The sequence below is a fragment of the Paramormyrops kingsleyae genome, chromosome 10 (genome assembly GCF_048594095.1).
Source record: "Paramormyrops kingsleyae isolate MSU_618 chromosome 10, PKINGS_0.4, whole genome shotgun sequence".
Taxonomy (NCBI): Eukaryota; Metazoa; Chordata; class Actinopteri; order Osteoglossiformes; family Mormyridae; genus Paramormyrops; species Paramormyrops kingsleyae.
In genome coordinates, this window is record NC_132806.1 from 33,844,681 (window position 1) to 33,977,410 (window position 132,730).

At 46.5% G+C, this 132,730-nt stretch overlaps 2 protein-coding genes and 3 long non-coding RNA genes across 9 annotated transcripts; 1 reads left to right on the top strand and 4 right to left on the bottom strand.

The window, feature by feature from the left end:
- Window positions 1-16,472: 16,472 nt before the first annotated feature.
- Window positions 16,473-32,656, bottom strand: LOC111859595 (neuronal vesicle trafficking-associated protein 2-like). The gene is made up of 5 exons (XM_023842416.2): window positions 32,419-32,656; window positions 31,807-31,960; window positions 28,883-29,002; window positions 18,590-18,700; window positions 16,473-17,961 (listed from the first exon to the last, which is right to left on the bottom strand). Exons 2-5 carry the CDS (start codon window positions 31,933-31,935, stop codon window positions 17,785-17,787), a joined length of 537 nt encoding a protein of 178 aa, XP_023698184.1. The 5' UTR covers window positions 31,936-31,960; window positions 32,419-32,656; the 3' UTR covers window positions 16,473-17,784.
- On the bottom strand, window positions 20,145-26,322 carry LOC140593344 (uncharacterized). Its single transcript, XR_011993655.1, has 2 exons — window positions 24,292-26,322; window positions 20,145-24,211 (listed from the first exon to the last, which is right to left on the bottom strand). It is a non-coding gene; the product is annotated as an uncharacterized lncRNA (long non-coding RNA).
- Window positions 26,934-121,237, top strand: LOC111859596 (uncharacterized). 2 transcript variants are annotated; one of them, XR_002841856.2, is made up of 6 exons: window positions 26,934-27,329; window positions 27,466-27,505; window positions 118,763-118,871; window positions 119,664-119,855; window positions 120,167-120,284; window positions 120,923-121,237. It is a non-coding gene; the product is annotated as an uncharacterized lncRNA (long non-coding RNA). The 2 variants fall into 2 exon arrangements; XR_011993654.1 differs by having other exon boundaries at window positions 119,664-120,284.
- On the bottom strand, window positions 33,225-35,774 carry LOC140593343 (uncharacterized). The gene is made up of 3 exons (XR_011993653.1): window positions 35,420-35,774; window positions 34,514-34,578; window positions 33,225-34,326 (listed from the first exon to the last, which is right to left on the bottom strand). It is a non-coding gene; the product is annotated as an uncharacterized lncRNA (long non-coding RNA).
- LOC111859593 (cytoplasmic polyadenylation element-binding protein 4-like) lies at window positions 38,411-59,423 on the bottom strand. 4 transcript variants are annotated; one of them, XM_023842410.2, is made up of 11 exons: window positions 58,690-59,423; window positions 57,176-58,324; window positions 49,999-50,092; window positions 47,560-47,610; window positions 47,360-47,383; window positions 46,619-46,789; window positions 46,165-46,254; window positions 45,702-45,820; window positions 45,385-45,499; window positions 42,707-42,888; window positions 38,411-42,003 (listed from the first exon to the last, which is right to left on the bottom strand). In XM_023842410.2, the coding sequence occupies exons 2-11, from the start codon at window positions 58,271-58,273 to the stop codon at window positions 41,776-41,778; spliced, it is 2,172 nt and encodes a 723-aa protein (XP_023698178.1). In that variant the 5' UTR covers window positions 58,274-58,324; window positions 58,690-59,423; the 3' UTR covers window positions 38,411-41,775. The 4 variants fall into 4 exon arrangements, with proteins under 4 accessions (XP_023698178.1, XP_023698180.1, XP_023698181.1 ...); XM_023842412.2 differs by having other exon boundaries at window positions 49,999-50,089; window positions 58,690-59,418; XM_023842413.2 differs by lacking the exon at window positions 47,360-47,383 and having other exon boundaries at window positions 58,690-59,419.
- Window positions 121,238-132,730: the final 11,493 nt, after the last annotated feature.

The following is a 132,730-nucleotide window of genomic DNA, read 5'->3' on the forward strand; positions in this document are numbered from 1 at the left end:
TTTGCAGGTCTAGTCTCCAGTGGTGACAGGCTTGGCCTTTTCCCAGCATGTGCAGTAAAGTGAACTCATGAAGGAGCCGTATTTTTACAGGGAAGCATGACTCATGACTCACATGGGAACAACAATTGGCACTAAGATGACTCTGTACTAGTCCTGAATTTTTCCTCTTGTGTTGCGTAGAGATGGCCCCAATATCGTCAGATAAATATACAGATCTTGCATTAAGTCTCTTAAATATCTTCCGCCTTACCTCACTCTCTTTGGGAATATCTGAAGAATAATGGAAAAAGGAATGATGTCCCAGGAGCTCCTGCTTCCTCACGCCGCTCACATCGCAGCAGACTGTGAGAGGGTTTCTGTCTCCGCCCCGTCACCCAAAGCCTCGTTTCTGTGTTGGTGTCCCTCCGCCTTAGACCATGCTGCTACTCGCATGTCAGTCAGACTTCCTGTTTCCTCTGCTAGCTATTCCACTTGCAGGAACAGGTCTCCACTTTAAAGATTTATTACACTTTCTGGCTGTTGGTTTGTGATCAAACTTATTCAACAGTACAAAGTTTCAAGGCCAGTTCAGTAAGTGAGTTTTGTTTTCCCAGGAGGGCTTGCCCACTGTTTCGAATTTCTGCTTTTCCTTCGACGGTAAATAATAAAAGGTATTACTTTGGGATCCAGTCTTGTTCAACAAGGCTGTAATCCGGTTATGTGATGGATGTGTTTTTACATATAATTTGTGACTCGTCTGCGTGAACAATAGTACTGTCAGTTCAATGTCATCATTTAAAAAATATATATTTTATAGCCAGGTGTAAATATCAAACATGTCCATACAATAACAGGTCCCCCGGGGCTCCTCTTCTCTCCTCTCCTCTTCTCTCCTCTTCTCTTCTCTTCTCTTCTCTTCTCTTCTCTCCTCTTCTTTTCTCTTCTCGTCTCTCCTCTTCTCTTCTCTTCTCTTCTCTCCTCTTCTTTTCTCTTCTCGTCTCTCCTCTCCTCTTCTCTTCCCTCCTCTTCTCTCCTCTCCTCTTCTCTTCTCTCCTCTCCTCTTCTCTCCTCTTCTCTTCTCTTCTCTTCTCTCCTCTTCTTTTCTCTTCTCGTCTCTCCTCTTCTCTTCTCTTCTCTCCTCTTCTTTTCTCTTCTCGTCTCTCCTCTCCTCTTCTCTTCCCTCCTCTTCTCTCCTCTCCTCTTCTCTTCTCTCCTCTTCTCTTCCCTCCTCTCCTCCCCTCTTCTCTTTTCTCCTCTTCTCTTCTTTGTCCTGACTCAAGGTTCTTGCCAGTAAAATATTGAGGAATATTGCTGGTGAATAATTGAACAATAAGTCAACTTATATCACATTAGATAAGAAGATAAAGGTTGCTGACTTCCAGCTGAAATTTCTGCGTACCCACATATCATCTGAAAGTTTTCTTGAGTTGGACAAATTTCGCGCAAGTTATGTATGTTCACTAACGATTTACCAAATCACCTACAGCAATCAGCAAGATCCTTCTGCTCTTGGTTTATGGAAAATGATATTTCAGAGGAGCAGGCTGCTAGTTCACCAAATGTTTTCATTAGAAGTTGAGTTTTATAATACGGACTTTTGGAGCTACATGCAGTCCCCTGGTTAAGAACGTCCAACTTATAGAGAACACCTACCTACGAACGGACTGTCATACAGCCTATTATATTAAACATTTGAGTTAAACTCGATGGTTTGTAATGACAGAGGCACGTGCACTGCTTTGTGACACTCATGAAAACACTGTGCGGCCTCAGTGGTCCATCGGCTCAAGGTGCGATTCAGTACTATGTGGTTACTGTCATTATTACTGTATTATTATTGTTCCAGCTTACCTCCAAATATGACTTAAGGACTGACTTAGGGGAGAGACCTCGCCCCTAACTCGGGGACTGCCTGGACTCCTGCTTCCTGTTGCAGTTATGGTCACCGGTTAGATACGTCATTAATCCATCTTGTTCTTTTGCACAGAGGGTTAACGCAGCGCAGGATGAATACAACACATACCTGGCTCTAATAGCCAGATCCAAGAAAGGCTTCACATGAGACAGTAGGTCACCCCAAGTGACATTACTAACCGGAATGATGCATCAAAAGCTCAGAGCACCAAGAAAACGTTGGGACAGAGGCGTTCGCTCAATTTGCTGTGTTAACCTGTCATTTACCCCACTGTCTCATTCAAACGTGCATCACCGTACTGGATTCTGTGATAAAGCTCAATCATATTTGTTGAGGATTTGTACATTTGATCTCGGTCAGTATATGTGACTCGTGTTTACCGAGCAGCGCACATGTGAGTGAATCCCAGGCGCGGTCAGAGAGCTCGTGCAAACACATATCAGCTAACCCAGCGAATGCAGATCACATCCTTCCTAACTAAATGAAATCTGTAAGCGACGTTTCCTCCGTTCCCTCCAAGCCGCAGCTCAGCTGCCTGCCATTGCTGCTGCGTTATTTTTTATTTATTTATTTACTTTCTGCCCGACTGGACGCGAATCACAGCAGCATGCATGGATCGCTGCCAGGACACTACAATGCAGACAGGTGAACAAACAGCCTTCAGACAGCGTGAGCGCGCTGCAGAGTGAGGTGGAACTGGTGAAGGAGCAGCTTCCTGTGTGCAGCGTGAGCAGGACACTGGAGGATCTAGGCAGCGTCACGTTCTGCGCCAGACGGAACCTTCGCCTGCTGCTAACTGCATCGCTATGTTCTGCGCACCTTTCAGGTGTCTGCGGTGGCAGGTAAACGTCTGCTTCTCCTACGGCTCTTTCAACTCAGCCAGGCCAGACTCTCGCCTGTTACATCGAGGCTCCATCTGTCTACCAAGATCAGACTCTGCCCCCCCCAGGGGCCCCCATTTGGCACCTGCGACTTTTCCCTCTCCGTGATTAATAGACTCCAGCACCGGCTGCTCCCTTCAGCTCGCAGCCTCCTCTACCTGCGACTGCGCAGCCGTTTGCTGTCCCACTGTGCCACTTGGACACGTTTCCCGATGTTTTTTCAGAGCACTGGCTCCACTCGGTTAATATTTCATTGCTCTGTGTAAGAACAGCCTACATTCTGTGAGCTTTTTCAAACCCTTTTTTGTTAAATATAGTTGCAGATTTTAGCAATCCATGCTAATTTTGAACACACTACAGTATGGAGAGTTCACAGAGAATTGAGCAATTAATAAAAACATCCAGTCAATGCCAAACACACCTTGTTAAGACCTTGTCAGAGGAGAGAATGGCCGGGCTTGTTAAGGCACAGTGCCGAGGTGGAGAGTCAGAGGAGAGAATGGCCAGGCTTGTTAAGGCACAGTGCCGAGGTGGAGAGTCAGAGGAGAGAATGGCCAGGCTTGTTAAGGCACAGTGCCGAGGTGGAGAGTCAGAGGAGAGAATGGCCAGGCTTGTTAAGGCTCAGTGCCGGGGTGGAGAGTCAGAGGAGAGAATGGCCAGGCTTGTTAAGGCTCAGTGCCGGGGTGGAGAGTCAGAGGAGAGAATGGCCAAGCTTGTTAAGGCTCAGTGCCGGGGTGGAGAGTCAGAGGAGAGAATGGCCAGGCTTGTTAAGGCGCAGTGCCGGGGTGGAGAGTCAGAGGAGAGAATGGCCAGGCTTGTTAAGGCGCAGTGCCGGGGTGGAGAGTCAGAGGAGAGAATGGCCAGGCTTGTTAAGGCGCAGTGCCGGGGTGGAGAGTCAGAGGAGAGAATGGCCAGGCTTGTTAAGGCGCAGTGCCGGGGTGGAGAGTCAGAGGAGAGAATGGCCAGGCTTGTTAAGGCGCAGTGCCGGGGTGGAGAGTCAGAGGAGAGAATGGCCAGGCTTGTTAAGGCGCAGTGCCGGGGTGGAGAGTCAGAGGAGAGAATGGCCAGGCTTGTTAAGGCGCAGTGCCGGGGTGGAGAGTCAGAGGAGAGAATGGCCAGGCTTGTTAAGGCGCAGTGCCGGGGTGGAGAGTCAGAGGAGAGAATGGCCGGGCTTGTTAAGGCGCAGTGCCGAGGTGGAGAGTCAAAGGAGAGAATGGCCAGGCTTGTTAAGGCGCAGTGCCGGGGTGGAGAGTCAGAGGAGAGAATGGCCAGGCTTGTTAAGGCTCAGTGCCGGGGTGGAGAGTCAGAGGAGAGAATGGCCAGGCTTGTTAAGGCGCAGTGCCGGGGTGGAGAGTCAGAGGAGAGAATGGCCAGGCTTGTTAAGGCGCAGTGCCGGGGTGGAGAGTCAGAGGAGAGAATGGCCAGGCTTGTTAAGGCACAGTGCTGAGGTGGAGCACACAGGCTTCTCTGAATACGCAGATTTTCTACCCTTGAAGTTGATCTGGAGACAGTTGGGGACCCGACCCAGCAGGACTGACCCCCCCTGACCCTTGAATGTGTGAACGTCTGAGGTTTTATCTGGGAACATAATCAGTATAATTAGTGCCACGATTGGGCCAAAAAAAAAAAAAAAAGTCCAACAATATAATTCCTAATGAATAACCCATCTGAAGTTCTGTGTCCTTGTGAAATGTTAATGATCAGCAATTAATGATAAAAATTTCAAACTCTCCTGGGGTTGGGTCTCTGGCTCTTTCCCTAAAGGGGCCACCTGCATTTTATGGAAGTCTAACTCGCATTTCCGAGACGATCCCATTCCCTGTAGCTCCCGGCACCATGCTGCGATCGGGCACTGACAGAATTCCGTCTCACAGGAATCGGATGGCACACAGTAGTCTGTGAGCGCCATTAGCATTTAGATGAGAGCGCAGTGTTAGGCCTGAGCTGCTGATCATATCAAGTCACTACATTGTGAACATCTCAGACCACAAAGGACAAACGAGTTGATAATCACTTCCAGAGGAAACAAACCCTTTCAGGTTTGGATTATATAACCGCAGTTAAATGAGTGTCACCCTCTCACAGGATGCATGCACGCACACGCACGCACACACACACGCACGCACACTGCTCGGCTGGTCTGCCTTCAGCTAAATGTTGTGTGTGTATCTAGAAAACATCATTTCTGGTGGCAAATGACTCCACCTTGGACCCTTCAACCGTATAATTACAAAAAGGTCTTTATAGTGTTAGGCAATAAATTTTAATGAGCAAGTATGAGAGCAGATATACATTATTAATTAGATTTTCTGTTGCTAGGAGGTTATTACAATCAGCGAAATTAATGACATCAATCATTTATGCCAGAATACAAACAATATGTTACTAAGCCCAGGTTGATAGTGGATATTGCAGTCAGACTTTACCATTGTATCAATTTAATGATTGTTTTGCACGGGATAATCACTGTAGAGGACATGAGTAACATACTTACTATTTCAGAAATCCTTATCTGCAGGTGTGGTACCTTCTGATTGGAAGCATGCTAATATAACACCCACATTCAAAAAAGGGGATAGAAGTAATCCTGCAAACTATAGGCTAATTAACTTGCATAACTGGAAAATTAATGGAAGCTATAATCCAAAAGAAAATGGTGGATTACCTGGATGCCAATAACATTCTGAGGGATAGCCAACATGGATTTAGGAGAGGTAGATCCTGATTAACTAATCTACTTCAGTTTTTTGAGGAAGCTACAAGAGAAATTGATCACAAAAAGGCTTAAGATATGATCTACTTAGATTTCCTTCCAGAAGGCCTTTGATGTTGTCCCCCACAAATGGCTCCTGCTTAAGCTCAAAGCTGCAGGGATTTTAGGAACTGTGGCAGCTTGGATTGAAAACTGGTTAACAGACAGGAAGCAGTGAGTAGTTATTAGAGGTACAATGTCACAGTGGGCCTGCGTTCATAGTGGGGTACCGCAGGGTTCAATTTTAGGACCACTACTGTTCCTAATTTACATTAACGATATTGACACTAATACATACAGTAAACTGATTAAATTTGCAGACGACACCAAGGTGGGTGGTGTAGCAGATACTGAACTAGCAGCACAGAGGCTACAGTGGGATCTTGATTTAATTAGTGACTGGGCTGATACTTGGCAGATGAAATTTAACATATATAAATGTAAGGTAATCCATGCAGGGAGCAGAAATGTAAAGTACAGATATTTTATGGGTTCCTCTGAAATAAAGGTAGCTGATTATGAGAAAGACCTCGGTATGTATGTTGGTTATTCCATGTCCCACCATCACCAGTGTGGAGAAGCAATTAAAAAGGCCAATATGATGTTGGGTTACATCTCTAGGTATGTGGAGTTTAAGTCAAGAGAGGTGATGATAAGATTATATAATTCCTTGGTAAGACCCCACCTAGAATATTGTGTGCAGGTTTGGTCACCATATCTTAAAAAGGACATTGCGGCCTTAGAAAAGGTGCACGTTGGGCCACAAGAATGATTCCTGGTCTTAGAGGAATGTCATACAAGGAAAGGTTAGTTGAGCTAAATCTGTTCGGCCTCAAGCAAAGGAGACTGAGGGGGGACATGATCCAGGTCTATAAGATTCTAACAGGTTTGGATGCTGTTCAACCGAATAGTTACTTCAGCATTAGTTCAAATACAAGAACTTGTGGCCATAGGTGGAAATTAGCGGGAGAACATTTCAAACTGGATTTAAGGAAGCATTTCTTAACACAGCGTGTAGTCAGAGTATGGAATAGTCTTCCTGATAACGTAGTGCAAGCTGAATTCTTGGGTTCCTTTAAATCAGAGCTAGATAAGATTTTAACAACTCTGAGCTATTAGTTAAGTTCTCCCCAAGCGAGCTCGATGGGCCGAATGGCCTCCTCTCGTTTGTATAGTTCTTATGTTCTTATTGTGTGCAGGTTTGGTCACCATACCTTAAGAAGGACATTGCTGACTTGGAAAGGGTTCAGCGTAGGGCTACGAGAATGATTCCTGGTCTTAGAGGAATGTCTTATGAGGAGAGGTTAGCTGAGCTTAATCTGTTCAGCCTCGAGCAAAGGAGACGAAGGGGGGACATGATCCAGGTATATAAGATTCTAACAGGTCTGGATGCCGTCCAACCAAATAGTTGATTCAATATTAGTCTTCCTCTTAGTGTAGTGCTAAAACCTTCGGTTCCTTTAAGTCAGAGCTAGATAAGATCTTAACAACTTTAAGCTATTAGTTGAGCTCTCCCCAAGCGAGCTTGATGGGCCAAATTGCCCCCTCTCATTTGTAAACTTCTTATGTTCTTAATGATTGGGTTTAAAGCAAGATTTCACCTGTTTTGCCTGTACCTTTAGGATTACTGTAGTCTGCAAGCGACTGTTTGAATGGTGAGGGTTAACTAAGCTCTGCTCTTGAAGCATGAGTTCAGGCTGAGCAGCTTTGATGTGGCTTTGCTTTTATTGTGTATTGGCAGTATTTATGATGTTGGCCCTGAAGTGCAAAACACATCACATAAAAAAAAACGCAAAAAAAATTAAGTAAAACATGAAAACCTAAAAAAACACAAAACGAAAATTGTTTTTCGATGTTTTGTGATTTTTAATGTTTTTGCATTTTTTGTGTATGCGTGTGTGTGTGTGTGTGTATGTATGTGTGTGTGTTTGTATCCTCTAAATATTTTTTGTTTGGGACATCAGAACCAGCCAGCTTTTTCAAATCCAATGTGCTTTCAGCCACAGGGGGCTTAACATTACTAACTGTCAGTCAAACTATTATCTTGCTTGTTAAGCAACGTGAATGCCCACAACAAGGTCAGCAAGAGTAATGGGATGATGCAGGAGCAAAGTTAATCAGTAGAACAGATACATAATGCACAGATAAGGAAATTTCTGACTGACACCGATACCAATTGTTTGGGGGGGGGGGGGGGGTTCTTTATAAGTAAGTACAAAGGGACACTTCACCCAAATAAATAAATAAATAAATACATTACACTCCAAAAAATATATATATATATTTTTTTGGTAAGAAAACACTAACTGACATACAACAACAGTCCTATAGCAATGGGGATGCATAAAATGATGCTTCATGATCCATTTGCTATATTTTTGTGCCCCACTAGGTGGCGCTGGTTTGCTTTGAGGCCTGTATTATTTGGGACTTTATTGTACAGAGAGTCCATCTAGTGGGTTAAAAAAATACAGCAAATGGTTCACGAAGCCTCATTTTGTCCATCACTACAGAGCACTGTTTTTTATCATATACAGTATATCCTGCAATTTTGCTATCAAATGCGTTATTGATGGACTAGTCTTCTTTATTGGAATGAATATTTTTTTCAGACACTCTTCATACTCTTCACCATCCCGTCTTAAGGTGAGCAATCAAATTTGTTGTGCTGAAATGTTTATTAATAAAACCTCCTCTTGAAATTTTAACAGAACAGTGTTTGCATAATGCATGGTAATGTATTTCAGAGAGAGAAATTGCTGTCTAGCATTACTGTTTTTTGTCTGCAGCGGATGCTAATACAATATTGCAGCTTTTCTTAAATGCAAGATGACAAACCAGAAGGAAAGAGAATCCTTTTCCAAAAATGGATTAAATGTTATATTCGAAGGGCCTTTGTATTGCACTAATTGTTAGTCAAAATTAAACACCATCACAATATATCTTTCCTTTTTCATTCTTTGTCAAAGGGAAGGTTAATAACAATGTGTGAGCTCCGGGGGTGGGGGGTGGGGATGGGTGGGGGTGGGGAGATAGAAGCACAATCACAGATACTCTCTACTCTGAGCACTTTTTGAACAAGCTGCCGTTTCACTGTATTTCAGCAGTTTCTAGGAGATGAGCTCATGTCAAAGTTATTTTTTTACTTGAGTAGGATTTTATATATATAGTGCACAGTGAGAGGAGCTCTCCGGCGTGTAGTCAGAGTGCAGCGGCCTATTGATTTTCCCCAGTCCCTCTGTCCTTGTCTGAAAATGGCATGAAAAATCTCTTTTCGTGACTCTTGTGAAAATAATACATCATAAATAACTTACTTGTATAAGTCCTTATTACCCCAGAAACTACATGAACGCCTGAGTGTGTAAAGGGTTCAGTTTCCTGTGCAATAGGCTCTGCATGGATGGAGGTGCGGTGGAGAGGATGGTGAGAATATTACCTGCAGACAGCAGCTTGTCTGCAATGAGGAGAAGCTGATAGTAGCAGGTTTTTATATTCGATCGCTGTGTAGTCCTGTGTAGCTACACAATCCAGCTGCACTTGGGTCACAGAGACAATAACATGATTACATCTACTGCTCGTTTGGCCATTGATCTCCTTTCCAATGACCAGGACTACAAGCGAAATGATTACTAAGTGAAAATCATGGCAGCCCAGGCATGGGCATGACTCTGCTCACAGCTTTACCACTCATGAAGTGGACATTTTTAAAAACATTTTGTGCATTTTACTTCAGAAAACCTTCTCACTCCAGTGTGGGACATCCGAAATTTGGTCATAAATGCGTGCATTGGTCAGAATTGTTTTTTTTTTTTTTTTAATACTAATGTATTTGTGAATTGGTCACTAGACGAGGCAGCCACTGTAAGAGGAGTGGTTGTAATTTCTAGGAGCTGAAGTCATGGACCCTTGTTAGTCTTTTTGTAGATGGTTATTTGTAGACAGAAGGTGAGTGGGGCTCTAAGTGCCTCTCGGGGCTCAGAGTTCCTGCCATCAGAGTGTCACCTCACCACTGGGCCCTTCAGCAAGAGGTTTAAACTCAACCCACTGCCCAGTCCCCGGGCGTCACTGTCAAACGCCACTTTGGGCTGTATGGAAACCCAGGATTCCTATAAACCTAAATCCAGTTAATCCAGCAGCGGTGGGCAGCTAATGAAGACGGAGCCAGTGATAGTCAACCGGCTACTTGCATACATGCCATCCTGTAAAGCAGCTTTGCTGGCATGCATGTCGTCATTTTCTCGTGTGGGATTGTCGCCTTTGGGATGCCACAGTCTCATTTAGTTCATTACCGAAGACATCGTTTGTAGCAATGAGTTCAGCCTCGTAACCATCCAGCTGTGGCTAAATGTGGTGAATTTTACAAATCGCTATGGCCTTGAAATTCATGGTCAGTAATGGTGTAAGTAACAGTGTAAGTAATGGTGTAAGTAACAGTGTAAGTAATGGTGTAAGTAACAGTGTAAGTAATGGTGTAAGTAATGGTATAAGTAACAGTGTAAGTAATGGTGTAAGTAACAGTGTAAGTAATGGTGTAAGTAACAGTGTAAGTAACGGTGTAAGTAATGGTGTAAGTAACCGTGTAAGTAACAGTGTAAGTAACGGTCTGCGTTGATCGATGCTGCAGGTGAGTCCTTAGCTCAGTAGTGGTTCGCATCACCCTGTTGCGGACCATCTGTTGAGGCAGACTTGTGACTTTGAGACAGTATGCTTACTGAAAATTAAAAACATTTTTCGAACCTTATCACTGTTTTGAATGCAACACCTTAGTGTAGGGGTGGGAGAAAAAATCGATTGCTAGATGCATCGCGATGCAGACGTGGACGATTCTGAATCGATTCACAAATGTCAAGAATCGACTCTCTAAATGTTAATTGATAACGTAACGTTGGTGAAACGCTAAATGGCAAACTCGGGAAGTGCAGCGCCCGTGATGTAACAGAGATACAGGAGGCTGAGCGAGAAATCTGACTGGCACCCTCTGTAGTAAAAGCTACCATGTGGAAGCACTATGAAGCTAAAGGGAAAAAGGACCTACATGCAAATTTTATCAAACTAAACTAAAATATTTTGGAAACACGACAAACATGAGAAACTATATTACACATTTCCAGCTGGAGGAGGAAGAAAAACACCCAGTTGTAGCTGCTCGATGGTCCTCTGGTTGGCAGCTAGTGGTGTAAAAGCTTCCACCCAACTTGGAAAGGGAGAAGCGAATTACGAACTCCGCCGCAGCTTCTATTGCAATTTGCACCCGTATTTAGTCGTTGAGATGCAGGGCTTTTGCGCTGTGTTGCGCACTTTGGAGACGAGATACAACGTCCCATTTTGAAGATATTTTACTGACACAGCGATCCCCGCACTCTACAACGAGACTAAAACCGTAGTCACGGAATCACTGAAGAAAGCGGGTAGGACAGCTGTAATGTGACACGTGGATATCCATTGCCACAGAATCTTATGTCACCGTAACCGCACATTTTATCACTGATGAGTGGCTGCAGTCCCTTATACTGAAGTCCACAAGCATTATTTTTGTATAAGGTCTGCTGGTACAGAATTCTGTGTTTTCGTACGAAAGCTGCTTATGATTTTGGTACAACAAAATGTTTTGGGTTTTTCTGGTCCGAATGATTATATTGCTCATTGCACATAAGAAGAAGATGTTGGTTAGAAGTCTTATTTTTTATATTAGTGATTCAGAATATACTGAAGTCCACAAGCATTATTTTTGTATGAAAGCGTTTGTTTACTACAAGTAGCCCATATGCTGCTACAGACACACGTACCCTGCCGGCCAAAGAAACCTTCCAGCTGACTCGCTACATCCCTCCCCTTTGTTTTATCAATAAAAGATATTGGAAGTAAATTCATTATGGCTCATTACAAATATTTTCCTTTGAAAATTGCAAGTAGTCACACAGTGAGGAAAAAAGAAATCCTGGATTGAAGAAAAAGATGCATCAAGATGCATCGATAAGCATTTTATCATCGCATGGCAACCCTATGAATCATAATCGAATCGAATGGGGAGATTCCCACCCCTACCTTAGTGACCAGGTTTGGGCTGAAGCCTTAATATCAGCTCATACAGAAATCTGGTCTGCAAATCACCTTTCTTCTAAACATCAGAATCATCCTGAGGGATTATGAGTGGATAAAGATTGCGTTGCAGAGCATTGTGGGTAATGCTTCAGACACGTGATCCGGCTGTAGATCCTTTCCAAGTTCGTCCCCTGGACCTTCTCCCCAGCTCAGCTCCCTCGTCAGCTCGCTGCTCCCGGCCCACCTGCACAAAGCCACCTGAGACAGACTCCGAATGGCAGCCAGTTACAGCAAGATGACAGCAGGAGGCAGGAGACGCAGATCCTGCTTTATGAGCATCGCCGTTTGCGACCTTCAGCTCGCGCCTTGGCTGGTTTTATGGGGACGCGACGTGAGAGACTGTGTGACCGTTTAATCCAGAAGTATCTGCCTGTGCTGAGTGAATTACATGAGTGTTAGGGACACTGAGGGCGTGACGCGTCACAGAGAGGCAGAGTCACTCGCCGGCAAATGCTCGCCATTCTCTGCTTCATCACCTTTGGCTTTAATTGGACATGTGCACAGACGAGAGACATGGAAACATGATTTAAAATTAGACTGGGGTGACTTAACTGGCTTGTGAGAAAGGTCTCACCATTTCACTGTTTGTGCCTCAGGACTGTCATAGTGGCCCTTTACAGCCAATCACAGAAGCCCGAGGACCCCCTTCCTCCAACATGTGTGACTCTCTCCTCTGTGTTCCTGTCATCAATTCCTGAACAGGTTACACTCATAAATTAGCTCAATACTGTCTCCATACCAGCACCTCCCAGCAACCACAAATAAGTGATGTTCTCTTTACTATCGCAGTGTAACAGGTATGGAAATGAAGCCGGCATCAGGGGAGATTCCGAAATGTCCAATTCTTCTGGAACGGGATGCAAAGGGGTGCAGCGTCTCCATCAGCCGAAACTCAGCATATCCTCCTCTGCCCCTGTCATCCTTCACACTGCGGCTGAATGTGTGCTGTGAGTAACAGGCTGACGTCTCTGCTCATTTTATAGCTGCCAAACTATTGACCATTTAGTTGTGCTTGGTGTCAGCTGACATCAGCATCGCTTGCATATGACTTTGTAAACGTGTGATTCTCTCGCCAGTGTGTTTTCTCATTTGGTGCTGCAGACTGCAGAGACTCTTCCATTCATGCATCTTCCAGATGCTGATCCTGGATCAGGCTGGGGTCTGGAGCCTGTCCCAGGGGGCATTAGGGCACAAGGCTGGGACACCAAATATATTGTATAATTATATTTCAGGTAACAATCCTAAATTTCCTTTGGGATCAATGAAATATGTTTATCTGTCTGTCTATCTAACTATCTGTCTGTCTGTCTGTTGGTCGTCCATCTGTCCGTCTGTCTCCATTTTACATTAAACCTTAAACTGGGCTCCTAGTGTTGCGTTTTCACCTTCTCTTCTGTCTTCACTGTTGGGTTGAATTATTAATGCAGTTGATTTGATGAAACTGGACAGGCGAGGTCTCCGTCTGTCAGAGCAGGCCTGCATGTGAGCAGCCTGCTGTTGCAGACGTGCTGGCAGGCCGGCTGCGTCCACAATGTCATGCACACGGCCGTTCCCTTTCGCCTGGATTAGCCAGCATGTTCTTCTGAGGCTGAAACATGCGAATGCAGAAGCGGAAACACTCTAGCTGACTTTTCATTTGTGATTAAACAGGATTAGAGCCTGAACACTGAAGATTAATTGCAGTGTTGCCCCTGGGTTTTTAAAAAATCCTACAGATATAGTCTTGGACTGTGACGAGGGATAAACATTACCTGTGGGTGGACCTTCATATTGGCTTAGAAAATGGTCAGATATGAGTATTAATGAGCCTGTAATTTAAGCGGCCTGATATCATTCATGTGGGAAAATCATTGTTGAGTGGAAAGCAGGAAAATTAAACAAAACAAAACAAAAAAACAATAATCAGCTTAATTGAGTAGAGTTATATTCTGAAAGTCCGTGGGATGTGTTGTAATGGAAATCTAACAGGTGTTTACTGTCATTTGCAGCAGTGCTGTTCCCCTAGCTGGTCGCAGCACATGGGCTCACTTTCAAATTACTGTTTACTTTTCAGTTTATTATTAAACCAGATTAAAGTCTTAATTTTTATAGTCTTAACCATCCATCTATCCATCCATTTTCCTACGGTTCATCCAGTACAGCACTGCAGGAACTAGCTTGGCTGTAGTTCACAATTTGTGATAAAAACCATGAAATTATCCTGTAGGACCAAGATACCCCAGAGGCAAACAATGGTCTGTTACAAATGCATATTCTATGTCAGGTTTTTCTGTTGTATATTTATTTATTTGTTTGTTTTAACAGGTAGCTGTCTATCAGGTGATATTCTCAGTGAGATTGGCTGCCGTGTGGCAGCATGATGCCTGACGCGTCCTGTTGATGAGCGCCGTGTCGCTCAGATTTCACTATGAAATAGGCCAAGGAAACCAGCCAAGACAGAGGGACTAGGAGGAGGTCTGTAGCTAAAATAGCTGCTGTGCTTGGAGAAGCGATAAGCGTTCATTACCCCCGGGAATCACGCCTGCGCCTCTCTAAATATATATGCACAAGCAAGCACCTTTGAACCAAATTCATTCTTAAAGCTCAGGAATGCTTTTAAAAATCCTATTAAAAATAGCTTCTCCTGATTTAACTGGATTGTACAAATGCCTGACCCAACACAGAGAAAAACACACAGAGCTATATAATTCTTTCACCAGTCCCATGGTCGTGTTATTCATCTCAATCAGATCAAGTATCCCAGGCAGATCCTTGTATGCAGAGGCCAGAAACGTTTTCTAAATAATTCAGCCTTTTTTTCATTCTGTAAATATTGCATACACTGAATTGAATTTGTGTCCCCTGGCATGCGAGCAAAGATTAGCAGCAGGGCGGCCAGGTGCTGTAATTGGTGCAGAGAAAGTAGGCCATGCCTGAATTCCTGAGAGCCTCCGTACATCTCCTGGGGTGGGGACCCGCAAGTACGCCGCTCAAATAAACAGTGGCCTTAAACGAGGCGTCGGCGGGTCCAAGCGTCTGGCGGCCAGAGAGGTTCCTTAAATCTATCTGGTCTCCATAACAGCTGCAGCATGGTTTTCGGTGCTTAATCAATGCACTGGTCATTAATGCATTTAATAAATGTGCATTTCAGGAGCCGTGTGTCAGAGGGAAGCGAGGACAGCGTCTCGAGCGGAGAGTCTTTAAGCTCCTGTGTCAGGCTGTCTGGATGCCTCTGCATTGGGGGTTACAGCAGTGAAGGTTGACACACCAGATCCATCCTGAGACCCGTCGTGTGAGATCAGATGTGTGCCCTTCATATCTTATGCACTTAATGTTTGTTAATAGGGACTGCTGACTGGTCAAAGTGGTCTATAACATATTGCAAACCCAGTAAATCTGTAAATCTGCCCGATTAACATACTGTAAATATAATAATGCTCTATGATGGTGTGATGGAGGTCTGTCCTGTTCTCTCTACAGATTGTTTTTCTGGTGGTTGTTGGATAGTAACAGTAATTGACAATTGACAGTAACTGTTATCAGTAGGAGTAACTATTGATTCTTGCAGTTTTTATTATCAAACTACAAGAATAACCTTTGTTTTGCCTCTCGTTGATCTCCATCTCACAACCCTACATACCTCTGGGCTGGCAGCTCTGAATGGATGAATCTTTGGCTGCGGTAAAGGCTTTTCCCACCTGCATTTAGTGACAAAGGCACGTTTTGGTCCCTCGAAGGAGGCCGGGTGAGAGGCCTGGCAGGGCAGCGTGATGCCCCTATATTTGCTGATGTCACCAGCATGGAGGGACGCCTTCTCTTACTTCCCTGGTGTGTGGAACACGACTCGCCGACTAATCTGCACCTCGTCTTTCCAGAGTCTGCCAGGCTGATCCCATCTCAGAATGACCCCTGATCACACGCTAAATTAGTGCCAAGACCCAGATATTTCTGGGCTTTGTCCAGCGGGCCTGCTGCAGGTGTGGAGACACTACTCCATCCTAAGCGCTGCGTTCACCAGTCCCGGCTGGAAACTCAGCAAATGATGAATTTCTTAAGATTAAGATTAAAGTCCAAACTAAGTAAAGAGCAATACTGCCACGGTAATTATGGGTAATTTCAATTTATTCAACTAAAGGGATTATGGAAAGTTTCATAGAAAGAAGAAAACAGGCTGATTTACATGCGGTGCATAGCTTAACATTCAATACAAAGCATGTACAACATGGGAAGTGCAGCATGGAAAGACACCATAATATAAAACGGGGATTCAAACCCAACCCCCTTTGGATTAATAGTCTACAGCCTTAGACCAGAACTCCACCAGCTTGTTCGACATGAAACATTTGCTCATCTTTATCACCAACAAAGACTTTTAAACTATAATGTTTTGTTCAAATTAAAATGGATATGAATTAAAATATGAAAAACGCATTGAAATTACGTTTCTTTGCCAATATATTGTATAACGTTTTATCCTTCCAACTATCAATCATCCATTGTCCGATGGCTTGTCTTGGTCAGGTTTGTGGGCCATATTATTATGTAATACACATAACTTTGTTCTCATCCCTAGCTGTTGTTTACATAACGCACATGGTGAGATGGAGATCACAGGGTGGCCAAACAATAGCTATTCCTGGTGTTTGATAATAAGTGAGCCCCCCCACCCCCAGCCTTGCAGACAGCACAGGCACAGTCATACTCTACAGGCAAGTTAGAGACAGCTAATCATATAAACTGCCTGCTTTTCACTGTGACCTGAAACCACAGTGAAACCTAATAACACAGGGTACCCCCCCCCCAAAAAAAAAGAACCCAGTATGTTCAGGAAATGATTGGAAAATTACAACTCAAGTGAGCAGAGTGATGTTGGACACAGCATGTTCTGTTTATTTGTCCGAGAAATAAACGAAATACAATGAAAGTACACCACACTTTGATATTCATCTAAACTACAAACTCTTTTTTGCCTCTTTGTAACAGACGTTGATGGCAAGAAGCAAAGTTCCGATTTATTTTGGATTGAAACAAAATGCAATTGCAACAGGTTTATTTCTTTTTTATTAAAAAGTCAGACTAAGTAAGAGCTTTGCCTTTGAAGGCCGCTGAAAGTAGAAGTAGAAACATCCCATTTTTCTGAGTGGGAGTTCAAAGACACTCGCGATTCTGAGAACTGGCTCCAAGGGAACAAGCATCACAATCTGTCAGCAACTCAAAGGACATATAGAGGACTGTCATCGCTGTTTGATTTTACACGATAAACTATTAGGAACATCCATTCTTGTGAAATATTTTATGTATAAACTGTGTTGTATAATAGTTACTATGAACTGTATAAAACACATAATATTGTGTCCTTGCACAACATTCCATTTTATCTCCAAAATGTTGAATTGTACAGGCAGGGGCGCCGTAAGGGGGAGGAAAGCTAGGACGATTCCAAGGGCCCCTGAGTGACAGGGGCCCTAAAAAATTAGGAAAATAACTGGATTGGTTTGGACTGGGGGGCCTAATATGATATGCTTTCATGGGGCCCAAAATCTCTAGCGGCGCCCCTGTGTACAGGAATTAAAACTGAATTATGTGGCCATACATGAAATGATGACTTGCTATTAATTGCATAAATAAATGTACTTCAAGGAAAATCCTTTTCCAGAATTTTTATCAGTTTGGGCCAAAAGAGAAGTACTTACTGAGTTATTGGCAGAAGTTGTAATCATAATTGTTCAAAATGAATGTATTATAATAACGTACATTATAACCACCTTCACAGCTAATTTACGGAAATGTAACAGGGTCTCAGTGTGGGTTCTTATCTTTCAAATAAACAGGCATTCACAGCAATTAAAGACTACGCACAACTGCATAATGAAAAGAGCGTGCCAGGAGTGCATGCCATTAATCGGTAGGAAACACCACATCTCAGATATGGCAGACAGACGATTGAAAGAAATGAATAAGATGTTTGGGGTCATAACATCATGCCTATTTACAAAGACATTGTTGCTCAGTACGGAATAGAAAACATCAATGACGAGAGAGAGAGATATGGGGGGGGGGGATGGACAAGGTGTGAGGAACACAGACTGGCCCACAGTTTCCTGTCAGGATTTATGGGCTGAGACACCTCATATATCTTTTCGTTCTCCTTTAAAAAGATGGCCTCCGGGGGGCGCTCAGTGGTCCTCGGGTCCGTGCTGGGCGGGGCCTGCCGGTTGCCATGGTGACACCGAACGGGATGTGCTCTGCTTGGCCATGCTGTAGTGGCTGATGACCGTGTAAAATCGTGCCCTGGAGCTGCTGTCCTGGCTGGCATAGTAGGCTTCCAGCGATGCGGGGATGCAGCGCTTGTGCTGTGGGGACACGACGGCGCCCCCCCCCAGGGACTGTCACCACACCAAAGCTTTCACCACTCACGTTCTCCCCATAAAATGTGACTGGCCCATCTCCATAAATTATAAACCACCTAGAAACCCAACAAAGAGCCCCTATCTCTTCCTTTCTTGTTCACACATTCTGCAACTCATCCAATAAAAGGCTTAATTATAACATATAACTAATGAACTGAGTTTGAATTCTTTCCACTAAAGTCCAAATAGCAGAATACCCCTGACAGAAAGAATATACAAAATATGATTGCTGAAAAACAGGAACAATTTAGAGAACTAGCTAGGGGAGATGAGGGATTAATTAAACTCGGGACACTATAATATGAAGCAGATTGGTGTTTGAAAAACATGGACCGGTGTCAGATCTTTCAGTGGAATTGATTCAGACAAAAAGTGATTATGCTCCCTTGAGTGTTGCTATCATATCCCGACTCTTAAATTAAATCCAAGTCCTTTTCCTCAATATTTGTCATACAATACTCAGAGGAACACCTAACAATTGTGACCTTTTTCCCATATGACAACTCTCCCTATGGTATAGTAACGATGCGGTGGAAGCATTTCGACGGTGGCTGGCGATTCAGGCACTCACCTTGTAGATAAAGCCATCTGGACAGCTGTGGTCATAGGTGAAGGCCTTATATACCACCAGGAAGACGATGCAGGCCAGGAAGGCCAGCGCCAGGAAGATGAGGACCGTGACCTGCGATCAAGGGACAGGACGGGTGGCCTGAAGTCAGCATCAAACACGCTGCAGCCTTGATGAGTCTCTCCAACTGCCGACAAAGAGCACTTCAAAGTGGAGCATGCCACGGACAGGTAAACAGCCACCCCTTATCTTGGGACGCCCAGCACTGGCAAATGCTCTTAAATCACAAGATAAGGGTGCTTTAAGATGACAAGCACCTTGCATATCAACGGCTGAGGACTGTGCCATTTTGTTTGAGCCATTTGCAACAGCATCAGAAAAACACTTTCATTTGACAGTCGCATTTGTCAGGCTTCCTGTGAAGAGGAGGCTCTTAGACTGCCCCATCGCAGACGGCAACGCTCCATGTCAGATGCACAGCGCACGCAGCGCCACTGCACCGTCTTCACCTCTGCTGGGGCTATCTGCTGGGGCTATTTGCTGGGGCTATCTGCTGGGGCTATTTGCTGGGGCTATCTGCTGGGGCTATTTGCTGGGGCTATCTATCTGCTGGGGCTATCTGCTGGGGCTATTTGCTGGGGCTATCTATCTGCTGGGGAACAGGAGCTGTCGTCACTCAGCGTGCGTGAGAAAGCTCTTCAGCACCACATGTAGCAGCATCTCGACACACTCGCTGTGTGGAAACATGCTGGAGACAGACTACAGGTCAGGGCTCTGTGTGGGCCAGTCAAGTTCTTACAGACCAAACTCACACAGCCATGTCTTTATAGACCTTGCTTTGTGCACTGAAGCAGAGTCATGCTCGAATAGAAAATGGCCGCCTTCCCCAAACTGTTCCTACAAAGTTGGAAGGATGACTTGTAATAAATGAGTTCCCTTTACTGAAACTAAGGGCCCCAACCCAACCCCTGAAAAACACCCCCATACCATTATCCCTCCTCCACCAAACTTTACAACTGGCACAGTGCAGTCAGGCAGGGAACGTTCTCCTGGCATCTGCCAAATTCAGACTCGTCCATCAGACTGCCAGACAGAGAAGCGTGATTCTTCACTCCTCAGAACATGTTTCCACCGCTCCAGAGTCCAGTGGCAGTCTGCTTCATACCACTGCATCCAGCACTGGGCACTGCGCTTGGTGATGTTAGGCTTGCATGCAGTTGCTCAGCCCTGAAAGCCCATTCCATGAAGCTCCCAGCACACAGATTTTTTGCTGAGGTTAATGTCTGAGGAAGTCTGGAACTCTGCAGTTATTGAGTCATCAGAACGTTGGCGACTTTTACGCACTATCCATTCAGCACTCAGTGACCCCACTCTGTTACTCTACTTGGTCTGCCACTTCACAGCTGAGTTTCTGTTATTTGCAAACGCTTCCACTTTGCAATAATACCTCTTGCAGTTGACCATGAAATATCTAACAGGGAAGATATTTCACGAGCTGACATATTGCAATGGTGGCATCCTATGACAGTACCACATTTGAATTCACTGAGCTCTTCAGAACGAGATTCAAGAGGTTTATTTGCCACGTACACAGTTGTACAAATACAACATGTAGTGAAACGTAAACCTGGTCACTTCGAGCAGCTGTGCATGATAACAAAATATAGAAAAAATAAGAAAAATTATTAAAAAAATATATGAAATGTTCAGCTGTACATAATCTATACATAAGTGACAGGTAAGAGGTATTTTGCTGTGCAATATAAGTTCAATGTGCAAGAGGCCTGATAAATGTACCGACAATTTGGACAATATGAACTGAACTGAATGTAAACAGTGAAGACCTAAGGGCACTGAGCCTTGTCCTGGTTTAGGAGCCTTTGACCTGGGGGAAAAAGCTCCTCCTTGACCTTTCAGTTCTGGTGATAAGGCTGTGGAAGCATTTGCCTGAGTTCAGCATGCAGAACAGAGAGTTATTGGGGTGGGATGGATCCTTGGAGATTTTTGTTGCTCTGGTCCTACAGCAGCTGGTGTAGATGTCTTGTAGGGAGGGCAAGGCAGATCTGGTGCAGCGCTCAGCTGCTCTAACCATCCTCTGCAGGGCTTTCCGGTCCTGGGCAGAGCAGTTCCCAAACCACGATGTGATGCTCATGGTCAGGATGCTCTCTATGGCAGCAGAGTAGAAGGTCTCAAGAACAGCAGGCTGCCTCAGATGGTAGAGCTGCTGCCTCGCCTTGCTGACCAGAGCACATGTGTGTGGACCAGGTGAGGTCCTCCTGTAGGTGTAGGAGGTATCTGAAGGTGCTCACCCTCTCCACTGTAGCACCGTTGATGTGGACAGGTGTGTAAGAGCCCTGCTGCCTCCTGAAGGCCACAATCAGCTCCTTTGTTTTGCTGACGTTCAGCTGGAGACTGTTATTCTGGCAGCACCTTCCCAGGTTCCATCCCTCTTCCACAAATGCTTGTACACCTGACTGCATGGCGAGGCGCGTGATTTTATACACCTGTGGCAATGGGTCTGAATGAAACACCTGAATTTAACAATTAAGATGTGTGTCCCAGTACTTTTGTCCATATAGTGTATGTTACCAGCACATCAAGCACATACAGGTCAAGAGCTTCAGTTAATGTTCACATCAAATACCAGAATGGGGAACAAACGTGATTTAAGTGACTTTGAATGTGGCGTGACTGTTGGTGCCAGACGGGCTTGTGTGAGTATTTCAGAAACTGCTGATCTGCTGGGATTTTCATGCACAACCATCTCTGAGGTTTACAGAGAATGGGCTGAAAAAGAAACGACATCCAGTGAGCAAAAGTTCTCTGGGTGACAGTGCCTTGGCAGAGGTCAGAGAAGACTGGCCAGACTGGTTCAAGCTGATAGAAAGGCAACAGTAACTCAAATAACCAGTCACTACAACCAAGGCATGCAGAAGAGCATCTCTGTATGCACGACATGTTGAACCTTGAAGCAGATGGGCTACAGCAGCAGAAGACCTCAGCGGTGCCACTCCTGACAGCTAAGAACAGGAGACTGAGGCTACATTGGCCACAGGCCAATGATATATTACATTGTGGGGACCAATTTCATAAAAATCTGTGACTGCAATCAAAAAACTAAAAATGTCAAAAGTCTCATATTTTGTTTGGTAACATATGGTTAAGTGCCTTGCAATGGGATGGCCCCCCATCCTGTTGGGATTAGAGTTTTCCCCATAGAAATGGATGGCTAGTTCCCACAGAGATATAATTACAAACCTCTGTGTGTGTGTGTGTGTGTGTGTGTGAGTGGGTTTACCTATCCTTATGGGGACATAATGTCCCCATAACGTGTTAAATATCCGTTTTTTTTCCCTTATGGGGACCGGTTTCCTGGTCCCCATAAGGGAAAACTCTATTTTATAAAAATCGGTGACTGCTATGAAAAAACTAAAAATGCAAAAACTCTTGTATTTTGTTAGGTTACTTATGGTTATGGTTAGGGCAGGGTAGGGGTTAAGGTTGTCATAGTTAGCGTTAGCATTTTTCCCATTGAAATGAATGAGCGGTCCCCATAAGGATATGTTTACCCTACGTGTGTGTGTGTGTGTGTGTGTGTGTGTGTGAATGACAGCAAAGGGAAGCTCACATGACTGAGATGGGAGAATCAGCAGGGCCTGTATTTGGCTTGGGGAGACGGTTTTAGCAAAGGACAGCCACGCTGGCATCAGCACACAGGAAAACGCCCAAGGAAAGAGAACAGGCGGTAAAGGCTTTAGGAATTAGGATCTGTGCCCATTTCTGAGGATGGAGAGAAAACAAAACTGAGTCTTTCACACTGACTGGGACAGTCTGCTTGTTTCCAAGAAGCACATAGTAAAAACACTATAGGCAGACTAAAGACCAGCGGTGTCCATGCTGCTGTACGGCGTCTGCCTTCGTTTATAATCATGCATGAGGAGCAGGACTGAGGACAGGCTGCCTCACACCTGCAGGGATTGGGTGCAAATTCCTCCTCTGGCCTTTTTGTGTGGAGTCTGCATGTTCACTTCCGGGTTCCAGCCATGGTGCAAATTCCAGCCATGCAGAGGGTGTATGTCTATCCCATCCAGGGTGTACCCCAGCCTCCTGCCCGGTGATGGACCAGCATCCCATCCAGGGTGTACCTCCTTCAGGTGTAGGTGAAAAGTAATGAACTGCTTTTAACTGGCTGCAGTATTGTTGATCACACTTTCAAAGGCTTTGAGGACTCAGGAAGCCTGAAATCTGCTGAAAGGAAGAATTTCTGAAGTGCTTCCAGTCTGAGAGTAAGCTCATTAATTATCTGCCCATCAGCTCATATTAATAGCTAATTATTGCACTGCATTAATTAGATTCAACTTTGCTTGAAATGGAAAAGAAATAGTGGAGTGATTAAATGTCAATTTAGATTCCACACTCCGCTTGAGGGCCTAGGCCTTCCTGGCACAATCAGCTCGGGATCCCCCACAATGCAATGCGCAATGAGGTCAGCCAGTCATCCCGGAAATCTGAGGTCCTTCAACCTGCTCAGGATGAAAGTACTGTGTGTCACCTCTAAGTTTCATTACTGGCAAAATGGAACAGCGCCCCCTAGATATTAAATTATGTCCTTTTTAAAATCAGGCTTTACAACAGAAAACACGGACAGACTTTTAACAGTCCCGTCTACATGATGCTCTGATATCAGAGGACTAAGAAACAGCATTTGTCATGAAAAGAGCCAGACGCGTTTCCAAGCCATGCAGAATGGCTGCTTCCTCACAACAGCGCGCCCCGTGGCTGCCAGCTGCACTCACTGATACCACACTCACTAATTAACTCGTGACAGACAACGCTGGGAATTAGAGGCGGATGAAAAATCAAATATTCTCCATGCCTGCTGACGTCTAGTAGGCATAAGGTGGGAGTAATGAGACGAAAACAGTGTAATCATGCTTTAATAGAGCAAACTCAGATGCAAACATAAGGAAACACACATGTATTTAATCTAGCTTGTTTTGTTTGTCTCTCAGCTCAGATACCCCATGAATGCCACACAAGCATTTCTAATGGCTTCACGTTAAGCTGCACATTGCGTCCAGATTAAAGCCCTCGTTCTACAGTATATTCTGCTGAGTGAGGTGAGGCCTTGTAAGTTGTGTATTATTTAGGAGTGAATCCCCTGGTCAGGTCACTGAGTTAACAGCCTAATGCAACCAACCGAAACGCAAGCAGGGGCTGACCGACTGCGAAGTAATAAGGTAGGAGTCACTTTCAGCTGCAGGCCATCTTGGATAGAAGCATTTTGAACCTCAGTCCCTATTCATAGCTGCCAGTCAGGTGACCATCTTGGAGACTTGGGGGGGGGCAAAAACCCTCCCAGCATGGCAGACAACACTGGACACTGGACCTGCAGCACAGGTCGCTTCATTTGCTATCTGTTCCAAGCAACAAATATTCATCATTTATCAGCAGAAAAAATACAGATATAAGAACAAACTGCAGGTTCTGGGTCCTTGCGATCCCTATGCAGCAGCCGCCGCGGTACATCAGCGGTAAAAGCCGCCGTCCCGGACCGCTCCTCTTTGGTGAGGACTCCCTGCCTCTTGGGGACGATCTCTCCCCTTACTGCTGCCAGGATGAAAGCTTACGAGAGTACAGATAACTTTATGTCCATTTACACCCCACAGATTACATTTAATGCATTAATGAATATATATATATACCTTTTTTGCTTGCCTCTCCATATCTCTGCATTGGAAAATCTGATTGATAGCTGATGTACTTTTGTCTACCGTCCCCGGTACCGGCGGCGAAGCTCACCAGCGCTTATTAGCAGGATAACGTTACATTGTTCTTTATTCTGCGGAATGCAAAAGATCGATCTGATGGCCAGATTTCATAATGGACTGTAAACATCACCAGTCATATAAATAAAATACAAATATAAGGACGTGTCCCATTTTGATTGCCCCCCCCCCCCCCACCAATAACTAAGAAAACAACTTGTTCATCCTCCATTGTTTTGGGGTCATTTCGTATGATATTGTGTGTGAAGCTTAATAGGGTGAGCAGGGTTGTGTCCAAATTCAGGGGCTGCATCCTTCTAAAGCAGCATTTGAAGACCAAATGGGTCACAGCGACATGACAAGGTCGTCCCACTTCAAAGGCTCCTCCAAATACAGCCTAGAAATGCATTATTTTGCTGAGATCCCAAAGATTCATTGCGTGAACCTTCGAAGGATGTGGTCTACAGAGGCTACACAGACCACATCCTTCAAAGGATGCAGCCCCTGAATTCAGATACATCCCAGGAGATCCATGTCAGGGGGGGGACACTTTGACCTGGCACATGATTTGAAAGCTACTATTTCAATGAAAAGGACCTGCATTTCACTTAAGCCTTGAGTTTTTGCTGTGTGCTGATTGGTCAGTCTCCGATAATCATGCATGTGTCACTAATTTTATTGTGAAACAGCTGGATTCTTTCAATCAAGGAAACAAACCAGTCGAAGCACAAGAAGAACTGAACTATTTAGCGAAGCACAATAGCCTTTGATGTTTAAAGCAGTTTGTAAAACCTGAAGTAGCTCAAAGTGTCCTCCCTGACGTGGATTATCTGCTCACCCTAAGTTTAACGTACTAGTTTTTTGTGTCCCTCATGCTTATTTAACATGAAGGCCCTAGTTCCTGTTGCGTGGTGGAAAAGCGATACATGTAAGCGGCCAGGAGCTACAAAAGTTCCTAGTCGAGACAGATCAGGAACTCAGAACCAGGAATCAGGTTCCTGAATTTTGGTGTGAAAGCCCCCTTCGATGACTGCCATTTTTTCATTCCCTCCCCAGTGATGAGGGCACGTTTAATAAATATCATGAATCCACAATGTCCTCTCCTGGTTTTCTTTCTCAGATGGGATTTTTTAGAAGCACAACCAGGCTTGTCTCCTCGTCGGTTACTGAGCTGAACAACAACTACACAGCATTTTGGCTAAACAAACGTAATGGTCGGCAGTGGAGCCTTGTTACGGCCTCCAGCTCGGTGCTGCTGTAAGGGTGTGATGTCACGGGGAAACTATAAATCTGTTCCTCTGTAATTACTACCTTCCCTCAACAAAAGCAGAACAAGCTCTCTTGCTTTTCATCACCTTAGGTGTGTGGTGCATTGGCCAAATCACACACATTCCCACACTCTCTTATGATATTAACACTCAGAGCACCACAGAGTGGTTCTGATGCACAAAAACACAGCATACTCCGGATAACAGGCCACTGATACGTTATTTATCCCCGTGGGGATATTGTCTTCTTTTCTGAGGCACACGTACAGATGAGACTGAGCTTGGGGGTCACAGTGCAGGGTCAGCCAGCGTTCAGTGCCCTGGAGCTGGGGGCCTCGCTCAGGGGCCCAGCGGCGACAGCAATCTGCTAGCCCTGAAACTGGACCCGATGACCTTCTGAACACAGCCCTAACCAACAGAGCTACACACCGCTTATGTAAGAGCAGAAAGCCGAAAATAAACAGAAATGTCCTTCTTACTTAAATCTCATTTTCACACACACAGCTCTGGGGTAAGTGCGACGTGTCAGGGAGGGGGCGGCTAGGTGGGGGCAGCCTTCACGCTGTCGATCTGCTCTGCCCCGATAACTGTACCGCTCAGTGCTGAGACAGAGGCAGGCAAGCAGGAAATGGATGATGTATAAAATATGCATGTTGAAAACAAAGCAGGGGATTATTAAAAATTCAAACATCTCACCCACTTGCACGATCCAACCACCCCCCCACCCCCCGATCCTGCGCCCCTGCACCCCCGCCTTTCACTTTTCTTTTCAGAGCTCAGTTGCGCTTCCCTACTTCCTCATCCTGAAGGTGATGCTTGGAGAAGGTTGGCAGAACAGCCCGCATGACTGCCCATGTGGACACCAGCGAATCCCGCTGCGTCCACAGCACTCCTGCTCTGGGAGCTCTGCTCCAAACCCACCTCTCCAGGTGCCCACATCCATTTCAAACACATGGTTCATGGAAGCCCAGGTCTACTAAAGGATCCAATAGATCTGCAATATGTCAGATCTTCATAGCTGGTTCATATGCTAGCTGGCACAAAATTCCTTCATCCAACTTCATAGGGCACATCTCTTAAATGGGGCATAGTGAAGCTGAGTGGGCCAGGATCCAGCCCTGGTGTTTAATTTAGGCTTGTGTAAAGCCTAACATAATTATAGGATGACTGCTTTTAACAGGCACGTCCCGAACGCGTAACATGGCCGCCCTCCAGATAGAAATGCCAGAAAGCTGCATTGGCAAGCTGTGTGTCAGGTGGCTTTCCGACGCCCCCCGTCCTCCAAAACTGTGGCTTCCTGTGTACAGGAGACCATAATCTGTTACCGTGGTCGGAAACATGTACCCGGAGACCACCACGCAGTTTAGTGAGATCTATTCAGGGAAGACAACATTCCTCAGTTTGAATATTTGCAGACATGTTGACTCTGGACTCCACCCAAGACTGGAATAAGAGAAGTTTGCAGCTAAAATGAACTAGAGTGGTCACCAGCTATGAAAAATGGTGGGGAAAGCGAGGGGTCAGTTTACTGTGACGGTTCGTGGGGCTTTACACTCACTCAGGCGCACGGGGAGGATCATTTCTCCAGGGTCTCCGTGACCAAAGAGAAATGCAGTTTAAATACTGGGGAGAACTGGCCAGAGCCTCGCCGTAATTGACCTGGTAAATACTTCCTCGGCTGTAGGCTCCTGCTCTTGGATTTCCGAGGTAAAAGCAGGGGTTGGTGGTGAAAGGCGTCGGCGTGCTCAGCCTCGAGTCTGACATCTCACTCCGGCATATCTGGAATGGGCTCTTCCTGTGTCTGAGCTACTAATCCAGTTTTTTTCACTCCTTTGTTCAACAGCTCCTTCCAGATCATTCCTCAGAGAAACCTCCCGGAAAAGGTATTTACATTCCAAATTCCTACTGATATCTCATTAATGTTTGAAAAATTCTAGTTTCCTTTGCAGGTATTGTGTTTACATTAATAATCCAGAAGGTTTTCACATTTACTTTTGAGATGAAGATATGAAATGCTGAAAAAAAATCCATTTTAGGCATGACTTTGGTTCACTGCTCAGCAGGTAAGAAATCCCACAACCCAGCCCCAGCGCACAGGCAGAGTGCTGCTTGACATATTTATAGACACTGACATTGCACATACTTCCTGCAACCGAAAGCCAGTTCTGCTGCCATGGTAACTTCATCTGAAAACTATTCCCTCCATCCCTGAAGGAGTGTGTTAAAGGGCAGATTCTGTGGAAGCACCAGTATTTTTTTCCAAGTCCTTCTAGGAAAGCCACAAACAGAAAGAAATTACTGAGAAATGACTGAGAAATGACTGCCAAATTGGACTAGAACAGAAAATCATAAGCCAGTCAAAAATTTGGGGACTGATATGCATTTCAGCATGGTTTGGTTTCATGCCGAGATTTTGGTTTTCTTGTGTTGCTAGAAAAGGTCCATTTGCGTGTGATAGTATGGAAAGATATCACTGGTAATATCATGTGTGTGATAGTACAGAGAGATATAACTAGTAATATTATGTGTGTGATAGTACAGAGAGATATCACTGGTAATATGGTGTGTGTGATAGTACAGAGAGATATCACTGGTAATATTATGTGTCTGATGTACAGAGAGATATCACTGGTAATATGGTGTGTGTCTGATGTACAGAGAGATATCACTGGTAATATCATGTGTGTGATAGTACAGAGAGATATCACTGGTAATATTATGTGTGTGATAGTACAGAGAGATATCACTGGTAATATCATGTGTGTGATAGTACAGAGAGATATCACTGGTAATATCATGTGTGTGATAGTACAGAGAGATATCACTGGTAATATTATGTGTGTGATAGTACAGAGAGACTTCACTGGTAATATTGTGTGTGTGATAGTAGAGAGATATCACTGGTAATATTACGTGTGTGATAGTACAGAGAGATATCACTGGTAATATTATGTGTCTGATGTACAGAGAGATATCATATATCATATCTCTTGCTCCAGGGGGACTATCCCTGAATTTAGAAAAATGGAAGCCGCTCTGGAATAGGTGGCTGCTAAATGCTGTAAATTTAAATGTAAATATGAGGATATGTGGGTGTTCATGAAGATTCTGACTCATTATTGAACTGTGAAACCAAGTTATGTGTTTATGACATAAGACAGTTGGTTCTGCTGATTACCACTGGAGGAGTGTGCATGCAGTAAATATTACGGGGCACTGCGGAACTGACCCATGGTAACAGGTTGCGAGTAAGATTTCACCTTGAGTCTTTCTGACACGCCTTCGTTGAAGCTGATGGTGAACTCTTCCACCTTCGGAGCCTTCATCTTGCCCTTGTTCTTCTGCTCAGTCTGATATTCAGTTCGGGTCTTCACCACTACCTGCCAATCAGGAGAGGTCCATGTGTGGACACCAGTGTTTAACAATACTGCACCTTATTCTAATCAGCTGACTGCAATCATCCAGGGCACTATTCAATGATCACATATCTATTTTTTTTCCAAATGACTATATATGCCATGATATTTGCTTTACCTACGTTTGGAAAAAGTACTGTAATAAAGACCATCCATTAACTTGTCAGCAACAACCTAATGATGCCTCAGAGATATTTATAAAGGTCTGAAGTGTCTCTTCAAATACTAGTTCATTTAAAATTCACTTGATGTATTGATATGAAGCTGACAGGCTTGTGTTAAGTGTGAAAGCATAGTACCTAAGTTATTTAAATTTTTATCAAAGCTTGTCCACTTTACAGTGCTATATCCAATTTAAAAACAAATTTTGAAAAATGTCTGTGTTATAGCTCTGCAATGCTGCAAATGGCAAGGACTCCACATTAACTTTTTGATCATTATTATACACTCACCAATATATCAATCTCTTAACATCATTAGGAATCCCGATACACTCTTCAAAGTGAGAGCACCATCACTCCAGTGTAACGATCAGAGGCGATGATGAATCAGAGTCCGTGTTTATTAAATGGTTACTGTCTCTGTAGCCTGTGGCCTCTGATCCAGCAGCACACCTGTAAATCACTGTGCCGCAGTAACATCCCGCGGCCTGTTGGATGCGCTCTGTAACATCGCAACCCAAGCCGCAAGTGGCCGCGATCATCTGCCTATGATCCTTCTAATCCATGCAAATTAAATGTACTTGCTGCTTCTTCACCTCCTGCTCCACCTTGAAAATGACAGATTTTTATTCTGTTTTATGCCAGTATGAACCCAACAGCATCAGCACAGCAGCTGCAGGCTTGACCTGAACCAACAGCATTCTCTCCACTTCTGTCCTTCCTTTAGCCATCTCACCAAGGCCTGCATCATCCTCCAACTGACAGCTGTAGTTAAAGCATTTGACACCTAGATTTCTGCCTATGTTGATAGTCTGCAGGACACATTACTCTGCAGTTATTTCTGAATATAAATAAATGCAAACGTATGTTTTGTTATGGTAGGAGTGTCAGATGGAAAAGTTATTCGTTATAAAGAATGGCATTTCTGGTAAATGCTTGCAGATGGACCCAGGTTACGAGGACATTAAAGGACAGAGAAAGGCAGCAGACACACGCTGTTGACAGGGGGCTTACGGGGAGTTCTGTTAGGTCACAAACACACGGCACAAGGTCTACAGTGTTTTGGACTAGATGTAACACAGCGAGATCCCCAAAGACTGATGTATATATTCCATCATTAAGCTGTCAGCTGCTCGTGGCCTGTTTTAATTTTCTTTATTAAGTGTTGCCCTTCGGTTTGCAGCTACAAGTCTGTGTTAATAAATGTGACTATAGTGCAAAAATGGCTTAGGTGGAAAAAAGGCCCTCATATTGTGTTGTCAAGGTAACTGAACATTCAAGGATGAAATGTGACTGTTGATCCAATGTGACTTTGAATGAGATTGCCCTTTATAGTGTAATTCATACAATGAACATGACCCATTAGCACCAGAGGTATCCGGAGAAGTGAAAAAAAAAGCAATGCTCTGATTTCATGAGATAATTAATCATCTTTTACGGCGCCTGTTATGTTCCAGTGCACATCTCATCAAACGCAGGGGGAGGGAGCACTGGCTCAGAGTCACTGGAAACCCTCGACTGAAGGGGGCACCGGCTAAATGTAACAGAAGGGTTAACGTGAAATCTCCCATGATCCTCTGAGTCACTGTGGTAATGGCGTGCGTGCCACCATTCATAGGACAGTGAGCCCCACAGCCCGCCGTGATGAAGGGGGCCGATGGAGGCTTCAGTCTGAAGAGCACAAACACATCCTAACCCTGACTGCAGTCCTTGGGAGTCGGGGACGTGTCTGTCCCTCCAAAACACAAACGCGTCTCTTCATCATGCTAACCATACATGAATTCTTTCCTTTAAGCTGCAAAGCTTAATTTCAGTATAATATACCAGAATTAACAATACAGAGAAAGTATCCAAAGTATAAAGACAAAGCTTTATGCAGTCAGTCTGTCTCAAGCAGCAGCAGAGCCCAGCTGGCTTCTATGAAACTACAGCTGCTGTATATAATTCACTGCTTTCAGTGATGGTTAAGTGTTGCATCCTGATGAGTCTACTGCTTGTATCACAGTAAACAGAGCAGGGCATGCTTTAATATATACCTCTTGCTCTTTCTTCTAATTTTTCTCACATGACATTTAGATCTCTTGAATTTTTGAGTTGTGAAAATCAGCAAATCTACGGTTATTTTTGTAACAAATGAATAAAGTTAGACTGTGATACGCCTCCAGCCTCTTTAGAGGGGTGCGGATGTTATAGCGGGAGCCTGACGGCTCGTTCCAGCTGCTACGCGTTTGCTAATAAATGTGACTCCCAAAAAATAACGTGAATGTATCACGTGATGCACACATTGTTCTTTGCGAATATATTTGCCTAAAATACCTGATATAAGCATTAGAAAACGGAGAGATAATACCGTCTTCTAGCCTATTTATCAATGCCACACTTTCAGTACAATTTCAGTAGAGTGAAAAACAAATGCGAAAATAATTCAATTACTCGGAGTCTAAACATATCATTTAAAAGTGAGTGTTTTATAGTGTCTTTTCGTGGGGAATTTTACTTGAATTATCTCTTTCATGTCAGAGAAACAGATCCCGTGTGCAGATATAATTCACGGCAATGATCACTAGCAACTATTTCAAAGTTGTAGAAAAGGACAAATTTTCTTACTTCGTCGGGAGCCGCGTACTGGAGATGGTTGACGTCTAGAGGTGTGATGAGAGGCACGTTTTTAAAACCATCCTCCGCACCAGTTGGCTTGCTGTCTTTGTCCTGCAAATTACTTCCCAGCTTTACCATCCTTAAAGCAAATTGTCCTCGAGTCCTAAAATGGAAGTATTCTATTGCATCAATACGATCTATTGAGAAATTTTAGAAATTGCCAGACAAGTGCATCAAAACACAAGTGAAAATGAAATAACTTGTTTCCCGTCACTCAAATCCCACCTGGCGTGGGTGTTTGCTTCTAGTCTTTTTACAGACCATGTAGCTCCCAACTTTCAATGTAGTAGGCTGTTCTTCAACGAGGCCTTGGCCGAAATCATACCATTTCACGAACATAACAACAACGACAATAACAATAACAACAACAACAACAACAATAATAATAATAATAATAATAATAATAATTAAGTTACGCAAAGTTAAAAAATAAATGTACCTGACATGCCAGAAAATAAATGCACACGACTACTTTACGCTGCACGTTTCCCGGTCAAAACACAGGAACACATTGCACATTTCTGTGGATGGAAAATGCGAACAGATTGAGATCGTACTCACCGAGATGAAGCCGATATGCGTGCTGCTTTGCTGTAAATTCGTGTATTGTGTGCAATAGGAGCAGCGGAGCCGGAGCGGACAGGCTAGCTGCGGCAGGGCAGAGGAGCAGATCGGACAGCGACCGTGGTGCTGATGAGGGAGGGAGGAAGAGAGGGAGGGATGGAGAGAGTGAGGGAGGCTGGAGCCTGGCAGCAGGGTGCTGCAGGAACAGACAGCGCCACTCAAGCCGCCACCTCGTAGTCTTGCGCCACTAGGGGCGATTTACAGAAAATCTTTTTTGTTTCATCTCTTAGTTGCGGCTGATTGCAATCTTCAAAAAAAGATTTATTACAAGATACGCGGAGGTCGTATTTATGCATAGGATTGAAACAGCTTTTCAGGACATGACTGTTCAATTAAGTACATTTCATAAGTTCATAGGAATACTAATACGATATATGTTAAAATGCACCTGCAATATAAATAAAAATTCAGTAAAATAATGATAGTCTCAGGAAATGTTGCAGTGACAGTTGCAGGTTAGGATATACACCCTAGCGAACTTCTTCGGTGTTTTTCGCAAGTCCATGTGGAGTTTCATTCATTACTTATATTACAGGTGCGACGTGCGCTTATCTTAATACTGGATCTATGGCCAGTGCACAGTTTGTCTCAGGGTCGCCATCTGCCGACGGAAAGTATCGCTGCTTGCACATGGACCATGCAGAGCCTTATACGTCACCAGTTCACAACAGTGTGTCGATGATTTGTCCACAAAATTGTGCCATGGGTTTTAAATGCATTTTTCAAAGACGCTGCAAGCAAAATTCATTTTATATAATTTATTTCTTTTTAACTTTATACCTACTGCCAGCATAAAACCGAGACTTACAACATGAAAATTTTCAACATGAAATGGAAAATGAAATCAAATACATTTTGCGAAACTAACCATCTTCTAGTCTAAATAAGTGCAAGTATTTTACATACCAATTCGTAAAAAAATGCAAAACATCAGGATACACATGTATCACCCAGGACAGAAAGCATGGCTATAAAATGTAGGGTTATCTGTTTAATCCCTTATTTTACAATGAGGAAAAAGTAATGATTCCAAGAGGCCGACCTGTTCTGAGGACTGTCACTGCAACTCAGCATTCAGCAATCAATTAAATGCATAGTTTGGACTAAAATGACATCTTTTACATATTATGAGACTTTGCTACGTAACAGTGAAGACCGAGGCACCATGTGGCCCTCTCACAGCACATCTGACCACTCTTCGGGGCCGATAAAAGATCACCGCTCTCCTCAAAGGTTACACATTAGATCACCACATCTGTAATGGTAGCAAGGTTTTAATGGGTTCTTAGTCTTTTGAAATGATCAAACTTACAAATTTATTCAAAATTTTAAAAAATTAAGGATACAACTAATAGGACCTGGATCTTTGAGGCTATACCCTTTATCTGTCCCAAGGATAACCATGGAGGGGCCTGCTACATTCCACTGAAGAACAGGCATTTCTGTGCCTACAGTAAACAAGTGTATTCTCAAATAGGGGGGGCATAGAACCATAAAAACCCCAAGTGTTGGTGGAACAGCAGCACCAACTCTATACACTCCCTCCAACAAATCACTGAAAAATGGATTTGCTTTGCAAGTCCCGAACAATAAATCAACAACCATTAAACATCCCAAACTGGCAACACCTTTTCTCTCTGGCCTGCGTGGCGAGCAGATTTAGGTGGCTGTGATGCGTGTCATTTACTGTAGCGGACCCATCTTCACAGGCCGGGGCAGGAGGACAGCCTGCCCCCCATTACTCTCGGCGCAGTCCACATGGAACTGAGAAAGCCTCTTCCTAATCCTCCTGTTTTCCAGAAACATCTTAGACATGGTCCTCAGAACATCTTGCTCTACAGAAGACTGGCAGCAAAGACACAAAACCAGAGAAATTCTTTATACGTACTAAAATAACTATATCAAAAAAGAATAAAATAAGTGCAAGTGAATCTTTTGGGATTCAGCTGTTCTGGCCATAATCACAAGAATAATATAGTTATTTTATTTTTTTCAAATATTGTGTACATAATTAAGATTTCTTTGGGCATACCATCTTGGAAGGCTTGCCAGAGGATGGAAAATCAAAAACATCCCCATCCAACTTGCTGTGGCTCCCTAGAAGCAAATCACAAAAAAAGAAATATTACTGATTATACTGATATATAACTGACCCTGACGAATAGTTGGAAGGCTGGGTTTGGTCACAGGACAGCTTATTTAAGTTCAGAGAGGTTCGTTCACTATTCCCCAAGGAAATTCTCCAAAGACGTTGAATGACCAAAGCCTGTTTGATGCAAATTGGTGAAAATGTCGTTTTCTGTCAGTAGGCTACGTTTAAATGCACACTAAGAAAATCAAACTATTGTGTTGGTCCACGTAAAACAAGACTTTTAACAAGGTTGCCAACTCCCACGCATCTGGCGTGACACTCACGCTTTCAGACTCTCACACTCACGCAAGGAACCTTACGGGAAATTTATATTATTCAATTATAAAACTAAAATTAGCTGCATCAAAAGCGCTGGGGTAGTTTGCAAAGCTTACATACTATTTACAAGCTAATACAACTGTAACATACATTTAAATGTGTGCAAACTTGTCTCGAATTGAAACTCTCACGCCAGTCAGCTGGCCAAAATTGGTGGCACTGCTTTTAAAGTACATGTAAACATGTTAGTCCGACTGAAATTGTACTAAATCAAATTTCTCAAAGTCGGACTAAGATGCCTAGATAATGTGATTGGGAGTCGATTTACTCCGGGATGTATACGTTCAATCGGACTCAAACTAGGCGCTCTGTGGGAGCCGTGACCGTTACGTGCGTCGGCGCTGTTACGGTGTTACTTTGGGCCGTGACCGTTACGTGTGTCGGCGCTGTTACTGTGCTACTTTGGGCCGTGACCGTTACGTGTGTCGGCGCTGTTACTGTGTTACTTTGCCGCCATGACCGTCTTACGTGTACCGGCGGTATCACTTCGCCACCGTCTCGCCGGCTGCTTGAAGACTCTCGCCTGGCTTCGGACGGCAGTTCCTTCTCCTGAGTCATTTCTCGGCGTAACGCACTTCTCCTTTCCCCACGTATTATTTTTCGGTCTTAGACGCCCAAATTGAGGGACGCCCACGGCCTTTGCCTCTTCCCCGGACATGCTGTCCTTTTGCTAGTTTTAACAGCGTTTAGCACGTAAAGCTCGCGGCACGACGCCGGTTACCACGGGAACCCAAGGCTCGCGCGAAGGTTTAGCTGAACCGTCACACGGCGCCTGTCAGCCCGAGAGGAAACATGGGTGCCGGCTTAACCAGCTAGTATCCGCCGGGGGGCGCCGGCGGAGAGGGCTGCCTAGCGAGCCAAACGGAATATGACCAACACTACATGTCCCAGGTAGCCGCTGGTCACAAAACTGCCCTAGTTATTAGACGGTCATTTTTTCATACTTTCAGGTTCCCCTTTTAGATGATTGGGAGTCGCCATATTGTATGGTGGGCGAAAGACCTCACTAGAAGGTCGGCAACATCACACTGGGCACCATCCATACTGCGATGCTTCGCCTCCGTCTCCTGTGATATCAGTATTTACATCTCACATTCATTAGGGTGTGGCTGAGAATTGATTTTATCACGTGATTAATTTACCTTCTGTGTGCGAAAGCCCTTTCATTATCTGTCTGAGTTTCAAGTACATGTCAGTCTCTTAAGCATGACCAGCGTGCCCTCTGAAATGTTCCTACAGTTCTGGGGCGACCAGCATGTTCTTCAACACTGCGGCCACCAGGGGGAGCAAATCCAGCTCTGGTAATTCCATGCATTTTCAAAGAAAGCGAGCTCTATGATCGGACTCAAACTGGACTCATTGTCACGGGAGGCCGCTGGTAAATCTTAAGCTCAGCATTATCATACTGCACACCCTCTACACAACGCTGTACCCCATAGCCACCGGCCTATTCCACCACAGAAGCCGTAACAGGAATCTTTACAGCCTGCTGTCATCAGACTGTATAGCGCCTGCTCTTCCTCTTCCACCTCCTCTTCCCACTGTCTGCCCTTTCCCCAGGGAGCAATAATGACATTTAACACAGTGACAGCAGTGCATTCACATTTACACATTATATGCACCGTCCATATTTATTTTCCATGTTTTGTCAGTTATTAGGTATTATATTCGCCAATGTAATTGTATGTACCATTTTCTCTTGACCCTGTGCTGCATTTATCATAAGATGAACTTCGCTATAATTAATGATTCTAGGGAATTACTACAGGTTATCTAGTTCGAAATAACGCGTAAAAAACAGCAGCGGTGTCGCTTTCACAATGTTGCCACAAGAGGGAGCCTGTGTCACAGTTTTATATTTTCATGCAGACCGTGGTCAAGTGAATGGCAGTGAAGTGGAAGCGTTCAGAAATAACCACAATATCAGTTGTGCCAGGATGTTATCGGTTTCAGCTATCCTGTTATGTATCTGTGCGATATATTTAGCCTTTTCATTCAAAGTAAAAGTAGATGAGAATTATTTTGATGTTGTAAGTAGATTATAATGCTTCTATCCTACACTTGCGCAGGAAAATGCACCATCACAGGTGTCACCTGTCAAACCTGTAATTGCCACCAGTACTGCATCTTTCCCCAACCTGTCTCCCAGCTCTTGAAGGGGGGGGGGGTCTTTCTCAGCAGAACCTGTTTTCCACAGCTAAAATGGATGTTGTCACCTGAGCTTTTCATCAGGGACCATTACCGTTTCCTGTAGCAGAACAGTCATGTAATCATGGTCCAGTCTTTCAAAAGAATAGATTGTACTCATTTAAACATAAGGCAGTCAGATTATTCAGCCCAAAAACATTTTTAATGCAGATTTTGCAAGAGTGATTTAGTATATTTTGATACATCCAAGGGCAAACCCAATGGCCATTAATTTTCCAGTATGGTGTAAATTATAAAGGTAAATGTATATTTTTCTCATGCCAATTTCCCATTATGGTGACACTAACCAGGTAGCGGGGTAGACAGACATCTAGGATTAGACACAAGAAATATATTTTGGATGCAGGGAAGCTAAAGGTGGACAGTGAAGGACTTTGAGCTGGAAGAGACAAGGAGAAAATGATCACATGACTAGTCACATGATGGTACAAGGTCAAGCTGCTAGGCCTCAGTGCTGGTCTCCAAATCAAAGGGAGACACAAAAGCGCCACCGGGGCCCTCGAGGCATGTGGGAGGGACAGCGGCAGACCTGTGTGGGAACGCAATGTGAGAACAGGGCACAGCAGTGCGGGGCACAGAGCCGCGGTGCGGGAACGGGGCACAGAACCGCGGTGCGGGAACGGGGCACAGAACCGCGGTGCGGGAACGGGGCACAGAGCCGCGGTGCGGGAACGGGGCACAGAGCCGCGGTGCGGGAACGGGGCACAGTGGTGCGGGGCACAGAGCCGCGGTGCGGGAACGGGGCACAGAGCCGCGGGGCACAGAACCGTGGTGCGGGAACGGGGTACAGAGCCGCGGGGCACAGAACCATGGTGCGGGAACGGGGCACAGAGCAGCGGTGCGGGAACGGGGCACAGAGCCGCGGGGCACAGAACCGCGGTGCGGGAACGGGGCACAGAGCCGCGGGGCACAGAACCGCGGTGCGGGAACGGGGCACAGAGCAGCGGTGCGGGAACGGGGCACAGAGCCGCGGTGCGGGGACGGGGCACAGAGCCGCGGTGCGGGGACGGGGCACAGAGCCGCGGTGCGGGGACGGGGCACAGAGCCGCGGGGCACAGAGCCGCGGTGCGGGAACGGGGCACAGTGCCGCGGTGCGGGAACGGGGCACAGAGCCGCGGGGCACAGAACCGCGGTGCGGGAACGGGGCACAGAGCAGCGGTGCGGGAACGGGGCACAGAGCAGCGGTGCGGGAACGGGGCACAGAAACGCGGTGTGAATGCAGCATGGACCGGACAGGAAGTCCCCAAGGAATGGCTTCTCACAGTTATGGTTTATTCATTCAACATTTCACATTACAAATATTTAAAAATTAAGCATACTGTTATAAATAGTTGGCTGCAAACAATTAAATAATATTAGATTTCTTTTGGGTCACTAGAACTTCTACAGACCAACTAGAAATATGGACATTTGTATTACATAACTTAATTAGAAAGAAAAATACAAAAATAGGAACTCATGTGAAATGACATATTAAAAATTAAGGTGATATCTTAAGTAAAAAATTCTATTAATAAATACAACAACCTTCCCATACACAGTTAAAAACTATTGAATTTTGCCATTAGGTAACATCATTAAACAGACATTTTTTCTTCTGAAAGTGTGAACCATACATCGTGGAGCACAATATAGCAATTAGTAAAAACTAGACACTATAACATATTAAAAGCCTCACCTCAAAAATATAACAAAAATCTGATCAAATTATAAAAATTAATCATTCCATACATTCCAATTAAAAATATACCAGTAAACTGCTAAATACATTATTGACTTAATTACAATGCTATCAATCACAGTAGCTTGAAATAAAGTAAGCAAATGAGCACAAAACTTTCAATGTTTTAAAAATAACTTCAAATTTTTTATATTAGTACAAATAGTTTGATTTCTTTTTTTTTTTTTTTTTTTACAAACACCAGCATGAAAAGGATTACAATAACAGTAGAAAATGACCGTGAAAAACATTAACATCTTCTTTAAATGTCTGCAATTAAAAATGGCATTAAGGAATTACATTGCAAAGATTTTTTTTGTATCTGAAAATCTCAAAAAAAGTATTGCACATATAACAACTTGAAGTTAACTTGCAACATTTACCACATTCAAGTCTTAAAGTGCCCTTCAGTGTCTCAGCACAAAGGGGGCGTGTGATCAAGTCTTTCCAACCTGTTTTTCTTTTCATCTGTGCATCTTGCAGAGGCGTGTATAAGGAGAAGGCAGAGAGTAACACACGGGGTGGGGAAGTCATGTGGGAGCGGACGATAAATCAATAGGATCCAACCACATCTGGAGCACAATCACAACAAGTAATTTCAAAAGCTATTTCCTGTATTGGTTTCATTTCATCTTACGCCATGCATGCTAAGGATTACAACAGGACCTAGTTGGCAGCCCGAGGATATACATCTTAAATGTTAAAATATTTAAACACCTAACATCCATTCTCGTGATACAAGACCTAACTTCACCCAGATTAGTATTATTCATATTGGTAATGTCGTCATTATATTTAAGCTACCCAAACTCAGAGAGATGTTTCCTTTTATCCCCATCTAGCAGAGCAGGGTGTTGAGTGCGCATTTAGAAATATTAATAACAGCCTGACAACTTATTCTCGCCATGCTGTAAGTTTCAATATATTTTCTTTTTCAGTTTGAAGACAGAAACAGCTACTTTATAAGACCTTTAGCATTACACTTTCAATCTGTCTTCCAGAGCGCTGAAGTTACTGCAACACGATGCTTAGAGTTTGAGAGAGAGATTCCTCAGCACTGAAATGTATAAAAAGCAGAATTTAAAATTATATATTTATATATATATATTTATAGATTTATATATATATATATTAAAAGCATTTTGTTTAAATGAAGTTTCCCATATATGCAGATCTCTCGGTAACAAAAGTATAAAAGCTACTTTTCACAACGTGGAAAAATTGAGGTATTGCAAAAAGGAGTTTCCCATTTGTGAGAAAAATGTGCCTCAAATGACTGCTGGGGAAAACGAAGTTTAGAAAAGTAGTGCATAATAAACTCGTCCATGTGCATGACAAAATAACTCTGCTTAAAAAAACACGGTACCAAAAGCTCAGCAGGCCTTGTAGTAGAAAAAGAGTCTCATCTCGTTAACAGCATAGTCTGCAAAATAGGTGTTCCACTGCCAAAGTGTTTGCCTGTCATACCCACGAACGTCAGTCATGGTAGGAGCTGTGCAGCAGAGACACCATCAAGCCAATACGAGGAGAAGTTAATCACGAGTATCTAAAGTGATATTTCAGCACTAAATCCCTGACGAGTAACGCGGAAGCACACCCACAAACTACCGAAATTACCGACATCAGCTCAGTGTGTTTCATGCTCATTCCCCTCCCCAAGGCCTGCGTGATGGCGTGACGGTAAGTTCTCCAAAATATCGGCATGTCTAGAAGCCCCTGTCCCCATTTTCACCTTTGGAAATGAAAGGGAGCAACTGCACCTGTGTGTGTAAGCAAGGCCACCTCACTGACTGCCCCAGATCACTCAGAAGCCAGTCTTTGGTTTGCCCATCTCATGTTCGTAAGACACCAAGAGCTGAAACGATGAAACAGGATTTGAGGGAAGCAACGCTGCAAAGCCATCTTTGGCAGGAGTTTCTGACGTTTACCATGTGTGCCAGGCAGGCCGGGGATCTGTCCATGCCACCCACCACGCCACGCGCTCCAGGACGCATACAGGGGTGCAGAGACAGAGTCGGGGTTTTACAGTCAAATCCCCCACAGAATACAGAAATACAACTCCTTTAGTGTTATGGGGTTTCAATAGACATTTTGGTCAACCTGGAAGACCTTCAGGTCAAAGCAGTACTGGAGCTCATACAGAGCATCCTAGTGGTCAGCACATGCCATACGCAGGACACTGAATTCACCCAGGCAGCATCTAAACACCTGGCATTTCTGTCTCCCATTGGGTCAGCATGTTTGGGGGATTATGGCTGTACGTGCACATGGGAGAGATGTAGGGCAGCTTCTTATCTATCTCTTACTCATTAGATTAGCAGCAAAGCTTGAGGTATTAGGTTCTGCATGTCAAAAAACGGGGCATCTAATGCTAACAGCTGTAATGGAATCGCGTTACTATGGTTTCGATTAGGATGACATGCCATCCATCGACTGTGGAAAAGGGCCACCTGTCTGAGCCTATGGGACATTATTATTTTTTATTTTTTTCTTTTTCATTGAACGTTGTCAAGCTTTGGTCCATGACATGGACAGTGCGTCCTACGACGGAAGGACACGGCGCCCCCGAGGCACACGCCTGAAGACTCTGCATACAGCGTGCACACAAATCCTGGAAATGGGGTTGGGGAACAATTGCAGTCATCTGAGAAGACTAGACGAATTGATTATCTACCTGATGCGTTCAAGAGTGCACTGACATGTGAATCGAAACGGAATGAAACTAAGGTATGGGATTACTCCTAAATGTATTCTGCCTCCCTAAAGAATTCCAGTTTTAAAATAAGCAAGTACTTCGAGATTAAATTAAATACCACGCAATTAAAAAGTAAAAGGAACCTGCAACAGAAAGTGCGTTTCTATGACGTCTGGCGAGTGTGTCGATGGCGCCCCCTGCTTAGTTCCAGCGGAAGGAGATGTGCCGCGGCCGGTCGCCGCCCTCCTTCACCAGCGGCTTGTGGAACTCCCGGCCGGCGCGCGAGTGGATGGCCGCCCAGCAATATTCACAGTAATACTGGAGGCAGGTGACGTTGGCGCAGAAGAAGGGCGCGAACTTGCCCCCGCAGCGCGTGCCCTGGCACTCGTCACACAGCTGGTCGTCCAAGACGTACGGCTTCACCTCCACCTGGGAAGAGAGAATGGGCGAGTCGGGTTTGGGCCGGGTCAGGGTAGGGGGCTGGAAGAGCGCCCGTGTTCTCATTTCAAGGAAGAGAGAAACTTTCAAACACATGAGCCTGAAAATTTAGTCCCTCAACTGTCTAGAAGTCTTAATTACGTAAAGCATGTGGGTTACTGGGAAACAAACTGTAAAAGATCATGAGAGACCAAGAGGCTCAACAGCAGGTCCCTCTGAAAATGCTTAATTAGAAATTTTGAAATGCTTTGGAAAAGTGACTTATCTGCGTAACAGGAAAAAGAAAAAAAACAGCGCTAGATTAAATAGCATTAGATTAAAATGCAAAACCGAACATATTCAAAATGCAGAAGAGGCTGGAAGTCCCCCTATAGCAGCAGGCCGCGGGTCTCGCCCTGAGGAGCACTGACTCCCCCGCTGGAGAGATACAGTAACACGGCATGTTCCAGAAGCCTCCTACGGAAGATACTGGCCGTCAAAATAAAAGCGAGCCCAGCATTTCCATCAGGGGGCCGAACATTAGCATTAGCTCAGTTAGTCGGCCACATGCTTGTGCTGCTCGGGAAGGAGGAGCAAACACGTCTAAAATAACCGCTTTATATATAGGCGGAGAGGATGAAAATAAAAACAAAAGTGAAAATACAGGGCAGGGCAGCTTAAGCAGCGGCAGTTAGCCGGCGGGCGGCTGCCTCACCCGTTTATCGATCTCGCCGTGCTGCAGCTGCACGAAGCGTGCGCTGATAGCAGCGATGTAGCTCTGCTGATTGGAGAAGGCCACCCGGCCGGCTCCCTTTGGGTACTTCAGCTCTGGGTCGGTGTCGATGCCGGCATAGCACACGCCTCCATACAGCCTGTCCATGATCATAGCCAGCTCCACTGGAGAGGGGGGGTGCACATGCACAGAGACACACACACACGCAGAGAGATAGACATGCAGACACACACAGACACACACACACACATGCAGAGAGATAGACATGCAGACACACACAGACACACACACACACACATGCAGAGAGATAGACATGCAGACACACAGACACACACACACACGCAGAGAGATAGACATGCAGACACACAGAGACACACACACGCAGAGAGATAGACATGCAGACACACAGAGACACACACACACGCAGACAGATAGACATGCAGACACACAGAGACACACACACACGCAGAGAGATAGACATGCAGACACACAGAGACACACACACACGCAGAGAGATAGACATGCAGACACACAGAGACACACACACACGCAGAGAGATAGACATGCAGACACACAGAGACACACACACACGCAGAGAGATAGACATGCAGACACACAGAGACACACACACACGCAGAGAGATAGACATGCAGACACACAGAGACACACACACACGCAGAGAGATAGACATGCAGACACACAGAGACACACACACACGCAGAGAGATAGACATGCAGACACACACACACACACGCACGCAGAGAGATAGACATGCAGACACACACACACACACACGCACGCAGAGAGATAGACATGCAGACACACACACACACGCACGCAGAGAGATAGACATGCAGACACACACACACACACACGCAGAGAGATAGACATGCAGACACACACACACACACACGCAGAGAGATAGACATGCAGACACACACACACACGCAGAGAGATAGACATGCAGACACACAGAGACACACACACACATGCAGAGAGATAGACATGCAGACACACAGAGACACACACACACATGCAGAGAGATAGACATGCAGACACACAGAGACACACACACACACACAGAGAGATAGACATGCAGACACACAGAGACACACACACACACGCAGAGAGATAGACATGCAGACACACAGAGACACACACACACACGCAGAGATAGACATGCAGACACACAGAGACACACACACACACGCAGAGAGATAGACATGCAGACACACAGAGACACACACACACGCAGAGAGACAGACATGCAGACACACAGAGACACACACACACGCAGAGATAGACATGCAGACACACAGAGACACACACACACACGCAGAGAGATAGACATGCAGACACACAGAGACACACACACACGCAGAGAGATAGACATGCAGACACACAGAGACACACACACACACGCAGAGAGATAGACATGCAGACACACACAGGCAGACACAGAGGGACAGACATGCAGAGATGTACACAAAGACACAGATGTCATTTAGTCAAGATGGCTCCACAGTGTCCTTTTTTAACCTGTTTTACGTCCACCCAGCTTCTAACTACTGATCTGAGTCAGACATCAACACCAAGATCAAATAATCTCCAAACTGAAACAGGGTAGAGCACTAATGAAAACACTCTGTTAGGATGCAAACACACACGCTACATGAATGTGGCCAGACAAATTTTTTTTTTTATCAGGCCCCGTTTTCACAAGATTACCCAGCGTTACACAAGGCCTGCATCACGAGTAGGCCTGTCACGATAATGATGCTATCGGCTTATCGCACAATACAAGGACGTAACCTCATTTTGTCGTATTATTCTGACCTCGATACTGGCAAATTGTGTTTACATAAGAATGAATGCCCCCAACATTTCAGCTAGTCATGCTGCTTCCGCCCTCCCGTCTGCTCTGTGTGATGTAAACCAAGCTGAGGGCTGATTCGTGCTTCACGTGACAGCGTGCGCGCTGTGGCACACGCAACGCAGGCCTGGGGGGGGCACTGCACAGCAAAGCTGCTCTTAATAACCATGTTCATGAAGCGTAGTGTGGACGTTATACGAATAAGATTTTCACTAAAACTAACCGTGCACTATGTAGTTACAGTTAAACGGTAAATTTTATTTTTTAGAGAAAATTTATCGTTTAACCGACCAATCATTAAACTAGTCTATAGATTAATCCATAGAATTATAGTCGTTAGTGGCCCTAGATAACATTGATGAAAGAATATACATGGGTACATAGCACTGCAGTACAACAGTATTTTATCTTGGTTTGTAACTATCTGGGAGTCTTTATAATCCTGTAGTGAAGAATCATACAAACGCCAGTATCTCTGGACTTTCTCAGTCAACCATTCTTCAAATTTGACGTCCTGTCACTTTTCCCCTGGCCAATGAACCATGGAGGTTCAGTGGCATAAATCAGTCTTAAACTGACAATAATATGGTTTAATCACAATTATTTTTAGGACAATACATTGTCCAACAGAAACTTATCGTGACAGGCCAAATCACAAGAGGTTCAGACAGCATCACTGGGGGGGGACTGCTGTCGCTGTGGAACCTCAGGCTAATCGGTACAGGATGTATGTAGAATGACAGGAGCCCCCCCCCCCCATCTCGCTCGCCATTATGCAACCGCTTACCTGCACGAAGAGGACGTGGTACCCCCCCAACAAAAATGGTCTTCCTGGGGTCAAGAGGCTGTGAGCCATCCATGACAAAGTCGCTGTCGTTGAGATTCCAGGGACGAATCTGGACCTGGGGGCGTGAGCAGAACGTTTCGGAGAATGTCAAACTCCTGCACTTCCGTCTAATGGCTACAAGGATGCGAGCAGCAGGAACCATCAGCAGGTGGAGCCAGCGAGCTCCAGAGGCAGCTGAGATAGAAGGTATAGACATCCAACCCTATTAAGTGGACAGTTATGCAGCTCAGATGGGTTTAATATGGAAGGACCAGTACCGGTTTGTCTTTGATGGTGGGACTGGACACACACAGGTAGAGCTTTCCGTCCTCTTCAATGCAGGCGTCAATCAAGGCCTGGACTGAGCTTTCATCTTGGAAGAGGAGGAATGCGTAACCTGGGAAACCAGAGAAGCAGCATCCGGCCCCCGTCATCCCCACGTCGGTAAAGAAAAGCCATCATGCAAAAGTACAATTGCAACCAGGAGATGGGAACCAGACGGCTGCACAGGACTGCGGTCCTTAAAGGCTGCACAGGACTGCGGTCCTTAAAGGCTGCACAGGACTGCGGTCCTTAAAGGCTGCACAGGACTGCGGTCCTTTAAGGCTGCACAGGACTGCGGTCCTTTAAGGCTGCACAGGACTGCGGTCCTTTAAGGCTGCACAGGACTGCGGTCCTTTAAGGCTGCACAGGACTGCGGTCCTTTAAGGCTGCACAGGACTGCGGTCCTTTAAGGCTCACCTTTTGGGGGGAAGTAGGACTTGCTCTCTGCTTTGTGAGGCCAGTCGACTAACAGGTGACCAAAACGACGGAAACTTGCAGTTATCTCATCTGGAAGGAGACGTCATGCAGACATTTACACGGGGTACAGAAAGGGCTGTTTGTCAAGCCTCCCTCTACTAAATTATTCATTATAATTCCTTTTACCTAGAAGTGATTCTTGTGAAATATCGATGCAGACAGTGTTAACCTTGGAGTGAGACAATAAGGTCAACAAGTGGGACGGATGTTTCCTTTGCTCACTTTCACGGCACGTCCTGCCGCCTGACACTCGCTGACTCTCAGTGACTCTCAGACGTTTAAAATGAGCCTACAATAAGCTTCAGCTTCATGAAGCTGGGAGGGGTCAATCAGGCAGTCAGATCCAGTCAGGGTTACACTCACGCATGCCAACACTCGTCTAATCACAGTATACCTTCGTCGATGTCTGGAGGAAGGCCCCCCACGAAGACCTTGCGGGAGTAGCGCTCGATCCGCTCCCCGTTCTGATGAGGGAAGCAGTGAGGAGAGCCAAGGCCGCTCAAGGCTGGCTCGGTGCGCTCGTCGTCTGCAAAGTTGTCCTCCATCGGGAAGAGAGAGGAGTGACCTGGGGGGAAGGGAAGGGCCCACCCACTGTCAGGCAGCTCCACCAGGCCGGGCTTCCGCTCCGGTCACACGCCAAGACAAAGAGCTTCCTCCTGGGAGTTCTGAGAAGCTTTTCATCAGAAAGCCTCCTGTGATGGTGGCAGCTGCCCTATTTTCTGGCTGCGTTTGAACTGCTAAGAGGGGGTATCCCGCTGACTACAGAGGGGACGGTCGCAGCCCCCTCATCTCAGGGCGACAACCTAGAGACAGACCCCAATCTTGCAAGACGCCAGGCAATGGTGGGGTGTGGCAAAAGCCAACAAAGTCAGTCCCTTCATGGGACTTCCTGGTCACAGTGCTGCCCTCTGGCTGTAGCCTGCTATTATGAAGCGGCAAACACACTGCGATAATAACAGAGGTAGGTGCAGACTGCCCACAAATGTGTCAGACCCATGCGTGTTCCGAGACCCCCCTCCCTCACCCCCACACACAGACACAGCAGAGCCTCGACTGACACAGAGCAAACGGTCACGACCACAGCAAATGTGAAACCATCATAGTATCTGACACCCAACAACACTGCGTCCTTTACCTCGTCGTCTGCCATAATTCCTCGCTGCATGTAAGATAAAACAGACGATACGTGAGCAGACGCACAACATAAAAGACTTAACTTGGCTAACAAAATGCCTTGTTAAAATGCCTCTAACACTAGATGTTGCTTGACTAGTTTGTAAGACTCTGGGTCTTCCTGTTCACTAGTTAGGACATAGCAAGAGAGAGGCTACTTACCATTTATGGGTAAAGGGCTATCCCCCCCGGGGTGAGAGAACCCCAAGCGGCCTACAGCGCAGAAAAGACAAACTAACATGGAATAGCTGGAGATTATAGCATTCACTGTGAACCAAACACCAAGCATCACCTATTTTATTTTAATGATTTTCCCTGCAGTACATAGATGCTCTTCAAATGCCCATTCTGAAGGGCACTGGAAAAACAAACATCTCCCATTTAACATGTGCCTTTCTGAGCCTGTCTGCTAAGCCCGTGGTAATAACAGGAAGTGATCCTGCAGTGAACACAGGAGTCCTATGAAGAAAACACTGGGCAGCAGAAGCCCCACCTCTTCATCCTGCCCAACTGGAGCACTGGCATGATGACTGGCAGCCAAAGGTAGCCAATCATCACAGAGCTACTTCAATAGGAGCACAGGGCCTCCAATCAATACTGTTGTATTTTTAACTAGACTGAACGAGAAAGTGGCAGTAAAAGCAAAATGTTTCAAAATGATAATATGTTTACTGGTGCATTCTGGGATCAGATGTCATTAAAAACTAATTTAAATATGTTTACTGGTGCATTCTGGGATCAGATGTCATTAAAAACTTTCACAGAATTATTGAGAACATTTTTTATATACTTCAGATTATATAACAAAGATAAAATTGGTACTCATTGAAACTGCATGCCTAGATTTAAACTTTTATGAACATAATATACTTTCCATATTATATTATAACTAATAGTATTATAATGCCATAATTCTTCCTGGGTTTAAAAAAAAAAAAAGAGGAACAGTTGGCAGTATATCAGCGAGAGGAAAATGTCAGGAGCAGCGAGAGCGTGTGACGAGAGGCAGGCAGGACAGACTGAAGAGCGAAAGCGCCAGGATGATTTATATCTGCGCAACGGCCCCGAAACGCACCTGAGCACAAGCACGCTCGTCACGAAGACAGGCTGGGAGCCTGAGACTGGGAACACGGGAACGAAGGACAGGAAAATCAGAGTGACAGGTACCGCGAGAGTCGGGCAGCACGCAAGAGGAAAGGAGTGTTATTGAAATTGACTAAAAAGGAAAATCTGCACAGTGACAAGCTTTCAAGCGAGAGGGAAGGAGGAGTGGGAGATATGAAGTCAGATCTGAAAGAGTTAAGGGTGATATAGCGAGGAAGACATCCCTCTGGGAGCAAAGCTGAACACACAGGGGAACATGGAGATTAACGTTCAGAAGAAACGAATGTTAACATCGGGATCATATTTGCTAAGGGGGAGGAGGAGGGGCACACAGACAGTCTGCAGGCACCAGACACTTACTGGCATGGAGGGAGGTGCGAGGCAGCGATACAGGCTGGACATGTACATGCCGCCCAGCTCGGATAGCCTGCTCTAAGCGGCGCTCCCCAAAGAGCCAGAGAGCCCACTGTCACCATGACGATGATGTAGGTGGGGCAAAGCTGAAATGACCTATAATTCATTTCATTTTGGTAGTAAATGATTGGAGATGAGATTTATGAGCCACTGAACCATTTCTGTGTCGTCCCTCCCATTACACCGGCGAGAGATCCAGTCCAAATTCAGCATTCAGCTGTATCATCCAGACAGGCTCCAAGCCTTCCATGATGGGGAGGGGGTCCCGTACCATGCTGATAGAGGAGGGGGCAGGTGGGCACGTTATTTTAAACCCGCAGTAGCCGTGACTGCACATTCCACCAGCAGCCTTCGTTAATTTCGCCTTCTTCGTTTAACAGAAAGCATGGTGCTGCTCGTCATGTGAGAAGCCTCCTATTTTCAGGGCTGGTGGGTCGGGGTGTTCCCGAGGACACGGCCGAGGGGGAGGAGCTCATGGATAAGCACATTGTTCTTTGCTACACATATTTTCACATAAATTCTTCAACTCACACTTTCCTCGGGCAAGATTTTCTAATTCCTACTTGAGGTTTGTGTCTGTGGTTGGCTCCACCTAAGATCTTAGATAAAAATGCAGCGACACGCACCAAGATGCAGCAACGTACTTGCAGCACAGTGTGTGAGGACAGATCCCATCCTCAACATGAAAAACCCAGGAAGATTCTCAGTGGAACAGCTAAAAGTGTTCTGCAGTTAAAACTTCAATTGTTTTAATCTTATATCAAGCACATAGAAATTCCTCCCATTCCTATTAACAAGGGTTCAAACACAAAGCTAAGCAGGGCAAAGTAAAAAAGCTGGGTTCTACTCTTGAAAATTTTTATATTTTAATAATCAAGTTCTAAGTGTTTCTCTGAAGAGTTTCTACATAGCCAGTGGAATGTCAGTGAAAAAATTACTCCGACTTGTTCTAGAATACTGCAGACATAAAGAAAGAGGGTGTTTTATATTACCAGCGTACTCAGGAGCTGATCTGTTTTACACGCGCTCCCTATAACCCAGTCCAAGGCGCGAGCACATTCGAAGATGCGATTAAGACGTTACCTTTAAGGGAGTCCTGCTCAGCCCTCATGATGTCAATCAGGGAGTTCTCCAGAGAGTGCATGCTGAAGCCATCGAACGGCCTGCTACGTTCCTGCTGGGAGGAAGGAGAGTGTTTTAAGTCAGTGCGCATCCGTGCTGAGCAAAGACAAAACCACCTAGGCTCATCAAAGTGAACGATAATGAGCTCTCGTACCACTAAGGGCGAACGGCAACAGCATCACACTTGCAAGCTTTCTGGTGTGAACAAGTGCTTATAATCAAATCAAACACTACACCAGTGTAATATGGGTTTATAACCTTTTCACACATACATCAGCCTGGCCTGATAGCCAAACACGAGAGCACAGAAACCTTGTGACTGCACAGTACTGCTAGAGTGATAATCAACATATTTATTACGTAGTAAAACATGAGCTACCATATACATCCTGCAATGTACTGCCACCCAAGGAGGACTGAATGACACAACTAGGTAAAATGGAGGAGGATAAAACGATGCAATTGGCTCATTGCGTGTGAGTAGACCTTAATCATCTCACCAAGCCTTTCATGTCATTCTAAGGAGGTTTACATGCACTGTACGTAGAACAGAGATTCAGTAGGAGAAGGTACCAGTTTCTCAAAAACGCCACAATTTTAAATTCTGCAATTTAAATACGCACAGAAGCAAGTTTTTGTTGTTAGACTGGATTGCTGGCAAATGCTGCCTTGTCCCAACTTATCATCCCCTTATCTATCCCCATTTTTTAAAAACTGACAACAACACGGTGCCATACGAATCCAGTGCTTGATGATCATGATTAGAATGTTCAGCGGCAAGGAGACACCAATCTGGAGCTCCCTTCACACTCACAATATTCATTTTACTCAAATTTTCAGAATCTGCATCGTTTTTAAAGCACATTATCTTAAAAAGCAACAACACAGCAGGCTATCTCTGGTTGCTAAACAGCCAAATATTACTGTTACACCCTGAGAAATATGGATGCCACAGATCTACTGCTGCATCCAAACTATATGCTGTACATTCTTACCCAACAGCAGTGCCTTTAAATCAATCTAGCCAAGGTGAAAAAATTCCCTCTGCAAGTGGATTCATTCACAGGGCCCAGTTATGTGAAATTTAGCATCAGAGAATGAAGGGCATGATAACGTCTAAGGGGTACAGGGGCGTCTGTAAAGGGGACGGCTCGCATCTCTCAGTCCTATACACATCCCCGCACTTTCACTCAAACCTCACCAACAGTCAGACAGTCACTCCCAGTCTAAATATATAAACATCAAGCAGCTCGCCTGACTCATGGATCTTCTGGGAACCATCAGCAAAATTGGCAGAGGCGATGATCAGGTGACCACACTAACACCCACGACTACACACTGCTGTAATGTGCACAGTGCATGCAGCATTGTACAAGAACAGAAGCCCCTACAAAACTCAAACTACCAAGTGTGCCCAAAGCCATACTGGCAGCCAATTACCCATGATCCAACCTGCTCACCAGAATTCACAGCTGGAAATACAAATAGGAACAGTTTTGTCAGGGAAACAAACAAAACCTCCGAAATCAGCAAACGGAAATCAAATGGTGAATTTTAATTCTAAAATTGACTCATACAAATCAAATGATAAAGAGTGATTTAAGCAAACAAGCACAAAAAAAGCCATTAATTTTGTTTGTATTCTGAAATGTAAAAGGCTCAACATTTTTGACAGATAACAAAAGAGTAGGGTTGAGGTTAGACCACTGGTTATGGGAGGCAGGGAGACTGATGCAGCAGTGGCGTAAGCCTCCGAGTGAAATCTATCATGAAGAGACCTTCTCAGTCTTCTGTTCCCTTTTGAAGACACACAGCTGAGTGCTGGATAGGTAAAGTGCTTTGGGCTTTTCCATTAGCAATATCCAAACACCTTCCCTGCTTCTCAATTTGCTACTCCTGGAGAAAGCAGCGTGCCATTTAGTACAATTTAATGCTAATGCTTATTAAATAACGACCCTTTTATACTGAAACATGAAAAATGGCTTTGTGTGTATGCTAATTTGAATGAAAAGTCAAGGTTTGGTACAAAAAAAGTCCTATGGTCTATATGCCGAACATGCATAAAATGCAACTATAGACCCCAGACACAAAGAGTTCCATTTTTCAGCAATACATCTGTTATTAGTGCAATGACAACCCATCACACCCACAAGCTAAGTTCCAAGATTTTACAAGCTGGTAACAGTAAATTCCTGGGTTTAGTTTCAACACAAAAGAATTCAAGCAAGTACAAAGATCCATTGGAGGTTTTACCCATCCGACATGTACCATCCAAAGTTCTGCTAATCCTGCACAGGTACATGGGGATGAGGAACCAGGCCACCTGGGGCACAGGGAAGGGGTACACCCTGGGCCGCATGCACCCACACCAGCGCACCCACCCACACCCACACATACACTACAGGGAATTCAGAGATGCCGATTAGCATAATTGCAGGAGGAATCCTACACAACACTGCAAACCTGCAAACTTAGGCACACACACAGCTTTTATGCTCCTCATTGCCAGTTTGCATTAACTCTAATATATGTTACCTGGGAAAACGTATCTTACCCTAATTCAGTGTTTCCCAAACTGGGGGGCCGCAGAGGTATTTCAGAGGGGCGCACCAATGGGATAGCCTCAGGGGCATGTGCCACAATAAAATAATCTCTTCACAGAATGGACGATTAAACAAATAAAGCAGTAACTAACAATAAAAAATAAACCACTAACTTACGTGTACAATTAGAACATTTTTGCAATTTATTGAAACTTTATTTTACCAGGTAAATTAACTGAAAACCAGTTCTCACTGCTTTACGTGATATTCAGGAGAAATAGCAGATAACGCATCGGAACTGCCTGAGATACAAACATCATACAACGTTACGTTCTTCAGCCAATAAGGGCAAAGTTGTCTCGTCACAGAGGCGGTTCCAGTTTGTTCAGTCGGCTGAGAGGTGCTGTACAATCTGTCTTAAGCCGTATTGCTCTCGCGAGGTTTTTGTACCATGTGACATGGTGACGCGTGACGACGTTTTGCAGCGCCGGACAAAAAAATCTAACCATGGTGCATTGCGTCAGGACCAGAATGCATTGCTTTAAGCCAGCGCTTTAAGAGGCTACACAGTCAAACGCACCCATAGTTACACTCTGGAAGTGGCATCAAGGTGAGTGTTATTAGTCCAATAAATCCTGAAAAATGAGGTTTAAAATTTTCTAAAAAAAAGTGCAGGGAGACTATCAGTTAATGGGTATGATTTAGTGTTGTTTTGTGTTATAGTATAGGCTGAAAGCTGCAGTTATCATCAAAAACAAAATGCGGTAATCGTAAGACAAACTTTAATTTGTGTACGCTAATGAATATTAACAGGAATGTTAAATCTGCATTTGCATAATTTCAAACTAATGCTGGACTTTTATTGTTAATTGATTGCTCTTTTTCCTCTCACAGTGGTGAAATTGCACCATTTGTATTTTGTAATTGCATTTGTTCCCATCCTTAAAAGGGGGGCCCTGCGGAGAAAGTTTGGGAACCACTGTCCTAATTAATGTGTAAAAGACCACTTAAAAAGGTGAAACCCCAAAAGAGAACTCAAATATGCACTCAAATCTCAAAACCAGCATGATACAAATAGTAAAATAAAAGCAAATTAGTGTTCACAGGGTCTTCCCTTTCCACTCGGTATACACTGACTGCATAATCACCGGGCCCACTGTTACATCCCTAAATCTGACTTCCCGCCAGCTGGCAAGTCTCTCTCACACCATCTCCCACGACAGAGAGACATACAAACAAAAATAAAGTAATGGATTCTAGACTGGTGAAGTCAGCACCATTTGGACGCGAGGCAACCACAGAGAGTACCTGGAGAACTTCGGTATTGCCATTGCTCAACAGGGGAGCCATGTTCATGCTATCTAAGGACAAGGAATACCAAAACAGGCCCTTTGGCATAACAGACAAGGTACAGTAAAGGATTTGCTGTCAGGGGCAGCTCTGGGAACAAACCAGAAAGTCAACAGGCCTTCTCCAGCTCAGCAAAATGTTCCTCTGAGAAACAACTCAGTTAAGTATGGCTTTACTGTGGATTTGCGATTATATCTGTGACAAAGTTCTCCTTCCTGGGTCACAGTCAGTACAAGCTTTTCACACTTAGCTGTGGGGCTCACCAAACACATTACTGTTAATCACCTCTATATAGATATTTGACTAGCATGAGGTTACAGCCTGAAAACAGAGAAAAGCTTCTCTTTGGGCCACTGACCCCAGTAAGTACCATGCATCCTCAGACAGATACCAGACTTAATTGGGACAGGACTCTGTGTCACATGTTTGACAGTAGCCTGACCTTGTCAGTGAGGAAAGGCCGGATAATGCAGCTTAGCCAATGCCGCAATCCCTTTCTCACACGAGGACGGGGAGCATTCACCCTGCCTGAGAAACATAAGCCTCTACAAATCAAGATAATTTCTCCCAGGGATCCCTTTCCAGCAGAGAGACAGTGAAAGTGACATGTGCATTTGCTGTGCGTGAGTCACATTCCGATAAAAAAAAAAAAAAAGTGGTTGAACAACCTCCACCCATGACTGCAAGGACTCACCGAAGGCGATTTTGATCCAAGGCAATATTCGCTTGTCTCAGAAATCTACCATTTTCAAGCAACCAGTTTCATGCCAAACATAAAAAATAAAAATGTACAGGTCAGGCAGCTTTTTTAAACAAAATACACAGGCTGACAGTCTGTGGTTGCTGGCAGCCTGGTACAAAGAAGCCATATTTTCACTTTCATTAAAATAAACAGTCAACACTTGGCAAGGCTTCTCTTGCATTTTCAGTTCCACCAGCATAACCGTGACTATTGTCCTTATTTTTCAGTCCATGCCACTGGTTAATTATATTAGATTTTACATACAGCAGCTTGCACAGAGTCTAGACGGTGGTCTGCGTTATGGTTAATAGGAAGTGCCTGCTTGACGGAGGCAAGTGACTTAACATAAGAATTTGCAAAGTCCCCACCCACATTTTGATAGACCAATCCAATCCGATCCGATCCATTCAATATCTGTATCTGCAGATTCCTATTCTCGATCTAATCTTTTAATAAATATTTTAACATGCATACACATTCAGCAGGCACCGGTGCATTCTCTGAGTAAGCCTCGCAATACCGCAGTATTCTTCCTCATGATGTTTCTGCAATGCCTAATTAAATTCATTGTATTAAACAACACTTTGCTGGTACCTCCTCTCAAAAGGACAGCTCCACAAACATTGCAGGTGACTGATGGGCTACTTTGAGTTTCCGATTTGAAGAATTTCCATACAGCTGATATAGCGATAGTTTCCAGCAAAGTGCCTAATCTATGCAACAGATAAATTGTCCAGACATGGGAAACGAAATTCATCAATTTAAAAAAATGCCTGGATCGGCCCCAATTCCGATCTTTGATATTAGCTCATGACATCACTGATATGAATTATTCTAAATAACTCAAATCAACATAAGCAATAAAATACAGCAGAGAGCATGTGGGAAAGGCACCAAACAGGGTTTAAGGGCTGGGTCACTGGAGGGTCTTTAGGCTTAAACGGCACAACAGGCAGGGGGCGCCATTCGAATGACGGGTGTTGCATGTTAGCAAACAGCATGAACCCTGGCAAAACTATCTTTCCACATTCAGAGTCCCCATTAAGCAGCTTGTAAACAGCAGGGGGCATCTTTAACGCTGCAAGTCCCAGTGCAGCCCAGGGAGAAGAGAGACACTCTCAGACAATCCATAGCCTGTTCCTAGTTTTCATCCCAGAAAAGGAACCAATGCATGTGCATCTCTGCGGCAACCAAAAGTGAGCAGCAGTACCTATTGCTGGTAAATCAAGTTTTATCAAAATTAGGAACAGAAAACTCTAGAACCAGGACATCTGAGCAAATATCGGCATGGCTCTGAAGTGTAAATATTAACATAGCAGAGCTGGGAAAACAGACAACACAAAGCAGAGTTCTATCCACCTGAAAGGTATTTATTCTTCAGGGGGACTGGACGAGAAATGAAACCTGGACTCAACGGACACCAAGAGTGTTTCCTGAATGGCACAGCGCAGTGACCAATTGTGGCTCCGTCATAACACAGAAGCTGCAAGTCACCTTGGAAAAATCTGTCAGATAAATCATCATACCAATATCTGATTGAGAAAGGGGTCCGGGCACAATAAGCTACGTTTCCATGAAGTTACTGCAGGGGGCACGTCAGTCCTCAACCTCAAAAGGCCCAGGTTCGACTACACCTTTACATAAATCCTTTTCTCTATATCCATTCCATGAACTTAAGGCAGATGCCAAATCCATTTTTCATTCCTTGTCTAAGAAGCCACGATACCAATTATACAAACACAAGACAATCCCATTATCAGGCCCAGCTTAAAAAAAAAAGATCTGCAGGAGAGCCCAGTTGTGTTTTTTTTTAAATCAGGGCTAAGCCAGGCAGTTATGGGCAACAGTGCAGAGGATCTAAGAGGAGAATGAGATGTGGACAGGGCTTGTCATGGCCAAGGGGCCAGCTCTTATGAGGGCATCAATAACCCCCCTACCCTTCACCATTCCAACCTTGCAGCGACCCCAGATCGATAACCTGTACATATTACCACACGCTTCCAAGCAGCCATATTTCACTGCTGGGGCACACGGGGAAAAGCGATCCCCCTCCACCCAAGCTACAGGAAATGACGGATTACATTACGGCTGAGATCCACGGCTGCATCGCACCCACAACAGTTCCAGTTTCATTTTCAGCACACCATCAACGCAAAACACAAAGCATGCATGATTCTTACTTCTGCTATCGGCAGAGCTGCCACAGACAATGCAGTTAATCTGCTGCCCCTGACACACTCGTCCTTGTCATTTTATATCGGCTAGATAGCGCTTAGAACACTGCGGTGGCTCATGGGACGTTACTCATGCAGGCCTCTGACAAGTAGAGCATGCCGATACGACCCAACACTGCATCACCTCTCCCCAGTGAGACCAAAGGGGGGAACCAATAGTAAAATAAGACCAGGCTAAGCAGTTACCAGGTCAGTAGACGTATAATTTTTTAATAATCCACAGGCGAGTTCGTCTGTCCCCTTATTTTACCAATAGGGTCAACCCTCACCTGAAAGGGGAAGATGCTCTCATTCCGGCCGAGGCTGTCCTCCATCCAAGGCTTGGGGTTGAAGCCGGGGCTGGAGCGGGAATACTTCTGCGACGGCACATGATTGTTGGCGAACGACTTCTTCAGCGGCGAGATACTGTTGAGGGGTGTGACTCCCACCCCGAGGCCCCTGCGGTATTCTCGCCCCTGGGAGCCCCCCCAGCCGCCATAGCCACCCCCAGGGCTCCAGGAGGTGGAGGAGGGTGATGGCGAGGGGCTCTGGTAGCCACCCCACGGAGAAGGGGGCTTGTTCATATTGTTGGATAAATGAGACAACTGGTTGAAGGCAGCATTTCTGTGGGGGAACGGAGGAGGGTGGGGGCTGGCGGTGGATCTCCGATGCTGTTGGTGCTGGAAGTGAGGGTGCGGTGGATGGTGCTGAGACATGGGTCCAATCTGCGGCGAAAAGCTGCCCCCAAAGCCTGGGCTGACATGGTGAGGGAAGTTCTGGAAGAGCAGCGGGCCGCTGTTGGCCGAGGCGGCGGGGTTGAAGAAGTTGACATCTTCGTTCATCATTGGGGAGGGGTTGGGCGGGATAGCAGCCGACCAGCTGTTAAAACCGGTCAGGGAGGAAGAGGAGGACATGCTGGACGGGGCAGCGGTCCCCAGGCCTGGTGCCTCCTGATAATCAAACCCCGCGAGCACTGGGGAGTCCACGCAGAGCTTCTCCTTGCCACTGGCACTCTCAGCCGAGCCATTCTCCCCCTTGCTCTCCTCCGATCGGGAGTTCTCGAGCTCAGAGACGAGGCTTGTTTCCTGGTGGCCCGGGGACAGCTGCTGTTTTTCCTGTGGTTCTTGTATTTCCTGTTGCTGAGCTTTAGATTTCTCTGAAGCCAGAATCTCATCCTGTATGTTGCCGTGGGCCACCGCCGGGGGGAAAAGCCAGGCCGAGGCAGTGCCACTGCCATTGGCAGGCGTGCTGTTATTTATATAGGATGCAGGACCTGGGGATGCATTCTGATGATGTGGGGGCTGCAGATGTGGGTGAATTCTTACTGGAAAACCTGACTTGTTACTGGTGTTGTTCTGTACTAAGACTCCAAAACCGTAATCCCCCATTTATGTTCTCCAGTATATTCTCCCCCTAAAACTATTGCTTTTCTTTTTTTCCTAGAAGGGGAGAAGAAAGTGATAAAGTCATAATGTCATATAACCAAAGCTTATGTCTGAAAATGTGTATAATGCAATCAGCCAGCGACTCACCTGGTGAGTTACTTAAGATTAGCCTACTGATGTCAGTGAAACCAAGTTAAATGTAACGCAGTGCTGCCTGAACAGCCTGACAATCCCACTGACATTTAAGGGCAGCAGCTCCCACGATCCCATTACAACATTTCCAGTAAAACAGTGCCGCATTAATTACACTCGAAACGCCGTGCTAGTACATTACGTGTTATCTCTGCGTCACACAGTCCACAGATATTCACTTTGGTAAATACTGATATATAAAAAAAGCAGGAGAGCAATAATGTTACCTTCCGACTTCTCTTCCCTTTTTACCCAACACCTTATCCAGACTCTACCATTTCAACAGGGAAATGCTGATGGCGTCTTCTGCTTGCTCGGGCTTCGGGCCAGTTAGCTGTTTTTCGTCGTTATCTTTATGGGGGCTTCGCTAGCTAAATATACGCATCTCGACCAGCTTCTCGCCGGGTTTTCTCGTGACTTTTCACCCTAAGCCAGTTACCCTCTTTCCAGAGCGACGTCTCCGACGAGATTCGTTTCGGACTGAGCGGATGAAGCTCTCTACGCGGCCAGCGGCGGTGTGTTTCCTTATGGCTTGAGTCTTAAACCAAAAAAATAAAATGTACGGTTATTCGTCGTTCGGCCGTGTCGTCCCTGCCCGGTGACAGAGCCGTGTCGTATTTTTAAACTGTTTCACAAAGCTAGCTGGTTAGCTAACTGGCAACGTTAGCCAGCCAGTTCCTCGGATTTAAACCAAAAATAAACCAACAATAAGTTCGTCAGATATGTTTCTCGCTTGATTTCATGTCCGTACAGCGCCTGACCTGCTTTGCTTTCAGGAATAACTGATTTATTAATTTATTTTCCCATCTAAGGCGCGTCTTTACTACAGTCCTCACCCCTCAGAGCCCACCGAGGCTAAATGACAGCCAGACCAGTCGCGAGGCACTTCCGGCTGAGACCACACCTCCAAGTCATAACCCCGCCCAGAAGTGCTCGTGATCTTCTAATCCCACCTACGGCCGGCAGGCGCAGGACTAATTTGATTGGTTTTTAAAGCGCACGACCACGCCCATTGACGCCTCGTTAATCCTATAGCACAATCGTATCTCCGCCCGATAAGGTCAGATAATAGGCAGCAGGGCCTCTTCCTGTCAGCCTCCCCTCCCGTTGAGGTCTGTACGGTATGAGCAGTTCGTAGGGACCGTGATAAGCATTCTGGACACAGCGGCGATCGCCTGCTCCCTCTTAGGTAATAGAGGGAAGCTCCACCTAAAAAAGGCTATTGACCACATCTCAGAAATATTCCATAAAAGCTGTTGACAAGAGCCGCCAGAAATTCACAGAAAAACCCTTTTTAGGTATACCGCAGACAAGGCATAAATATTTATGGAAGTTATTTGATAAATATTTTATTAAATATAATATTAATGCACAAAACGGTTAATTATAAAATAATTAGTATTTTTAAGTAGTGAGGTTTAAAGAAACGATATTAATAATATATAACACTGAGCATAAGATTGTGAGCCAACCAAATGGTCATAAAATGTAGTCTGCCAGGAACTCTTTCTATTAAAAATAATTTCATATTCTGAACACAGTGAGGAGAGTGGAAGAGTTTTTTAACAGAACTGTGTACAAAGTAGTGATTGTCACAAGGACTTAGAGTTACAGTTTGGTTAGAATCCATAACAGAGCAGTGTATTTCACCATTCACACAGTGTTGTGCCGTAAGTGTAGAAAAATCTACTTAATACAATGGGATGTAACATGTAAAGTCGTGGGAACAGACAGAGCATAATATTAATCCACAGTGTGTAAGATCATCACACACCCATAAACACAGAGGCATAAATCCACCATGGAGGCTGCACTGCAGAATTTACAGATGCAAATGTCCATCGGAAGTGTTGTCATCCCTGAGCAGTTGTAAACTTAAGCTCTGATGTGTTTTAGAGGCAGTTAATGGGCCATTTCGGCATTTTCCAGAGGCGTGGAATGATTGTGTGTGTGCAACTATTTTTGTCTCTCCCTTTTTTAGTGAAGAGAGATCAATCTCATTACTACAAGGACCACAAATTGACAGGTCAGAGAACACCGAGTGTCTGGTACTGAGCAGCTGCGGTCATAGTCAGAAATGTCATTAATATAAGCTGCCGCTGTTTCCAAGATGTCATTCAGCTGTACAGCGTGATTATTTTCGCTATGGTTGGACCATTACAATCACATTCTCTACACAGAGCATGGCTGAGAGTTGTTATCTTACAGCTTGGTCTGAAAATGAAGCTGTACTCAAATACACTTTTATTGAGTATGTTTGGGTCCAGTGGGTCGAGGCAGTGGTTTTAAATTGAATTATGGGTCCTTTTTGTGTTGCATGATAAGGTTTCCTTGCAGTGCGTCTGTTTTCTTCCGTAGATTGCACTGAGTTCATCTGAAGGTGGTATTTGCCATCAGCTGTGGGTCTGGCAGAACAACTCTGCTTTTGTTCAGAGTTTGTAACAATATAAAACAAGAAGACGAGCTTGCAATTAAAGATCCTTTTAAAAAGCATTGCTTAATTTGATCTATATAGCACATATAGTACATTATACCTTCTTCTTTAAATCAAAACAAATTTTCCTACTCATCAAGTCCCCAGCCTTTAATGATTAAACACTGGCTTGATGTGGACAGTGAGGGAACAATTAGGGCACTAATTTGGAAGCAGTCCAGTTGTTGACTAGCTCAGGGTTATCTTTAAGCAGTGCTCACCTTTGATCCTTCAAAGTCTATCTTGATTGTAGAGTCTTCAGTGTGAGGCTTTCAAAGTTTATTTAATCAGCCACAGAATAGACATCAGACAGAGAGAGGGGACATCAGGGCTGGGGCACTGGGACAGACACACCAGATAGCTCTCTTGAATGTCTGCCTCACTGTTGACAAATTTTCTGTGGATTAGGCGAGTGAGGTGCAGGCTGCTGAACAAGCTTGATTTTGGCATGCATTGTTTGCTTTATTCTTTTTGGATGGAACCCAACCAATGTGATGTCAAAAGATGGTTTCCTTATGGCAGCTTCCGTCAGCGCTCCACACCATCGATGACCGCAGCCTCGGGTCCAAATTCTATTGGACTCTCAAAGCGGAGCCAATCATTATCCCTAAAATCCCTGTATCTGTGTCACACACAGGAGAACAATAAAATCCTAAATGTTTGTATTAAGTCAATATATGTAAAAAGTATTGACATGAATAAACAAAACTGTGCTTGATATTTGAGCCCACCTCTAGTTTAATTATATTTAATTAAACTAGAGCATATATTCAGTCATTCATGGCAAGCGTATTAGGACCAAGATACAGAAAAATCTTACATTTTTTAGGGTGAGAAGTAATGTTTGGGTCTTGAGACGTGACAAGCAAAGGAACATATATGACGAGCTTATCTTAACCTCCGCTGCTGCCCAATGCCTTTTTTTATTCTCACATTTGTATTCAGAACATATACAGAGGAAACTGTTATTTTGGTCATCATGGAAGAATCTATGTCCCAAATATTAACCCCAACAAAGATCACAGTGTTTGCCTTGGTGTTACTCACAAGACATTAAAGTAAATTCCTAAATGTAATTTCCCATTTGATTTAATCAGATTTAAAAGGCCATTATACCCTCCTGAATGCTGATTAAGAAGTGATCAGTGACGTTCTGAAGCTTCACTTCAAACTCTGAATTTGTGCACACAGCTGAGGCCGTCCCTCCCCCGCGTCGCCATCTAAGGCCTCAGCTGGGGCTTGTGGGGCATCTGACATGCGTGTTGGCTTTTTGTGGAAGAACAGAGAAAATATCGATCCCTTCACAGCATCATACCACACGACGTCCTCTGCCATGATCTTCTTAATGTATTATTTTTATTGTTTTTGCGTGTACTGAGGGCAGGCTTACATCATGTTTTGGCCTAAGCACCAAGCAAATGCAGAAATGTCACATGGACTCCCAGGTTTAGATACCATTAATTCACGGTGCTGAGAACACAGGGTTCTCACTTAGAAGAGTCGTCTGTCTGGGGCATGTTGACCTCATGCGGCAATTTCATTTTCCATTATTGATCTGTGGGCTCAAACACATCTTATTAATAAAAATAAAATCTTCCTGCTCTGTATTCTGTTATGTGTTCTGTCAGGGATAGCGTGCACACGGCATAATTTTTTTTCTGTTTGTTTTGATTCCTCCCCAGGGATAAAATACTAATTAGCCAAAGGAAGCCTATGCAGAAATACTGTCATTGTTTTGGGGAGGGGGCAGCTTTTGAACATCAAAGAAACATTTGTGATTTCATTACTCCTCTGGTGCTCAAGGATAAAGGCGCTTCTTAGCAACTGCTCCTGCTATGCCAATCAAAGAGTGGCTGTCGCACCCGTGTTTTCCTCGCTTTGCTGTGGAATGGGCTGTGGCCACTCAGGTCTAATTAAGGCTGCTTCCCAAGAGAGGGCCAGAAGGACCGAGTCTCCCTGCCAGGACCTTATGCTGGAGCCACAAAACAATTCTCAGTGGTCTTCAGCGGAGTTTGACACCTGGAGAACTTTGCCCAAAGGGGAATGTCACAGATGTGCATAGTAAGGTCCTGGCTCAGTCAGCCCTCATAGTCATGCTTCCAATGTCCTCATCAATAATTCCAACTCCCATATGGAACATTATATGTAGGGCTGACAGCATCAGTTTGGCCCTGAGCATGGAATGGCTGCCCATGACGGGCTTTGGCCCTGGGCCCCCTCCCCTCATCTTCACCTGGGGTGCCTTTCGCTAATGTCTCACACTCCCCCTGGTAGCTTGATTACAGTGGCGGTTTTGAATAAATAAGGTGAACGGGGTGAGTCTCCGCACACTCTTCCCTGTCACTTAATTAGCTGTGATATTCTCATTTATTACTGGAGATCACTTTGTCTCTTTAGACCAAGTCCCTGTGGTCTCTCACTGCCTTATTTTTCCTTCCATGGACATGCCAAAGTGTAGAGAGGCAGACTCAGACTCACAGAGTCGCTGTTTAAAGGTGTTATAAAGCTTGAAATTCAGTTAAGCAAGCCCTCCTCCAAATACCTCTCACCGGGGAAGATGCCACGGGAAATATCCCCCACGCTCCTCCTTAGAGGAATCCAATGGGAAGATTTACAGTACAGATTTACGGCGTTTTGTTTTCATTTTCCTGATGGATCATTGGTACACCATGTGGCACTGTTTAAAATGTGCATTACCAGGGGACTTTATCGGCAGGCTGTTAGCTTTTGTATTAAAATCAGAGCAGGCTCTGACTTCAGCAGAACAATTGATTTCCTGTCGTTGTTCCTGGGGTTTTGTTACGCACACTGACCACAGTTTGGAGAGATCAGATCACCAGCTAGCATCACGAGAGTCATCTGAATAGGGAATTCCACAGCCGGTGATTATCTGCCCGGACCACTGTGATTCCATGCCAAAGCTCTATCAGGCGGTGATCTGTTTAGTGTACATCTGGACATGGGTGATTAAACAAGACGATGGTGCCTGAGTTATTAAGTATAACCAGTACAACCAGCTGCTCACTGAATCATTTTCCTGGATACTGGTGGAATTAGGTAGCCCGAGTGATATGAAAAACACTGAAATAGGTTGGTAATAAACCCAGAAATCACTGCAAGACCCATGGCCGTGTATGAGAGTCCCTTCATCTCTCTCCCTTTGACCTGTTTAAAGACACGGAAGCATAGGTAGGTCTGGGTGTCATTTGTGCCACAGGACACATTTGCCAGGGCGACCGAGGGTGGAGACAGATGGTGCGAAACGATACATCAGAGATGCGGTCTGAGCCCCCCCCCCCCCCATACAACAGTGCCATCAATGCAGCCGCTTGTTGACGTGGCTTGATTACATGGGCTGTCCTATGTACCTCAGAAGAGAGATGCCCCCCCCCCCCCCCCACAAAGGGGGGCACTGACCATACACAGTCCCATGTCACCGAAATCCAGTAGGCAGCTCGAGATGCAAGCAGGAAGCTAAGCTAAGCTAAGCTAAGCTAAGCGCCGCGAGGGTTGTGTGAGGGTTGTGTGAGGGTTGTGTGAGGGTTGTGTGAGGGTTGTGTGAGGGTTGTGTGAGGGTTGTGTGAGGGTTGTGTGAGGGTTGTGTGAGGGTTGTGTGAGGGTTGTGTGAGGGTTGTGTGATGGGGCTTTGGGGGAGGTGGCAGTATTCTGGGAGCCGTGTGGGCGGTGCAGCAGGGAGTCCTGGTGACAGCACATGTCACTCACGTGGTGCCATCTGTAGGAACGGCCAGTGACTGCAGAGACCAGGCGACCCAGACGGACATGGTCTGTCCAAACGGAGCTACATGAGGAAATAGCTGTATAGCTGTATACTCCCTGTCAGTCACCTTCACACAGGAAGTTCTCCATGTTCTACAATCCATATAATCATCCTGATCCTCACCTTGAACCTTGATGTTATCCCTCACTTGTCTGTGACGTTTTTTTTAAACTGAATTTACCTTTTATTTGAAAAAATAAAGCAAGGAAGGAGAAACTGTCTGCTCTTCTTCTACGATGCATTTCCAGAAAATTCTCCATCAGTTTGTGTGGATGTGAATATTAATGGGACACAGAAGAAAAGACTGTGAATCAGACTTGCGTGATGCATGTGGGATTTGTTATGACTGAGATTTGGATTTGATACACACTGGTGGGTTGAGATTCAGCAGGTGTAAATGGAACCAAGAGTAAACAAGCCAGAGGTAAGATGGCTGTATGTAAATAGACATTACAAGGTCCCTCAATACAACTGCAATAACTGACACTTCGACTCACAGGATCATATTGAGCAGGATGCATGACAAAATGCAGCAAAATCAAATTCAGAAAGTAATTAGTTCGGACCTCCACATAACAGATGGGGCGAGAGCCCTGAACACAAGCATAATGACAGTGTAACAGTGAAGTGAGCCTTCTGTATGTAGTCCTTAGCTTTTAGGTTTCCCCTTAACAATGCATGCATGATACATGCCGTAAATAATGACTTGCTATTGTTTCATAAATAAAGTCACAAAAAGGCCCAAAGTGGCATGTGTACATCACCTCCAGCTTCCGGGCCTCCTGTGTTATCCGAGTGGCCTCACCTACCCCTCCTGCCCTGCAAACTCACGTCATGCTTAGAGTATATCATGTAGAGGAGCTAAAGCACACAAAGATCAGCCCAGGAGCTCAGTGGTAAGGATTGCATCATGTTTGCTTAACAGAGGCAAGAGACTGAGGGGCCCTCCAGCATTAAATACATGTTCAGTTCTTACATGCAGGCCAGGCGGGATTCATTCAGATCATTCTGGTAATCATATTCTTAAGCTTTAGCAAAAAAGTCAGAAAGATGTGCTGAGGTCTACCATTCGGAGTACATGAAAGGCCTACCATTCAGAGAACATGGAAGACCTACCATTCAGAGCACGTGGAAGGCCTACCATTCAGAGCACGTGGAAGGACTACCATTCAGAGCATGCAAAAGACCTACCATTCAGAGCATGTGAAAGGCCTACCAATCAGAGCACGCAGAAGGCCTACCATTCAGAGCATGCAGAAGACCTACCATTCAGAGCATGCAGAAAGCCTACCATTCAGAGCACGTGCCGGTTTCATCCGGAGCCTTTTCCCATCATTGCTGATGACCACTTGCATTCGTGCTTGGAAGTGATAAAGAAAATATGTTAGCATGTTGAGATAAGTCTGGATGCTTCTGAGTCTGAGTTACTGGGACATTTTCTACATGGTGCAGACCCAGAGATGATTTCGAGGCTGTGTCAGTCTCCCATGACCCCTCTGGGGGAGGACAACTTGGGGCATGACCCTGATGGGGGCAGCTCATGTTGTCTGTGGTCACCTGAAGATCCTATCCTGACACCACAACCCATTTGGAGGCCGTCAGCCTGCACAGCCCTGATAAAACCAGCCAGTAATTATCCATAACATGATTTGCTGGTCCAAACCCTGGAACCTATTAGTGCAACATGTCAGGGGAATGAGCTGATCCAGCCAACGGTGTGTCAAAGTCCACACTACCTCCTCCCCAGAGCACACGTGGTCGTGAAAACTCCCCATTACATCATAACACAATTTCCAGAACTGAGACACAAACCAAGATATATGTCGCTTTCTTCATCTAAGGACTGAGGAGGGACATTTGGAGCACAACTCATACCTCTATCATGGGGATCTATCACAAGGTCACTCTCGTGTCCCATTCAGGATAGAAGCCTTTTATGTCTGTCTGCTGGCATTCATGCAGCTGGCTTGCATTGCCCAGACACCCCCCCCCCCCCCCCTCGCTGTGTTTGTATAAAAGTGCATTATGGCTCCCGGGGCACATGCGATTGGGGTAATTTCCATGACAACACATTGGATATGCAGCAGATATGATTTGAGAAAGATCCTACATCTGTGACACTGGCCACTGCTGTCTCCTTCTTCTCTCTCCATGGCAACAGTGAGGATGGGATTGCAGTCAGTGGACGCATCAAGGTTGCATAATCTGGGGGAGATTTGGGCCCAAGTGTACGTGTGGCACCGTGGCACCTGCTCCTGCATGTCCAGACCCATCACCAGGAAAACTCCCTAAAGTACTCTTTACGGCAGGCTTAACAAGCCACACAATAAAGATGCCCCTGATGCTCTCATTAATGCCTTCAAACAGCGCAGCGTGCATTCTGTAAACATCATCAAATGTTAATGGCTCAGCCTGGGATGAAACTTTGCAGAATTCCCTACAAATGGATGAAGAGCCTTCTGCTTCCGGTCTCCCTGAGAGTGCATGTGTGTGCCTGGAGTGAATTCCGGCTGGGATGCGGGGACTAGGAAGGGGTTTGCAGTTTCTATAAGGTGCTTTGATGGGGCATCATGGCTAAACAACTCTCCATTAAGGCTGGCAGTACAGCCAGTGGAGCAGAGGGGGCAGTGTGAGTCTTAGGTCACATCCAGTGAAGGAAACAGAGTGACCCACTGAACTTGTTACATTTCGTGTTGGGAGGACGCAGATGTGTGGACATACGGTCAAGAGTGTGGAAGGGGATCACAAGCAGGCAGGGCGCTAGACTGTGGACGTATGATGGACTCCTGTGCTGTAGGCCAGCCTATGTGGGCACTTCAGTCTTCCTGCCCATGTTGGCATTTACCTGCAGCCACCGGGGGGCATCATGCACACCCATGTTACATGGAACAAGAGCGTGAGCCTCTGGGAGCGCTGGACAGACAGAGGCAGAGAGATAAAGACCAGAGGGGTGGGGCAGATAGGCCGTGTGCTGGGTAGATCCAGCGTTCAAACTTGTGGCTCCCATGACAGGATCGTGGCTGTCAGAACATCAAGTTCCTTACAGGTTCTGTATGTCACGCTGCTCCCCAACCACACCCTGGCCCAGACCTCCCTCCACCCGATCCCATCCCAATCGTGTGTCTCTGATGATCTAGGATGAACCCCTTGTCACAACGACCTCCTCAGTGTTCTCAAAGGCAGCAAACACTCAGCCAAAGACTTCTTGTTCTACCTCAGCCGTTCTTCTCTGCACCAAACGCAAGACTTTAAGTAGGATTCCCCCAAGGAGACCGGGCTGGAAATAGCTGTTTTGTAAGCCCAGTACCTTGCATGTTTGGGGCTCGGGCACATTCTCCCTGTTATGTAAGCCATAAGCCCATGCGCCGGCTGGCTCGCTCTTCACAATGAGCTTCTGTCTCGCGGCCGCCTTTGTGGGCAGTCCTACTTTCGCTGGAGTGGGTTTGCGAGGAACGTGCCAAGCAGACGAAAGCCTCCGCAATGCCATGAGGCAGATCCAGCCCTGTCCAGTTCAGTTTCCATGCAGCACCTTTCGCATAAGCGTGTCCCTGTGCCCTGCCCCGCAGTGCCGCATGGAATTTATTTACAGCAGTTTCTGGCCCAGCCCACTGGAGCTGCCGCATCGCCCTGACGATGCAGACACAGTGATCTGCAGTTTCTCTCTCCTTCTCCTGTCATTTAAAAGGCCTCCCCCTCTACCTTGGTTAGCATACACAGGGAGGCAACCAGGAGAGTCACAGTGACGAAGGGAGTCACATTCCCCTGTCAGCATCAACCAGGAGAGTCACAGTGACAAAGAGAGTCACATTTCCCTGTCAGCATCAACCAGGAGAGTCACAGTGACAAAGGGAGTCACATTTCTCTGTCAGCATCAACCAGGAGAGTCACAGTGACAAAGGAAGTCACATTTCCCTGTCAGCATCTCCTTCCCTGGACCATCTCGTCCTGTTAAAAGCTGTCTCACTGTTTCTGGGCTGCTGTCCTCTGTGTCTTGCACGAGCCTCTGGGGGAGGGGAGGGGACAGGTCCCAGTCCATCAACCCCCCAGCCCACGCCCCCCCAGCCGGCCCATGACACAGCACACTGCAAGAGGTCATGACCTCGCAGCTGCATGACGTCCCTCCTTCCGCACTGGGCCGGGGAGACACTGGCGGGACACAGTGCTGTTGTTGTTTGTGGATGCGAGCGTCCTCCCGAAGGAGGGACACCGCCCACTTCGGCCACCCGAGTAGCTTGTCACTCAGAGGTACGACGTGTTCTGCCAAGGCTGCTGACCTTTGCCATGTCCTTCATTAAGACCTCGATTGACATGCTCAGAGCAGAGCAGATATCTGCCTGTTCGCATGCAGTCCTGCGTGTCGCATTCCTAGCACTCCTTTCAGCTGCAATCCTGAGGGATAGCTACAGTCTTTACCTAACTCTCAACCCCCCCAAATCCCCCTGAGCCCTTCTCCCTACTGCACACCAAAAAAAACAGAATACTCCTACGACAGAACATAACCTTGTACTTTGTGTTCACAACGTCACAGGGCTCTTACGCAACCGCGCTGCTGAGCCACAAGCTGCACGTCTCCGAGCGGTGGCCTACATGCAGCGGTGTGCTGAGCGGGTTTGGCGTCTTAGCTGAGGGACAGCCACCCACGCCGGGGGCTGCCAGGGAGTGGGGAGTGGGGGGGGGCTCATCCCTGATCTTTGTTGCTGGTCCTAATTGACGGGGACAAATAACTTGCAGTAATTCAGCAGATTAAGCCATTTGCTCCTCAGTCTAGCAAAAGACAGACGACCTTGTTAGTTGGGGGGGGGCGCTGGAGGGGTCCCTGAACATGCTGGGCTATGATTCGATGCTGGTGAACCCCTCCCCACTGACTTGGGGAGGATGGCGTAAACTTATTTTCCTTCTGAGGGCTGGTAAATGCTGATACTTGTTAGTACATTCCAGCGCGAAACATTAGCGTCCGTTTAGCTGTGCCTCACACCCAGGCCTCAGGATAGCACAGCACGCTTCACTCTGACACTCTTTGTTCTGACGCTAGTTTATTTAAACACTCCCTTCGGAGATGAGCAATGAGAAACCATGTACAAGCTGTGGACAAGTTATTTGAAAATGTCATTAACATGTAAGACGACATAAAATGAATAATGAGCACTTCTGTGATTGTCACATGCTGTTGAAGATAATTAAACATCCATTAAGTGATAGTTTCAGGTTGGAGTGTCATAGTCAGACTGTATAATCCACTTTTCGTCCAGATCTTTCTAAAAGTGCAGCGATGTTCAGCAGGATGCTCCTCGACGGGGGCTCTGTCACATGATGCACTAATGAGCGGAAGACACATGGTGGCTCCCCTCTCACGGCTATAAAAAGCTCGCCAGCAGGTCACAGATCTGTTCCCGGGCCAGGACATGGCACCTGCTGGAGACTCTCCGCTCTGATCCTGCAGGCTTCCATGGAGTGAGAGACACGCCTGCCCTGTCCCCTCTCCCAGAATGTCCAGCACCTCCGTCGCAGAGTCAGTCCTTCTGTGGATAAACCCAGAAATGAGGACAGGGACAGTTTGTGACGGCTTGTACCTAAGAGTGGCCCGGCTCCTGGACCTCGGTCCAGGCCAGCTAACAGGTGTAGCGGTGTGTGAAGCTGAAAGTGAAGTCACTCTGAATCCATATAGCTACTCTTCCTTGGAGCCTGAAATCTCACAGCATATTTCTTCTTCTCCAGCATCCTAACACCATTGTCATCACTCTCCTCCTATATGTCTTTTGCAAACCCCTTGAATGTTACCTTTTTTCCCTTTTATTTGAAAACTCCATGACTGTTCATTGCTAGGGGGCTAACTGGCATTTTGTCTCCATTCTCTCTAGCATCAGTCGCAGCCTCTCAACGGTCTACACGGAATGTCGCCTTCATTCTATATGTTTACATATTTGTAATTCTTGAATTGCTTGTTCCTTGAGGGGCCGTTGATGTTAACAATGCCAACATTGACAGTAAATGACAAAAATAATTAAATCAGTTTCTTTGCACATTCACCAATCGCCCTCTGTTATATCCTAACAAATAAAGCACTGTTGGCATACAGAGAACAGATGAGATCTGACTGCTGTGAGACATGGACCGTCACCTTTACCTAACTGCCCACTCCCTAGAGCACAGCCAGAAAGCCACTTCTTCATAACCAAATGGATAAAGTTTTATGGAGGCTAAGCATGGAATCCTGACTCACATGACGGGAGTGTGACCCGGTTCGCCCAGGGGAAATTCACAGCTACAGCCATTATCAAGTGACCAAGACCACTATGGGAAAAGAAAGGAACCCTGTCCCTGTGCGATTAGACAATCTGCCATTAGAGCAGAGGGTTCCTGTGCTGTTGGTGTCAAGCACTGAAGGATCTCTCTGGGAAGTCAGGTCCACTAATTATCAGAAAGAGTCCACCTGTCACCGTGGCCAATAAGAAGGACTTCAGGGATAAAGCCTGGCTAAGTGTGATGGTCAGAAGTGCTCGCACACTGATAGCTGAATGTCTTTGTACAATATTGAACCAGTGCCGGGTGGGAGCCCATGGAGGGTCGCCCCGTGTTAGCGGTAGCCTGTTCGCTGCGAGCATTAGCAGCGTTTAGAGAGCTAAACAAAATATGGCGCGTGGCTGTGAGCTTCCCAAAGCGGCACCAAACCAACAGGATCCCTGGAGAAGCGAGAGCCAAAGTCAAAGCAGCGCCACCTTGTGCTGCCATCATGATGTCACCGTCAGGGCCTGACAATCTGGACACAGTTGGCATCCGTTGGCACGTTTGCAGTCGAGCGAATAGCATTTCGCGCGAATCGGAATTCGCCAGTTCTGCTTAGGCAACCATAGACACGCATCCCTTAAAGCCCTTGTTGGTTTTGGTGTACTGCTCTGGGATGAGTTTTGGCCTTTGCCCCTGGGCCGAGCTGAGGTGGATTCAGGGCATGTAAACAGACACTCAGCGTAAAGACCACCTGCTTCAGCAAGAACCATCCTCAGAGTAAACACTAAGGGGCAAACTGAGCCATATTCCAACAGCGGAGACACCGAGACTATGGTGACCCAATGCAGAAATGCCCCACCAGCATAATTTATTTTCCCTGCACCATGGTTTATTAATCAAACACAGCCACAGGGGGCGCTCTCAGGCTTCCCCTGCTAAATGAACAAATCTTATTTGAACCCCACCCAGGAATCTGCCTTGTGCGCTTCGATGAATTACTGCCCTTACTGACACGGGGCTTGGCCCTCTGCCTGCCCCTGGGGGCGCCAGGCTCGGCCTGACTTGTCAGCTGCCCTTCTCTCATTCCCAGCACTCCCAACATGCACTGCGAAGGGCCTCCCACCAGAGTCCTCGTTTTACAGCCCGTATTGATCCTCTCGATCACTTTGTCACTGTATTGGGCAGGAAAGAAATGAATTGATTCTGTTTTCCATCTGAGCTGTTGGGGGACGCATTTCATTATGGATACCTGCATTTTTTCTCTTTTCCTTGTTTTACTCACAGATATTTCTCTCTTGGTTTTCAGATGACTGTAACAGTAAAATAGTAGCTGCAGAAATGTATCACTTTAGCATTTAGAAGGTTAGGGTTAGGGGTTGTTAGTGGGTTGTTTTCCCACTTTTATGTGGCCATTTAAACTCCATTTTTCGTAGTTTATATGACAGAGCATAACTAAAGCAAGGTCGTGTATTTGGATAATAACACGGTCCCCGGAAAGTGGATGTTTTTGCCGTCTGTCTTTCAATCTTCTCACCTGGCCTCCATCATCCTCTAATTCACCCCGAACATGCTGCCACAAAGCACCCTGCAACAGGAGCATTTAAGGAGACCTTGCTGGCATGATGGATGTGGTGGAGAGTGAAGGCCACCCCGCATGCAGTCCCTGTCTCCGTGCCGACATGCACATGCCCATCACCCTCCAAGCCGCCCCACCCAGCACCTTGGTGTCGGGTCCTGGCAAGGCCCTGTGCCCACTGGCACCAGATGTGAACCAACCGGCTATGGCGACAGGGAAGCTGCCTCAGCCATCCCTCTCTCTTTGGCTTCCTTTTATCGAGGAGTGCTCGAACAGCACTGGAAGAAATTAGTTCCCTGAGTGACACCATGACTTCACCCCTTGAAATTGTATTTCAGGACCACTTTTACACCCATAGTTGGGACACCGCGTCCTACCGACCTTCATGGGCGATATCGGGCCAAGCTGTCATTTTTCTGCCAGAGATCCGTCAGCTGTCACCAGACCATGACAACAATGCTACCATATAAGGAGTTGGGCACCAGCATGAGCCACCAGAAGGGAATGTTAGAGGACAGGCTGGATACCAAGTGTCTGTATTAGCTGGAAGGTTCCACCTCTGTCAAACGAACACTCCACTAGCAGCACACTTTCAGGCTGACGGGCTGAGATAGGGGCCGTGTTAACCCATGGACCCAACATAAGTGAGATGGAACGGGTGCAAAAAAAGCGAAGGAATGCTCTGACCTCATAACGAAGGTTAGTTGAACATATGGGCAAGCCACATGACAGAGTAGCACAGTGAAAGAGTGATGCTTGTGAGGATGGCAAGGACGATGACGTTGAAGCCATGCCCCTGCTATGCTCTGAACACGTGGAGAAAATGCGAGTGCTTTTATACCACATCGCATACACCCGCTAAGCACATGCCGCCTTTAAGAGGTGGCTAACTGCACGGTGTACGGCGTCGTAGATAAATCCACAATGGAGAGGCTGCGTGGGGAGGTCGACAGAGAACCAGGGTCAACAGAAGGAGAAACAGATGCATGACAGAGAATTATCCATATAGCATGCAAACGCAGGGGAGGCAGCATGAGTCATGTTGCCATGGAGAAGAAATGCACCTGGGTTTGGGGAATACCTCATTAATGCAGAAAATGCATATAGATTTCACACACTCAACCTCCTGATGGATCTCCTTCTAAGGATCAGAATCAGAGAGGGCATCTGGCTTTGGCAGGAGGATGCTGATGACTGTTACATTTCCTATAGTCAAGGCATAGGTGATATTGTGTGGGAATGCATTTTAGATGATATTAGCATGAGGGCAGTCCCCCTTGCAGCTTTCTGTCTATCAGAACCAAGGGTGTACGTTTGGTTTCAGCATTGGTAGGGACCAAATTAGGGACCAAATCAGCCCCACACACACAGTACTCCCACAATATTGGTAGGTACATGTCCCTACCGTCCAGACCCAAATCTATACCCCTGATCTGAACTGATTATGGGCAGGCCTTATGGATAGGGGTGGAACAGTGGGATGTGAGTGGGACTTAGAGATGCGGATGGGACTTTGTGATATTGTCGGAACCGCAGAATGTGGGTGGTACCTCCTGATGTGGGTGGGACCTCGAGATCTGGGTGGGTCTTCAGGATGTGGGTGGAACCTCAAGATGTAGGTGGGACCTGGGGATGTGGGTGGGACCTTGGGATGTGGGTAGGGGCTTCTCTAAAGACTTGAGCCATTCCACACTCTGAACATATCATTTTTAGTGAAAGCCCAATTGAATGAAGACATGCCATACATTTGATCACTGAAGCACAGTTATACTTTGGGCTAGAATTTTTAATTTTCAGCACCAGTAATTATTATCATCTACTAATTCAAAAGTACACTTAACTTGTACGTCTCTATAAACAGGCAAAAGAGAGCAGTAAGATGCAGACATACTAGAACCACTACAGCTTATTATGTATAATTTCTTTTGCAGGATATTCATAGCAAAAAAAAATTATTCCTTTTGTTCTTTCTATTGTGTGTTGTCATATTGCCAGTAAACCGCGGGATCCTCCCAGAAATGGAGACAAAATGAATAAAGAATAGAGATGCTCTCTGGATTAAATACGCAGAACAGAGGTGCTCTCCGGATTAAATGCGCAGAACAGAGGTGCTCTCCGGGTTAAATACGCAGAACAGAGGTGCTCTCCGGGTTAAATACGCAGCGCGGCTCTGCGTCCGTGGCGCAGGTGCAGTCCACCTGACGGCCCCCGATCAGAGCTTTGATCCCGCCGTGAATCGTGAAGGACGGCCTCGGCACGGGGGCCCATCACCGGAGAACCCACTGGCCAGATGGGTCCCCTGCGTCTCATTACTAATATGCACCATTATGCCCAGCATTTATATTTAAGGGCAGATTTCAGTCACAAACTCTGTATGATGAAAACCTATTATAGTGGTATAATACATATGTGCCCCGGTTCATATATACATATACACTCACCTAAAGGATTATTAGGAACACCATACTAATATGGTGTTTGACCCCCTTTCGCCTTCAGAACTGCCTTAATTCTACGTGGCATTGATTCAACAAGGTGCTGAAAGCATTCTTTAGAAATGTTGGCCCATATTGATAGGATAGCATCTTGCAGTTGATGGAGATTTGTGGGATGCACATCCAGGGCACGAAGCTCCCGTTCCACCACATCCCGAAGATGCTCTATTGGGTTGAGATCTGGTGACTGTTGGGGCCATTTTAGTACAGTGAACTCATTGTCATGTTCAAGAAACCAATTTGAAATGATTCGAGCTTTGTGACATGGTGCATTATCCTCCTGGAAGTAGCCATCAGAGGTTGGGTACATGGTGGTCATAAAGGGATGGACATGGTCAGAAACAATGCTCAGGTAGGCCGTGGCATTTAAACGATGCCCAATTGGCACTAAGGGGCCTAAAGTGTGCCAAGAAAACATCCCCCACACCATTACACCACCAGCAGCAGCCTGCACAGTGGTAACAAGGCATGATGGATCCATGTTCTCATTCTGTTTACGCCAAGTTCTGACTACCATTTGAATGTCTCAACAGAAATCGAGACTCATCAGACCAGGCAACATTTTTCCAGTCTTCAACTGTCCAATTTTGGTGAGCTCGTGCAAATTGTAGCCTCTTTTTCCTATTTGTAGTGGAGATGAGTGGTACCCGGTGGGGTCTTCTGCTGTTGTAGCCCATCCGCCTCACGGTTGTGCGTGTTGTGGCTTCACAAATGCTTTGCTGCATACCTCGGTTGTAACGAGTGGTTATTTCAGTCAAAGTTGCTCTTCTATCAGCTTGAATCAGCCGGACCATTCTCCTCTGACCTCTAGCATCAACAAGGCATTTTCGCCCACAGGACTGCCACATACTGGATGTTTTTCCCTTTGCACACCATTCTTTGTAAACCCTAGAAATGGTTGTGCGTGAAAATCCCAGTAACTAAGCAGATTGTGAAATACTCAGACCGGCCCGTCTGGCACCAACAACTATGCCACGCTCAAAATTGCTTAAATCACCTTTCTTTCCCATTCTGACATTCAGTTTGGAGTTCAGGAGATTGTCTTGACCAGGACCACACCCCTAAATGCATTGAAGCAACTGCCATGTGATTGGTTGATTAGATAATTGCATTAATGAGAAATTGAACAGGTGTTCCTAATAATCCTTTAGGTGAGTGTATGCTAAGTTACATTGCTCTCTTTTAATGCATATCGGTTTACTTTATCTTTTGCTTGATTTGTGTTGTTTTATAATATTTTTTATGGTGGTTTGCCATTTAGTTTTCCTCAGTAGGAATGTGGCTGGCTGTTCTTGGGGGACAGGAAGCTGATTCACTTTGCCTGTATAGCCTCTAATTTTGCATTATCATCAGTACATGCAACCACTGTCATTAAGGAGGCTCATGTTTTTAAAGGGGATGTTTTTTTGCTGATCATTTGAAATCAACCGCGCGAGACGTCTGTCTGGAATTTCTGTGTCGCAGACAGGGGATGCGGAATGGAGCAGGGAGCCAGGCTGGGGGACCGTGATGTGAAGGGACTCCCTCTGCTGGTCAGATGCATCATCTGCATCAAGGGCGTCTCCCACCGCAGTCAGGTCAAAAAGGAGAAAAGTGATACCAAAAGACACAAAACTCTTGTATACTTCTTGTAAAAACTCTGCCACTGGTTAAAAGCAGACGTGTGCTCCAGGCATCCTCCAACGCATCACCCTTGCATCTATCATTTTTTTACACACACTGCTGAATATGGCCCCTAGAGACCTGTCGCCAGCGCTACGCAAGAGCGGGGATGTTAACATGAAGCCCCTTCAGAAGGGTGTCGTGGGACCCTCACACCTCGCTGTCCCCTTTCATACTGATGACTGGGATGTTTTATTCAATTAGCACACATTTGCAAACACGCTCACAACAAGCAAAGGAAAGTTTGAGGTGGATGAATGTGCATAATCTCCCAGCATAATTTGCATAATTGCAGCCCAACAGGCCTCAGATCTGATATTTGGCTGCTAGGCAACTTGGAAGCCGCCACAGGAGTGGAAAGGACAGCTGTGCCATTACCACCAGAGAAAGGGTGCCCGTGGAAGGCACGAATCAAACGAACAGGCGCGTGCACAGACACACGTATACACAGGCGTGCAGAAAGGGTGCCCGTGGAAGGCACGAATCAAACGAACAGGCGCGTGCACAGACACACGTATACACAGGCGTGCAGAAAGGGTGCCCGTGGAAGGCACGAATCAAACGAACAGGCACGTGCACAGACACACGTATACACAGACGTGCAGAAAGGGTGCCCGTGGAAGGCACGAATCAAACGAACAGGCGCGTGCACAGACACACGTATACACAGGCGTGCAGAAAGGGTGCCCGTGGAAGGCACGAATCAAACGAACAGGCGCGTGCACAGACACACGTATACACAGGCGTGCAGAAAGGGTGCCCATGGAAGGCACGAATCAGACGAACAGGCGCGTGCACACACACACATACACACATATACACAGGCGTGCAGAAAGGGTGCCCATAGAAGGCATGCATCAAACAAACAGGCGCTTGCATGTACACACATATACACACATGAGCATGCACACAAACACACACACACATACACAGGCAGGCAGGCAGAAAAACATCGCTGAGTCTTGCAAGAGTGAGGCTCCTTTAAGGAAGTCAAACACTTGCATCAGAACACCCTGTTATTCCGGCCTGTTGTGCCGGGAACATGACTGGGAACATAGTGGAGCAATGCAAACATCCTGCCGGAAGCTCTTTGATACCTCGCTAAAATTAAAGACCAACTGCAGCCATCCTTCACCCCCTCCCCCTGAATTGATTACTATGATCATATACACATCTAATATAAATTGTAAATTTGTATGTTAAACTAAACATCAACCGCATCCATCCGTTTCCCAACCACTTATCCTGGTCAGGGTCCCAGGCAGCACTGGGGGTTCACAAGATACACACACGCCGCATCACACACACACACACGCCGCATCACACAAAGGTCAGGAAGGTATTCATACAACATGATTGTTTCACACGACTGACTGATTTTTTGCGATTTTGTGAAGGCTCGGTACATGAACCGGCAAGGGCATAAACGAAACAGCACTTCACAGATACGTGGCAGACCTGCTCATATGTCTGAGCGTTGGAATGTTTTTTCCAATGTAGGGATGAGGTGTATCGCTAATACATCAGGAAACACATAGGTCTTTCATTTTTTCCTTCAGAGTGACAAGCCTTCCTCAAAGTCAACGGCTCTTTGCGCGTGATTATTTGTTCATTCCTCAGCGCCAGGACCATCTGAGGAAAACAGGCAGCTTCGCATTACTCCGTTGCCGTGGCAGCAGTGTCCGTTGGCGACCATGTAGGTATTGTGCTCGATGTGAGAGGGAGTGGGGTCTGTGGGGTTCAGGGATCACTGCTGGCTTCAGCCATCAAAACCAACAAGGGTTAGGGTTAGGGTTAGGGTTAGGCCGTCCACGGTGTTTGGTGGGAGGAAATCCTTGATACACCTGGATACAGAATAGAGCAGATTTCTGAGCAAAATGGATGACAAGAGAGAATAGAAGTGCTTCATCACACACACAGAGCAGGTACGGGAGGGGCTTGGATGACCCTCTGTGTACCATGATGTAACGTGATGTGGGCAACAGCGAATGTGTAACTCAATTGATAATGGGCAATGGAGGGGTCTCCAACCTTATTTACAGTGACAGCTACATCTACAATGAAAATAATCTGGGGAGCTTAGTGTTTGACAGGATACTGAGATAATATCAACATATCAAGCTGGTGGGGGGCACGGGACGGCAGACAGTGTGGTGCTCATTAGTGTAATTACTTATAGTGCCCCAATGATACCGTGTAAAAGTAAGTTACTATTATTGGTTCTACTTCTAAACAAAGAGTTATAGGAGCTACTCATTGGCTCCCTATGAGCTACTAGTAGCTTGCAGTGGTGAATACTACTGTTACGTATTGTATGGTATGAACAGACCCCTCCATGAATCGCTACCTTATTGTGGTGGAGGGGTGTGTGTGCCCCTATGATCCTAGGAGCTATGATGTCAGGGGTAGTTGCTCCTGGTAGGGTCTCCCAAGGCTATTTGTGTCCAGACGAAGTATAATTGACATAGACCCTGATGAAAATTGGTAGTCGGGTCTCTAACCATGGGGCCTGGCCAGGTGAAAGAGTTACAACCCAAAAGAGTTACATGGGAGCTCCCTCCTGTGGGCTCACCACAGTGCAGGAAGGGGCATGGGGGTTGGGAGCAGTGCAGATCAGGTGGCAGTCGAAGGCAGGGGCCTCAGGAACTGATTGTTGGCTATCAAATCAGGGATGTAACCTCTGGTGGGAAAGCAGACTGAGCTAGTGTGGGAGGCAGAGAAATACCAACTAGATATAGTCGGGCTCTACTCAACACACAACTCAGGCGCTGGAACCAAATTCCTGGAGAGGGGCTGGACTCTATTCCACTCTGGAGTTGCCCTTGGTCAGAGGCACCGGGCAGATGTGGGTCTACTTATAGCCCTAGTTTGGCACCAGTATGTGGGAGTTTACGCTGATGAATAGGAGGGTGGCCTCCCTTTGAATTTGAGTTGGGTAGCGGGCTCTGACTGTTGTCTGTATGTATGCATCAAACACTAATTCAGAGTATCCAGCATTCTTGAAGGCCATGGATGGAATGCTGAAAGGCGCCCCCTCTGGGGACTCCATTATTCCACTGGGGGACCGTAACGCTCATGTGGGTAGTGACAGTGAAACCTGGAAGGGTGTGATTGAGAGGAATGACCTGGCCACTCCGAACCCAAGCAGTGCTGTTATTGAACTTCTATGCTAACCACGGTTCGTCCATAATGAACACCATGTTCGAACATAAGGGTGTTCATAAATGCACTTGGCATCAGAGCACTCTAAGCTTCAGTTCAATGATCAATTTTATAATCATGTCACATGTTTTGGACATTCGGGTGAAGAGAGGAGCTGAGATGTCTCCAGATCCAGTGGTGGACGCCAATGGTAAAGGGAGCTGTCAAGCTGAAAAAGGAGGCCTTTCGAGCTTAGTTTGCTTGTAGGACTCCTGAGGCAGCTGTCAGGTACCGTCAGACCAAGCAAAATCCAGCTTTGGCAGCTGCTGAAGCAAAAACTCAGGTGTGGGAGGTGTTTGGTGAGACCTTGGAAAATGACTTTTAGTCAGTCTCACAACAGCTACTGGCAAACTGTCAGGTGACTCAGGAGGGGAAAGCAGGGATTTACCCATGTTGTTTACAGCTGGGATGACCTCAAAAATGGATATAGTCAGGTGGTGGAAGGAGTACCTCGAGGACTTCCTGAATCTCACTGACATGCCTTCCTTGGAGAAAATAGAGCTGGAACAATCAGAGTAGGACATCACTAGGGCTGATGGTAAGGATCTGGAAGTGAATGAGATTTGCACTGAGTTCCTGAAAGTTCTTCATGTTGTTAGGCTGTCTTGACTGACATGGCTCTTCAACATCGAATGGATATTGGGGACAGTGCCTTTGGATTGTGAGACTGGGGTGACGGTCCCGATCTTTAAGCAAGGGGACCGTAGGATGTGTCCCATCTTCAGGGGGATCACACTCCACAACTTCCGTGGGAAGGTCTATGCCAGAATCCTGGAGAGGAGGGTCCGCCCATTAGCTGAACCTTGGATCCAGGAGGAACAAACACATACTGGCTGCAGAAAACTGGACCAGCTCTTCACCCTCACAAGGATACTGGAGGGTTCATGGGAGTTTGCCCAAGCAGTCTACATGTGTTTTTGGACCTGGAAAAGGCTTACGATCATGTGTCTCGGGGGGGTATTTCAGGGGTAATGGGGTACGGGGTCCATTGTTACGGGTCATTAAGTCCCTTTACAACTGGAGTTTGGTTTGAACTGCTAGCAGTATGTTAGACTCATTCCCAGTGGGGGTTGGACTGCCCTTTGTCACCCATTCTTTTCATGGCCTTTATGGACATAATTTCTAGGTGTAGCCAAGGGATGGAGGGGGTCTGGTTTGGGGGCCTCAGGATAGTGTTTTTTGCAGATGATAAGTTCCTGTTGCCGTTGTCGGGCTGTGACCTGCAGCATGCACTGGGGTGGTTTGCGGCTGAGTGTGAAGCAGCCAGGATGAGGATCAGCACCAGTAAGTCTGAGGTTCTCGACTGGAAAATGGTGGATTGCCCTCTCCTGGTGGGGGGTGAGTTACTACCTCAAGCAGAGGAGTTTAAGTATCTTGGGGTCTTGTTCACAAGTGTGGGAAGAAGGGTGGTGTGACGTATATATATATATATATATATATATATGTGTGTGTGTGTGTGTGTGTGTGTCTGTGTGTGTGTGTGTGTGTGTGTGTGTGTGTGTGTGTGTGTAAAAACGTGAGCTCTTATCTGACATTAGCAGGAGTGACCTGGTTTGCCGACCAGCCCTCCTGAGGATCTGACCCCCCCCAGTGAAGCTGTGCTGCTTAAGGGGAGCGACACAAATGGCGGCCGACCAATTCTCACAGCGGGTCCCATCCCTGTAACATGTGTACATTAGTCCCAAATACAACATTTGAATCTAATACAAAATTGTATGTGACCCTATGAAGCACAGGGCTCTGTGTGAGCCAGACCAACTGGAACACATTAAAAAACCATCTTAAAGCCCTGTTATAGCTGTGGCCTCCTGTCCTGGGAGAACTCTCTCCCGGCCTAAATCAGACTCACAACATGGCCGCTCTGACAACTCAGAGATCATGAAAGTGCAGCTGGATGCCACAAACCACCAGAGGGGCATAGTAACACACCATTGGTTGCCTGGGGCCTGCAGTGGTCACATGGGCCGGGGAACGGGACACAGCTGACTCTGGTGCTGCTCACACAGATACAGGGGCAGTGTGGCAGCCTTGAGAAAACAGAGCAGGGGTCCGGTCAGGCCAAGGAGAAGCCCAGCTCCACAAGAAGGTCATCGGTCCAGAGGGGGTCAACCGGGGAGAGGTGGCTCAGCTATAGTACAGCACCGGGTCACAGCTACAGTACAGCACCGGGTCACAGCTACAGTACAGCACCGGGTCCCAGCTACAGTACAGCACCGGCTCACAGCTACAGTACAGCACCGGGTCACAGCTACAGTACAGCACCGGGTCCCAGCTACAGTACAGCACCGGCTCACAGCTACAGTACAGCACCGGGTCCCAGCTACAGTACAGCACCGGGTCACAGCTACAGTACAGCACCGGCTCACAGCTACAGTACAGCACCGGGTCCCAGCTACAGTACAGCACCGGGTCCCAGCTACAGTACAGCACCGGCTCACAGCTACAGTACAGCACCGGCTCACAGCTACAGTACAGCACCGGGTCACACTGTGACAATCTGTGGTAGATGGTCCAGACTTTCTTTCGGTATTTCCACTTTTCAGGACAAAAGAAGGGGGGGGTGAACTACACAACCTAAATAATAAAAATAATCTTCAGATGAATGAAAAGATGACGTTTTGGTGGCCCCCGGAAGACCTAAAACAGCTCTCAGCCAAGGGCATTCTGAACATCAGGTATACTGGGGAGAGGGATAAAAATAGGAAATATGCCCTAACAGGGAAGAATAAGGATCAGGTGGCTGAAAATTATGATGCAAATCAATGTGGTTACTTGACATCCCCCAAGGACTGCGAGTGCTGCCCAGGGATTACTGACTTTACTACACTCTTAATATGCCCATCCACTGTGTGTACATCGATAAAGTAAAGGGCATGTAAAGATAATAGGCCTTAAGTTACATGAACATGTAAATGCGATACATTTAGTACCATAAGTGCATCCTGCTGGCTGATAGCTGCTGCATCTACATGTCTGACAAAGACGTCCTCGTCCAGATCATTCCAAACTTCTTCTACTCAGTGACTAGAATGGGATCCAGATTTCTCATTTTAAGATGGCTGCCAGGCATAGCTGTTGTCAGAGCAACATACTGAATTATAGTTCAAAAGGAAACCAGCAATCGAGGAAGATAGGAGCTGCTCACCGATAATGGAAAATAGCAAGATTCACTGAAAGATCAGACTTTGGGGGGAGCTTGTACAGCTAATCAGGGCCATACTGGGATTTGAGGGCACTGGTGCACAGCCAGCATCACTATCTGTCTCTCACACTACTATAGTAAATCATGCAAAAGCCAACAGTGTCCTGAAAATCATCCCAGAAGCTGAAATGATATATTTTATATACAGAGACAGGAAAGGATTAATTGTGAAAAGAATTACAAGTAGTTAAGCATCATACATTTGTTTCTGGAGAAATACGACCCACACAAAGAGTAACTTAGGTAGCCTGACCTCACTCTGCGCTGATTAATTATTCATGAGTGTCTGATGCATACATGCTGTAGACCAGGCGTGCAAGTAGCTGAACCTGCCGCCCCTGTGCCCAGCCTCCAGGAGGCCGATTCCTCTCTGCAGGCCACCGTTTCAGCCAGACACCAAACCTGTCACAACTGTTCTCTGCCTCTGTGTGTCCAAAGTCGACAGCACTCCGATCTCAGAGGAGCATCCCTTGGTGCAGAGGGATGGCGGCAAACATCATGCCTCCTGAGAAAGCTGGAAGCTGATGAAATGCCTTCCTAGCTGCAGTGTGCCAGCTAGCCTGTGCCCCAGATAGCCTTGGTGCCCTGATCTGATTAAGTCCCAAAATTCATGCCATACATACATGAAAAATTCTCCTCACCTAAAGACCTTAACAACCTTACTCTTCCCACCTGCCTGATCTTCTCCATCCCTGCTCACCCTGTCAACCCTTAGATCTTCCTCTTCTGAGCTCCTTGCGGTTCCTCTTTCTGGACTTCACAGCTTCTCTTGGGTTGCTCCTAGACTTTGGATTTCCCTCTGGCATCCATAACTCACCCTATCTCCCACGTTTCAAATCTTGCCTCAAACCTTCTTGCTCCCCCAAGCTCTAGAGTTCCCGCCACTCTGCTCTCTCCACTTTGATCCCTCCATTCTCTCTCTGCTCAGCTTGCATCATCCATCTAAAACTCAGTCTATTCCACATTACTGTATCTCTCGTCAGTGAATGTTTACTGCGCCTACTACTCTCGCTGTGTTCCGTTATTGAATATTGATAGTGTCTTTTGAAAAGCGCTGCATAAACCAAATGTATTATTATTATTATTATTATATGCATATTGCCCTCATAATAAAAGCTAGCACTCAAAAAATACAGGGTGAATCTTAATACCAAGAAAGCAAAGACCATACTTGTGGTCTTGGCAAGACCAGTGTTGCTAACTTGCCTTCCAAGAACAATCTTGGGACACAATGAATTTCTCTCGGTCTCTCTCGGCAAGGATGCAACCGATGTATCTTTGATATTTGGGGGGGAGCAAGGCCAACATCAGGGGATTTTTACCGTCCTCGTGTACTGGGGTTCTTAGTGTTGGAACTGGACTTCGGCAATGGAAGATGATGTAAAACAGGTACACGAGAACACAAGTACGGTCAAGTACGCGTATTGAGATTCACCCATCGTGTCTGTCACAATATGCCCTTGCTTGGTCATGTGACCCACGGAAGCTCAGTAAGGGAGTCCTCCACCACAGTAATGAAGAAGGGGACCCCATTAGGTGGCTAAGGGCACTATCGGCATTGCTGGAGGGTGGCCTCCCCCAGGAGGGCGAACACCTGGCCCCAGCTGCTCCTCCGCAATGCATCAAGCCAGTCACAGAGCTGACACCCCCCTCCCCCCAGCCGTAGGATAAAAAAGCGAGAGCCTGCAGGGCAAAGCTCTACAATCTGTGTAAATTACATGTGGCTTCAGAGCAGATTTGACAGATTTGCCACCTCCCCGCAAAGGCGCAGAGATCCGGGTTGAGGCGAAGTCCCTTTATCCAATCAGACATGGTCCTGTCCATCGGTTGCCAATGACAACCACAAAGATCATTTGGCTATGTAAATTTCAAGGAGTGCGGTGCATTGGGGAAGCGACTCCAGCGCCTTCCAGACGGTGCCACTCCCAAGAAGGCAGATATTCCACAAGCGTGGCCGTGACACTGCGGGAAATTCGGATTACATGGGTAAACGTGGACCAGAAACATAAAAACGGCATGAACATGAGAGTAAATAAAACGGCCTTGTCGTTACCTGCCAGGACCGTTTGCTTATGGAGGAGAAACTGAGCCGCTGCAGGCAGAAAACCACACTTATATGCTACCTTACGGTTGCTTTTGGGGCGTTTCCACCAGGAAGAGAGACATAGTACAGAATGAAAAATGCTCAGTCCTAATAGGAGACAGATGTAAACCAGTCAGATCAAAATGACACACAACAAGTATGACATTTAAATTGCCTAAGACTCTATATAACTCAAATTAATTACTGGGAGAAACAACTACATCTTAATGAAATATAATTGTTACTAGTGCCATGTACCTGTGTCCCTGACTGACAGCAATCAGGCATGACATCCTGACACCATGGTCACTCAGAGCATTTCAGAAACAGGCAGGAGAGCCTCATTCCATTATTCATGCTAAAAGCAATACACCAGCCATGTGTCAGTCCGCCATGGGTCCGATCAGCTCGTATGGTGTTTCAGTCGGCCTCTCTGCAGAATGCCCTCTCCATTACCCATAATCCCACAGACATTAGCCCCCTCCCCACCCCCAAACAGACACACACCCCACAGACAAACAAATGCACACATACAGCCCACGTGCACCCCCGGATCGACATGCAGGGCAAAAGCCTGTTAGTGATCAGGATCCTGATGGCAAGCATGAAAGCCATTTTCCTGCAATAAATCCGGAGGCTTCCAGGCAAATGCACATCACCGTGGAAACACGCCGCAGCCGCTCCGCCTCCATTGGAGCATCTGTAATGCATGAACAGCTGCGTGTTCGTGTGGCCCAGCAGCGCATCATAAAAATGGCCTCACATCTCGGTAAAAGCAGGGTGTCGCAGCAGGGAGCACCTTCCAGCGAGACTGGTCTAATGGAATTAATTATCAATTAATTAATATGCAGCAGCCATGCTATTTTTAAAGGCACGTTCACACATTTGCCAGAACATTCCGAGAAGGTGTGTCTCCATATCCCCTGGTTCTGGTGAGCAGCCTAAACGGTTATTCATAATTGAAATTGATTAATTAATGTAATTATACAGGCTACATTCTCCAGGCCAAGTTTTATATGAATAAATATATTGGTTACGGCAGGAAATTAATTTAGAAGTTAGCAGCCAAATCATTAGTTAGTCCCCCAAAAGTAACACAAGCAACAAACTGATATACAGTAACACCCACACTGTACATTCACCACGTGATCTCATGTATCGCCCGCATCATAAACACCCATGATAAACTTTGCCCAAACGCTGCTGTACGGAGTACTGCTACCCTCTAGTGGCAGCCAAGTACAACACATCCAATGAAGGGCAACCTGGCCTTATCCGCTCTGTGACAAGGGTCATATTAGAGAACTCAACAACTATCCACATGCCCAGCTACCATCCAATCCATTCATTCCATTCCAAATGACTGTCCTGTTTCAGCAGCTTCTGCGTGGGATAAGCCCCGTGATAAGGAACGGATGTTTTACGAAGCGTGGCGTCTCTCAGCATGGCTAGGCAATCGCGCCATCACGGAGTCCCGGCAGGTACAGAGGATGTGCAGCATGGTAAAATAAAAGAGAGAGCTTATTAATGAGACACACAGACCCATATTAAAGAAACAAAGCCATAACAGAGGAGAGGACAGGTCTTCACACACACCTGCGTTTGTGTCGCATGATGTTCACCTTAACAAAGGGCCACATAACCATTTGAATGGGTTAAAATAACTTCTTCAGTTTCCTCTTAATGGAGTTCTTTTTATTGATTTAGCTGTAGCAAATGTGGGCATAGTGAAATTATCTGCAACCTAAAATGGTGTCAGATTTGCTGCTGTGCATTACCAGGTTAGAGGCTTTGGGTGACGAGAGCAACCTTGCCAAAAGTGAATTAATGGCATGTTGGGAAGTGTGTGGATGCTGCAGAGACCTGGCTCAGCCGGTGACATGGGGGCGTGGCTGGGGGCGCGTGGGGCCTCTCCCTAATCCAGCCTGACAGCATGAGAGGCAGGCTTGTGCCCCCGGGCCTCAGCCCCCTAATGGCTGTGGCGATGGCGCGATAGCACAGTACTCCTCTGTGTTCCGAGCAGGTCAGGCATGCTGGAGTCTGGCGAGGACAGCATCATCACTCAGGTGGTGCACCCAGAGCTCAGACACACTTTCAGGCCCCACACAGAGAACGCCATTCATGGCTTTTTGGATGCCGGGAAGAGAGAGAGGAGAGTGCCAAGCATGGGGCTGAAGCCAGAGCCGCGGGAGGCCCCCAGGGCAGCAGGGGCCCCCGGAGCAGCGTGTAGCCCCTAGAGCAGCCAGAGGCCCCCAGAGCAGCAAGAGACCCCCAGAGCAGCCAGAGGCCCAAAGAGCAGCAAGAAGCCCCCAGAGCAGCAAGAGGCCCCTAGAGCAGTGAGAGGTCCCCAGAGCAGTGAGAGGCCCCTAGAGCAGTGAGAGGCCCCTAGAGCAGTGAGAGGTCCCCAGAGCAGTGAGAGGCCCCTAGAGCAGTGAGAGGCCCCTAGAGCAGTGAGAGGTCCCCAGAGCAGTGAGAGGCCCCTAGAGCAGTGAGAGCCCCCTAGAGCAGTGAGAGGTCCCCAGAGCAGTGAGAGGTCCCCAGAGCAGTGAGAGGCCCCTAGAGCAGTGAGAGGCCCCTAGAGCAGTGAGAGCCCCCTAGAGCAGTGAGAGGTCCCCAGAGCAGCCCGAGTTCCCCAGAGAAGCAGGAGTCCCCAACAACACAGAGCAGCACGAGCACCTGTGGAGGGAGGGTGTATGTGTGTGTCTGTGTCTGTGTCTGTCAGATTGCTGCTGAGGGACAATATCCATGCATGGACAGGCTGAAGGTTTATAATACAAGAGTTATATCATGTCTGATCAAATCAAGAAACAAATTCCTGCATATCTGTAGTATTGATCTACTAATGGCATACATCATCAAAACATCTGTCTGCGATCACTTATATCCAAGATAGTGACGTAACGTAACTCAGAATCCCACTTGCCCTGAGTCATGTGCATCTATTACATGCTCGCAAAGAAATAGACCGAGTGCTTTGCTGACCCGGTCTGGTCTGAGAGTAACCAGAGGCTAAGAGGCTCCAGTTACTCAGTGGGTCCTCCGCTCCTCAGAAAGGTGTCACCACCAATCCCCCTGCTGCACCAGACAGCTGTCCAAATACAAACAGCTGCCACAAATAAGCAGGAGAGCCGTGTGAGTATGTCGGAGGAGGGGCGGCCATGTTGGTGGTTTAGAGAGCTGCTGTGGGAGAGAGGGATGTGTTTCTGGAAGTGCCACACTGGGAGGTGTGTGTGGGACATGGCAACTGGTTACTGGAGAGCAGTGGCTCGACTGGTTATTCATGAATTGTCATGTTTAACAAGCTGAGGTACTGATATCTTATTCTTATTAGCCTGATTTACAATTTTGCTGGCATGTTCAATCTAAATGTATAAAAGCACTAGGAAGAAAAGATATATTTGAGATTAAAGGCTCCTTGGGAACCCTGATCTAGGGTATTAATCCTTTTTGCAATTGCTCAAGTACTACTCCGTAAATCCAGATTTGGTATAACAAAACAGAGGAACAATATGAAGACCTCAGCTGACGCGTTCAGTTTACATGAATGCAAACGGATTCATCCAACAGCACAATCAAAGCCTTAATTAAGAGCTCAGCAGCAATGAAATCCAACACACCCTGTGGGCCATAAAGCCAAGAATTCCCCACCCATGATTTAGAGTAATCAAAACTGGATGACAGAAAAGTAGGAAAAACCAATGACCTTCGTTAGACAGCATAATTTCTAAGCTATGGCAATGAATGACAAACCAGTGAATCGTAGCCATCAGCAGACTTCACTGAAGGTCACTCAGGTAGCCTGGACAATTAAACATATGGATTTGTGCAAGATCTATTTGACCCAAGTAATTAATTCAATGTTTAAGAAATACCATGGAGGCATCTATCTTTGGTATCTTCTTACCTATATTCTTATCTAACTGGCTTACCAGTACAGGGTCACAGGGGGCATGATCCCAATCCCGTAAAGCAAAGGGCATGTGACAGGAGACATCCCGATACGATGACTTCAGAGAAGTTCAGAGTGGCCTCACCATGCATTCTACGCATCAGACGAATACTTAACTAATTTAATCTTAGTTAATTTCCTTTGTTAAATAAGTGAATGTTTCTAGTTTTTGCAAAGCTGATGCAATTACATCAGCTCTATCTACAGATATAATTTAAAAGAATATTCAATACTGATATTTTGATATTTCTTAATAAAGAACTAAATATTTAATGGGGTGTACTAATGTTTTCACATGACTGTACTGTACATCAAAATATCCATGCACCTATACCTTTACCATTACCGCTCATCCAGTGCAAACTTAAGTGAACCACAAGCCCACCTCAGGGCACGAGGCGTGGGGCACCCTGGATGGCATGCCAGTCCATCACAGGGCACATGGCAGGGGACACCCTGGATGGCATGCCAGTCCATCACAGGGCACAGGGCAGGGGACACCCTGGATGGCATGCCAGTCCACCTCAGGGCATGAGACGAGGGACACCCTGGATGGCATGCCAGTCCACCTCAGGGCACGAGGCCAGGGACACCCTGGATGGCATGCCAGTCCACCTCAGGGCACGAGACGAGGGACACCCTGGATGGCATGCCAGTCCACCTCAGGGCACGAGGCCAGGGACACCCTAGATGGCATGCCAGTCCACCTCAGGGCACGAGGCGAGGGACACCCTGGATGGCATGCCAGTCCACCTCAGGGCACGAGACGTGGGACACCCTGGATGGCATGCCAGTCCACCTCAGGGCACGAGACGTGGGACACCCTGGATGGCATGCCAGTCCACCTCAGGGCACGAGACGTGGGACACCCTGGATGGCATGCCAGTCCATCTCAGGGCACGAGGCGAGGGACACCCTGGATGGCATGCCAGTCCATCTCAGGGCACGAGGCGGGGGACACCCTGGACGGCATGCCAGTCCATCATAGGGCACGAGGCGGGGGACACCCTGGACGGCATACCAGTCCACCTCAGGGCACGAGGCGTGGGACACCCTGGATGGCATGCCAGTCCACCTCAGGGCACGAGGCGAGGGACACCCTGGATGGCATGCCAGTCCATCTCAGGGCACGAGGCGGGGGACACCCTGGATGGCATGCCAGTCCACCTCAGGGCACGAGGCCAGGGACACCCTGGATGGCATGCCAGTCCATCTCAGGGCACGAGGCGAGGGACACCCTGGATGGCATGCCAGTCCATCTCAGGGCACGAGGCGAGGGACACCCTGGATGGCATGCCAGTCCACCTCAGGGCACGAGGCGAGGGACACCCTGGATGGCATGCCAGTCCACCTCAGGGCACGAGGCCAGGGACACCCTGGATGGCATGCCAGTCCATCTCAGGGCACGAGGCGAGGGACACCCTGGATGGCATGCCAGTCCATCTCAGGGCACGAGGCGAGGGACACCCTGGATGGCATGCCAGTCCACCTCAGGGCACGAGGCAGCACAGAGGGAAGGAGGTCCCAACATACCTATGAAGACTGGCCCATCCCCAGCAGCAAGCACACACATTACTATGCAAATCAGTGCCAACTACCTGGGATGGAGTATAGTTCAGTTCATATCCAAGGTCTTCTGGTAATTCCAAGTGCATCGTTGCAGTCTGGATGCAGAATACTCAAGGCCTGTCACTGCCATGTCTGATCTGTGATTCTAATTCGAGGCAGGCTTAGTCACAGATCAAGCACCAGCAAGACACCACGGCATGAGAGTGCCGATGTCACCCACGTCTGCTTCAGGCTAAAGCACGGATCCAGCTACAAAGCCAAAACAAGTGTGCATACAGGAAGTGCCAGGTTTTTCCCTGGGTCACCTCTCTCGGAGATAGTTCCTCAGTGATCCTGGCACATGGCTAGAGCCCAGATTCGGCATCATCACAATCACAGCATCTGGAAGGAGGAGGTGGTTATGAAAGGGAGCTGGCTGCCAGGAAGCGGGGGGGGGCATCAGCAGACAGGCTGCGCATTCCTCTGGACACAGTGGGAGCCAGTTCAATATTTGGAATGGTGCTGGGGGGGCAGTGGGGGGCTCTTTGCACACACATGCTGCATTTCTTTCGTGGCCCCCCCATTGGATTCGGCTACCAATCAATGCCACATTTCGCCCACAGAGAACGACTGTGGCAGAGATGCGTTAACTATTCCCGCCTGGGGACAAGGGCCAACTGCCACAGGCCCACAGTACATCTCGACCCTACTGTCACACCCCAAGTGTAGAATTGCAGGGCCTAGCTGGTGCTAAAATGGACAGAGCAAAAGACAATAGTCTCAAGTACAAGAGCCATGCTTGCATGTGACCGGCTTTGTTACCAAGAGAGGGACTGTCCTTGTCATGTCAAGAATGCTTGCATTAGCTATGCTTAAAGACCCAAAAATTAATAAAGAAATGGCCCAAGAAGAATGGGAAAAATATGCAAAGTAGAGAGAGACTTTTCCAAAATAACACAATACTGTTTGTAAGGAATAATTTAACTCATTTATCTCATCTATACAAATTCTGAATACCTTATTAAATTGAAAGAAACTGTATTATCTGGTGTGATTTTAAAAAGGAGGACAGAGTAGAACCTGCAGGCCCATCTGAACTAAATCATTTCCTTACCAGTAATGACTTATACATCATAATCCACCCACCACTTGTGATATAACTTCTAACTAGCTTCAATATATTAAACTACACAATCCATACAAAGTACACATTCAGCATATAAATACTTTTTTTTTTAAACTCCTGGGTCAGTCCATCCTCTCCCCACACTGTAAATCTTGGTCTTGTCAGGAGGTACATGCCACCCAACACCAGATCCTCAGGAGCCAGCAGGCCACAGATCGACAGTGAGCGGGCAGGCTGGATCCCATCCTCAACGCCCCTACGCTCCGCTTCCGGCACGCTAGTTTACATACTTGGGAAAAACTAAAATATTTAGTGTTTCAGTTTTGGCCACTACTGGAATTTCGATGCCTGGAAATAATCTAGATCAAGTTATTTATAGCAAATGAACATCTGCAATCTTTTAGAAGATGTTTATTTGCCCTGTCATGATGGACTCTGTGGCTTTATATAGCTATCACCAAGAGGAATCTCAAACATTTTAAACTCTGCTCATTTCCCAAAGCATCACTATAGATATTCAGTGGTGCAAATGGTTCTGATGAGAAGCCAACTTGCCATCACATAATCAGCACTGCCCGTCAAGCAGATTATTGTCATCACTATACTTTACAATAATAATTAACATAACAATTATATTATGCACATTATTCCTATATTATTTCTTTTATATATAAGTTCAAACACAGATAATTAACCACCCTAACTAGCCAATGAAAAGTTAGCATGTAATTCTGCGTATCTATGCAGTGTACTGGCGGCCAGACGGGAGCTGACTGCCGTTTGGCGCTGTCTTCACACTGTTTGTCATGAACGACTGACGTCACAACGGAACTTGGGGTTACGGAATTATACGAAAAGAGACGCAGCCAGGTGCTGCTGAGTATCATCGCCGTAACGCCCACAGCGCGGCACACTGTAATTTTACCTTCACAGGATCAGACAGGAAAGGTATCTCCGCTTGACCACAGCCGGATCCCGTCAGACCTTTGATCCAGTCAGATATTCTTCACAGCATCATCGTTATATTCACTCTGTCTGCCCTGCAGTCAGTCATATCGGTAATTACAAAAACTGAGCAAACTGCTGCTTTGCACGCTTTGGATATTCTGGATATTCTGAGCCACCCCATAGGCCTCTTGGTACAGCCATTGAACTGACCCTCTGCTGGACATGCGCTCGTCTTAATTTACATGTTCATCTGGTCTGCATAGTTTTACTAAAATTATCCCACATTGCTCATACACCTCCAACCTTTCAACAACACAGAAATCTATCTATCTATCTATCTGCCGTCCTGTCTATCCGTCTGATTTCCCGCTCAGCGCCTCCTGTTAACACCACGTGACCGCTCCTCGTGAGGTCAGTAACAGTGCAGAGGCGCCAGCTGACCGTGACCGATCGGACACGCGATGTCTGCGCGTGCTGGGGGCTCACCAGATCTCCGGGGTGTCTACATGTTCTTTCCTGATGACGAGGCGGAACACAGCCTAAACTGTGCGCACGCGTTACCGGGAGAGGAGTTGGTATCCACGGATGCCAGGCGCGCTTCCTACGGACAGTTCAGACGGGAGGGGAGTTAATATAAAAACTCCACAGACATAAAGAATCAAGGCAGAGATGGTCAGCAGTGGAAATGGAAAACCAAGCGCCTTGTCATTTTGCTAATTGAGGAGGATGCCCTCCATTGACACTGTTTTTTTCTGTTTAATTTGGTTTCCGCTGTTGAAATACTGGAAGTGGGTTAAGGTTACTAGCAATGACGAAGTGCACGGCCGTTTCTGAGCTCTAAACCAGCTGCGGTGAATCGCCCGAGAAAGGCGCGGGACGGACGTCACTCAGCGGCTGCCGCGTGGACCCTCGGGTTCCGTCCGGCTTCCGCCGTAACTGCTGTGCGATTATTGCGCCTGGGTCGCGATCTGTTTGACAGACATACATTTTCCCAAATGAATCAGGAACTCCAGAAGTGGGAGATGGAAAAACGGTCCCCACAGGAAAAATGGCGACGTGCTGTCATATGTTCAAAGCTAATCGTAATTACATCTAGTTTGCTTCGTCCATTAATCTGGGCACATAATTCCGTGTGTGTGAGGAGCAAAGCAGTTTATGGTGAGGTAGGCCTTAGTAAAAGAAGCCAGATGCCAGAGTCTGTTTCTTTGATAACGGCGTCAGAAACTCGTGGTTTTCTCGTTTATTTTGTATACGTCTGCATTCTAATGACCTGATAGCGCCAAGGAGCGATTTTCACTCCGGAATGAAAAGTCCCCATTCAGGCAGTTTCAAGTATTCATTATGTTACCCGAGGTAGGACTTCCAGGCCATTCTAAAAATAACCACCAGGGGGCGAAAAGATCCGCATTAATTCGGATGCACTTTAAATGCTTCGTGATTATACTGAATTCTGATTCATGGCTAGATTTGCATAGATGTAAATGTGAAACTAAGTCTATTTCAGTTCGTATATAACGTCCTTATACACAAAAGAAAGACATTCTCTCAGACACGATTAAACACCATTCCATTTGATATTAAAGTCATTCTCATAAAGGACACAAGAGCATTGAAATGATTATCACGCCAAAGCAAATCATTCTGGCAACAAATTACAGCTAAAACAAAGAAGTTTATATTATGACTTTATATTGTCACAACTTGATTTTTTTTTTCATGATACTGGAAATTTTTGAAAAATGTCTTGCAAATGAGCTTAGATCGTGGGGTTGCAGTGCAAGGATAATGCAGAGGTCTGGTCACTACACTAATGAGATAAGTACATTACAAAGAAGGAAATTAAAGAACTGCAATGTAGCTTTTTGGTTTTGTCTTCTAGACACTATAAACAATAACGGGAAAGTTTTTCATGAAACGGGAGGGAGATGCATTCTTCACCAGGGTACAGCTGTGCTCCAGTCTCACGGCAGGATTTTCAGGCCTCATGCAACACCTGTCAAACTCAATTCCTCTGCAAAGCCCTAATGCATCTGTTTAATTGCAAGTTGCCTGCCCCCCACCCCCTTGCACATTAGTGGTGGGGTTTATTACACACAGGGGTACACTGAAGCCAGGCGTGCCGCAGACGGACACGCACAGGCTCTACACGCCGGCTTTGTGTTTCACATTGTGTTCCCCAAAGATATCCCCCCAACGGAACCTGTGTGACTCCTAATGCCGCCGGGACTGAACGTCCTGATTCACCAAGAAATGGCTTCAGTTTGTGGGCTCTGGATGTGATGTCAGTGCTCCATTAATGTGTTGTCACAGATATAGGCCTGATTTACTATGAAGTGTTATCGCAGAGGGATGGAGCCCCCAGTGCACCAGTGCCTGGGGGGGCCACTCTGACCATTTTTCTGAGCAGTGCCGTTGAAAGCCCACATGGAACCCTAGGTCAACTTCACTACCGTCCGAGGCAAAGTGAAATCAGCTAGCGGCCAGTGAGTGACAAAGGTGACCGACTGCCTTTTTCTGGAGTCACTTTTGACCTGCAGATGTTGGCTTCAACTCTGGAGTGTGTGAGCATGTGAGGACAAGCTGTTGGGGGAGGCAGGAGACACCAGCCAGTCTGGGAGTCGCACAGGTGTGTGAGGAGACACCAGCCAGTCTGGGAGGCGCACAGGTGTGTGAGGAGACACCAGCCAGTCTGGGAGGCGCACAGGTGTGTGAGGAGACACCAGCCAGTCTGGGAGGCGCACAGGTGTGTGAGGAGACACCAGCCAGTCTGGGAGGCGCACAGGTGTGTGAGGAGACACCAGTCAGTCTGGGAGGCGCACAGGTGTGTGAGGAGACACCAGTCAGTCTGGGAGGCGCACAGGTGTGTGAGGAGACACCAGTCAGTCTGGGAGGCGCACAGGTGTGTGAGGAGACACCAGTCAGTCTGGGAGGCGCACAGGTGTGTGAGGAGACACCAGCTAGTCTGGGAGGCGCACAGGTGTGTGAGGAGACACCAGCCAGTCTGGGAGGCGCACAGGTGTGTGAGGAGACACCAGACAGTCTGGGAGGCGCACAGGTGTGTGAGGAGACAGAGTCGGGGCGGGATTCCTGTCACTGCATTAGTCACACAGCATGTGGTTTTGTGCAAATAGGCAACGCAAATATATATGCACACACGCACCATCTCTGAGACATTTAATCTGAGTGCTTGGAAAGTGTCTGGTGGATCGAGGGTGCATGCCCAAACTAAGCCTCTGATTTTCACAACAATGGAGAAAGACTTACAGTAATTGAGCCAAAGTCAACACCTGAGTAAATCACAGCAAATGGCCCTTCGATGATGAATCCTCTAGAGTCTGCGTTCCTCTGCCTAGATGGTGCTGAATGCCACTGGAAGGCTGATTCCCGGAGATAAAGCTTTTTGAAAACTGAACAAAGTCGCAAGCCAGTCACTCTGCCTTAAACGAGACCCCCACACTAGCACGTGTGTGTTGGAATCAATGTGATTCTCGCAAGCTTCTCTTTTCGAAGCAAGTATTAGATCACGAGACCAGACGTGTCAATTTACTTATTTGTGACACGTGATTGTCATAATAGCTTCAGCTCAGCTTTTTCCACTATTCCTGTGCACGATTGATTGATAATTACACGCATCGTCTGGCAAATTTTAAATTCCAAATAACCGTTAGGGAGGCTGTGGCCATTCCATTCGCCAAGAAAACATGAACAGGAATGTTTTACAGAAATCAGATGTCGCTGTCTTCCTGCTTTAACTAATGAGCTATTTAAAGGGTCCCAACAGGATGCAGGCTGCTTTTTGGAGTAGATAAATATGGTAAAAATAGAAGCCTGGGACTGCAACAAGCAACTGCTTCAGCATAAATGCTTTGAGTTGCATCACTGCTCATGAGCACAAGTTCCTGGATTCGATCTCTGCTGCCTATGCCAGCTGTTACGGTTTGTGCTAATGTTCTGGTTTTAGGATACAAACACATTGAGAGCTGTCAGTCGCCCTTTTTTGTTTGTTTCTCCTTCTTCTATCTCTCTTTTTTAATACCTCAGAGGTTTTGTTTTGTTTTCCCTTTCTGGAAAGCAGAGGCCTCCACAGAGAGAATCTTCAAGCTGCAGGACGAGAGCCAGCAAAGGGGCAGACATAAGGATAGTCTGAGTGCGGCCTGGTGTGCCGTCTGTTCTCGTGTGGGGATCTTTTTGTTATCGTTATTTTGCTCCATTTTTTTTGGGGGGGGGGGCGCCTCGAAACGGGTGACAGCTGCCTTTTTAATGAACATATCGAGTGGCGCAGACACACTCCGGGCCGGTCTCGCGTGATGGGCCATCTTCCATGTGGTCCGGGGATATTTGCCAGGAAGGAGTAACATCAGGTTCTTATTGGCCAAACTTTCCTACCCACGCAGGGATAAGTCGCCTCACATTGATGGCATGAACAACATCGCCGCACAAACAAGACAGCGATTGCCGGAATAGGATGTCTGAAGATGGAGCAGAAAGCAAATATTTTCAGTTGGCTGTTGAATGTCGATCCATATTTAGCTTCTGGGCAGTACTCTACATTTTTTCTCAAGGAAAGAATTCTTATCTGATTCACAAACGGCACAATTACGGCGATCTAGGAAAGTCTGATAACAGCTTTTAAGTCGGTTTACTGCCATGATGCCAGGCTCAGGTGTATGGCAGGGGGGGGGGGTTTTGCCGAAACACACAGGTATGCACATGCAGGGCTAAAAGGGCAAACAAGGCATGTGCATGAGAGAGACGGAGGGACAGTCAGTCAGACACTCAAGCCATCTGTGTGGTTAAAGATGCATCGCAGCTGTTGTGGTTAACCGCAGCCTTCCAACACCCCTCCGCACAATAACACAGGATAGCTGTGTGCTTTGATCTGCCGACACACCCTCTCACGGACACTTACCTTTAATCGGTGGGATCACCTCACGCCCCTCTCAATTAACTGTTGCAGCCTTCTGCACATTTTGAAAATCTAGGTCCGACAAAAAGCCTTGATTTATATACAACATCTTTACATTTTTATAAATTTTTCAACAACGTGCATTTTTTGTGAATGCAAAGTCAGCCAGTCCCTGGGGAGTAATTGGGAGTTAAGGGCCTTAGCCTCAGCCCTAAGGAGCCCAGCGGGAACATCACTGTACAAGAAAGCAGATGACAAAATTAAAAAAGTGCCGTAAAATGAGGGTTGTCTCCTCCCACATACTTTATAGTTTTCAAACACGTTATTTTGAATGACACCTGAAACAGATTCTAAGATTTCCTTACAGCCGGACCCACATGAGAATCCTGCAGCATGTTGTCTCAACACCAGTCAGTGTTCCATCATGCCCCGGAGCCAGTGTGCAACATCTTCCAGAGTGACTGGGTCTCTGCACTCGGAGCTGTTGATGTTCTCACCGTCTCTTGATCCCAAAAGGGTCTGGTTCCCATGGTGCCTCCCTGCCCTCCCCCCATCAGTACCCCCGCAGGCCCCTCTGGACACACACATCACCCTCATATTCTCCTCGAAACAGACTAAATCTTAAAACATTCTACCGAAGAGTAACAAAAATAAGCAATAAAGACGATACACAATAAAACCACCTGGCCCCCATTTGGATCCGTGTAATATACCGTCTTCCAAGGAGCAATCCCTTTATCACTGGTTATCAACAAATGTAACTCATCAGCAGTCCTCCAGCTTTTAATCATCCAATCGACCACAGCACAAACCGTTTTCCTTCGTAACACCATTCGGTGTCTGTCCAGCCAAGCCGTACCTCCTCCAAAGACAGATCCATCCCTGAGACAAGTTTCCCCTCTGTCAATGTGGCATCTCTAGTTACCTGACCAGTTATGACAGGGTTTAATCGCGAGCTGCTTTTCACAGACAGTGTTTAACCAGGATTGAGTAAATGGATATCATGTAATGATTTTCTGGCCCTCAGAACAATGATATCTGAGCCATAGTAATATCTCTGCGTAAACAGGGATGACGAAATGTTGTCATGGAAAATCGCAAGTAACTGAAGCTGACTTTTATCCACATGCCATTTCAAATTACATTAAATGTGGTTTCTCAAAAGTAGGCAAAATTTTAGAGATTTAGATTTTTTTAATTTATTTTTTACTTTGGCATCAGCCAAATGAGTTACAACACAATCCTTGTTGCAACTGTTATTTCAAACAGCTGCTGCATGTTTTTATCTGAAAGCTTGAATTCAGTGCTTTATAGACCATAAACTGTTTGTTTAGCCATAATTTCAGTATTTTACCATTATATCATTGACACAAATCATGTTTTCTTAATCTGTAATTAGACTGAAATTGCTCTCCAGCTGCAGTCTCACAATTACGCCTACACTCACGAGTAAAAAGCACATCACCTAGGCCTTAAGCTTGTGTTTTTTCAAGTAATTAAATAGAAAATGCAAGTTAAATCGTGCTGAACAACTTGGGTTCCAGTTGTCAAATGACACTGGCGGACCATTGTATACACTGGTCAGATAAATTCCTTAAACTGACTCTCTCTCTAAAGGAATTCAGCTGTTTGTTTAATTGTTTTTGTGACAATATGTGTTTTTTTATATGCCCCAGGGTGGTAAATCTTGGTAATTAATGTGTTATGTTGAAATAAATTATGGCTAGAATTTAAACATTTGCTGGACTGCATGGCCAGACCCCAGAGGCGTGTCGATCCAGGTGGGTCCCCCACTAGACTCAAAGCTGCCACCAGCTGCTGCCATTACAGCTGGTGCTTTCTGTCCTCATGTAGCATGGGCTAGACCATCATTCACTAAAGTCACTGGCATGTGCTCTCAGTGCCATGTATGAGAGTGGGTGCCAGCCATTCCAGGGGGCTTTAATGGGGCAGTTACAGGTGAGGGGGTGTCCCCACACTGCAGTCCCTGCCAGTGCATGAAGGTCATGTCTGTGCCTGTATTTGGGACACCGTTCAGCACCAGCAGCAGATTTACGGCCAGGAGTTCACAGCAGCATCGAGACGGCCGTAAATCACACAGCTGCGACATTTCAGGAATACCTGGGAAGCATTTTGTTGTCCAGTGAAATGCTGGACTTGCTTGCCCTGTCTTGAGCTCTGCACCTTCTCGGCCCAGTCCGGCGATGGCGAGGTCAGTGGGAAGTGCCAAAGCCCCAGCATTCCTCCCACGCCGATAGCTCAGGAATATACACACACTCCTGTTTTCACGTGACATTTGTGGAATGGACTCGGGCTTTTGGAAAAGTCGGGAAAAGAGCGCAGTCCAACAGGAACGGGGGACGTGGCAGAGCCGCATGGCATGTGCTTGTGTTTCCACGTTATCATTCCAGGCACTGATCGCTAAAGCAAACATTCTCAGCACAGCAGCAGCCGGACGGGAAGCAGGGAAGGCCTGGCATGACTGGCATGCCGCTGTGATCCTGGGTGCCTGCCGGATGCCGGTCATAGCTGGACGTGGCTGAAGGCGTCTGCGCGTGGACAGCTGCCGTCGGGGCCCCGGCAGGACCTCACCGCACATTCCCATGCCTAAACTCTCACCGCCCCCCTGCTCCGCCTCCGCAGCAGGCCTGCATTTAATTACCTCCCATCAGTCCTGATATATCACATGCAGTCACGGCGACTTGCTTCTCGCACACCCACTCGTGCGAGCGCTGCTCTCGTGAGCAGCGATCCGCTGGCCGGCATGCCAGCACCAAGCCCCAGGCCTGTCTAAGGCTGCCCTCATGCAGAAGCCCACCACGCGCTGTCTGCTCTCATCACCATGCACATCGCCCACGTTGGAAAAAACTCCAATTTTCCATATTCACTTTGATCCAGTCTGAATCCAGCCCAGACACCAAAAGACCAGGCTAGAGAACACATTCCTACCTCACACCCAGCGCAAGGAACCGGGAGGACACCATAGCCGTCACTCTTAGTGACAGGCTGAGGTGACTTGCTCCCCTGTCCACATCTGCATCATCAATTTCAAGTACAGTTCACAGCTCAGCAGCAGGTGTCAGCCTCCCCGCAAAGGCACCTGCCGGCCAAGCCAGGCTGCCGGAAGGAGACACATCAAACCCAGGGACGGATTACGGACCGGGCCAGCGGGGCTGCTGCCCAGGGGCCCTTGGGATGCAGGGGGCCCGTGGGGCCCCTAGCCCAAAACAATTTGCAACGCTAATCAACAATGTATTTTCGTTTGTCTATTTTAGAGGGCCTACATTCTTTGATCCTCTGCCTACAAGGGCCCCTAACCCTATAGGGCCTCTGATGGAAACATGGAGGGAGGGCGTTTGGCTGCCAAGGGCCCTTGAATTGTGGTGGTTGTGGTGGTGGTGCTGGTGGTGGTGGTGGTGGGGGGGGCCTCGCGAACGTTTTGCCCAGGGGCCCACACAACCCATAATCCGTCCCTGATCAAACCCATACATTACAACAGGAAGCACAGCTTCAGAGGTCAGAAGGTAGGAATTCAAGCTGCCTTGGAGAGAAGTCTGAGAGAGTGCCATCTTACGGCATCCATGACTCCTGTCGCAATGGTGTATCTGCCAGTTCAGATTTCACATCTGGATTTGGGTACCTGTGACAGCTGAGCCTCATTTTTGTCTCGTGCTATAGAAGCATCCGGCAGTAGTGGGAATGAGCCTCAATACTGCAGCCGCACAGTCGTGTAGAGCTCCCTCCACTGGCCAAACCCTCAACATCACAGTGCGACCATCCATTATACCCCAGATGACTCTACATAAATACACCCCAATCCAGGTCACATGGCACTGAAAGTGTCTGTCCTGTTAAATTACAATGGGTGATTGGTGAACCTCATTCATGCTCAATTCTCACATGAAGAAAATCAGTTTTACAAGCTATTTTTAACAAATACTGCCCACATGTCAATTTCAGGCAGGGCTGTTTCAGCCGTGATCTCACAGACGTTTACAGCACCTTTACTACCTTCCACAAGCTGAAATCCAGGTCACTGTCCTGGTCTGACGGCAGGGGCTGACAGCGATGTGTGTTGGGGTCCCCTTTGCATACACATTCAGTCTCATAAGCTCAGGCAGCTAGAGTGATGTCCAAACTTTGTAATTTTAATGTGCTGCTGCAGATCATCACACAAAATGCAGGTATTTTAGGTAAATAGTTTTATTATTTTTAACACAGTAATTGCAGGGCAAATGCCCTTAATTGTTACCCCAGACTCTGAAATAAACAAGGGTGAAAAATGTAACCCTTAATTATGGTTTCCAAAGCCCTGATGTGGTATTTGTGAAGAAATTGCCAAAGTCCATTTTCATGTTCCTGTTTCAAGCTACTGGCGGAAAGCTAAGAGACACACTGAATCATGCATCCGAGCAGGACCTTAATGTCAGGCCGTATTTAAGACTTGGCAGGTCAGAGGATGTGCACGATGAGTAACAGCATATAACATTCCTTTTAGCTGAAATGTCCAGTGTATTTATAGCGATTTCGTATAACCGATGAGAGTTTGTGGCGTTATCAGATTCTTGGGCTGAGACCGGGCAGTTTTCTTCTGCTTGACAGACATCATCATCCATACCCGATAATGTTGAAAAGGAATTGGGCTAATCCCTAGCAAGTGCCATCTAACATTAACACGAGGGAATATGTTGACTGATATTTAACCATCTTCATCAATATCAGCCCTGTCGTGTCATCTCTGGGTTCAACATGTCACTATGTTGGTTAGCACTGAGGGGCTCCAGTAATCATTTAATCAAAACTTTAATAGGTTCTCATAATGACTAAATCGGTAGTTGCTTAGCAAAATTTAATTTTCGCTACGGATATCATGAACTTGGGCTTTATTCAGCTGGCTTAAACACAAAATGCAATTTAAAAAATGACTAAATGTACTATCTAAAATCATAGCTATTATGTAAAACAGCGGAATTAAAGACGGGCAACGGCTATGGAAAATTCAGTGTGGAAAATTCTAAGCTCTGAACCTTATAAGACAAATTATTATTTACTAATATATTAAGTGAATGATAATCATCATGAGCTGGAGAAAAACAGTGATGGCAGAGACTTTCTCATGACCATACATTTCCAGGGCAACTGATGACCAGCTCTATGCTGATGGGTAACCCAAGTTACCAAGGCTCAGTTGATTCAGTGGGATCATGAAAGATCTGGGGAGTGGGGCCATGGAGGAGGGTGCCACAACATGTGCTGGAATGATGTGAGGTTTGAACCAGGAGCTGATTTGCCATAAGGCAGGTGTAGGCAGCCGCCTGGGCCCTGAAAACCAGGGGTCCCATGAAGACAGAATTTCTAGAAGTTACATTTAAGCATACAACATAATATGATCATTTAAATTATAGCAACATGTCTGTTATTTGCATTTTTCTTGACAGTTTATAGGGTAGACGAAGTTGCCCCCCGTCCCAGCTGTAATGGAGTGTTCCTACTTTGAGAGTTTGTGCTACGTAGTTTTTTTTGACACAGTTTTAAGCTACCGGTTGTTTCACTGCTAAGCAAGCCAGCACAGTGTAGCCTAACAGCAGAAGAAAATGGTGGGAAGATGCAAGACAAACGTTACATGTCCTGTGTATTTGATACTATCCCGCAAGAGTGGCAGACAAATTGGGAACAGACATGGCAAGAACACAATTAAATGAAGGTATGCAAAAAATTCAAGGTTAACCTTAGCCTCAGGGGTGGAGGAAGGGTTAGGGTTAGGGTTAGGGTTAGGGTTAGGCTGTCTTTGGCTGCAGCCCAAGGTCATGCAAAAGAGGGAATGGTTAGATGTCTTACATTTGTCTAACTGATCCACAGGTGCAGTACCCCCTCCCCCTGATCTACGAATTTTACCAGCACTCCCATCCCCACCCTAATCACTAAGTTCTAATGCTAGCGCCCCACACTTTGATTAGCATGTCGTTGATGTTCCATCATTTTTAATTCCCTCTTATTTCTCTTTCAGCTCCAAAATTAGCTCAAATGGCCCACATAGGGGGCCCCCTACCCCTGTTAACCAGGGCCCCCAAAGAAGTTAGCCAGCCTCTGGTTAGAGCAGCCGGCATGATAGTGGCTAGCGTAAGCCTGGTTCTGCCCAGGATAGCCTAAGGATAACCTTTTCCCATTTAGCTACACAAGGAAGGCTGATCTTGCCTGTATTACCAGGCTATACTGGCCAGGGGGGTGTTCTACGAAGCAGGGTCTCTTGCTTAAACAGGTAACCTGTTGGACTTTTGGTGGTCTGGACTAAATTAACTTTATTTTTGTTCACTTAAATTTAGCCCAGACTACCTTAAATCTGAAATGTTATCTGGCTAAGCAAGAAATCCTATTTCACGGAACACCCCCCAGTTACTGGAAGGACCTAGGTCCTCAGAGAAGAAAAACCCACAACTTCAGGAGATATATCCTGAATAGTCATCAGAGCTCAGAAGATCATGATGTCCCCAAAGTAAACCCATGGGTGGAGCAGCCAACAAAACTAAAGCAGGTGTTCCCCAGCTGTCAGCCTGTGGTAGGTGTCCCGCTCATCAGCAGGAACCCTGGATCTAACCAGAGGGCAGCTGTATGCCGAGGAAACGGAGGAATGTTTTTATGCAGCTGATTAGTCCAGGAAGTGGGATCTGCCAGCTACCAAGGTGACAGTAGGTGGCAGCAGGACCTTTCCCACCGCAGGAACTCTTTTCAGGAACTAGTAATTTTTAGGAACTCAAGAACTTCTGTCAATTTCCCATCACAAGAACTGGGAATTGTAGTTCCTGGGAGATAGTTCATGGTCCTTTTTTTCATCCCTACTCTGAGGAAAGTACTTTTCATTTGACCAGGAACTACTGGGTGGGGCTTATAGCAATAAACTTGGTTGACCACAACCACCAGTACAACCTGTATTGAAACAGAGGTTACTATTTTTGTATCTCAAGTACATTAAATTGCTGTGATTTTTGTTCTTACCATATATGTCTTTAAGTCAAACATACACACTGGTGAAATTATAAAGAAAAAAAACAAAACAACTTGTTCATCCTCCATTATTGTAATAGTTGTGTCTTTAGATCTGGTGCTACTGACTTAATATTTATAAAGTTTAAGTATCGGCCAAGATTGGCACAGCAAACCAGTTTCGATACCAATATGTTAACTGATATATCCTACATCTGTAACCTATGACCTTTTTTAGACCTGTATATTTAGTACAAAGATTACAATTCCTCTTGTGCAGTGTGAAAGCTACATACGAAAGTGGCCAGTAGCTACAAAAGTTCCTGGTCCAGACAGCCCAGGTTCCAGAACTTTGATGGGAAATCAAATGCAGGTGGGCTTCAGGTGGGCTTGGAGCCAGTGAGAGAGGAGGGTGACTCAGCAGATCCCCTGTAGTCCTGGCTAGAGGGAGATATCCTTCATGGATATAGCCCCATTTATTGCTGTAATCTGCTTTGTGGGCTATGCAGCGTGTCGCAGGGCAGAGTGCCCTTATCACACAGGGATTGCCCCCGAGTGGTCATAAGAGAACAAGTGAAAATCCCATGTCGGTTTACTCCCTGCCATTGAAATACAATCTCAGCCTTGGGACTGTCAGCCAAGCTGCTGATCTGGTTGCAGTGCAGGCTGGGTATTTGGGACAGTGCTGCCATATATAAAAATTTTTCAGCTGCACACTGAGGCATGATGCGTCTCAGTAAAGGCAGTGAAGGCCTACCCGGCGGTGCCATCGGAATGAGTGCAACTTTTTTTTGGGAAAAACTGGAATCACAGAAGGAATCTGTCAGGGCCGATATAGAAAGAGGATTTTAATGGATTGAGAAGAAATGTAATTTTCCAAAAGTGAGGTCCATTGTGTTCGAACAGTGGCATTAAAGGCCATTTAAAATGAAAAAACAATGGAAGGGAGCTATGGAGTGGTCAACGCCACGGCCGCTTGACCTCCTCGGGTGTCCTTGTGAGTTTTCGGGAGTCAGAGATGAGCAGGAACCTCTTGTCACCCTACAGCCTTTCACCCTGCTATGCAGGGGCTGGCCTTCACATCCTGTCCATCAACGGCTGTCGACAGGTGACCACCCACCAACGGACGGGTCCGGCCGTGAATGCGGACATTAGCCAAGGCTTTCGCCGCTCTCTCCAATTGGCCGAAGTGTGAGCGTAGTCTCTTTGCACCTGCCCCTCACTTCCTGCGCATTTCCTGAGATTGGCTGGCATCCTCCTGGGCCGATTACCTCGAATTGGCAGCAGGGCAATTCTGAAGTGACCTTTTCCAGCGTAAGACTGATTCCAAGCACCCGTGCCAAGGCTGCCTTGGCTCATCAGGGTGCCAACGCTCGGAACGGCCCTGGCCCCATGCCAGTGTTGTGCTTGGCCAGATGCAGCGAGTGCTCACGGCTGGCAGGACACCCTCATTTTTGAAAGTACTGGCGGATGGCTGGAAGGTTGTCACACTGAGGGGTAATGATTTAGGACCCAAATTAGGGTTTGCACTGTGCTCCGTTTGTTCCACCATGTTTATGGATCATTTGCAATTGCCATTTCTCTTTCTACGGCGGCCGCCGTGCTCCACTAGCGCCGTTCTTTGTCGAGTGACCATTAACTACTTCACCCGAGACAAGTGTGCCATCCAGAGCATGCGGGCTCTACAAGCTTCATCTGGGCACCCTGAAGTGCCATGAGTCCCAAGAATCCAGCACCATCACCAGCCATCCAAAGGTCCTGCTGACTGCCTGAATTCCAGGCCACTTTGCGCTAAACACAAATGAATCCAGGTGGATCTGTTTTTCCGCCAGACAAGGAGGAAACTTCACACCTTCTTCTAAAAGCCACAGCAAAGACTTTCAGTGTTTTCCAGCACCCTGTCTCTTCCAGGCAGCTACGATGACCATTTGGACCCAACAATGTGATACCCTTTTGCATCAATCATGTCTTTTTCACAACCTTTGTGAACTCAGCTTTCCAGAAGGGTCCACAAATCTGAAAGATCTAAAAGTATACTTGTATGGTCATTGCAGAAAAACTGAGAGTAAATTGCCCCGTTAAACCTTCAACAAACAGCACCAGGTCATCATGTAAGCATATGGCCAGTGAAATAGAATCAAAATACATGCTAAGACCTTTCTGCCTAACCCTACCCCGCTGAGTCCAAATCCCTGCTCATTCTGTTCATTGGAAAGAAAAAACAAAGATGAACATTGTTGGGGGTGATAAGTCTTTGTAAACTTCAGTTGTCAGCATGCTGTCTAAAATTAGTTAAATCCTCCCCTAAAGTTAGAGAGCAGCGTTGGTCTCTTGAAGCTAATGCATAGCAATGGGGCTACCTTGACTGACCTTTTAGCCCAACTCTAACGGCTGCACTGCAGCCTGACCTCTGACCCAGACCAACACTCACAGCCCTTCATCTGCATCAAGCAAAGTTCATCTTAGGGGACATATTTTAATGAGGGAGGCTGATCTACATAAAGCCAGCAGAGCGTTTTGTTCCATGAGTCTGTGATGTTCCACCCACTGTTTGCCTCTCTTTAGCTTAAAGGACGTAAAAATGAATTATGTAAATCCTCTGAAACTTCAGCTGTCTTCTTTATTAACTTGCTTTCCTCCAAAAACCAAAGAGCATGCATCCCGGCTGCCATCAAACAGTATTTCAGAAGTAAACAGTCTTTTTGTTAATCATATTAAAATAAATCTGGACAAGTGGTTTTGTCATTACTTGGATTTGTAAAGGCTGATTTCATCACAGAACCTCTTCTATATATTCTGGCATATTAGTCTGTTCTCCTCTAAGTATGGCAATACTGCAGAGTATGTCACATTCAGTTTCGGGGGCCCTGAACTGATATCTTTCATGTCCTTGAATCTTCAGAATGGTTATGCTACTGAGTTGTTCTTTGGGTTTCTGTCATAAGCTACAGTCACAGTGGTAATTCAAGCTCAAGTCCAGTGCAGAGCAGAGGTCACTTTCCTGTTTCCGCTTCAAGTCCTATAGTCACATTCCGAAACGCTCTGTTCCATCGAATGAATCCAAAGAATGGAACAGCAGACACTGCAGCATGCAGAGAAGTTAAAAATGGGCTATTTATGATCGCTTATTATTCTGACAATTAAAATTAAACAGTAGGTAAGGCCTGTGACTGCTGAACTATGTACAGCAGAGCTTGACCGAACTGCTGTCAAATATTTTGTATTGTAGTATGTGTGTGTGCACATCTAAGAGCGGGAAAGGTGGAGTCACCCAAAAGAAAACTGCTTGACTACGCCACCTGGTGGATAACTGAGCAACAGGCCTGGCTCTAAGAGAGGTAAATAGTTACTAAGGGCTGCACATATCAAGGTTAATTTTACAAAAAAGAAAAATTGGGAAATATATGGATATTTTAAAAAAAATGGTAACACTACCGGACTGGGCACAAATATGTAGTAATAACTACTGAAGTAATCATGAACATATATAGTTGCTACTCGAGATAAAAGATGTCACAATTCATTAATGATGAATTAACATAGGATCAGTATGTTACTAAGACTTAGTATGTGGTTAATTAATATACAAGTACTATATAATACATAATATATTATTTGTGCCCCCTCAAGTAAAGTTTTACCAAAAAATCTAAGAGAACATTACTGGAGATGAGATAATATCAACCCAATGTTTCTCAAACATTTAAAGTTTGCTAAAGGTTCCCCAGGTACCACAGATATGTGAATCAATCAGTTTGGTCGCTTCATATCTCCTGGCCCCTGGTTGGGAGAAAATCGGAAACCCACAAAGCAACAACAAAGATGCTACGATTATTTCAATCCTGGTGATCAGGCACCACAAAGGCTTGTGATTGTACACCAGTTACAGTATCTGCTTCTAAAATTTAATCTACCGTCTAAAATACACAAATATTGGGAAAGATGAGAAAAGCAGAAATGAAAACAAGAGATGAGGCAATTATGTAGAGGCATGAAAATGCATTGCCGTTCTGTCGAAATCCGTGCGTGCTGCCCTCTCTCTTTGCCTGAAAACCAATTAGCTAAATCTCTGCCATGAGAACTGAAGATCTCACCATTCACTGCTGTGATGCCTACAACTAACATTTCTAAACACATCTGCTCATCTCTGGCTCTGTCACCCTTATGATTATTGTGATTAGTAACAACCATATTCCATCATCAGGCTACAGATGAAAGACAGTATTTTACACTAACACACTATTCACATCCAGATATCTACCAAATTCATAGCCCTGTACATTGCAGTCTCTGTGCTTTTTGGGAGACCTCCCTCTCTGTGCTTTTTGGGAGACCTCCCTTTCTGTGTTTGAGGTATCAGCTTTTTTATTGACTGTGGAGCTGCCTAGGCCATACCTGGGATATGCTCTGCATCAGCATGCTGTGACTTTCACCATGGAGGAGAGTTTGCGGGCTAACGTGCTACGTGCGAGTCTCTGACATGAATACCTCTACACCACAAAAGGTGGTTTCAAAAGATCTTTACCACACACTTCCAAGCCCATCTTCCAGGACTTTTGTGGTTGCTTGTACAGGAGATCTAGGGAGAGTTACAAATAAGGATGGAGAGTTATAAAGAAGGGCTCCAACTGCCCCCCCAACTAGATTTCCTCCAGGCTTACAAATGTCTGAACAGGTTTGCAGTACAATGCCTGGTCAGTAGTGGGCGCCATATGATCCTCTGCTCGCCCAGCCCAGAACAAATCAGGTGTATTACCATGTAATCATCTTAACAATCATCATCTCACCACAAGGTAAAAAAAAAAAAATTTCTTTTCAGAAAATTATCAGCTGAGTCTGGGGGTCCGTGAACATTACACACACTGGACTGGTTCCAGGTTTATGCCAGAGGCTCCTGCAGCTACTGACACAGGGAACGGTGAAGCAAACCCAGTAGATCGCTGAAGCTTGCCGGAAGCTGTATTCACACCACTGGGCAGTAAGTCACTGGATTGCAGTGGTAAAAGTCTTCTTACTGCTCCCCTCACTACCTATTCAGCAGCCTCTCCGAAGAACAAAGATGCAGCAGTAACTGATAAACCACATCAAACTGAAACTGAAATGAACCACAAAATTCGAATGATTAGAAACACATTTGCTTACCTATAAAACACTCTTAGAAAAAGCCCTTTCCTTTGATCTGCAGCCTTTCTTTGAAGCTTACTCTGTGAATTTGCCATCACACATTATAAAAACTTTTTTTTTTTAACCAGAACTGATTATTACTAGCGTGTTGCTCTTTTGGGTCTGGTTATGAGTCAGAGAAAGACAAAATAAGAAGCTCTGGTAAATTGATCGGTTGCTGGCATTTGATCGCGAGCCCGACACCAACGAGCACTTCAGGTAATGAAACCTAGACAGGCCAGTTAAGGGTGTCACTATTAGGCTTTAAATAGGGTCGACCGAGCGACGTGGGCAATACGAAGCACTCCGCCCTTGAGGAATGGCATCCACGGGGTGTTGGGGAATCGGGCTGCGTTTGCTGCACTTCGTTGAGTTTGGGGGATTCACGTCTCGCTGTAACTTTTCTTAAAGGGACCCTGCCTGCATTTCGCGTCGTGCTGCTTGAATAGTGCTTTTGTTCTGGCGCCCCGCCCCAAGGGCATACATTCACCCCCCAACTGGACACCAATTTCTATGACTGTCAGTGAGAAAGAGGCACATTCTCACGTGGGCGGTGTTTATCAGCACCACTGCAGGTTCAGGGGATCCGAATTTTAGCGAGGACTAGATATTCTTCACCATAAAATAATTTATTATACAAAGTAATTAAAAAAAAATAGAAAAACAGTTTAGAGACTGATTCTATGTACATAAAATATACTATGTGATGACGTTTTATATACTGTATTACTGCAGCATAATGTGTGTGTGTGTGTGTGTGTGGGGGGGGGGGGGGTCCACCCATTTAAGGGGGTCCAGGGAGTTGTATTGGCTGGTTTTGATTATTGGGGGGAGGGGGGTTACAATCCCCCCCTCATAATTTATGCCCATGCTGCAATCCATCTGTAGGTGACTAAATGACTAAAATCCTTCTGTAAAAGACTCACAAGAGTCTTCCTGATATACTGACCCACCCCCACTTTTTTTCTTTTTCAAAATTTGCTCTTAGATGTTCCAAGAAGTAAAAGCTGACAGCTCACATGGTCAAAGGGTATCTTCATAATAATAATCAATACTGCATTGATCCCCATGGGGAAATTCACTTCTTAGCTCCCCCAGCTGGATCTCTGTAGGTGAGAGCAAGCTGGCTGTCGAAGGGCAGCCACCCAAAGCAGCGCCCAGGTGGCTACAGGGGCTAAGGGTCTCGCTCAAGGAGCCACAGATGTGCCACGGCTGGGCTTCAACTGGCGACCTTCTGATCCCAGGCAAAGAGGCTCCGCCCACTGAGCCAGGCGCTACCCCACAGAGGCTCCGCCCACTGAGCCACACGCTGCCCCACAGAGGCTCCGCCCACTGAGTCACACGCTGCCCCACAGAGGCTCCGCCCACAGAGCCACGCGCTGCCCCACAGAGACTCCGCCCACAGAGCCACGCGCTGCCCCACAGAGGCTCCGCCCACTGAGCCACGCGCTGCCCCACAGAGGCTCCGCCCACAGAGCCACGCGCTGGCCCACAGAGACTGCGCCCACTGAGCCACATGCTGCCCCTCAGAGGCTCCGCCCACTGAGCCACGCGCTGCCCCATAGAGGCTCCGCCCACTGACCCACGCGCTGCCCCACAGAGGCTCCGCCCACTGAGCCACACGCTGCCCCATAGAGGCTCCGCCCACTGAGCCACGCGCTGCCCCACAGAGGCTCCGCCTACTGAGCCACACGCTGCCCCACAGAGGCTCCGCCCACTGAGCCACGCGCTGCCCTACAGAGGCTCCGCCCACAGAGCCACACGCTACCCCACAGAGGCTCCGCCCACTGAGCCACACACTGCCCACATAAGCACTGAATGAAGCATATGTGTTCTATTTATAGAATATTGTGTTTATTTAAGATGACTCCAGACCTGATAGGGTTTGAAATATGGGAGGTTTAATGAGGTAAAACACATGGCGATAAAAAATAAATCAGCTGAGTTTCTGCCTTCTTCCTTTTCAAAGCCTCTTTAGTCGTCTACAATTCAGGACAATCTTCATCATTTAACAAATACCCAGCAATCATTACTGAACAGAATGATGAAATTAAATGACAGGTCTCTATTTGAATTTATTAGTTATTTATCATAAACTTTTTTCTCAGTGAGTAAACATTGATAAATGGCCTATGTGGGACGTGACCTATACATGCTGTATACTTAATCCTTGGCATTAAATACTGAAGACTGAATGGTGAAATGGTATGTATCATTTCTGGTGTTTTAGTAGATTAAAAATATGTGATATATAGATTCTTGCTTAAGCAAACAGGAATATTCATAGCGTCACGTGTGTACAGATACTGACAGGATGGGGGATAACGCACGGAGAGTGTGTGAATCACATAAATGATTAAAACATTATGCCAGACTAAGAGTGCAGTAAATCACGAATATAGGCACAGCTAAAAGTTACCATTAAGCCCAACACCCAGCATGGTATCAAACCAGTATGATACCCGACCCATTACACCATCTAGCTATTTGATGGTTATGAGAACACAATGTGCTACAAGTATTTTCCATCCCGAGAAAGACTTTAATAAGCTAGATACCTCTAATGCCTCCGAAAAAATACCGTCTTACTTCTCAGTTGCTGGGTTACATGGCTATATGGCTTTTGTATTCCACTGGAAAAGGCAGATTGCTGTTTCCCACAGCGTGGCTGTTAACCTCCACCACAATGGCCGAGGCTTCATTCAAAGCTTAAAGAGACACAGCCTTGTTCCCCTAAGGGACGGCTGACACTGTCCAAGTGGGCGATCACTCTGGCCTTATATGTTTCTGATGTCATAAGAATTACAGTTTTGAGTCATTTATTAGCCGAATTTGTCATGGGAATTATGTCACATTTTCAGTTTTATTTATTGTCTTTGTTTTTTACTCATAATACTGCAAGCTGCTTCAAATACGCCATTTCATCTTGATATAATAATTTATTTCGCTAACTTGGACCCCAGCCTGAAAACCTGAATATGCAGCTTTCAAAATGATCTGCATGGCATCCAATAATGGCAATGTAGTGCACGATTTGCAGAAAAATAAAATAAAATAAATGAATCTGTTTGCAGAAGATATCTTTTCTTAAACCACTTTAAGTGCTCTTTTTGGGCCTTGATTTTGTAGCAGCGTTCAGTAAGTCCCTTGTGCCTTTTCTGAATCTGGGTTGAAACTGTACATGAAGCATGTGAATAGCTGTAGTGTAAACTGTTTATCTGTTAGTACATCATGCAGCGGAGCATGGGTAACGTCATGCAGCGGAGCATGGGTAACGTCATGCAGCGGAGCATGGGTAACGTCATGCAGCGGAGCATGGGTAACGTCATGCGGCAGAGCATGGGTAACACATAACCACAGATTTCAGCTACTTCTTTGGCATTTTTGGGATCAGAAGACAAAAGTAGAGTAAAAATGAATTACAAGAAGTAGAACTTTTCCAGCAAGTATGTCACATACTGGGATGGTCTTTTTAAACCTTTATCTTGACATCTTATCTGAAATGTACTGAGAAAAGCTTTTAAGTAGATTCCTTTGATTCTCTTTTTAGATTTCCCTCAACATAAAACCTTCTGTAAAATATCCAGATTCCGATCACTGTGAACACATTTGTGCCATTCTTCTTTTTAAAAACTCGCACCATTTATACACCATCAGAAAAGACTAACAATTTGTACCTTTGCTTGTCACTGGGACTGTACCCTTAAGGGTCTGCCAATTGAACCCTTAGCTATAGGTAAATGTACCTTTTATTCTAAATGGACTCTGAGGCCTCTCCTGGAGCCGACACCTTATCGTGGTGGAGAGGTTTGCATGTTCCAATGATCCCAGGAGCTAAGTTGCCTGGGGCTTTAAGCCCCTGGTAGGGTCACCCAAGGCAAACAGGTCCTGGGTGAGGAACCAGACGAAGTGCGGCTCAAAAGATCCCTTATGATGAGTTATAACATGGATCCACGATTTCCCTTGCCTGGACGCGGGTCACCGGGGCCCCCTCCTGGAGCCAGGCCTGGGGGTGGGGCTCGATGGCGAGCGCCTGGTGGCTAGGCCTACACCCATGGGGCCTGGTCGGGCACAGCCCGAGCAAGGCACATGGGTCCCCCCTCCAATGGGTTCACCACCTGTAGGAGGGGCCATAGGGGTCGGGTGCAGTGTGAGTTGGGCAGTGGCCGAAGGCGGGGACCTTGGCAGTCCGATCCTCGGCTGCAGAAGCTAGCTCTAGGGACATGGAATGTCACCTCTCTGGTGGGGAAGGAGCCTGAGCTGGTGCGCGAGGCTGTGAAGTTCCGACTAGATGTAGTCGGGCTCGCCCCGACACACGGCTTGGGCTCTGGAACCAGTCTCCTCGAAGGGGGTTGGACCCTCTTCCACTCTGGAGTTGCTCACGGGGAGAGGCGCCGAGCTGGGGTGGGCATACTTATTGCTCCCTGGCTGGGCGCCTGTACATTGGGGTTTACCGCAGTAGACGAGAGGGTAGCCTCCCTTCACCTTCGATTGGGGGGACGGGTCCTGACTGTTGTTTGCACTTATGCGCCAAATGGCAGTTCAGAATACCCACCCTTTTTGGAGTCCTTGGAGGGGGTGTTGGAGAGCGCTCCCCCCGGGGACTCTCTTGTTCTGCTGGGGGACTTCAATGCCCACGTGGGCAATGACAGTGAGACCTGGAGTGGCGTGATTGGGAGGAACGGCCCCCCCGATCTGAACCCGAGTGGTGTTCTATTGTTGGACTTCTGTGCTCGTCACGGATTGTCCATAATGAACACCATGTTCAGGCATAAGGGTGTTCATATGTGCACTTGGCACCAGGACACCCTAGGCCACAGTTCGATGATCGACTTTGTAGTCGTGTCATCGGACTTGCGGCCGCATGTCTTGGACACTCGGGTGAAGAGAGGGGCGGAGCTGTCAACTGATCACTACCTGGTGGTGGGTTGGCTCCGCTGGTGGGGGAGGAAGCCGGCCAGGCCTGGCAGGCCCAAGCATATAGTGAGGGTCTGTTGGGAACGTCTGGCGGAATCCCCTGTCAGAGGAAGTTTCAACTCCTACCTCCAGCAGAACTTCTCCCATGTTCCGGGGGAGGCGGGGAACATCGAGTCCGAATGGGTCATGTTCCGCGCCTCCATTGTGGAGGCGGCTGACCGGAGCTGTGGCCGTAAGGTGGTCGGTGCTTGTCGCGCCGGCAATCCCCGAACCCGCTGGAGTCCTATCGGGCCTTTTTAGCCTGTGGGACTCCGGAAGCAGCTGATGAGTACCGGCAGGCTAAGCGGAACGCGGCTTCAGCGGTCGCTGAGGCAATAACTCGGGTATGGGAGGAGTTTGGCGAGGCCATGGAGAATGACTTCCGGACGGCTTCGAGGAGATTCTGGTCCACCATTAGGCATCTCAGGGCGGGAAAGCGGTGCAGCATCAACACTGTTTATGGTGGGGATGGTGCGCTGCTGACCTCAGCTCGAGACGTTGTGGGCCGATGGAAGGAATACTTCGAAGACCTCCTCAACCCCACCGACACACCTTCCAATGAGGAAGCAGAGTCTGGGGACTTGGGGGTGGACTTACTTATCTCTGGGGCAGAGGTTGCTGAGGTGGTTAAAAAGCTCCTTGGTGGCCGGGCCCCGGGGGTGGATGAGATCCGCCCGGAGTTCCTCAAGGCTCTGGATGTTGCGGGTCTGTCGTGGTTGACACGCATCTGCGGCATCACGTGGACATCGGGGTCAGTGCCTCTGAATTGGCAGACCGGGGTGGTGGTCCCCATCTTTAAGAAGGGAGACCAGAGGGTGTGTTCCAACTATAGGGGGATCACACTCCTCAGCCTCCCTGGTAAGGTCTATTCGGGGGTGCTGGAGTGGAGGGTCCGTCGGATAGTCGAACCTCGGATTCAGGAGGAGCAGTGTGGTTTTCGTCCTGGCCGTGGAACAGTGGACCAGCTCTATACTCTCGGCAGGGTCCTGGAGGGTGCGTGGGAGTTTGCCCAACCAGTCTACATGTGCTTTGTGGACTTGGAGAAGACATTCGACCGCGTCCCTCGGGGAGTCCTGTGGGGAGTGCTCCGGGAGTTTGGGGTGCCGGACTGCCTTATAAGGGCTGTTTGGTCCCTGTACGACCGGTGTCAGAGCTTGGTCCGCATTGCCAGCAGTAAGTCGGACTCATTCCTGGTGAGGGTTGGACTCCGCCAGGGCTGCCCTTTATCACCGATTCTGTTCATAACCTTTATGGACAGAATTTCTAGGCGCAGCCAGGGTGTTGAGGGTGTCCAGTTTGGTGACCTCAGGATTAGGTCTCTGATTTTTGCAGATGATGTGGTTCTGTTGGCCTCATCAGACCGTGACCTTCGGCTCTCACTGGAACTGTTCGCAGCCGAGTGTGAAGCGGCTAGAATGAAAATCAGCACCTCCAAAACCGAGACCATGGTCCTCAGCCGGAAAAGGGTGGAGTGCTCTCTCCAGGTCGGGGAGGAAGTCCTTCCCCAAGTGGAGGAGTTTAAGTATCTCGGGGTCTTGTTCACGAGTGAGGGAAGGATGGAGCGGGAGATCGACAGGTGGATGCGGGCGCTGCATCGGTCTGTCATGGTGAAGAAGGAGCTGAGCCAAAAGGCGAAGCTCTCAATTTACCAGTCGATCTACGTTCCTACCCTCACCTATGGTCACGAGCTGTGGGTAGTGACCGAAAGAACGAGATCGCGAGTGCAAGCGGCTGAAATGAGTTTTCTCCACAGGGTGTCTGAGCTCTCCCTTAGAGATAGGGTGAGGAGCTCGGTCATTCGGGAGAGACTCAGAGTAGAGCCGCTGCTCCTCCGCATTGAAAGGAGCCAGATGAGGTGGCTCGGGCATCTGCTTAGGATGCCTCCTGGACGCCTCCCTGGTGAGGTGTTCCGGGCATGTCCCACTGGGAGGAGGGGGACTATGTCTCCCGGCTGGCCTGGGAACGCCTCGGGATCCCCCCAGAGGAGCTGGAGGAAGTGGCCAGGGAGAGGGAAGTCTGGGTTTCCCTGCTGAGACTGCTGCCCCCGCGACCCGACCGGATAAGCGGAAGTAAATGGATGGATGGATGGACTCTGAGGAACATTAATGGTACAAAAACGTTCCTAAGAAGGTAGAAGTACCTGCTGCCAGTGACAAGCTAGGTACAAATTGGTCTTTTTTCTGACAGTGTAGGTCAATGAACATAGATTATTAAATTGGAACAAATATAACAAAATGTATATAATCTTGCAATATGGAAAACGTGCTTATCAGATAAATCTGTCTTGATGTTAAGGTGACATCATAATTTAAATTATTATTTAAAGAGTAAATCATATGTATGTACAATATACAGACAACTAATGTACAACACAGATTACCGTCTAGGTAAATATGAAAAGGTTCACAGTCAGAGAGCTTCATGCATAGCAATATGACATCAAGTAGAATTTGGGAATCGATCAGAATGTGAGAAGCTGGCTTTTCTCAGGCTGCAAAAGTGTTTATTTTAACTAAACTGCTCCTAAACCCAAACCTGCTCCTCTCTCAAGAAGCTCATTCCTTCTTTTTGGCAGAGACCTGTAGTCGTTAAATCTGCTCAAAGGTAGAGCGCAGTAATCGCTCGCTCACCCACTCCCTTCTCCCTCTCTCTGCCCTGGCCTGATAAGCACAGGGTCTGTCAAATGGACGGAGCTCCCTCGGGAAGTTCTCAGGAACGACGGAAGCACCAGTATTGAGACTGACTGGCCAAGCAAGTCAGTGAACATGTTGGCACCGTGCTCCATGATCCAGGCATCTCGATCTCAAACATTGTTACAAACAGGGTTCTCCCTACAACATCGTAGGATGTCAAGTGATCCAAGATTCGTCACGCCTGACTGGCCAGACACTTGACTGGAGGGGCACAAAGCACTGACTGTGTAAATATAAATCAATAATAAACAGATAATCGAAAACCCCAGGTATGACCTGCCAGATGTATTAATCCTCCTGAGGCTGTTACAGTTAAATGTCAACATATTAATATTTGTTCAAAAAGGAAGAGACAAGGATAAAGCACGAGAAAGTGAACATATTAAAGAGAAAAAGGACAGACAGTGATCCTAACAGAGGAAAGCTGGAGTCTAAACATGTCAAAAAGTAGGGCCAAAAATCCTACAAGATGTCTGTGACCCTGTAGAAGTACCAGGATGGTCAGGAAGAATGTCTCAAAGCCCGTTAGCATGGAGAACAGGGATAAGGTTAGGGTTAGGGTTAGAAGAGTCTTTGTGGCTTCCTCACATCTGTCTTTCTCACAGAAGGGTCCTTGAAACCGTAATATGTGCCTCTGCACCTGTAGGGTGCTGTCCGTTTGATCACCAGACAGTTACATGAAGATTTATTCAAATATCTGTATTTATTTTCATTTGTACTTAAGGGCCTGAATTGGGTCTCCCAAGAATATCTTCTTGAGGAGGAAAAAGTCATATGATTGCTGCCAAATGAAAGAGTCAAGCCCCAAATTCGATTTGATAACGACTGTGGAGAGTTAGTCACTTTGTGTCAAGAAAAATGTGGACCAACAAACAAACAAACAAATAAACAAATGTAATAATGTCTGCGGCCACTTGGATTGCCGCAGGAGGCTTTCTGGGAAGGAACAGCCAGGGTTTGCCGCTGAAGAGTTGGTTTAATGACCCAGGGAGGAAAGCGTGACCAAGACTGCGGGGGGGGGGGGGGGGGTGGGGGGGCAGGGGTTATTAATAACTCAACGGTGAGGGAAAGGACTGAATTACAGCGGCGATAAGCCGCAAGTCACACGCATGCGTTTGGACCGCGGTATTGCAGGGACACAAATTGGTACCAGCTGTCCCACCTCCAAATATGTCACTGTGGGAGGACAAAAGTGTCCAAATATGAGGAATTAATCATCTGCTTATAAAATCTGGCCACTTCAGAAACCTCAGGCACTTAGTGTATGTATTTCCATTTTAATGTGGCGGCACCGCCTGCCTGCCCCCCCTTACTCCCAAAACACATTTTTACCAGGCCCCAGCTCCGGGCTGGAGAAGTCCCTTGAGGAAGCCATGCTGTTTATTTCACCGCAGTGCAGACGGACAAGGCTCCCGGGCCTCTATCTGGAATTCAGGGGCCACAGGTAGGAATGCCGGAGGCCGAAGGTGGAAACGCTGGGGGCCACAGGTGGGAACACCGGGGGCCACATCTAGGAATGTGAGTGGCTGCAGATGGGAATACTGGGGACCACAGATGGGAATTCTGGGGGCCACATTTGGGAAAACTGGGGACCACAGATGGGAATTCTGGGGGCCACATTTGGGAACACTGGGGAATTCTAGGGGCCGCATTTGGGGATGCTGGTGACTGCAGGCGAGAATGCCAGAGGGCACATTTGGGAATGCTGGGGGCCACATCTAGGAATGCCAGTGGTTGCAGGTGGGAATGCCGGGGGCCACAGGTGGGAATACTAGGGGCCGCATTTGGGATTTGCTGGGGGCTACAGGTGGGAATACCAAGGGCTTACATTTGGGAATAAGCGGGGGCCACAGGTGGGAATGCCAGGGTCCACAGACGGGAATGTTAGGGGCCACAGGTGGGGTCTACACAGATAGGATCCAAGATTACTAATAACAATCACCATAATAATAGCAGATATACATTTTAATGTGGGAAATTCATGGGTGCGTCTCAGAAGCTGAACTATATGGAAGATCCAAAAAGAATTAGGAGCACATAAATCAGGACTTTCATTTTATTATTGTTTAGCTGACAGCCTACGTTTTATTTTTTCTTTGGATAATTTGATGTTTCACTGGAGCAATTTGGAAAATTTGTTTTTATGGGAACAACAGAAGTTACCTGCTGGCTCTTGAAGTGACTCTTTGCCTCCACCTGGCCTGCTTTGCCTTCCTGCCGTGCGGCATGTGCACAGGAATCGCGTGCTGTGGCTACGCTCCGCGACACGCTACACAGCCCCACCCCCAAGGGCCCCCTCGGATGGATGAAGCCGCCCGGGGCGGCCGCCAACAGCCCCACCCCCGAGGGCCCCCTCGGATGGATGAAGCCGCCCGGGGCGGCCGCCCACAGCCCCGCTGCCACCCTGCTCTGAGGCAGCGCTCTCCTGGTGTGATCTTTCTGCATGCCTGCCTTTTGCCTCAGTGGCCATAAGCATTTGAACCACAGGACACCTTCTGGCTACTGCCGCTTATGCTAAGCTCATTATCAAGTGTTTTAAAGGGATTTCTTAATATGATTTCTGCCTCCAGATATTTACATAGTTAAAACGCCCTATAATGACATTTTTTGCCAACCTCTTACCCTTTAATTTAAAAGGAGAGGAAACAGGGGGGAGAATGTGCTGTCTGAGTTATCCCTGAACCTCTAGGTTGGGGTATATGACCTTCATCACTGTGAGCAGAGCAATATTCCTTAAAGCTTCCAGATGTTTCCTGGCAGCCCGCAGGCAATGCATCCTCATCGGCTGCCCAAATCACAGAGGCCGGTAACCATGCCGTCCGAACCCTTCGCTCAAAAGACTGCCCAAGACCTTCAGGTGAGAGTCGTCACTGGCTGCCCCTCTAACAGGGTCTCATGTAGCCTGCAAGGGCGACCGGGCCGGAAGCCGGTGAGTCAGTGGAAAGCCACGGTGCTGTAAACAGCCCACCAACAGGACAGCTTCTACACAGAGCCCGGCAGTCTGCTCCAAGCACGTTGCATGTCCCAGACACCTTGCATTGATCAACCTAATTCCACAGCACATGCACATCTAAATAAAGTTCAGGATGTGTTGGCTCGTGCAGTGGGAAGAACATGCAGCTCGTTTATTAAGTATTCTAAGTATTCTATAGACAAGAAATAGGTGGGATTTAAGTCATTATTGAACTGCTTGAGTTAATTTGACAGATTAAGGCTAAAAATAAAAGTAAAAACCTCACAATTAACATAACAGCCATTCTTGATGAACACATCAGTAATGAGGCTTAGTGGTAATAATTTTCTGGACAAAAAAAATGTAAAATATGTATCACGTTCTAAGGCAGGAAAATGAGACGTTGCTCGAACCAACGGCCCAGCGAGATGGACTGTGTGAAACGAGTCAGTCACGCGTAACATACGACAGTCTGAGCTAAAGGAGGACTTAGCCACACTAGGTGACTGGTAGGTCACTTTGTCCGTTTGTCGCATCCACAGGTCCCCCTTCCACGCAGACGCACCTGTGCCCACAACACCAGGACATCACCCCCTCCAGACGAAACACAAGCATCGTCAGACCAAGTATATGCTGTGCAATGAAAACCACAAACTTGCCGGGACTATCTTTTTTTCTGTGTAAAGAGACTGTGTAGACTGACACAGGAACAGCGCGAGGTGCTGATTAAAAGTTTATTTCAGCAAGACTGACTTGAAAGGTTAATATAACAGATTATGCTGCTTGCATACCTGTGTGGGCAGCGAGAAACGAGCCACTTTGTTTTCACACAAGGTAACGGGGACCATTACATTTTCATGCGTGCTAAAGGATTAGCTCACTGCAGGAGAATTTGAAGAGTTATTCAGAAAAATTGCGTTAAAGTACTCTTTCAAGCAACATGGAGGAAAATACTTCTCAATTTGATAAACGACAGTGGCCAGTTTTTGACAATTTTCCGGAACTCTGCCCAAGAGCCCACAAAGATTAAAGTGTTGATATCCACCAACCCCCCCCCCCCCCAACTAGGTCATTTGAGGGGCTGATTTTTTGGCTGCCCTTGCCATAGTGCAGAAGGTGGGAAGTGCACCACATCAGTTGAAGAACAAAAAGTCACCCGTAATTTAGAAAGCAGTTAAGTCAGTGTTCAATTCTGCAGTGCTTCAAGGTGACATGAGATAAGATGGATATATTCATATAATCCAAAATCATTTCTTTTATTTGGTTACAGTTACGGTTATGGTTGGGGGGGGGGGGTTAAGGCAGACATTGTGTGATATGGGTTATGCCTGTAGAAATGGAGAGTCCCCAGAAAGATATAGATACTTAATCAGTGTGTGTGTGTGTGTGTGTGTGTGTGTGTACTTTAACCACAATGAAGATGGACAGCTTCACAGCTTCCTGCCTTGTCACACTTGAGGCCAGGGAGGGAGACCTATGCTGCTATCACAGCCCAGAGAGATTCCCAGGAGAGCTAGTAAAATGGCTGTGTCCGGCTGTGTCCTGCTGTGTCCTGCTGTGTCCTGCTGTCTCCTGCTGTGTCCTGCTGTCTCCTGCTGTGTCCTGCTGTGTCCTGCTGCCTTTGTTGTCCTCCAGGGTGAATAATAAGGAATTATGTAAAAAGGCTGCAATCAGAAGAGCTTCTGTAACAGAAGGGATGTTTGTTTTTAATGCTACCATTTAGCACAGAAAATCACAACACAACGAGAGCAGGATGCACATTTCTCTAAATACAACGAGGCTTAATTGTTCTGAGTTTGTATGGGCAGGAGAAGTGGGATGGTGCTGCAGAGAAAACTGTACAGTTCCTAAGAAGAAGAGGACTGTTTGGTCGCAGCGTATATGCGAGGAATAAACATCACTGCATTGTGTCTGGTAATGCAGTGAGGGTGGGGTGGTGCTGCAGAGAAAACTGTACAGTTCCTAAGAAGAAGAGGACTGTTTGGTCGCAGCGTATATGCAAGGAATAAACATCACTGCATTGTGTCTGGTAATGCAGTGAGGTGGGGTGGTGCTGCAGAGAAAACTGTACAGTTCCTACGAAGAAGAGGACTGTTTGGTCGCAGCGTATATGCGAGGAATAAACATCACTGCATCGTGTCTGGTAATGCAGTGAGGTGGGGTGGTGCTGCAGAGAAAACTGTACAGTTCCTAAGAAGAAGAGGACTGTTTGGTCGCAGCGTATATGCGAGGAATAAACATCACTGCATCGTGTCTGGTAATGCAGTGAGGTGGGGTGGTGCTGCAGAGAAAACTGTACAGTTCCTAAGAAGAAGAGGACTGTTTGGTCGCAGCGTATATGCGAGGAATAAACATCACTGCATCGTGTCTGGTAATGCAGTGAGGTGGGGTGGTGCTGCAGAGAAAACTGTACAGTTCCTAAGAAGAAGAGGACTGTTTGGTCACAGCATATATGCGAGGAATAAACATCACCGCATTGTGTCTGGTAATGCAGTGAGGTGGGGTGGTGCTGCAGAGAAAACTGTACAGTTCCTAAGAAGAAGAGGACTGTTTGGTCACAGCATATATGCGAGGAATAAACATCACCGCATTGTGTGTGGTAATGCAGTGAGGTGGGGTGGTGCTGCAGAGAAAACTGAACAGTTCCTAAGAAGAAGAGGACTGTTTGGTCGCAGCGTATATGTGAGGAATAAACATCACTGCATTGTGTCTGGTAATGCAGTAATTATAAATCTCAAAAAAACACAGAGCAAACCAAATAAGGCTCTGGGGGGAGCAGGCCTGGTGGGGGGGGGGGAGTGAGGAAGAAGGGACAACCAGGGAAAGGAAAAGTGGAGGAAAGGAGCAACAGGGATGAGGCTGGGCAAGGCCTCTGGGCCGAGGGTTGGCAGTCTCCCTCCCCCGCCCCCGCCCCGCCCCGCCCCGCCCCCGCCTGCTCACTGCTGCAGCCCATGTTCCACCATCCGCCACGTCCACCCACCCGGCAGCAGGAATGCGCAGAGGAAGAGATGACAGACGACCATCCTGAAGACGATAATTACCAGATTTTTTCTGGCTGCTGTGCAAGTCTGACACATCCCATGACATGACCAGCACTCCCTCACAGAGGAAAAAAATCGCATGGAATTAGGACAGCGGCAGCCAGGATAGGCTCCCTCCTGCCATTGAAGTCACAGATGATTTTGTCCACTGTAATTGTCATCTCCACTACACCCTCTTGTAGAATTAAATGACAAAACGCCTGTCTTTGAATGAATGCTCCACTACTCATTACTGCAGAAGCAAACGAGCCACGCCCCTCTGCTCCCAGCCAATCGTGCGGCCTCTAAGACACTCTCTTAACCAGTGCATAATGTGACCTTCTCCATGCTCAAAGACCAGCTCTCAGGACCAGTCTGGAAGCATAACTGGACCAGGATAAACCCAGTACTGTAGTAATAGTTGGATTATCTCCCAGAGCACTCTGCGGTGTCACAGGGCAGTAAATATAGTCTTTCAGCAGAACGTAATGATGGACGCTGCTTGTTCTCTCTGAGCCTGAGGTCGGACAACCAGTGCTTGTCTGCACACTTTGAGAGGAACAGCCCTCGATGTCCCGCTATTTCAAGAATCCTCCTCATCTATAAACACATTCATATTCTTATAATTAATCAAGCGGAGTCCTCTACTCTATTACTGAGGACCATTTGTCATTAAGCAACAATGTGTATCCACAGGCGTCATGTGCTCTGTAGCTCAGGGCAATATCCGCGCACCTCCTCTCGCCATACAGGGAGCTCTCCACATCGTATTTACATTAATTAGCTAATACACTGTTAAATTATGCAGTTTCTAAACACGCATGACTTGCACAGTTTATGCTATGTATTTGTAAAGCTGGGTGTAACGAGGAAAAAATCCAGGCTGGGTGCATGAGACATTAGAGCAGGAAACAAGGCCCTAAACTGCCCATGCACTAACGCAGGACACCCACAGCATCTGAACTCCAACTCAACACTGCATGACACTTACTCAAAAACAGGCTTCCATTTTATTGCCGAAAGGTATTAGTGCTGAACATGTGACACAGTGCAAATTCACCTGTTCACTGGCCCAGCTGAACTGCAAATGACACGCGTAGGTGTTTCACACTGCATTTTTAATGAAGAGTAAGAGGAGACGGTGAAGGTGGCAGGCCGGAGCTGCATGCTCTGTCGCACTCGCAAGGTCTCTCCTAGGATAGATGTGGGCCATTTCGCAATAAGTGGAGCACTTTGAAACTGGTGCAGATGGAATCGTGCAAAAGAGACGTGAGCTATGGGGAGGTTCAGGGTGTTTAAACTTGAAAAAAACTTCAGAAAGGGGTCCTTTTAAGAACAAACAAACAGACCACATCTATACACTGACCACAGGTTTTCTGAGCAAAAGTTGTGAGAATAAAAAAAGATATGATGAAGAGTTACTCTCATGCATCTTGGGCTGCTCATGGAGAAAATATTTGCTTGAATTATAATGATATATATAGTTATATATCCCAATGTAAAAAAGCAATATATACAAAGTGCATCAAAGAGAGGAAAAACTGACAATTACGTGCCAGTGTTCATTAGCTTGTGATTTCTCTCTGTGGTTTGGCTCCTTTGGCCTGGATCTGAGCACCGAGAATCATCATCTGACCCAGCAGGTGACCTACATAGGACAGCGGGGGGCAGTCTGGGGTCAGCTCTTTAATGGGAGCAGGAATTAAACACACAACCGTGATGGGCTGCCTGTTGGGGGTGGGGCAACAAGGAAGGAAACAGCAGTCGACCCCCCCGGCGGCTAAACAAAGGCCTTGCAATCTGATAACCTCCCCCTCCTGGCCCCCCAGGCTCGGTGGGGGGGCTCTAAAAGGATACAGGGCGTCAGCAGGCACCCCACCACGCAGCGCCACAGATGGGGGGGGGCAGCACACCCTTACCAGCACCTGCACACTTCTCTAGTCACATACTCCATGGTGGAGTCCCCTCCCCCTTCCCCACCCCCCACAACCCCCCTCCTCTGCCTCTCACTCTGGTGACAGCAGTGGGTTACGGATGGAGACAGACAATACCCCGTCGATGGCGGCCTACCCTCTGCAGGTCACATACACCATGGCGGAGAGGCAACCCCCCCCCCTGCCCCCCACTGCCCATCCTCCCGCACCTCGCATGCTGCTGACAAGGTGCCAGGGGTGGGGGGCCATAGACAGGCTCCACTCCCAGTCAACTCTACCCTCTCTGTGTCACATACGCCATGGCTGACCCACACATGGCCGACAGCACCTGCGAGGCTGGGGGCCACGACCATACGCCGTGGCAGATTCATATAAGGCTGCCGTTTCACCTTCCCGGCCTCTCTTTGTTTTGCTCACAGATGCTGCCGACAGCATAGCAAGGAGAGGAAGTGCTGCCCCCCCCCCCAGCTCAGGCTGTGCACCCCCACGGCCTCCACGGCGACGTGGCCATCGTCCAGCAAAGCCGACTTCGAGACTTACTCTTGCTTCTGCATGGTCTTCTAGTGATAAATGCGTGGCTTACTCTCTAGCAGAAAGCCAGTGAGTCACTGGAGGCTACCAAGGGGATTGGAAAGACCACACAAGAGCACAAATTCACAAATGCCACTCAGACTAATATTTTGACATTCTGCTAATAAGGTCATTACTCTAAAGGTTCTAGATAAGAGAACACCCTCTGAAGTTTATCATACCACAACGTTAATCCGCTATGCTACAATTCACATATTTCTCATTGTATCTGCTTCTGGTATTTTACATACAGACATCAGCGAGGAAAGTGTGGTGACATCGTGGTACATGGCTTCACCATTTTATGATGTCCAATTATGAATGGGAGAAGGGACAAATATGCCACAAACCAATCCAGAAACATTTCACGTTTGCACAGGAAGACACGGTTCTCCATTCAGCAAACAGCGTTCTCTATTCTCCTTCACGCTTACTTTTATATGGGTTTTCCTGGGGCTTGCTGATTATCGCCAAACTGCTGGTCACGCTAATGTTCCATGTGGGTCACAGGCCACACAATATTCTCATAATTAACCAAAAGTAAACAAGGCACGGCAGAGAAGATTTTAATGAATTGCCGAGTTCTCAAATCCTCCACAATACGTTATTCATCTCTAATGAGAAGCGTGTCATTGTGTCGCCAATAGCTTCGCCCACTTACATCGATAAATATAGCGTTGTAGGATCCGATATTTTGGTATTAAATGGAAACCAGCTCAGTTCACAAAGGCCCCAGTTGCCACACTGAAGTCAAAAACTGTACTTGCATAACAAACCTTTTACACAATACATTGACTCTGCTTGACGATTGTTCCTAGTGCTTCTCTATAACTATGACACTATGTGCCACCCACAGTGAAATCTGCGCTTCACTTTTTCAGAATCATTACCAGGGCCTATTGTGGGGGAGCAACTCTTTGTGTCCCTAGTAGATTCTGTCCAATCCAGAATGCCACCAAACCAGAATGACATCAGCTCTATCCTGATTGGCAGTTCAACAAAAATCTGAATGGTGGCATTAGTGAATCCATCTGCTTCACCACTAGGTCTATTGTGCAACAGTGGGAAAGCTGCACTAACAATGACGAGATGGAAGACTTCCCTGAAAACTTATGACACTGTGAAATTACATAAAATTATGGGGTAAAGCATGGGCGTCGCCATTAAATCTGAGGGGGTGTCCCCCTCACATTTCATAATTATTCGTTTGGACCCCCCCCCCCCCACATTTAACATAAAATATTAGTTCACCCAGTGCTGTTTATATTGCAAAAGAATACTTTCCACTTGATCAATATGAGAATACACATACTGTATGTCATCTAATTCATTAAAAAAAATCTGGGGGATGGTCCCTATACCCCCCGCCAGTGTGTCCCCCCCACATTCAAAATGCTTCTGAAGCCCCTGGGGTAAAGTGTAATGAAAATCCAGATCTTATTTTGTTGCGAGAAACAAATATGTAAGTCTTGTCAGTCGTAACAGTTGATAGATGCCATTACACTTTAAACATCAATGAAAGACCTCTTTTCAGTGTCCCATCCATCGCATGCTAACGTGTCAGAAGCCAGGCCCTGCCCGAACCATGGCAGCCTTTCCGGCTTCTGCCTGCCCTAGGCCCTCATTGTCTTCCTTTGACCTTTCCTTTTGGGCAGAATCGCCCTAAATTAATGTCCAGTCCTTCGATGCAAGGAGCCAGAGAGATCTGGGGGAAGGAGTCAAAATGATAGAGTCAAAATGATGGAGTCAAAATGATCTCTTCTTGCCAACGAACAGATCTGCCTCATTCCTCCGATGAATGACCAGTAAAAAGTGCAGCTTAGCAAGAGCTGCACTGCATGATGATACCTGCTAGTTGCAGAGCATTTCATGAACATCATAGCAGAGAGTAGCCACAGTAGCAATCTGAGTGCAGCCCCAACCACCATCAGAAACCGCACGAAGAGCCGACGGTCTGCCACGTCAGACACCACCTACTGAGGCAACAGCTCAAATACTGTATTTGAAATTAGTTCCAAATATCAGCCAGTGTGTTCTCCTAAATATCAGAATGTGTGTTAGCCTAAATATCATATGGTGTGTTAGCCTAAATATCATACGGTGTGTTAGCCTAAATATCATACGGTGTGTTAGTCTAAATATCGGGCTGTGTGTTAGCCTAAATATCATACGGTGTGTTAGCCTAAATATCGGGCTGTGTGTTAGCCTAAATATCATACGGTGTGTTAGCCTAAATATCGGGCTGTGTGTTAGCCTAAATATCATACGGTGTGTTAGCCTAAATATCGAGCATTGTATTAGCCTAAATATCATACGGTGTGTTAGCCTAAATATCGGGCGATGTGTTAGCCTAAATATCATACGGTGTGTTAGCCTAAATATCGGGCCGTGTGTTAGCCTAAATATCATACGGTGTGTTAGCCTAAATATCGGGCGGTGTGTTAGCCTAAATATCATACGGTGTGTTAGCCTAAATATCGGGCGGTGTGTTAGCCTAAATATCATACGGTGTGTTAGCCTAAATATCGGGCGATGTGTTAGCCTAAATATCATACGGTGTGTTAGCCTAAATATCGGGCGATGTGTTAGCCTAAATATCATACGGTGTGTTAGCCTAAATATCGGGCGGTTTGTTAGCTTAAATATCAGCTATGCGTGGAGACACAACCTGCACCACTGGAAATCTAAAATAACCTCTGGAAAAAACAGCTATTTTCCATTACATTATTGTCTTTGACAGCTCGTATTGGAAAAAAGGTCCATATTTTCCATGACCAGAGCACGCAGCACCCTGTTTATGTTATGATTATAGTCATAAATATTACTCTTCGCAGGTGAGCAGCTTGGTCAGGAGTGCATGACGTGGCAGCATCGCGTTTCAGCAAATACGCATAAAATGAATCACTACCATCCAAATAAGCCTGTGATGTTTCTGCTGGATGTCAATTTAAAGTCTGTATTATAGCTGTACATGAACATGACCATTTGAAGTAAATCTCTGCACAATCTCAGGGGAGACACTCGTCCAACAGAGGAACAGATGTCTTCTCTCTGTCTCGATCGATTAAGTAGCATGATTTTGATCATACAAACACATTTGGGACCGCAAACGCCTTCCAAGATCAGCACTTTTTCTAATCCCCTGGACAAACAAGGCGTCTAGTCGAATCAGGAGTCATTTCAGGTCTTAAAGAGGAAAGAATACAGTGAAACAAAAACAGGTTTGGAATTCTGTTTATGTGACATCTGAGTGTTAAACTGAAAGATGGGGCTCTTTTTCTCACAGAGATATTGGCCAGAAATGGATTAGTGCAGTGTGCATGCTATTTCGACTCACACGACTACAGTAGTAGCGTGAGAGTCCTGCCGTGCTTGACCACATGTAGCCACTTAACAGTGATACAAAGGGATTCTGATGGTACCGACAGAACAGTATGGTTACTTCTGGATCTTTAAGATGACCTGTCCTACATGGGCCTGTTCCCCAAGCACCACCATTCTTTCGTTAACTTCTTTCAGAAATGCACTATTGCACAGTGGTCCTTCAAAAAAAAATTTAATTAGACCCCCTGCCCAGAAAAGGTGTATATTTGTATGTGTGTGTGTGTGTGTGTGCGTGTGTGTGTGTGTGTGTGTGTGGATTACGTTTATATTACATTGTGAGGACCAAATGTCCCCTACAATATAATAAAGACCTGTTATTTTGAGGTTGCGGGGCCATTTTTCAGGTCCCCACAAAGATCCGTGACTGCAATAAAAAAACTAAAAATGCCAAAAGTCTTGTACAGTATTTTGTTCTATTTAAGAAACCTATCGCAATGGTTCATCTTATCCGAAATGTACGATTTGTGACACATGATTATGTCCGAAGATGCGACGATTGAAGTAAACCCCATTCAAAAATACATATTTTATATTTGTTGCAGTGTGCTTCATAAAATAAATATATAATTGGGCCCAGTAATTGTACAGTCCCGAATGCCGCCCAGGCCTTTTCCCAAATACATGTTTTGCGATTTCAAAAGTACTAAATATAAGGGTTCACCGTCCGCGATTCACTCGGAGCTCCAGTAGTCTGTGGTGAAACGCGCCATTTACAAGGCTGCGGTCCGTGAGCGCGCGCTGATTGGCCCCGGCTGAGGGTGTGCTCGCCGCGTGGGCTGGCTTTTACCACCGATTCAATTAAACCACCATATTCTGAGCTGTGATCTAGGTAAAGCTTTACTCTCCCTTATAGGAATGTGGAAGGATCCAGCGACATCGTAATTTTAGGCTGTGTCACTCACTACTTCTTTAATAGTAATTTCTCTTACTAACGACGCACGCATTTAGAGGAATACAGTACGCCGCCGGCTTTACAGTAAACTAACATGAGGCGGCAGGATAATCTAGCGAATTTAAGGAATGCAAAAAAAAGTTCACGGAAAGAAAAAAATCCAGCAAACATAATTTAGACATTTCCAAGCATTTGTGTCGGTAGACGTTTCCTGATGTTAGTAGTCGCTGTACGTTGCGTCGGTGATGTTGTGTACGTTGAGATTGTACGTTTCTAAACGTTAGGTAATGTGTTGAGCAAATGTCCGCCGCAGAACTGGCGGATCGCACAACATAAGCCCATCGCAGCGATCGTGAGCAGTTCCAGATACCATGATTCACTGCTTATGTGTCAAACGTCGCACGATTCATTACTCTCACACGGCATGGTCCGCATCAAATCGATAAACAATGAAATAGACTACAAATATTTTTGAATTATGTGACTGATATATTTTTAATTCCACATTATTCTGAGAAACAATCCTCGCCTCATCTGCTTCATATTCTGAGACAAAACTGCTAGTGGCGAGAAATTAAATACTTAGCAGAAGGTATAGCTTTAAGTTTTACCACATTCTGGCCACTTCAAAATGTGTATTTAATATCCTGTAATCATCATGACTATAAATAACTAATGTAAAATATAAGTTGTTTTGTCATTAAGCAGCATACATTTTTAATTGTACTATGACTGATCAAGGATAGCATCATCATATCCTGCACAAGCGTGCAAGACATCACAGCAATTCAGATTGTGCGCTTTGTTTCTTAAGATTCCCAGCGCTCAGACTGCACAGACTCTGAATGACACCACTGAGATGGATTCTGCTTCTAGAAGCCACAAGTGACCTCAGCTTAGCCCAAATTACCCCTAAGCTCTGGACAGAGACCATCACATCCCTCGTCTTTGTGTGACACACTGTGAATGGAGCAGCTGCCTTTAGGGGCAGAGTGGATGGGCGAGTTTGCCTACGTGTGTGTGCCTGTGTTCGTTGGTGTGTGTTTGGTGGGGGTGGGGGCTATAGGAGAGTGATGCAATCTCTGTCAGCCATTACCACTGCTGCCCTGTTTCCCCCTGTGTGAACCTGCCATTACTTGGGCCACTTGAACATAATGAAAGGCAGACAAAAAGCGTCTCTCAGACTGGGGTCCGAAATGTCTGAATATGGATTAATACATCACACGTGGTCAATCAGCCTCCAGCAACAAGCTGTACCAATTATCGTATTTATTCAACTGTGCATTAAGCCAGATATATTGTTTTAGATGCATGAGGACGCTTATCACTAATCATTTAGACACAAATCGCTTCTCAGCACCTCTCGTTTGCAGCACATCTCACTATTAGTGTGTACCATCAAGTATTCATGCCGCATTCTTCTGCCTTGGTCTTCAGGTCTTTCACAGGCAACAAATGAACCATTTATGTCACGGATTCTGACATTAAACTATCCATGCTTCTTGCCTTGAAACCTGATTTTTATTTTGGAAAATGGCTTCTACGCAATTAAAAGCCATTGTGATGCAGTTAACTTTGTTCAAAAACTTTCCTAGTCACTGTAACTACACGTATAGTCTGCAGTTCACATACAGCGTACCTAGCAGTACTAAACAAGCTGCCTAGGCAGTGGACTTATTACAAACTGCATGAATGTAAGGACGGCAGGGGACTTGGCGCAGAACACACAGCGCATTAAATGTACACAACGGGAAAAAAAGTAAACTGCGCTTCGCTAACCTTCCCTATCCATAAAGGTGCGCATGATCACCTAACATCACTGTTGTACACATTCACAAGCTCCGGTGCCGATGCGTATGCAGGAAAAACATGAGGTTGACTAAAGCAGCGGTTTTCCTAAGTGTTTTATTCTGACGCTACCATTCAACTCGTGGGGAAGCCTTTCACCGAGAGTCGTGTTTTTCTTGGATGTAGCACATTTCTCTCGTCCAGCTCTTTCCTCAGAAAAGTGTCTCGCAGCTGTCCGTTACTATAATGTCTGTCACTCGGGTGCTGTGGCGGCCGGCTCCCTGTAAGCGAAACTAAACGCCCCAGTCCCGGGGGAAATGTGCAATTTACTTGTCATATGTGTTCAGACTCTCTGGAAGGAGGCATTGTGCTGATGGCACCAGATATCGACCGTCGCTTGGCACGGGGGGCACGTCGGCATAGTGGAAAATAAACACACCAACATCTGTTTTCCAGTTTGCGCCACTATACGTGCTCACCATTTTCGTGAGCATACTGCTACTCAACAGCCACTGTAGTCCTTGTAGCTCAAACGTGTTCATCTGTACAGCACATATGAATTAGGCTAGGGCACACCCTCGCTTCCTACGCCGCATATACATAGTCAGATTTCGGTACTCTTGTTGGTAATTGTATACAAGCATATACTGTAGTCTGCTATAAGTGTGTTATTTTACAGTTATACAAAACAAGTGCATTAATTTTGGATATAAAGTTTGTTAGTATAACAAGCATTGTACCGGCTATAAAAGTTTATTTTTG

Bases quoted from the DNA above. Each gene is read 5' to 3' on its own strand.
- LOC111859595 (XM_023842416.2), bottom strand. From the start codon at position 31,935: ATGGTAAAGCTGGGAAGTAATTTGCAGGACAAAGACAGCAAGCCAACT. The intron at 29,003-31,806 runs GTAAGAAAATTT...CCTGATTGGCAG, and splicing joins AGTACGCGGCTCCCGACGAA to GTAGTGGTGAAGACCCGAAC. The intron at 18,701-28,882 runs GTGAAATCTTAC...CCTTGATCGCAG, and splicing joins GCGTGTCAGAAAGACTCAAG to GTCACGGTCCTCATCTTCCT.
- LOC111859593 (XM_023842410.2), bottom strand. From the start codon at position 58,273: ATGGGGGATTACGGTTTTGGAGTCTTAGTACAGAACAACACCAGTAAC. The intron at 50,093-57,175 runs GTGAGGGTTGAC...CCTTCCTCCCAG, and splicing joins AGAGCATCTTCCCCTTTCAG to CAGGAACGTAGCAGGCCGTT. The intron at 47,611-49,998 runs GTAACGTCTTAA...TCTGCGCTGTAG, and splicing joins TGAGCAGGACTCCCTTAAAG to GCCGCTTGGGGTTCTCTCAC.